Source organism: Hoplias malabaricus, chromosome 7 (assembly GCF_029633855.1).
Source record: "Hoplias malabaricus isolate fHopMal1 chromosome 7, fHopMal1.hap1, whole genome shotgun sequence".
Lineage (NCBI taxonomy): Eukaryota > Metazoa > Chordata > Actinopteri > Characiformes > Erythrinidae > Hoplias > Hoplias malabaricus.
Window position 1 is genome coordinate 32,601,406 of NC_089806.1, and position 144,179 is coordinate 32,745,584.

The window sequence follows — 144,179 nt, forward strand, 5'->3', positions numbered from 1 at the left end:
TTCCCGGGAATTGGCTGCGGCTGATGGCAGTAAAACCCACCGAGTCTCTGTGGCTAATTGATTTGTTCAAAGAATTTGAAACATGCTCCACAAATAGCACTGCATACCCAGACAACACAGACAGCCAAAAGAGCAAGACAAATTCACCAGGAACGGCTCCTTCCAGTGTTATTAATGTCTGAGTTGAATAAACCTTTAGCCAGTCCTCTTAGGTTTATTCCCTCAGCACCATCCAAACAGACAATAAGTGCATTTTTTGATTAATAACAACTATCTGTTTATAAATAAAAACAAACCCACAAAGCAAATTGTCTATAATCATTACATCGCGACGTGTGTTTCTGGTTGTTATTTGATTTGTGAGCAGTCACTTCAGCCTTAAAGGGAGCACTTGAGGTTAATGTGCCTTGCTCAGGGCACTATGGATTTTGAGGGAAGAGGAAGTACTGAACTCTCAAACCCTGCCCACAGACCCTGGGGACCTAACCAGAAACTTCCCAATTACCTTGCTTTAGAACATTTGTGCCCCAGTCAAGAATCATGACCTAAACTTATGATTGGTTAAAAACGCGTGTGTATCTACATACTTTTTGGTAATATATACAAATTCACCATGAGACCAGGCTGTTTGCATAAGTTGCTGCCCAGTGAAAAACATGTATCTCGAAATATAGTATCTTTACTGGAGAAGGAAAAAAAACTTCTTAACTTTCAATGGAAGGAAATGTAGATAAATGTCATTCCAATTCATTTTGGAGAATTTAGTCTATTTATTAGTCAATTTATCATGACATTTTCACACACAGTGAAGGACACTTTCTGTGTTCAGAAAAGGAGATGCATGTATTTCATTGGACAACAACAATATACATCATACATGATCTGTATTTACCAGTATTCACATTGTCATTGCTGGTAGTATTAAGGTGTAATTACACATTTATTAAGTACACTAATATCACGCCCTCGTCCTGTCATGTCTGTTTTCCCCGCCATGTGCTCTCTCAGCACATGGCTCTGTCTGTTATTGTCCATGTCCGCCCTTGTCCCGCCTCCGCCTCCTTGTCCGTACTCCTCGTTATCTGTTTCAGGTGTGTCTCGTTTGTATGATGTATTTAAGTTCCCTTGTGTCATTTCCTCATATCGGTCATTTGTTTCTCTCCAATTCCTAGTCGTTTCGTTTTGTTCCTATTCCTAGTAATGTTCTCGTTCTATATTCCAAGTCATGTTCTCGTTCTAATTCCTAGTCATGTTGTTTCTAGTTCCTTGTATTGTTTCGTTTCTCAGCTTTCACGTTTCCTGTTCTAGTCTGCCTCATCTGTTCCTCGCTTTGTGTTTGCCCTCAAGTCTCTTTGTGTTTGTTTTGTTATTCTGTTTAAACAAACGTTTGTGTTATTAGCGTGTGCGTCCGCCTCCGTCAGTCCGACTCAGCATTCCTGACAACTAACTATCAAGTAGGTACTCCTTTTAATATCAAGAGACCAAACTACAAAGTCATAGGTAGCACTAGGTGTGTGAACAACTTTAATTTAAAAAAATTATTACATTATTTTCACAATAAAAGTAGCCTGTTCCAATTACTAGGGGTAAAAGGAAGGAAACACCTCACATGATAATAGGTTAACACACTTAAACTACTTTAGCTGAAGCTTGGGCTGCATTTTAACAACAATTTAACCAAATTTGATATTGTACTTGACAGAAGAGGCAGATTACACTTTTGTGATTGATTATTTCCTGGGTTTTTGGTTGTACATCATAATGGCATATAGTTGAATTCTCCTAATGGTAAGTGATCATTTAGACTAAGAATGCACTCAACATTTCCAGCTGAACCCATGTCTGCACTGGATGATCAGTCTAGTGAAAGAATGTGGCTTAGTGATTTCAAGTTGAAAGAAAAACAAGCATAGATGCCATTGAAAAATATCACTTAGATGGCTGAATGTGTTGCTCCAAAACCTGTTTGTATTAAATGAGCTAATTATAAATGAGAAAGTTACCCATGGTAAGGGTTCTAGTATGCACTCAGTTCTGCACTCCGAAAAATGGTACGGTATATAAAATTGGTCACTAAAGGTACAAAGAGTTTAATTGTACCTTTAAAGGTAAGACAGTGGTCCAGTTGTGTTCCCTAAAGGTACATTACATTCTCTTCTCCAGAAGGAGTGGGGAACATTTGATTCATTATAGAACCATTTCATTTTAGAACCATCATTTTCTCAGACATGACCCGGAATTAATCCTGCCAGGCCCTACTAGTACAAAGTCCAGGTAATGTCATAGTGAGCTCATGTGAATGGAGCTGGTAATGTCCCGGATCATCCTGCCGTGCTTCACATTACCCCAAATGACTGAACTATGCAGAACATGTCCAGCTCTGAGAATGCATTTGTTACTATTACATTTCCAGAGTCCATACTATTACTATTTCCAGAATTCATATGTGAAAACGGTTTCAGAAAAACCTCAAAGTACTCTCAAAGTTTTATAAATAGGTACAAAGCCAGTATTTTTGTATTTGTATTGTATTATATGTATTTTTTTGTATTATATGTATTTTATTTGCCTAAAAACAAAGCTGAATGTTTTGGTTACTTTTCTGAATAACTATATCCTCTACAAAGTATAGTCTTAAATAAGGCATTAGTCTGCCGTTTGGTGTACAGTACATTAATTTGAAATATTTAACAGATTGTTGTGACCATGACAATTGGGGATATTTATTGTGTTGTTGTTTGTGTTGAGCTTGGTGTGTGATGACTGGTGTGGGCAGAGCAGTACCCACCATCAGGAGAGATCATGTGACTGTGGATAAATGCTCACGCCATACACCAAGCCCAAATCCTGCCATGTTCTATTGCTTCCCTTCTGCACTAATAACCTTCTTAGGGCACTTAATAAAGGTTGCTTTTGCTTAAAATATGTCACACAATTTTTTCTTTGTCTTAAATTCAACAAATATATAACAACTGTTGGATTGAGGTGTTGGTTGAGATTGTCAGAAATGTTAGACTTTACACATTCTACAGTTTGTTTGTTTTTTCAACAAATTTTAATGTGCCATAAAAAATAAATAATTAATATGAAAAATAGAATTCTTTTGTTGTGGGTCACAGCCAGCAGTAACTACAGCTTGAAAAAGGTCATTGTATAAATAATTACAAATGGTTATCTTTCTTATTCTAGCCATTGTTTATGTTTAGCATTTGCCATTAGCGTCAGCAGGATTAAACAGAACAATAACCTTTCTTCACTTCGGACCATTTGAATGAGGTAAAATATTGAGTGGGAGGTTAAAGCAAAGCTTTAATTAGGGTCTTTTTTTACATCTAGGTTATTTCGACTCAGACCTTTTTATTAATAATCCTTCCATTTCATATGAAAATCATGAACTCTCAGTAACTGGACAGTGTAGTTTATATACTGTGTAGCAAATCTCTAATAGTTAAATTAGAGCCCAATTTTAGATGGGAAGTACCTCATGGAGCTGTCTTGAAACTTATTCACTCACATACAAATATACTCACTCATTCCTGGCCAAGATTCACACCACAAGGGATGCTTCTTTAGGGACTACACATTTGTTTACAAGAGTCTTCACTCATTCAGATGTTATTTTCCAATCTCACCTCCCAATCCTGATTTAACCTCCCCTTATTTCAAGGTTTAAATCAGGGTGAAACCAGGAAGCTTTGGTGAGATTGGGCACCAAACCGTGGCTCTGTCTCTGGGCCATGTTTCCCCTGACACAAAACAAATCCATGTAATGTGCTGGGCTAGAGGAGTTCTTTACTTTGGTTTATGCTGCAAGGTACGTGTTTTAACCTCTGTAATTAACATTGAAATTGTATCACTGTAACCGTTTCATGTCAACATAGCAATACAGCTTTAAGAATAAAGCGAGCGCAGAAAAATCAACAACACAGGTTTCAAGAGCATGTTGGGGCCACACCAGGACACATTTTCTGCTGTCTTCCAATGTGCATACATATTACTTTGTGTAAAATATAATTTATGCTTACAAATCAACTGACCATGACTTGTTTCTTAAGCTTTGGAGAATCAAGCGGAAAATGTAATCAGTTGTACTTCCAGTATTTTTACTCATTTTCTGCAAGATCTTCCCCCAAATGCATATGCATTAGGGAGATGTGCACAGTCTGCATTTTTCCATAGATATGCCCGCTAAATTAACTTTGCACACAAACATAATGCAGCCAGTTTGTTACTGAAATGTGCGGAAAGAAGCTTAGACCATCAGACCACTGGTATTTATCTTCTGTAGAAACATTCATTTGGGCTGAGCCTGAAACAGAATGCCTTGCTCTCTTGCAGCCTCCTAAGACAGCGTTTTGAAATGAAGGTGTTTGTAACCGAGTCACATTCAAATATTTAATATTTCCATGCATTGCCAGGGCACCTGTATACTAATGATCCCTCGCCAGAATAATAAGAACTTTGAAAATATTGGAGCAAACATAGGCAACATTTTACTCAAGCATTAAATACAGACATGAGTCTGCGCCTTCTTCCCTCAGAATGCTGCCTCGGTAGACAGCACACAGGTCGTTTCAGACACAGTAGATCGCGGTGAAAAAACCCAGCTCGGCTCTCCTTGGTATAAAGGCCTTTCAGGCCTGACATCAATGTGTCGTTACACACCTAAGAGTCAGCATCCATCCCACTCTACAGGATTCTGGTTTCTAAATTTTGAACATGTTTCAATATCTCCCAACTGCACTGGGAAAAGATAAGAGGAGTACAGATTGGGTTATGCCCCCCCCCCCCCCCCCCCACACACACACACACACACACACTACAATATAATTTGGTAAGATTATCGTTTATGATCTCCCTAAAACTGGGAGACTCCTTGTGATTGTTGAGAGGAGTAAGTTGGCCTCAGAATCAGCCTGATTACCCTGTAGTGTTGGCCTGGCTTAAGGCCTATTCACACAGATGCAATTTTTAACATAGTAGAACATTCACTCCAAGCCTGACGTGTTTTTTTTCTGTCTCAACACTCTGAAATCTCGGGAAGGCGCCAGCAGAGGAGAAAGAAATTGATTTAGTGAGTAGGAGTGATGATGAATTTATCATTTTACTTTAAGCACTGCAACTAAACAACACACACTGAATTCACACCAGTCTACAGAACATCACAAGGAATGCAGCAGTGTTTCCGAAGGTCACTGGGGGATTTTGAGGCTCTGCTCCTGCTTGATGCTCCTCTCATTATAAGGAATTATAATTTCTTAAACAGCTGCATTTTAGTAGTCAGCATGTTGCTTGTTTTTTAAGCTTTTGTGTTATAATAAGCTGCTAAGAACAAGGCTGTTCTGCCAACTTTCTGCTCATTTGTTTGGTCTGCAACCATGACAACGCTGCTCAGATTGGTCGGTCTGATTTTAATGCATTTGTAAAACACAGAAAATAGAACATATTATTATTCAAAATCAGACGCAGTGTCGAAGTCTGTTTGTTCCAGACTGGGTGCGATAGACCCTGTTAATATACATGTGTTTGTTTTCAAAACCTTTTTTTTTTTTCATTCGTAAAAATCGAACTCATTGTAAAAAGGCCTTTAAGTGCAGATGACAGGGTCTAACTTGTGTCCAATAGTTCCAGGTAGGCTCTGGACCCACTGTGACCCTGACCAGGATGAAACAATTACAGATAATCAAATGATGAATGAAAGATTACCACTGCAGCATGTGAATTGACATCAGAAGACTTGTGACCCCAGCACAGTTTGGGAAGCTTGTGTTGTTATGAAATAGTGTTGAGATTTCAGACTGGCCTCATGAATACTTCATACACAGTTGTCTAAAAGAGCATTCCCAGGATTCATATAATGTGTACCAAATATAGTTAACCCTTTTTTGGTATACAGGTGCTGTGTGACCTAGGTCCAGTGTGAAAAATCAGACTTAATCCTAACATTAAACCTACCACTAATTTTAAACCTTTACACTTAAGCACGAACTTAATAATAATTAACCCTGACCCTAACATTAACCTTAGACTTAACCCATAAACCTAACACTATCCTTAGATTTAACCATCAACCTAATGCTAAAATGAACCCTGACACTAATATTAACCTTAGACTAAACACATAATTCTAAAAATAACCTTACTGTTAACCCTAAATGTAATACTAAACCTAACCCTGACCCTAACTGTAACTTTAGACATTGGGGCTGCAATTTGGTCAGTGTCTGCTCTTTTAATCACAGAGGTTTAAAACACATAAGTTACAGAATCAACCAAGTAAAGAAATCCTCTGGCACAGCACAAAATATGGGTTTGTTTTGTGTTAAGGGAAACAAGGCAAACACTTTTTATAAAATTCAGAATATGTTTCCTCATCATTTGCCATCTCTTCAGTCTATTTGCATAGACTATTTGCATCTCTCTCTCTCTCTCTCTCTCCCTCTTTCTCTCTCTCTCTACTCATGGCAGAGGCATCTGGAAATTTTTTAGGAAATGGAGAGAACTCCAAACATTGAAAGCTTCCCTGCTCAATGGTGAGGATACACACATGTTATGAGATCTGGTGGTAGGTGTAGTAGTAAACATAATATAAGTAAGTAATAATATAAGTAATAATATAAGATTGAGCTGGGACTGAAAATTTACCCAGTTCCAGAGACAACGCACCAGATTTGGCCAGTGGAAAAGTAAAAGAGCTGTGCCGAGTCGAGTGGAGGTTCTATGCAGTGGAAAAGTGCCAGTAGTGATGGCATTTTAAACATATATAATCTAATTAAACAGGATAATATTAATTATAGGTATTTTTATTATTATTAACATAATGAATAGTGACACTTGTGCATAAATTAAAAAAACATTTAATAATAGCTCATTATAAGGGACTTATGAGGCAGTATTAGAGTTTATATGTATGCTTACAAAGCATTATTACCAAGTTACAAACAGTTATAACTATATATAAAGGTTTATAAATATGGGCTTCATAGAAAATGTTACCATGTTTTGTTTACCTCATGGTGCATTAGAAACTATTTTTAAAACTGCCGTTGTGAAGAGTACAGAAGCAGCAGGAGCATCCTAACTCCCCATTTTGTACCAAAGGTTTTGAAAAGTCAGTAAATAGGATGTCACCTTGCAACAGCACAATGAGCCAGGGTCATCCAACTAAAGCAACTATGGAGTAATTCAGGGCAATAAAGTGAACTGTTAAGCCCACTGTGAACGCCTTCCGCTTACTCATAACTAGACTGAAGGTCAAATACCCAAACAATAAACAGGAACTGAAAATGGAGTTACATTCAGTCATCTATTTAATCAAGACCCAGTGGGTCTGGAAGATAGCTGGAATCTTGGAATCAAGATAGAGACACATGCTGGACAAGGGAGAAGTCCATCACAGGGCATCACACACTCAACCATTTGAGAAAAAAAAATAGTTACATTCAATTTTGTTTATAGAGTAATTTAACAAAGCAGCTTTGAGGAGAACCAAGACCCAAAGAGGGAATCCATCCATCCTCTTCTGGTTGACGGGCAGGTGAGGACACCCCACTGTTTTTTCCCACTATTAGGTAAGACAGGATGGACTGTTGTTCTACTCAGCAGAGAAACGTACAGAGATTTAGTGACTGAACATAATCATATGTATCATAATCAGAATGAGAGTGGTAGCTCTAGATCTGCATCTTTTATCTGAGGATAATCTAATTGCCAAACGCTTGATTGAATAAACGCATTTTTAATGTAGATTTAAAAACTAAGGTGATGTCTGTGTCCAAAACATGGCCTGGAAGTTAATTCAGAAGCCTATGTGAAAAGGCTCTTCCCCTGAAGTCATTCATTCATTCATTATCTGTAAGCGCTTATCCAGTTCAGGGTCGTGGTGGATCCGGAGCCTACCCAAAATCACTGGGCAGGAACACACCCTCGAGGGGGTGGCAGTCCTTCACAGGGTGACACACACACTCACTCCCACCTATGGACACTTTTGAGTCACCAATCCACCTACCACCTGGAGGAAACCCACGCGGACACAGGGAGAACACACCAAGCTCCTCACAAACAGTTACCCGGAGCCAGACTTGAACCCACAACCTCCAGGGACCTGGAGCTGTGTGATTGCGACACTACCTGCTACGCCACCGTGCTGCCCCATATTTTCATCATATAGTCTAATAAAAAAAAAAGGGTTAACATACATGTCTGCTTAAATAATTTCTCTGATTTGTTTTAAAGTTTAATAAAGCAGTACACCTTACATAGGGCATGGTGTAAGTCATAAAAATTTTTACTGCCCTCGCATATTGTGTTGTATATCAAAAATGATATTTAGTCAGCTGTAAGGTTTATGTTTCCCTGTTGAATTGGTGTCTAATCACTGTCTGGGTGCAGTATTATTTGTTTTATTATCTGATGCTATTTGTGGCACAACCTGAGCTCCTCTGGCTGAAAGAGACTCCTGTTTTTAAACCTGACATGAATAAATGGCTCAGGGACCAATAAATATATTTCTTTAATTTTATCATCTAACTGAGGACTAAAAGTTTTTTTTTTTTTTTTTTTTTTGGGGGGGGGGGGTTAAGTTTAAATGTAAACAGTTAAAACACCACAATTTTTATTTGAGCTGTTTATCTGAGTAATAAGAAGATCCACAATATAACAGCTACTATGCTAAATTATGTAACCTGCAAGCCATAGATTCAGGCTTTCACTGGAACATCCAGGAAGAAGAGCATTGCAATAGTCCAACCTGGAAGTGATAAAGACAAATTTTCACCATTCTGCACTTGCATTGCACTTCTTAGCTGAGTGGTATTTGGAAGATGAAAAATGTTTGCAAATGTTAAGAAATTGTTAAAATTGAACATTGTCAGACAGCTTATTTCTATAATATTTGGGACAGAAAAGATGAAGCTCTGTTTTGTTTGAACTGAGTAGAATGAAGCTACCTGACATCCAGCACCTGGTAGGTCTGGAGACCTATAAATATGTATAAGATTGCGTTAATTTGATGTTTTACAGGTGGTTTCCTAGAATTGAGGAAGACATCTATTCTAGAATATCAGTGATGCCTGTCTACATAATCTAACTCATGATTTTAAATGGTGACCTATCCACTCTATTTGAAAAATAACCACTAAAATGTAAAGAGAAAGGCAGTAATGAAAGTAAATTTATTATTCACACTGCTCAGTTCTAGAGCTGCGGTACTAGAAGCCTGCATTACATTTCAAAGTGTTCTGTGCAGTATTCATTTCCAGTGACTCCTGTTGCTTGGAGACTGTCTCAAAGTTGCTCTGACGGACCCAGAGTCTCTCATCGTTAATGTTAATTACCAGTGTGTTTTGTATTAATGGAGGTCAAAACATAATGTCCTCATGTCCTTATGTGTCAAGCGGATTTTGTTCCTATTTGACTAAAAGACCATTCGCAGGATTCATATTATGTCTACTAAATATAATTGGCCCTTGTAAAATGTGTGCTAAACATATCCATGAATGGTCACTGAATTCCCAGGATGTTCTATTGAATTCTTTAGATCCCTATATCTAAAAATTACCCAGCTCATAATTTAGAATTAGAATCACTTTATTGGCCACTGTGCTAGCAGAGGAAGATTAATTTGTTCTCCGCATTTAACCCAATCCGTGCAGTGAAACACACATTTACACACACACTAGGGAAGACTAGGGGGCAGTGAGCACACACTTGTTTGTAATGTAATGTTTGTGGGCACTAATTCTCATGATACAATTTATATGATCAGGATAGGAGCTATTAATTTTCCCTGGTTGTTAGATACATTTCATTTCACATTTCTTGTGAATCACTGAACAAATCCTACTCATCAGTATATGGCCAAAAGTTTGTGTACACCATATGTGTCAACATTTCTTCTGAAATCAAGGGTATTAATAAGGAGTTTGTTTGCTGCATTAACAGCTTCTACTCTTCTAGGAAAACTTTAAACTTAGCATTGGGTTTTTTATGTTTATGCTATGAGGATTTGAATGGATTTATGTGCAAGAGAATTGCTGAGGTCAGTTACTGATGTGAGATTATTAGCTCTGGATCAGAAATGTCAATCCATCTAGTTTTAATGGGGTATTTATACTCATCTAGCTGACACTTGATATACAGCATGGTGAGTTTAGACTCGCGTGCAGCTGCTTCATAATTTCTGGGAAGATCATGCAAGTGATGCATGCGTCCACAATGGTTGCACTAATTAAAATGTGTGTAGACTGACTATGTCTTTTCCTCTAGCACAGTATGTTATTGGTTCACCTTCTCCAGTGCCGTCCAAAGAGTTCAGCTCAGTGGAATTCGAGTGTTGACCCTGCACTCCTGTTATGGGGGTGTGAAATCAAGCACAAGAGCACACTCGCCAAAATAGAGGACTCCAACAATCACGTAGCCATGCTGAGCAAATGTGCAGCAGACAGCAAGGCAACCAATATTCCACCTTAATAGCGATGAGGGCTCGGAGAGTTCATGGCGACTGTGTTAAATGCGGCATTTGCTTGGACAGCATCTTCACTCAGGCGAGAGCTTCTTTGTCACCAGCGTTGACACTCTGCTGCTGAGAGTCAGTAATAGACATTCGGCAAGCACAGCTGTCCTAATGGAGGAAAGCAAAATAAGACTCAAGCCTGGATGAATGGAAGTTTTCCAAAAATGCAGTCTTCTTCAAACCAGACTGAATCATAATTCAAACACAGACTGTATATAGGTTAATGCCTGTTTACGAATATAATGGTTTTTTAAAGTACATCAACTGGCAAATATTACTAATACTAATACTACCACTACTACTACTACTAATAATAATAATAATAATAATAATAATAACACACACCAACTGCTGCAAAACTGAGCTTGCATTAATGTCTCAGGCAAATATGTAAATGATTACAGGTGTGATTATACATAGGTCTTGCTACGAGAACATGTCCAAGTGCTTCCCCACTGCCCTATAAAAAGATTCTCTGATGCTACTTTTGGGTAGTGTATGTCTTGGTAAGAGATTGTTGACTGACAACAAGAAACAAGAAACCTGGACTGCTATGTCTTTAGCAACGAATCCAGGTAATATTTGGGGTCAGACGATGGTCTCGTTTGAGTATAGAGGCCTTGTGGTGAGGGCTTAAATCTGCATCCACAGTCACCCCTAGATGTGATACGAGGGATACCACAGGTCATCAATATGTGCAGCGTTACCTCTCATGGCAGGGATTGCAACTGGCATTTTTCAGCAGGACAATGCTCACCCTCACACCCCAAGGGTTTCCCAGGAATGTCTTCTCCAGATTGCAACACTTCCTTGGTCTGCCCGAGTGCCAGATTTATCTTTCAATTAATTTATTATCAATTTCTCTATCCATTAAGTATCTGGAATGCCAGCTAGTGCAACCTAGGATTGTGCAGGATCTACAGGCCCAGCTTCTACATCTGTGGGCAAATGTGCTGCAGGGTGCCATAGAGTATCTTTATGCAAACATGTCCTGCCATAATAAGGCTAGATGCGGCCCAACAGGGTTCTTTTCGCACTAATATTTTAATCACATATTTCACCATTACTCCTCTGTCCTTCCTCCCTCATCAAGTGCTTTAAAGAGTAAAAGAGCTGATTTATGGTAACTTTGTCCAAAGTTGGCTCTTGAGTGTGTAAACATCCTGTTTTGGCCAGAGAGAGACAGAGAAGGAATGAAGGAATAAATCAGCCAGATTGTGGTCTTCCCTCCCACCATGTCTAAGCAGGAGGGGCAATGGTGGTTACATGCACATTCTCTCACTGCAGTGCATCCCAATGACCTTCCAGCCCTCGTCTGGCTGCAGTGCAATGGATAAAACTCAGCAAAAACAACAAGATCTCCAAAAACTAGTACATTGTTTACTAAAAAAAGATCACTCTAATATTAGTTATTTCTCATACACTGAGCACCCATCCAATGGTGGTACAGTGTCACAAAATTAATTTAAATTCGATAGTACATACACATAGAAGGCCTTAAAACTCTAGGATTAGGTTTAGGTTTAGTGTTAGGATTTTATTATTTTTTTTATTATTTTATTATTTGTTAGGTGTAAGGTTAAGCAAACATCCTACTGCTAACTGGAGTTCTGGGACTGTCACACACACACACACACACAAAACAATCAGAGAGTGACAAAGCAAGCGTCTTGATTGGTCTCTCTTGTACTATAAGGTTTCACACATTTTACCTCAGACTTCACTAAAATGTGTCCCTGGTTAAACAATATAATGGCTGTGTTCTTCGCAGTGACTTTTCCATTGCCAGTGGTCAGTTAAATGACTGTAAAAGACATGTTGAGATTGATTTAGCAGGGTTCACTCATTCATTTCAGCTGGGGTTACACTACACAGCTTTTAGCACAATTTTAACTATGATTCCCAGTCAGGCTGAGTCTGTGCTAATTGGCTCTAGTCTGCAGACTCTGGTGCAATCACAGGTGTCAGTTGAGGGGAATGTCGGGTAGTGTGCGAGAGGCTCATACTCTGATTTTCTGCCTCCAAATTGTGTTTCAGACTAGTTGCAGCATATCAAACATCAAACCAACTTTGGACATAGTCACACAGTGTAAACTCTTTAGTGCAAGGCTGAATGAGTCAGTTGATAGATAATAAGAACAGTACAGAAAGTAAACACAGGCACATGCAGGGGAGCTGTACACCGGAGGACGTACTAAACGGTAAAACAATTAAAAACTACAATACATTACATTGTGCTGGATGCACATGTCCCCAGATAACCAGTATTACCTATAAGAGAATCAACAGTGAGCCACTGAACTCCCCATTAACCCCATTAACTTTATTCTAATTGTTCATTCCACCTAAAATGACGAAGCACTGTGGCGTATGCTATGGCTACCACTAATGTTTCTGAACAATTTTAAGTGGAATATAGCCTTAAGGTGCTATTCTACTAATTTCCAGCTCCCTGTGCAGTGTGTTCATTTTAAGTTTTTTTTCTTTGTATATCTAGCTATATTACTTCTCTTATTGTCTGTATCTACTATTGTAGCACAGAGGGTTTAAGTCCATGTTTATGGGTGTCTCCTAGGAAACGTGAGTTGCTTATTTAGTTCGGGGTCGTGTAGTGAATTATACACAGTCATGTAGTGTGTGCTTGACATTTTTCTAGTCTCTGTAAAAATCTGCAAGAAATTGTGTGAGTTACCCAGTTTGTTTACAATCTGTCCTGAATTTTTAAAGTCATGTAGTGTCCCTTTAGACTTAAGACCTTTAGTGTTAAGGAGCTGCTATATCCATTGATCCATTTTATGTCACATTTTCTGGATATTAGTTCCAACATTGCATACAGATTTGAATGAATGAATGAATGAATGAATGAATGAATGAATAAATAAATAAATAAATAAATAAATAAGACAAATATATAATTTGCCCTCCTCAAGGGTGTGTTCCTGCCTTGCACCCAATGATTCTAACATTTTCGACTTTAGTGTTGGGTTTACACTTATGGGTTTGGGTCATCGTTATGGTTAGTGTTAGTATTAAAGTAAGTTTGTGAGTTACATTTAACTTTTCATGTGGGGTTGCCAAATATTTATGAGAAAATCCACATATGTAAATAGTAAACATTTTACGTATGTTAATTTTATTTCTTACACAATGTACATATTCTGGGCTTGGTCTTTTCATAAAATATGCACAGCCTTGAGCCCAGGCTGAGTGAAAAACCCTGCATCCATCATGAGAAATGAACTAGCAGCAAAAGGGCACTAGACCCTCTGTGTAATCAATCTGCAACAATGTTCAATTAAGCCTCCACTTAATGACTGATTACACGGCAAGCTCGTATAACTACGGATCAATCCATGAATTCATGCTTCATTATTTTAAACCATTAACACATTTATGACAATTATGTGCATTATAAAATGCCACAGCTGCTTTTTAATGCAACTGTGTTGTTTAGCGACACTGCCAGAAAAGACACATCTATACTCAGTAACATCATTCACTGTTGTATTATAGTATATGTAGACACAGCTTCTATAGGAAAACACCCATTCTGGACACAGAGCTAGTACCATCACCACTCCAAAAAAGCATCACTGAACTAAATGGGACGCTATGGAGCAACTGCAAATGAGCCTAAATTGCCCCACTACATTTTGGATGATTTTGAGCTGTGTACAATGTACACATCACTATTTGCATGAGCAAAGACTAAAGACTTGAGATCATTTTAAACACAGTTGATTTTATCTGAGTGACAAGACAATAAAAAGACTGCGATAAAACCACTCTTCTGACCCTCTCACACCAAATGATCGAGACAATGGGAGCACAATGCAACTCCAGACTCACTTCAACTTTGGGAAATTGTCTGCGACAGTTATATCGCTTGAAAAGTCATTTGGTGTAAGGCCAGTATTAGATGAGGTTGGAGTTAATAACTTTATTCTTTTCGTGCATCACTAGGAAAAAGTGGTTGTAAAAGCTATGAGCTGCACCCTTGATATATGTTTCAGTATGCAGTTAAATGACCACAGAATTTAAACAGTTCTCCCAGGTAGCTTTGTCCTGAATGGAAATGAAGACCCTTTCCATAGAGAACCAGATAGATCTGCCTTTCACTGCAGCTCACTGTTCAATTAAAGCTGACAAGAGATGACTCAGATGAGGCTTTATTCCTGCTGTAACAGCGCTGAAATGGGCATGTTTATCCACAGTGTAATGAAGGATGACGGGGGATTTTTTCTGCATCTGTTTTGAAAAGCAGGTGTGTCCTTACATGGACAGTGCTCTCTGTCATCTACCCCCTCAGTCCCGGCTTTGTGTGTGTGTGTGTGTGTGTGTGTGTATGTGTGTGTGTGTGTGTGTGTGTGTGTGTGTGCTCTATGAAAGACGTGTGGGCTGAAAGTCTTCGGCCGTGAGATTTATCAAAGATAAATGCTTTGCATTCTTTTCTGATGCACTGAACCTCTCAAAGTGGGAAGAATGCAGTAAAAACAAGAATCTGTTATGTTCTAATTCTTTTGAAGCTTTATTTAACTGAAACATTTTGTTCACCTCTGTGTCACATCAGCTTCTTTTTAATTATACAGTTTAATCATTTGGGAACTGAGGATACTAACTGTTAAAATTCGCAAGTGAAATTTTTGCCCATTCTGGGTTGATACAAGACTTCAGCTGCTTATCAGTGTGTGGTCATCATTGACTGCTTCTTGTGTTCATGATGCACCATAGGAGAAGGATGTAAACTGCAGGTAGGTCAGTTAAACACAGGTGCTTTGTGTCTACAAAGCCATGTTGTTGTAACATGTATAGAATGAGGCTTGGCATTGTCTTGCTGAAACAACCATGGACTTCCCTGGAGCATATCAGGGAAGCATATCTTGATGACAGCATATGTTTTTCTAAAAATTCAATATTTGCTTGTACATCAGTGGAAACTTCTCACATATGCAAGTCACCAATACATCAGTCACTAATGCACTGCCAAACCCCTTCACCACCACCCCAACTGAATGGTCATTAGCACAGAAAACACAATGTCCATTTTTCATGAAAATAAGCTAAAACATGGACTCTTTGGACCACAGCACACATTTGCATAGAATTGATGCATGATGCATGGCTTCCTCCTTGCGTATTAGACTTTCACTTTGCATTTCTAGATGTAGTGGTGGATTCTGTTAAGTGACTTGTACACTATAAGTGGCTATATTTATCACTGTAGCATGACTTCTTATGCAGTGCCATCTGAGGGCTCAAAGGTCATGCTCATTCAACTTTTTTGTCCAGCCTTACCCTACATAGATTGGTATTTCTCTAGATTTGTTTTAATCATTTCACATTATAAAGTAGAGTAGATGATAAAATATTTAAAATCTGTGTAATTCTCTTTCATAATTTAATCACTACCAACCTATTTTTGTTTTTTTTAAGTTTGAACCTGGTGAATGCTCCTTTTATAACTTTTATATTCAATGCCCCCTCCAGGGTGTATTCCTGCCTTGTACCCAATGATTCCAGGTAAAGGCCCTGGACCCAGCATGACCCTGAATTGGATAAGCAGTTACAGATAATGGATGGATGGATGGATGGATATTCAATGCTTGAAAATAGTGTGACAAACATTTTCTTGCAATAGAAATTTTTACTCTTATTTTGCCATGAAGTGTTTTGAAATGCTCTTTGGAATTCTGTCAGTTAAATAAATGTTCAAAATCATTATTTTAAAAAAAAATCACTGATTCTTGTTTATATTGCATTTTACAACTTTTTTTAAAAAATGGGGTTTTAATTGGAAATCTTTCCTAACATATTAATGATTTGGTGGATGTGTTGTCTGCAAGAAAGGGGCCTTTTAATTGGTCTTAAACAGCAATTTACAGTTTTTTAAGTGAAAGAAACACAACAAAGATTGGAAATCTTTTGGTCATAGCTCACCACTTTGTGCCAAAGTTCGTGAGAGAAATTAGATATTTAAATATTTTTTAAATATTCTCAGCATTAGATTTCAAAAATTCAAGTCTTTTACAATCTACTATAAATAAGAAAGAAAAATACATTAAGGAAATCAAGAGAAAGTGTAGTCCATGTACAGAAAGGTCAGAAAGTACTGTGTGAATGTGTGTGACCTTTGAGCCCCTAGACTGCATTGCATATTACGGTGATAAATACAGCCACATAGGTTCAGGAGTATTTTGGAAACCCATTGTCACTTAATACTCCACTGCTGCATGAAGAAGTTCTAACAATTATGCAGAGAGAAAGCCATATACAATTTCTATGAAGAAACACAGCTGAGCTCGTCTCAGATGGTCCAAGGTATGTTTCAGCTTCTTTTTTTGTCACAAACTGAAGGGCTTCTATGGGGGATGCATCAGTGCCACAGTGTCACAGCAAACCATCCAAGCTGACCACTGAAGAAGTACTAGAGCATGACCCAACATAAACTGCAATAACACCTGAGTTAGTATCTTTGACATTGCTTCTACAATGTGGACCAACAAGATAGGTGTTTTAAATAGAGTGGATCGTGAATAGACACTGGGTTTAAAAACTCTCTGATCCAGATGCTAAAAAGCCAATGCCAAAAGGGCAACACAGGATTTGAATCCACAACATCAGGGCCCTGGAGCTGTGTGACAGCAATTCTACCTGTTGTGTCACCTTGCCACTTGAATTAATTATATATGAGATAATATTTATACAAACACATCTAATTTTGCTTTTCGTTACCTACATTTAGCATTTTAGTACATTACACTGACATGAGTTTCCACTAGTTTAGATGGGAACCAAGGATACCTCTTCAGCAGGGGGTGCTGCAGGGGCTCCGTTCCAGCATCGCTGTGGCTGAATACAGCACCAGAGCCTGAGATAAACAGAGAGAGTCATGACAGTGTCTTTGTTCATTCTTTGTTTACAGCAGGTTCAGATCAGAGATATTATGTTGGCGGGTTCTGAGCCGTCCTGCTGAGCTTGTGAACAGCTGAGAAATGTAGACAGGACTAAACACAGCTCCAGAAACACACACAAACTGAGCCTGTTTATGTTTTCTTTTCTATTACTTATTCATATAACATGCAGTAAATTACCCCATTCAGTTCCATTGTGTGATAACACTTTGTTTGAGGCTCTGTGCTCTTTCTGGAGTTTTTTAAGCTTGACACACACACAGAAGACATCACGATTTGCACTGAAGAACTATTCTTTGGTACCAGGTGAGAACTTATTTTTAAACGGGAATCATTCCGCTTCTTGAGTATCAGAGCAACAAAGCAATATTTGGTTCAATTTTGGTTTCTATATCACAAATCATCATTTTTTCATTATTAAGAAGTCAAATATGCTACATGAAAACACACTACTCCCACCAGAACCTTTTAGCCATGTTTAAATGGTCTGAAAATCTATTTACTGCTTGCTTTATTACTGCTTTAAACAAGTAATAAAACAAGCTCTCTGATTCAGTACAATCACTCCAGCCCCAACAGGTTTTATGCTCTGGTGCACTGCTCCAGCTTTAAAAAAAAACCACTAGCACGTCTGAGTGAGATTACACACAGGATACATGCAGGATTTAAGAGGAAAAGCAAGGAAATGAAGTAAATTAAGGAGCGCAGAGCTCAGTATAACACTGCTCATATTTCCCATGCAGACCACAGGCACAAAATACACTTGAGTGATTGCTAATGACAGCAAAATGTGCAATAGGTTTCTAAAGTAAGGCTTTAGAGGCAGTGAGGCTCATTAGTCAGAGTCCCCAGTGTGATCGATTCAGGCAGCTCTGGCATTAAACATCTCTGGAATGCTATTGTCCTCCTCACACTCAGAAGAACTGGAGGAGCATTGGGTGAGAGAGGATCCCAGAGTGAAAAGGAACTGCTGGATTCTGTCCCTTAATCATTACTACAGGGAAAAGATGTACATGGGTGACTTATGGTTACTTAGATATACACTTAAGTGGGAAATCATTTGTGTAATGTGTAAAAGGCAGATTTTATTATATTATATTAGTATTATTATTTTATTAAGTAACTATTTATGTAATCTCTAGTCAACAATAGCTACTTTATTCAATCTAAGATTATTTGCTAAACAAAGTGAGAAATTAAAGAATACACGAGTGAAAGAGAGTTCACATATTGATTTAAACTGATATATAAAAATCAGGACTCCTTATAACTATGCAAAACTTCATAGAATGATAAAACTGAAATTGTCAAATAGCATCTTACATACATCCTTTCATAAGAAGAATATAAGCGGAAGCCATGGGTCCAAAAGAATGTGCAGCTGCCCAGAAGACATAACTGAGAAGTGCAGGTAACTCCTTTAACACATTCCTGTGTCCTACCCAATTAAGTGAACCGGATCTTTCACCAAGTATATTTAGTGATTCTGTATGTGAATCAGGGTGTGAATTACAGGAGGCTCTTGAAACGGGAGGGTGACTGACCCTCCTAATTAGCACTTTGAACTCCCCTGCGCATACACACACAAGTAAAAACAAATGGCTGGGGTGGGGAAGCCTTAAAAAACACACTAAAATGTTTTTTTTTCTGAAATTTTTTAAGAAAGACACAAGTGTAAAGATAAATTAAATATTTGTTTACCAACCACTGTGTCCACTCACTGTACACTCTGTTAGACACACCTATGTTTTTGGTTTATCTTGTAGATGTAAAATCTGAGACAGCTGATCATCTGGTGCTATACAGTTTGTATTAGCCATCGTCTACTCCTTCATCAGTGGGCACAGGACGTTCTTGGCTGGATGTTTTTGGTTGGTGGACTATTCTCAGACCAGCAGTGACACTGAAGCTTTAAAAACTCCAGCAGTTTGATCCAATTGTACCAGCACAACACAAACTAACCCACCACCAAAACCTCAATCACTGCAGCACTGAGAATTATGCACTAATCAAATCTTCATAGGTCCGCACGGCTCAACATGCTTTTCTGCCCTGGTCCCTGGTCGCTTTTCTATTCAGCACAGTTCTCCCATGAAAGGTTGCTGGTTTTGAAAACCACAACAACTGTAAGGTTTATCAATGATTACTCATGTATTCTCATGTTTGCTGGGATATGTGTGTGTTTGTGTGTATACTTTTATACATTTTATGTGAATATGTTCATAAAAAGAGACAGATGTTTTTCACTTAGTGTTGTTTATTTCCCACTTAATTTTAAGGATCTGTGTTTGAAATTTTATTAGCACTTAGTATGCTGAACATTTATTTAACATAGGGAATGCTTGGACCCCTTGTCTGAGTGAATTAATTTGATTATTGTTTATTTACCAGTTGACTATAAATGAATCTGATACTTGTGAATGACTCTAATGACTGTGTAATGAGGCAGATATTTGTGGATTAATTTGACGATGGTTGATAAATCTAAAGATTGTGAATGTATCTGATGACGGTGAATCATTAGTGTAATGTTGATTTTGTATTCAAGATCTCACAAATATTCCCAGCCCAATAAGCCTTACCCATACATATGACTTGAGCTCTGAGTATTTCCGCCGTTACAGAGTGACTTGCAGTGAAACACAAACAGTATGTACATGTTTCCCCCTATCTGAAGCAGTAAACCTTATCCTTTTACCCAACATCTACTGATGTACTGCTCATATCTTCACCTTAGTACCATTTTCTTGACGTTTAACCACCCCAGCTACTGTAGCAATGTATTTTCTTTGGTAAGACATATGGTTTCTTTTCTACAATGCTTCTCTGGATTGCACTTTTCAAAATTTATAAAACTGCTTTCTTTCTAGCAGTGTCTCCAGTGGGACTGAGTCACCTGAAACTCTTGCTTCAAAAAGATAGAGCTGTAAAAGTGAATTTTGTGGCTCATAGAAACAGTACATGAATAAAGACAGTAAGCCAACATTCCAGTTAGTATACCCTGTCATACAGGATTGTCAGGTAATTATAGTACACTCAAACTCACTGAAGAAAAATAAATTGCTTCTGGGTATTCTCTATTAAATACTGTCAAATCGAACTCTCAGAGACCTCAGCAACGCTGTGTAATGTTAGCAAAAGGAGACACTGAAGAAGGTCCGTCCAACCTTCAACTGAAATAATACGTAAACAGCTCAAGTAAATTACTCTTTAAGCCATGTTTGCTCAGAAAAAAGCAGCCATTTCTTCACTGAGTTTCCCTCCGTAATTCAACTTGAGTTTGAGAAGGCAAATCCTCCCTACCACCCAAACTGTGCTTTGTGAGGAGATGTCCTGTGGACTGGTTAATTGGCTGATTCAACTAGGGCTGCCATTTTGCTTATTTCATACACCCATCTTGGTGTGTTCCTGCCTTGTACCCAATGATTCCAAATAGGATCCAGAACCACTGTGATCCTTAGCAGTATAAAGCAGTTACAAAATATGAATAATGGATTGATTACTTACTTTCTTAACTGTACAGTTCTTTGGCCAACCCAGGAAGTCTTTTATATGTGCTCTCAAATAAATGTAACATAACTTGACTTGACACTTTTTCAGCCCTTCTGCACATACACACACTGCTGGAGCTATCAACTGTGAAATAAGACAACACAGTCAGTTTAGTGCTTTTAATGTGTGTGTGTGTGTGTGTGTGTGTGTGTGTGTGTGTCCTTTGAAATCCTTTGTCAAGTGCAGGCTCATCAGAATGAAACCACCCCACCATCTGAGCATCTCCATTCACAGCAGCAGACACACATTGATGTGAGCAAAGATGGAGTAAAACAGACCTTACCAGAGTGGAAGTATGTATACGTGGGAAATGAGAGAACCATGCAAAACTGGTAAAAAAAAAAAAAAAAGCCAGTGGAGAAGGGAGAGATCTGAGCTTAAATGACAAAAAATGCCAAATTTGTTTTCCTCAAATTCATTGCTTCACAGAAACAGGAGCTCAAACTACTCATTTTAGACAGGGTGAGAACAGTGCTATGGGGCTTGATCCTTGTAGTGTTTAGAACAAAGCATGTCATAGATAAAGCCACATTCACATGAGAAATTCTGGAGAAATACCTGTGCTCCTTTCTGTGTGAGATATGTTCTTGCAGCATGAAATGTGCAGCGTTCTCTAGACTTGGGATGGCACATATTAAGTGCCTGCAGGAAATACTCCTGAACATTAGTGGCTCTGTTCTCACATGAGGCTCTGATTTTAACAGAGTCTATACCAGGGTGCTAACAGGATAACGCCAGCGTAAAGTCTGGGGCCAATTTTGTGGGGTCGTCAATGTCCTGGCTGAGCATTTCTGCTATGACACTGCAAAAGATAGTAAAGACAGTAACAAACAGGCAATTTTAGACAGCTAGATTTTCTGACATCATAAACCAAAGGAACCAGTCCTGCCAACTTGCAGGGTGGGGCAAGTTACAGCCACTTTTGGGGAATTTGGGTATATTTTCTTGAAAATAATTTATAAAAAATAATTTTGATGAAACTCAATGGCAACTGTCGGGTCAGTTTGATCTTATGTGTGTTATTAATCAGACAAAACCCTCATAAGAATATAGCGATCCTACCTCTAACAGCACTAACATATCATAAAGCTTACACGGACCAAAAAAAAAAAATCCTGTCAACCTTTCACTGCTCTGACACTTGTTGTTGAAACGTGCCTCCGTGCTTTATCACTGCTGCCTGGAACATAAATAGCGGCACTGAGGTAACGTTCATTGTTATTGCTCTGGCACAGCATATTGTACAGAACAACTCCTCGTTTTACACGTTTTGCTGCTAGACTTTAGTATCCTTCGGGGTTTTTTCTCCACATGTTTTCAGACAAACCCCGCCGCTTCTATCCGTTGATTGGCTCAGAAGTCGTAATAATATGCCGTGCGAACCAGTACCCAATGAGAGCGGTGAAGACCGCGTCAGTGGGCTTGAACTAGCAACCAATTGTTTTCCAGGGAGGGCGTGGCTTGTATGAATAAATGTGTGAAATGAGCAAAACGCTGTAGCCAGGCGCCGCCCCCTCGCGTACTATGTATATGAGCAGGGAGCTGTGAGAAGCTGGGGGCATTGGAGTGTGTGTGCAGTGGGAACGTGCGTTTTTTGAGGCGGACGTTTGGAAACGTTTAGGACTTCGGGCGGCGTGTTCATTGGGACCTGGATTTATTGGATTTCAGTCGCTGGGAATTGTTGTGGTTCGATGTCCCGGACCATTAGGAGGTTAACGCTGCAAAACTTCTGAGATTTATTGCTCGCTTTTGATCTTTCTGCGTATTCTAGCACTTGTTTATTTTTGTTATTAACATTTCACGGACGTTTTACACGTCTCGATGCGTGCTGCAAGGGCAAGCTGAAAGTTTCTACACGGGGAGGATGGAGTTCTCCGTGTGAAGCCACTTTTCATCGTTTGTTCGCCCCCTCTTTTTCCTTCCTCTGCCTTTAGTACTTCGTTCCCGTTTCGCAGCGGGGTCGACCCGCTTGATGGCCGACCGCATGATGGCTATGAACCATGGCCGATTCCCCGAAGCTGTGAACGGTCTCCACCATCACCATCACCACCTCCAACAGCAGCAGCAGCAGCAACAGCGGAGGATGGGAATGGGACAGTTCTCCAGCCCTCTCCAGCAACAGCAGCAGCACGGCTACAATAACGGTTTGCTGGAACCAATGCACTACAGCAGTGGCGGGAACCACGCGCTCCGGTCCCCGCGGTTTTCCGCTGGGTTCGTGCCCGGCGGCGGCGGAGGTGCTGGGGGAGGCGGGAGTCAGGCACAGCTGGCGGCAAGCATGCAGCTCCAGAAGCTCAACACTCAGTACTACACCCAGCAGCACCACCACCACCATCAGCAACAGCATCCACAGCACCACGCGCAGCAGCTCGTGCACTACCCGCTCGAGCTGCAGGGTGGGATCCGGGACCCTGCGCCGCCGCCGCTGCAGACCCCCGCCGCCACCGGACACAGTGTCATCGACACGGACCTGATCGACGAGGAGGCGCTCATGGCGCTGGTGGTGGAGCTGGGGCTGGACAGGATTAAGGAGCTGCCCGAGCTCTGGCTCGGTCACAACGAGTTCGACTTCATGACGGAGTTCGTGTGTAAACAGCAGCCGAGTCGAGTCAGCTGCTAATAGCGCCGCCGCAAGGGGGGACTTTTATAAAAGCTGCTGCTTCTCCACCTTCTCTTTCTCCTCTTTGTCTATCCCTTTCTTATTATTATTCTTTACTTACAACCACGGCATTAGCCTGTTTTAGAGGAACTAGCATTTGTTTTTTATTTTCATTAATTTTTTTAAATCGTATTTTGGATTTTTTTAAAGCAGCCATTCCTTCACAGCTGTTTATTTTATGTTTTTCACCAACATTTTACTGTTAAGTTGTTTAGTTTTAATAATCACTATTTTTGTAACCTTTTTTTTTTCATTTATATTTATTAATTCTTTTTTGAAACAGATATTTTTCATTGCTGTTTTAAAAAACGGCACATTCCAGACATTTTTTTAGTTACTACAAAAGGAAAAAATAAACACAACAGCAAGAGATCCTAAAACAGGACTGAGAAATGTCCTCTTTACCCGCCCCCTCTTCTCTGTTTGAGGCCATGTTGGAGAGGTGATAATGAGTTGCTTTGGCAGTAGGGGTGCATGCCTCTGAAACAACTTTGGTTTTTCTTTGGCCAATGGACACCCCCCAGCAGCTTAGGTCATGCAGGACAACACGAGACGTTTGACCCCGAGTCCAGGGTCGTGCAGGACACACGGAGCTTGGAGTAGACAATGGAAGCTTTAGAAAACCATGAGATGTTTCTTCAGCGTCTTTTTTTCATTTGTAGCAGAGACAACATATAACTTATCCGAAGACGTCCCGATTTGTGCATTCTGGTCCAACATTTCTTTTCCCTGTGTCATTCCAACGTATTGATTGAGACTTGGAGTTCTGTCAGAAATGTCTGTGGATGCATCATGATGTAGGTGGTTATGTAACATGATTGTAGACCCGTACAGTGTACTTTAACCCATTCAGAAATGTACTGTAATCCTCAGTGGCCATAATATTTACACCATATCTATGCTGTTCCAATGACTCCTAAGACCATGGGTGGAAGTTTTGACATGTTAACTGTCTGATTTGTCGGCTGCAATCACAGAGATCACGTTCCTCCATAACAGTGCTGAAAAAGTTCCAGAGAAGTCTGAAAAACAAACAAGCAAAGGTGGGGAGTGATGTGTGCGCATGTTGGTGTGTTCTACGCTTCATGCTAAACTTGGTACAGTGGGCTCAGTTGGTAACAAATACATGGAAACCTATGGGACAATGTTTTAAGTGGAGAAAGACATTGCTGTATTGAATGTCCACTGCCCTGTTCTGCTCTTTTTGTGAGTGGACATTAAAAAAAACACAAAAGTCTGGAATGTTCTTCAAAAGAAGGCCATGTGGGATTATCACCTTCATCAGTTATAGATACACCACTGTGCTTATCTAGTATGCGATACATGGCAATACTACTGTGTTGAGGCTTTCTAGGAAAGTTTGACAGTATTTTTGTATATTTTTTAGAAGACAAAAAATGTTAATTTATTATATTTTAATTTGCAAACATGAATAAAGCAGCAGAAATGCGTTACTGAAGTGAACACCTGTCCAGGTCATTTGGTTTGTGGATCTGAATCCAAAAAGAAATATATATCGAGATGTGTATGGCTGACACTGGAATGACTTCGCTTATCACAAAGTGATAGAAAGGAGAGTAAAGTGAATACCTACACTCTTAAAGAGCCCATATCATTTTTACATATTTCCAACCTCACTTTGTTGTAGACAACACAATTATAAAATAAGTGATGTCAGCAACTGTCAACAAATTAGATATACATGTACAGCTTGTATTACAGCCATAGAATTGCATAAAAGACAGTGGGATGTCGCAGAGCAGCTGAACATAAGCCTAAAAAACCAATTCTAAGCATTGGCTATTGGGGTATATAGGCCCAAGACATTGAGATGTGTAATATTAAAAGTGTACCATGGAACAATGCTGCACATACAGGTATTCACAAAATTATGGCCATAATCTTTCATTCATTCATTCATTCATTCATCTTCTGTAACTACTTCATCAATCTATCAATTATCAGAGTTGTGGTAGATTCAAAGCCTACCTGGAGTCAAAAGAGGAACATACTCTAGACAGTGCATCGTGTACTCACTCACTCACTCATACCTGTGAGCAAGTTTTTACAGTTATCATACCATCATAACCGTTTTTTTTTTATGTGAACACTACGTCTTACCCCATGCTAGTCACCTCCCAAGAAAAAAACTGTGCATCACATTGCCACAGACCATGACTGTGATTAGTTCACAGTCAGACAAAACTGAATCAATTTAATCAGAATAGTCCAGAAACACAAACATCTCTTTCCTACATACAGAGACTATACACTTTTAAAAATAAAGGTCCTACGAAGGACTCTTAGAGCAATGTCATAAAAGGACCACTTTCTAGTACCTTTATTTGAAGACTGAAGAAGGGGGTGTATTTATAAACATTCGTAAACATGTAAACACCTCTCTGTTCCTGTTAGTGCCTGACTACCTAATTAGTATACTAGTATACTTCATAGATTATGAAACTAATACTATTACACCACTACACTGTGCACTACATATGGTGGAGAAAGATATTTGTGATTCAGATATTTGTGCCTCGAATTAACATAGAAGCATAAATCAGCCTTAAGTCAGCCAACAAAGTAGTCCCTGCTAGAAGCAATAGAAGTGACACTTTGGTTTCCTAACAATGTAATTTAATATGATTGTTCTGTAGAGACAGTATTTATAATGTTAAACCAAATTAATTTAGCCTATTTAAGGTGCTCCTTTGGGGGCACTGTTGTCCAGCAGCTTGTATAACCTCCTTAGGAAAAAAATGTGACATGCTTGTGCATGCATCTGCACATGCATTTACGGTCACCATGCTAAGCATTTTTTAGCAGGGGTGCAAAGTCCCCCAACTTTGATTTGTAGAGTATTGAAACTGCCTTCTTTAAAATGATTAAGTTCTATCTAATAACAATATTGTGATCCAGAACTAATCATTAAATATCAGTTGCTGAATGCAGTCAGATCTTCCACCATTTTATTCTAAATATTAATATTACTGCAGCAAGAGGTACAATGTATGCATTAATACTCTTTGGTTTCTGAAGAAATATGAAACAGTGCCTAAAAACGCCTGGTTAAGTTGAGTTACATGTTTATGGACATGATGACGACTTGCACCGTGCAGTGAAGATCCAAAGTCTATCCTTTGATATGCAGCTGAATTCACTTTGGCTGGCTTGTTCTACACTTGGTTGTCTTTTCTCTACATTGATGGAAAGGAAGGAGCATTTTTATTTATTTAAAAAAAGCTGCCCAATTCATATGTGCATTAAAATGCTGACTGAGTCTTGGGGGGAAGAATCTGGTTTCACTGCATGAATAATTGTGATGCAAATTGGCAGGATTCAGCTGAGTTTGTCCTGCAGTGAAATTGAAACTTTTGCTGTTGCCATAGCTCAGAGCTGACTGGAGGGGAAAAAAAAGAAAAAAGTCAAGTGCCAATACTGAAGAGAGAAAGAGATATGCCAGGAGAAGGCAAAGCATTTACATTTTGGGAACTCCACTTCTACCTCTATCACCATGAAGAATGACCTTCAGCAAACCCATGCTTGGGCATGCCAAAAGCACCCAGCTTTTCTTTGAACAGGAAAAACACAGGAGGAGTTTTAGAACATGAGATGTCTGTCTCATTTTCAGGAGAAAGTTTTGGTAAAGAGGGCATTTTTGTTCGATTAAGGTACTCACAGTGTAAATGTAACTTAAGTAAGGTATAACAGTAGTTTTAGAGTCCAGCTTTTTCCCTAAAGGTAAATTTCATTCTCTTCTCCAGAAAGAGAGTCGAATATTTGTAAACTTTCATTAAACGTTTAAAAAAATAACAGTGCTTGGGCGATGCCATAGAAGAACCACTTTTGATTCATAAAGAACCATTATGTGTTTAAACTTGCAAAGAACCTTGAGCTTGAGTAATGGGTTTTTAAACCTTTAAAATGTTCTTCACATTCACACCTCTCTTAAACAAACATGGTTCTTTATGGAGCCAATAGTGGTTCTTCTATGGTATATGGAGAGTATGAAATTAAAGCAACTTAAAAATCTACAATAAACATAGAATATGGTACAGATATGCTCCCTAATTAAAAGTACTCTTGAGGGTGCCATCACAGTTACAGTTTTTCTGATAGTGAAGGCGTCTTCTCACAGCCTCTGTGAACACCATACATGGTATATCCTTATGTTAATGTATGAATCATTATATGGTTTAGCACCCTTATACTTTGCTCAACTACTGCACCCTTAAACACTTAGGTTCCCTGATGTTGGGCTCCTTAATGTTCCAAAATTTCAAACTACTCACTGCCGGAGGCAGATCCTTTCACAATGTTCTTCAATGTTCAGGAAAAACCACAGTAAGATTTGGGTGGGGGATCTTTCTAAGCACTGCAGTGACACTGATGTGGTGGTGGGGTCTTAGTGTGTGTTGCACTGGTATGAGTGGATCTGACACAGCAGTGCTTCTACAGTTTTTAAACTCCTCATTATCACTGCTGGACTGAGAATGTAGTCCACCAACCAAAGGATGGCTACTGGCTACTGTCTCTGACTTTACATCTACAAGATGGACCAACAAAGCAGAGAGGGATTATACCTCAGTGGTGGACATGGGGTGACCATAGGCTCATATGCAGGAGCTCCAGATTCTGTCCTATTGGTGAAGTTTTGAGATTTGCTTTTTGCCTACCGCCTAGAAGATTCATTTTCATGTACTGACTGGCTAACTCCTAATGTTGAAACACACATGTGCAAGTAGGAACTGTTTGTTCAGCCATACTTCACAGAAAGAACTTAAGGTGGCGCCACTACACCGTCTGTTGTTAGGTTAGCCATATTTCACATTCCAGTTTGGGAACTAAATTTGGAACCATTTGGCATGTTTCCCCTGACATAAACTGTTCCTGAACCAGAAAAATTAGTTCCCAACTGGAACCAAAGAACAGTAGGATCTTCAGCATGAACCATGGCTGAAAAATAGGAAATCAGCAATATGCTCCATTAGTGTGTGTTTCTGGGGCTGTGTTTGGCACGACACCATGTGCATTGCCCAGAGCCTCAGCTCGGCATTGGTTAGATCACAAGCTCAGCAGGACAGCTCCATTCACACACATATATCTCACAGAGAGAGGATAACTGCTGTTTTTGTTTTATTTCACGAGTGTGTTTTTGCCTGAAATATTGTAAAGGGAAATAGTGGAGAGACATTTTGCGGGGTTAGTGTGTTTATAAAACTCCATATAGCTGCATACAACCATGTTAAACATGTTTTACTCTAATGGGTTAAGCTGAATAAATAAGTAAGTGTAATTCTTAAAATCAACAAAATGTCAACATGTAAACAAAGACATTAACCCTCTGTGGTTGAAGAACGTGCCGGCGCGACAACGACCGTTCTCAATGTTTCTATTAATAACTTATCATTAGCACAGCGCAGAAATACAGGTCAAACACTCTGTATGTGCAGAAACGGCTCTTTTGATTGCATGTTATTGCAACTGTACGCGATACTGTACATCCCGAGTTATAAGTTTGAGACACACCTCCTCTGCCTCTCGCTGTGTTTAACTGGTGGATTCGCTTGTTTTTAAGACTCTGATAAAACTATTTCAGTCACCAAAACAATTCATCCACATGAGTAAAGGGATGTTTTGATAAGAAATATAAAGATTTTCTAAAATCAGATTTAAGTTTTTCAGGGTTAGAGACAGATTATCTCGTCATAAAATGTTCTATGTCACATGGGCCTCTCTTAATGAGAGCTGAGATTGTTCTGTACGTTTTGATAACACATGTGGGCCATATAATACAAGTACTTTAAAGATGAATTTCAGAAAATTGAGAAAATGTCCTTAGACCCCAAAGGGTTAATATGAAGCACCAATGTTTCTCCAGATCTTCCAATGGCAAGGGTATGTGTTTTGGGCTTTCCTGTTTTTGACATGCCAGAAACATCTTTTTGACAAGGCTAATATGGCTAATGGCAGTCCAGCAAAAGTAGGCTTGCCTAGTTTCTCTATGCTCTTTTTAATGTGAGTGTCTAGCTTCATTGACTCATTAAGAGTGGTGTCTCAGCTACATCTACATTCCTGCATTCTTCTCCATGTAAAACCTACTTATTATTAGTCAACATTAAAGCTCTTAAAGCTCCTTAATGTGCAAAAGCGATGTTACAGGACAAATGAATGGCCATGTACATATCCGCCACTACATCCATCAGCTGTGTTGCTTACTGAATTACGATGGTGAATGACTATACTTAACATTCTAATGATTTGGCCTTAATTGTGGTTTCATGGCTCCCCTGTGGGGAGATTGACTTATAATGGATGTTTCATTACTGCCATTCTTTACTAACAGAGGCAGCCTCGGTGCATACTCTGCCCATGGGCTCCGGTGCTTTCGCTAAATATGAAGCAGGCTGAACCATTCAGGTACAGAGCCTAAGCTACAGATATAGACTGAAAAACATTTAAATAGCCTGGAGTGGAAGATAACTGTGGCTCCCCACATCCTGAGATCTATTTTCTTTCTTTCCGCAATGGCAATTATTCTTCATGCCGTTAAGGATCCATAATGAAAAGTTAATTTAGGGAGAATTTTAAACATGCCACAGATTAATAATTAAGGACTAATAAGAAGTAATGGCAAAAAAAGGAAGCTGTTAGACCTTATGAAAGTCAGCAAAAGCGAGACCTCCCTGGAGGCAATATATCCACCCCTAGAGTATGGTACAGGTCTTAGGGACATTCATTCATTCATTAGAACATACCTGTGAATTTGACCAAGCCTCAAAATCTTTTACCTTTGCAGTGTGCACTTATTTGGGTTTGGCAGATGCTCTTATTCAAACCAGAGATATAGGAAAATATTTAAAGGAACGCTAGGTAAGCTTTTGTGTGTTTGTTTGTTTGTTTGCTTGCTTTGTTTTTTCTCCTGGGGTTCCCCCATAGTGTAATTCATTTTTACAGCACTGTACTGAAATTAATTGGGAGGGAGAAGGATCCTCCCTCCTTCAAAGGTTACATAGTGCAGTTTCCACAGTACAGAACCAAGTAGCAATGACAGAGGCTCTGTTCTTCCTATAACAGGTCAGTGAAGCATTGAAATGATTTTGAAGCTGTAATTTTAAGATAAATATTATGTAGTGTTCCTTTAATGTGGACATATTCTATCACATTCCAGCACTAAGTAGTCATTTTAGTTTCGTTTTTTTTTTTTTTTTGGGGGGGGGCACCATATTGGGGACAGCACTAATATAAACAGATGGGAGGGATGGATACATTTATCTCATACACAGCTCCTCTGCCCGCACTGAAGAGAGTCTCTCAACACTCAGAAGCACAGAAGCCCACCGCCTCTTTGCGTCAGCATGGTAAAGGACCCTGTGTTGCATAATGAGGAGAAAAAGTCTGTTATCTACTGTTTGCCACATTAGCATTTTCATTATAGGATCTAATAGGAAACTGTTAGCACATCAGAATTTAATGCTCTTCTGTCTGAAGAGTTATTCATACACAGATCATATACAAACTTCAGTAAACGTCTTATTTCACTCCTGTTTTATTTTCATGTTTCTCAGTCAAATCAGTGCACTGTCTCTGTGCAGTAATATTTGTTTTATTATCTTTGAAGAGCACTACCTAGGGAGTGTGACCCATTTGGGATGCAGCCCAAGCTCTACTGACTGACATATGAACAGAGCTCTGTTTACAAATGTGACAGATAAATAGGTCAGGGATCCATACATATATTCCTTTAAATTTAAAGAAATATAAGTATAGACTCATGTTGAGAACACACAGACAAGGTTAAATTTGAACGTCTTTTTAACCTTTTTTTTTTTTGCTTTCAACATGGGTCCAGTGACCTGATTGGACACTCAGATGAGGAGGCGGGATAATTCTCATATGTAACACCAAAACGAGTTGTTTTATCCCATGTTTTCACTTACTGTGTTGTGTTGCTACACAGTTTGTGGGTTGGAACGCTCAATGAATGTGCACATGCAGTGAAAAAGTGAGTTTATTTACAATCTCGACCAATACGTACTAATACTGTGTAGTGGACTTGTCCGTGTGAGGAATCGAACCCCATTCTGGCACATGTCACATAGAAAACAGCTGTGTTACCCACTACAATTTCTCTCATCCAGAATGGTCTAACAGAGAGATAGACCAGGAGAATTAAACCCACCTCATTTGCAGCTGGGGAAATTAAAAGTACACAGCGAGGGGAAGATAAGAGAGAGCAGTAATTAAAGACATACGTAGGCACTGGTCTTGACAAGAAGGTAATGAAGAAATAGCAAGTGCTCAGGCGAAGTTGTGTCTTCATTAATTCAGTCAATTGAAGGAATGATCTGACTAACACAACTGTGCCCTCCTTGCCTTAAAAGCTAAATGAATCATGAGTGACAACATGCAGCCATTCTGAAGGCATTCGCCTTTAAGGAAAAGTCTAACAGAACCATCTAAAGCTTCTAAAGCTTGTGTTTGAATCCCTCTATCACATCAGGTAAAGCCATAAAAGAGTTCAAAACACAGTTTTCCTATTTTGTCATCTTGTGCAGAATTCTGCAGCACAGCATTTATCTCAGCCTCATCAGGTCCGATTGCATAAAATGTCGCATATGTTGTCGGTTATGAAAGTGCTCTCGATTTAATGTCTTACAGGCATTTTGCAAATCAAACACACATCCTTTGGGATCCATGTGATAACAACTAATCCAACTTGCATGTAAAACGTGGAGATGGCAACGTCTTTAAAACGGCAGCTCAACTTCAACTCTGCGTGCCTTGACATCTGCAACTCTTCTACACTTCAGTGTCAGTAGAGTTGTTGCAAAACTGATTTGAGCACTGACTGCGCTTTTCCACCATGGTTTTCCTCCATGAGGAACCAGAATTGTTCTCATTCACGTTCACAAACCATGACATTGTCCATGGGCATGTCAAACTTAAGAAAGAACTTGAGCTCTTGAAATATAATAAATGAGAGGAAATAAAACAGGAACACACTGCATTCGTGTGTGTTTTCTATTATCCAAAAATTAGGAACAGAATGGTTTGAAGAACCACACTGTAGAATCTTTTCCTGCATTTTCCAGTATTGTGCTTAAAGTAGTTATACTGTAAAAACAAATACACCACATTGCTGTAATCCAAAAATGTCAATTATTACAGTATTGTTTTTTAATTGTACAGCAGTTAACTGTAAATTGTATTTAGGATTAGAAAAGCAATATGAGAGAGCAGAATAGTGGCGGGAGAACAGGGATGACACATAATGTAAGAAAGGGGCATATTTAGCATGGCCAGTAACTGTAGGAAACCATTGGAGGCTGTTTAATATAAAATAACAGAAAATTACAAACCAGCCTGTTGGGATTATGGAACCATGAGCTCAGACAATGAGTTTCTTTCCAGTTTGTTACATTAACCTTATATATAATATAACCTTACATATATAAACATGCACTTGTGCCTTTGTTTTAATGACTAGTACAGTAGAAAACATTCATAGCCTTCACTAGAATACACCAATACATTTAATTATAGTGGTTCAAAAGTGGCATGGGCAGTAGTCTCACTTTCACACAACTCCTGGCTCCAGGGGTTGTGGTTTATTGAGTCCCACTCAGGGTGACTGTCTGTGAGGAGTGTGGTGTGTTTTCCCCATATCCACGTGGGTTTCCTCCAGGTGTGGCAGTTTCCTCCAATGGTTCAAAAACATATGTTGGTAGGTGGTAGGATTAACAGGTAACAGAATGCATCATTAACTTCTGTGCCATTTAATGTGGAAAGTAATTATAATAAGACCCTAAACTAAGGATTAACTGAGCAAATAACATTCAGTGCTTCAACTTCTCTTGATGGTAACTTGACTTATGGTTGTTTACTTAAGGTAAATTAAAGTCCTTCACCAGTAGACACCCATAGAACTGAGCACAATAAAATACTCGCTTGTCATAGACAGCAAAATTAGGTCTGCTTTCCAGTTTCATTGTAAATGGCATGGCCTCATCTCTTTTCATGACTTTCAACATTTGGACCCAACATTTGCTGTTTTTCTGTCATGGGCAGAGAGACAAAACAGTCAGGAGAGCTAGCAAATGGTGAGAAAACATCTGATAAAAAAAATGATTTCAATATGAATACAATCGTAGACCTTTTCTTTAAAACAACATATGTAAGACACAACTTAATAAACAATGCTTGTGATCAGGAAACTGCCTCAGGTGTTGGCTTGAAAGCCATTTTTGCTGTGGTTTCTCAGTCAGAGTCTTACATTTTCCTCCCTCATGAATAACAAATATTGGTACTTGACACCAGCTTCTTGTGATTTATCAATTGAAATGATTATGAGTAACTTTAAAAGACACAAGCTACAGGGTCTATAAGAATGTGCGATAGGGCTCTCTGTGTATAAAATCACTCCCTGCCCTTCATCAGCAATTCACACAGTGATGTGATGTCATCTGCAAACAATCTATTCTTCTGAACATAGAACAACAAAAAAATTGTGTGAAACAGTGCCACCATCGGACAGGACCTTGATTGTAAAAGAAACAAACAAACAAAAAATTCTAATAAACATATTGGAATTTGTTTGCTGCTCCTTTTTGACATATATTGTATATTCATTTTTGCATGTTCTCTATTGCATTGTTGATCTGAAGATGTAATGTAACTTATTGGACTTCCTTGCAGTAACAACAGCTATTGGCCTTCAGGATATGTCATCAGGAAAAAAAGCAGGCTTTCCCCTCTCTAGAGATTCCCACAGCTAGTTAACCCCACTAATTGAAGGTTGGTAATCCAAGGGCTCCCGTTTGGCTTATAATGCCCCACAGCAGTGGCTTTTCACCTGTACATTTGGGACATGACTGTATTAAAAGATGGAGAATCTGTTGTTGTGGACTGCTTTTGAAGTAAGCATTATTAATATCTTTCGGTCAAACTGTGTTGGTCAACACCACATTAGTCTGTTTAGCCACAGCGGAGTCAAGCACTTCCATAACAATTGCAGATCTGAAGTGGAGAGAAACAGAGCAGACACCATCCAGCAGAGACTGTGATGTTGCTCTGCTCAGATCTGCCCTCTAAACTTGGCTGGATCCCTTTTGCTCGTAGAGAGCAAGCGAGAACAGGGCAGGAACTGCATTAAACTGTTACCCAGAGGGACAGTCAACACTCACAGTGCCTTCAGTGGCAGATGAAACAAGAGACATTGTTCAGCTCACACTCAGGGAGGGTCTCCTCAGACCCCCTCCTCTGTGTTGATTTACTGTCTCCAGAACAGCAGAGAAGTGAGGAGATAAGGAAAAAATACCATGGCAGATGTGGCAGGACTGTGTAATAACATATTAACTATAAGCAAATAACATTAAAATTATGTTAGATGTAGCTTCAGATACAGATGGATTACAGTAAAGAGCTCGTTTAAATAAGGTCTGGATGAAGTGATTTTTCTCATGTTATTTATTTATTTATTTATTGTTTTTATGTAGTAAGCTTGCAAAGAGTAAAGCTGTGCTTCAGTTTCTTCAACTACTTTTTATTTTTGAAGCACTATTTTAAATATAAATGCACTTATCTAGAAAAGGAGAAGCCTAGCTATTTCTAACAATTCTATGTTATGTTTCTTTGTTATTTTACAATCACCAAATGAGCTCCCATCCACAGGTGGTGCTATTTCTTACATACATGTAAACTGTTCTGTTATTTACCAGAAGAAGTATCACAGAGACTGTGCTGTAAAATGTCATAGGAGAACATTACAGCGGAGACAATCCGGAGCATCTAACATTTTGGAGCTTAGAGTTATGGCCGATATAATCAGTGTCCGATTAATGCAAAGTTTACGTTTCTCACATCCTTGTGTGACTCCATACTAAAGTGTCGGGATGTCTTTGTTGTGTTACTCTGTAATTACCACCAGGAAAGAAAATAAATACAAAAGTGGCCACCTAAGGAACTCAAAACAAGTTGAATTTTTATTTCTATAAGGTGACTATATTAGTCCCTCAAGTTCATCCATCTCTTTATACATTCCACGATGTACAAAACAATGTCTGAGGAAATCTCTCACCATGAATTTGCTACCATCGGGCAGGCTTTGTAATGTGGCAAAGAGGAGTCAAATAGTCTTTTTTGGTTAATCTTTCTTCACCTTCATCCAAGTTTGTCCAGTTGACCAGTGGACCAGTCAGAGTTGTTGTGGTCTGCCACATCACAATGCAAAGTTACATTTCTGGGAAGGTGCATCTACAGAGTAAGGTAGAGTGTAATGTCCACAGGGTAGGGTATGCAGTACCTATGACATCCTTACTCAACACACAAATATAAATTACCTATTAGGCTTATGGTTAAGTATACAGTTAGGGTTATGGATATGGTTAGGGTTAGTGTTTTGAGCAGATTAGATTTAAAGCTGATATTTAATGCTGAATACTGTCACTGTAGTGATACCCTCAAGGTTACATATTGAGTACCTTTAGTTAGGGAACATAATTGAACTATAATCTGTATTAATTGTAGATGTTTATGTTGTATTGATTTCATACACCCAATTTCATCTCCAGGACTTTTATTATGTTCTATTATTTTACACAGTTCTATAGTGAAAGATTACCTTTCCTCTAGAGAAGAGAATGCAATGTACCTTTCACTCTTAAAAATGATGGTTCTGCAAGGGTTATTTAGTAAAAAACAGGTTCTATATAGAACCCTCAACACATGAAGAACCTTTTGCTTGTTTAAAGGGTTCTTTGCATTGTGGAGGGGTTTTTCACATAGATGGAGATGGTTCTATATAGAAAAATAGAATATTTCAGTACCACTTTCAGAATAAGACAACACATATAAGGGTTTATAAATGGTTTACAATCTGTAAGTGCATTAAAAATTTATAAATAATAATTAATAATAATTTATAACACAGCTAGGGAGAGCAATGATGACCTGCTTATGTTATAACTGACACTTTTATTATTAGACAAACAAGAAAAAAGATAAAGTACTGTAGGCAAGCCTAGTTTAGCCTGACTGTTATTAGCCATATAGCCATTGTCACAGAGGTTTTTCTGGCATTTCAAAACAGGAAAGCTCAAAATTGGAAGGTCTTGAGAAGCTTTGGTGCTTCATATCCATGTCTTTGTTTACAATAATAACAAATAATAATAAACTATAAAAATAGTTTATCTTGTCAGTTGCTGACAGTGTGTATATGATCACGGAAAGCCTGTTATTTTTTGTTCATACAAAGCTACAAAACTGAAGCACCGTGTTGAGATGACATTAAAGCAACTCATTTACCAGAAAGCAACAAGATTTACATTTTTGTAAATTTAAGCTTTTGATAATTTCTAAAAAGAAGCATTTTAACATTTTATCAGACAAAAATCTATACTTGATAAAGGAACAGGGCATTGCTATGAACGAGATTTATTATTTCTATTTTTATATTTATTACATTTCTATAAGAGTCCAACTGATAAAACAATGCTGTAACAAATTTACGGCCTCGTTTATTTTGAGTAACACCTCACTCTGGTGTTCTGCCTTTAATAATACTGTCAGTTTTTGTGTAAAGTTAAACAAAAAGCTGTGTCAATGTAATTTACCCATCAAAGAGTCAGTAACGGTGAGGTTTGTCTGTGTATTCGTGTTTTATAGGCACACAAAAGATGACTTTCTGTTCTTTAAATATATAATAGAAAACAAACGGCTGTGTCACAGAAACATTCTCCAAACCTAAAGAGACTAAGATAAATATTACCTCAACAACATTCAACACATTCCTGGTCGAGGCTCCAGTAAAACACTGAGCTGCACCGTGGTGGACAGTGGAGCGCTGAAGCGGCGCAAGTGTGTCTCAATTCAGCTCTCAACTCTCTGACCCCTTGAACAGACATTTTTCAGGTCCCAAAAAGAGTACTTGTCCAGGGAAAAGAGGACAACTGGTCACCGCCGAACGGTTCCAAATCGTTCACAAACTGGAATGTGAAATATGGCTGAACTAACAACAGACGGTGTAGTGACAACACTTTAAGTTGTCAGTCAGTCAGTAAGCGCAAAAATACACTTTCTAAGCCAGTCCAGTAGTGTAGCCTTTTTTTTAGAGTGGTACCAATATTTTATATGGAATATTTGCTGTGAATGCATTTATGTAATTACATGTTTAATTACATATTTAATTCCATTGTATATATACTGAATTAAGGAATTACATTAAAAATATATATTTACATTTGGTTTTAGCAAGGTTCATTGTTATTTGCTCACTTTCTCTTGTTGTATTCAATGTCACAAAATAACACATATGTGGCAAATAATATACTGCTGTGAAAATGTTTTGCACAGAGTAAATGTGGTGTAAAATAAGAACAGACTTGAAAGAGAACAAAATGAAAATGATTAAAGTCCAGTGCTTCTGCCCCTCGTTCCTCACTCCTGAGCTCTCCTGATGTACTGAGCTTTAGCTCATTCTCATTTAAAGGAACAGGCACTGAACAGGCCTGTTTAGACAGGCAGGGGAGAATGGTGCTGTGTTGTTTGATCCTTGCGATATTTTGACCTAAGGATGTCACAGACTTTTCATTAGGACCTCAGTACTGTGTTTATTTGTGGAAAAGTAGTAAAATATGTGAATTTTAATAGAATTTATTCTCTGATTCTAAGCAAAACAAAAGCTGTAGAATCCACTCCTCAGTTCCACTGGCAACATTTTAATAAGCTGCGAGTGAGAAATCATTTTTATCAAATGACAGCACACTTCTGTTAAAATCCGGGACTTCTAAGGGTTAATGAAGTACTTGAGCCAAGATATAAGCAATTACTGAAAGCTAGCTGGGCCAAACTGACATGATGAATTATTTGCACAATGCTAGCTGCCCCCAATTAGCTTTCCTTTGTTATTAGCATCATTAGCATTGTTAAGCAATGTGTTCCTTCATGCTTTCAGCATTGAAGGGAAAAGACTGGAGGAGAGAAGTGGGGAAATGCTAATGAGATTGAGAAAAGGCGGGAGATCAGAATGTTTCTGACAGTGGCTGAATGTGGGGTTCCTTTTCAAATACACTATTACTTACATTAATACTTGTATAATATTTTGTAGACACTCAAAGCACTTTACTTTCTGTGGGACGTTAAGGAGCCACCTCAACAACCACCAATGTATAGCACCCACCTGAGCAATGCGGCACCAGCCAGTCCACCACAGTTCATTCACAACACATCACCTATTAGTTAGAGAGTCAATAGTAGAATGAAGGAAATAAACACAATAGAACACACCTCAAGTCCTCAAAGATAGTGATCTAAGTAGAGGATTGAACCCAAGACTCCTGTACTACATGGAACTACAGCAAATGGAAACAAAACACCTATTAAAGGAACACTATGTCATGTTTTTGCCTTACAAATTACACATTTATTGTGGTGCTTCACTGAGCTGTAATAGGGAGAATAGGGTCATTCCTACTCTGGGCTCAGCACTGCAGAAACTGCACTATGCAACTTGTGAAGGAGGATAGGAAATGCCCCCCTCCCCCTATTAATTTTAGTGCAGTGCTCTAAAAATGAATTACACTGTAGTCACATGTAACTGTGTCAGGAGATCATTTGGAGGAGGTCCTGGGTCTTGTGTTATATAATATATAATAACTTTGTAGGTAAGCATTAACAGTGCATGTAACTGAAACTGCATTAAAGTAAACACAAACCAAAAGTGATACAGAACTAAACAGCTCAGGTTACCAATGTTTTTCGGTGGTAATTCCAACAGTAAATGAAAACTTACAGGCAAGTTCAACTTCAGCCACGTACAAACAACAGAGGATGTTATTTTTCTCCTCAAGCACACCATTCCACCTTAAAAGACAAGGATTACCTTAAAAGGAGTATTCCCTAAATTTGTTGCATAGAGCTCCTTAATGGTCAATTCTCTTTGAATTATTTAAGAGATATTAATGCTTCCTTTAACTCTCCAAAAACAGGAAATATGCGTGTTTTGGGGTTTCTGGAGGTGTTTGACACTGACTGTGTAACTAGTTATACTTTTTGAGCATCGCTCAATATATGAACTAGTGATTTAAAAGATGACCTCAGACAAGCCACACAGCATTCAGTAAATTTTTTTATTTATTTGTTTATTTTGAGGCATCATTGTCATAGAAACAGTAGACCATCACAGCCACAAAACCTTTGTTTAGTGAAATGTATGAGGCGACAGACATGTCAGAGGAAAAATCTCTGAAAGGAAATATGTTAGTTGTTTGATGCAACCAGGCACAGAGCTACTGCTCCTCGCTCCTCACGCCTGGACTCTCACGCTGAACTGAGCTGTGGCTCATTTCCATTTAAAGGAACAGACGCTCTGAACAGGGAGGTTTTGACAGGAGGAGAACAGCGCTGTGGTGTTTGATCTTTCTGGTATTTATGTGGAAAAGGGCTAGAATAGGTCCTGTTTAAAATCTGAAAATCTTTATGTTCAGATTTAAAACACTATTTTTTTATACAACGTTTAAAGGTCACTGTGTTTATTTGGGTTGAGTTCCTTGCTGAGAACAACCTGAGTGTGACATTTAATACGCAGTGTTAAAAAATTTAAGGGAAAAAAAGCTCTAGCTTAAGCAATTACCGTATGTACTACCCTGTAGATGCTTCCACTGATGACACAGCTTTTTACATTCATACACAGTTAATCGTTCAACATCAGTGCCTGACCTTTAATGATGCTCTTGTGGCTGAAGGCCATCAGATCCTCATACCATTGTACCAGCATCTATTCCAAACCCTTTCCGGAAAGTAGAAGCTTTTGCTACAGCAAATGAAAACAAAATACCTACATAATTGCCTTACATACATAATCGCCTTAAAATTACAGCTTCAAAATTGTTGTGGTGCTTCACTGAGCTGTAATAGGGAGAACATGGTCTCTGTCATTCCTACTCTGGACTCAGAACTGCAGAAACTGCACTATGCAACTTGTGGAGGAGGGTAGGAAATGCTTCCATTCTCCCAACAATTTCAGCACAGTGCTGTAAAAATGTATTACACTAGGGGGAGCCCCAGCAACATCAAACCCAGAGCTTACCTAGTGTTCCTTTAATACCCTTTTTTGAGAATTAGTGTAGTAGTAGTGGTCAATTCCTTGGTGTTACATGATGCTTTTAGGTTTTTATACTGTCAGACTTTTTTAAAAATTATTTCACAAGAGATATTATAGCAGAGAAGGTGAAACAAATCTTTTCTTATCTGTGCTTCTGCCATTTAGGCAGCCATGGCCTTAGGCAGGGCAATTGAGGGCTGGGCAATGAAGGAACAGTGCTTTATCCTCCCTCATCATTCATGGCTGAAGCCCCTTAAATGAGGGGCTAAACTGACTTGATGATTTGCTCTCTTGCCCCTTGGGTGTGTGTGTGTGTGTGTGTGTGTGTGTGTGTGTGTGTGTTTTCTCTGCCATTGATGACACAAAGTTTTGTTTTACTGGTATTCTGTGACCAAAAAAAAAATCTTATTTTAATTTATGTTTTTGGATCTATTTTGTCAAAATATGGTGTGCAACTACAGAGCAGTGCACTGATGGACTGGCTCCCCCTCCAGGGTGTGTTCCTGCCATGTGCCCAATGATTCTCTGGACCCACCGCAACCCACCAGAAAATGAATAAATAAATAAATAAATTACAGAGCAGTACAAAACCAAAGCAGTATGAAATTCAGGCATGTGTTACAAAACCTAAATGGCTTAAAGGATAATTAGGCAATATTTTTACCTTAAAATCACACCTTCAAAATCACAGCGATGCTTCTCTGACTTGTAATAGGAAGAACTGAGTTGCTGTTGTTGCTACTCCAAGCTCAGCACTGCAGAAACTACACTATGTGGCATCTGGAGGAGGGTAGGAAACCACCCACCTCCCTCCTCTTCCTCTTCCATCAGTTCTCCCGTCCTCCTACACTCTTCAATTGTAGGGGAACAATAATACAGAATATAACCCCGCATTGCTTAAAAGGAATTAAGTAGACAAATAAACTCAAAAGAAGAATTATGGTTCATAAAAAGCTTAAAGTGCAAGTGTCATCAATATTTTATTTAGCAGCTACAGTTAGGGGACACTGTACTATGAGTAACAGTGTGGGCACAGTGTCAAAATCTATATCTATATAATATCTCCGCTGTACCATGACCCTGAAATGGATTAAAATGATGATGATGATGATGATATCTCCTCTGTGTCTTCTGAATGACTTTTACTTAATGTCTGTTTGACTGGAAATGGCCTCTGACTTTTGCACAGTACTCTTTTAAATACTAACGTATACTGCATGTGAGTATTTAATCATTGTTTTATTACTGAAACCCTCAGCATGACGAAATAGGCACCGCTTGCCAAAGGTACCTCATTATTCCATAATAACTCAAAACCAATTTGTCGTTGTGAACTGAGGAAGCCCAGAGCAATAAGCTCATTGCTGAAGACCTCGTTGTTGGATCTCCCAAGGTCTTGACGGCTCTGATATATGCTGACACAGGCTACAGACATAAAGATATCCAAGGTTAAGGAGATGTCCGTCACAGGACAGCTCGGCTCACAACCACTCGGTTCAGAGTGCGATAGCTATCCGGACCAAGGACATTACAAACATTAACTGAGATGCAGGGACTGAGTGAAATAATTAAGCCCAGAGCCAATGTCACAGCCGCTCCTATCTGGGTAATTAAAGAGACTCACAGCTGAAAGCCCAGGCCGGGGATTACAGGGACGTCTTCCTGCAGTAAAAACCAGTGGCCTCTCTTTGACACCATGGCGCTAACAATTAGCATCATCGCTCTTTTTGTCTCGTGTGTGGTGGGGGTGTTGAGGAACCTGTGAGGTCCCATAAAGATGGGCTTTGAATTACTGAGAACAAATGGGAAATTCTGAATTTAGACCTGACTTTTAAGAAGCCCATTGTTTTTGTGCTGTTTTCAGTAATGCGTTAATAAAGATTTGCTAGAAAATTTGCTATTTTATTTATTAAATTATCAAATTTAACAGAGTGAACTATATCAGAATGGAGTATGCTACAAAAGCATTTGTAAAGCCTCAACAAATATTGAAGTGATAATAATAATAAACTATATATATATTGTCATTATATTATGCATTACGCATATATATTATGCATATAAATAATTTTCCATTTTTTTGTAATGTTAAATTTTATTTTAAAATTCAGATATTTTCCTGCTCTTCTGTCATTTTATGGTGATGGTTGTGTAGTATTAAAACTGACAACTGAACTAAAATGAACTAAAAAAAAACTAAAAACGAAGTGTCAATATGCCATGTTCATGATCGCTAACATGAAAATCACCATCTTTAAATCATCTAAACCAAACCTCACATCTACTTTTGAATACAACATTATCCCCAAGAACAAAACAAAATTGGATTTTTAATTACAATAATATGTTATACAAAAAAAATTTAAAAATTAGTATGTGTTAATTAATATGTAATTAATACAATGAACAATTAAATTGTTTCCTCTGCATTTAACCCATCCATACAGTGAACTCTAACAAACATACACACATACAAACACACACACATACAATCACATACTAGTGCATTGGGGGTGGTGAGCACACACACTCCTTGAGAAGCATGAAGCCATTCTCAGCCCCTGGGGAGCAGTTGGGTGTTAGATGTTTTGCTCAAGTGCAACTGAGCCATAGAGGTTGAGGGAGGAGACGGCACTGTTCACAACCAACGCCCCCAATTTTTCTTGCCAGCTGTGTGTATCAAACCAGCGCCCTTCCAGGGCCAGGGCTGTCTCTAATGTACAATTTGAGAGCCTTAGGAGCATTGGTGAATCTTCCTTGATGTGGCAAGAATGTCACCAGGAAGATTAATTTTTAATACTAAAAAGACAAAAGCACAGATTTTTTTGTACACCGAATCTGTACTAACTTTTGGAAATTGTGTGTCTTAAAAATCACTCAAGAGAAACCCAGCCAAAACTTTGTTTGGTTTCTAAGTAGGCTAAGGTAAGAGTGTTTGGCAGTTAGCATTCTACTCCAATTGTGTTGAACTCTACCAATGTTGTGTTATCTGTCTCCCAGCTTCCCGGCTTTATGAAATAGAGAGAATATATGGCCAATTTAAAAAGAATTAATTTATTAAAAATAAATATCTTTTTTCTTTAACAGGTTGGATTGACATTTCACTGTAAAAAAAAAAACAAACAAACAAACAGATGCCTTATATACCACACAAAATCTGGACTTATAAGACCAGTAGTGGAGGGTTTACTGACGAGTTCATTGCCCTGAAACATGACTACAGGCAAACAGATCACCAAAAAACTGTATTGTAGGCCATTCCCTTTATTTTCCACCTCTAGCGCCTAAATCATATCACTGTTAATGACTTAACACCATCCTTTGGCAGATCCCCCCCCCCCTCCTTCAACTTATTTTCAAAATATTGCACTTAATGATGTTTCTTCCAAAATGACTCCAGCACTCTGCAAAACCCACACCTTTAACCACCCATCAGTGCAACACTAGGCTTTAAAGATATGGTAATTGTAAGAAAGCCTTCACCAACAGCTGAGAAGGACACAAGGAGATGACCTCCTCAGCTGTTCTCCTGAAAAGCCTGATTGAAAAGACACAGCCAGTTCTTGCAGACCACCCCACTGGCCAGAGATAGCTTCCAGAGGAAGGTTATTTTGAGGCGCTTGTCTGTCACAGCTGTTGTCCCAGGCACCAGCGTGCTGTTGGATCCTCTTCATTCCTCTCGTTCTCTCTGTTGGCCGGCCGTGTGGACTACCAGCTCCATTATATTCCTCTACTTTTGGACGGGAGATCTGCACTTTGTGTAAGTACTGGATTTTGAAGTGGAAAAATTGTTCTCAGTGTAAACAACTTTTAGCTATATCACTTAAACAGTCGTAAACAGCTAGAGCTGGATTACGCAAGAGTCTGTATTATTGTAGGATACTGTTACGATTACTGTGCTTGATGTTGATTAATCTATATTGGCCTATGTTATGTATATTGAAAATAAATGAGAGGCCACAGTTAATGTCCAGAGTTTTAAAAAACACAGCTATATTTAACCCTTACTTAAAGCCTGATGATGGTCCACAGACCCCCTCCAAAATGTAGTCCATACTTAATTTAGTTTTATAGTGTTCTGAAATCAAGAGTGAATAAGGGAAGGAGGGCTGGTGTTCTACCCTCCTCCAAAAGTTACATAGTGCAGTTTCTGCAGTGTTGAGCCTAGTGTAGCAATGACTCTGTTGTCCCAAGTGAGTGAAGCATCACAATGATCCTGAATGTGTAATTTTAATGTAAAAATATGTTCCTAATGTTCCTTGAATATCCAGTGTAACATGAACTAATTAAGCCATGCTCCAATGGGCCACACATGAGTCATCTTCATGATATTAAACTGCCATTATACTGACACCTAGTGGACTGGATATATCAGGCACAGGTTCTGATAAAAATGTCTCATAATAATAATATTAATCACTTTCTTAAATATTGCTTAGTAAAAATGACTTATTTCTCCATTATGTCCAGGAATGTCCAGATAAGTACTGACTGGAACTAACAGTGTTGGCCCCAGTTTGTTCCTTGTACAATAGATTTCCAAGTGGCACCACCAGAGTGTCCCTAAAGTGGAGCTTTAGTCACGGAGGGCAGCTTTTGTCTATGTCTCTTTTTTTCCACTTTGCTCAAATAGTGGCATCATTGACATCAGAGGCTACGTGGCTGGAATAAGAAAGAGCTTGCCCATATTTAGAAGCTCCAAAAATAGAGCCAGGGCTTCAGAACAGGTGCCATGTGGCTCCCTGCTGGAGGCTGAGTGGTGATGGGTAGAAAAAGGAAAGGGGGGAAGGAGGGGGAGGGGGAAGGCTGTAATTTTAACCTGATAAAGCAGCCGCAGTCATGAAGCCACAGAGCCGGGGGATAAACAACCTCTTTGGATGTTTCCAAGTTCATTCCACATGAAATCAAATGGAGGTTGGGGGTGGGGGAGAGGGGGTCTGCCAGGCTTCCGTGGTGTGTGTCAGACGAGCGGCGATAACCGCACCACTGGGTTTGGTGCTATTTGCTTTGCTTTTTCCCACCCCCAGCAGTGTGTGTGTCACATGGATCTGAGACTGGCTCACTGGATTGTTCGATTCCAGCTGTTTTGCCTACTGCTTTTTCTGTTAAACCATCCTCTGATAGTCCTGACGTAGACACTTAGAAGTTTGTTGCTCCAGAAAAATGTTGCTCCTCACAAATGTAGGCTACAAACACACCTTAACACAGCCGACTAAGGTTTGATTCCCATTTTGAGTGGAAAGACTCATTAGTAGCACTGCATTAGCCTCTGTAACCTGATTACGTCTAGATAAGAGCGCCTCCAAAATGCGCTGTGAATATAGTTATAGTATGTGAATACTCTATGACTGAGGTCTTCAAATCCAGACCTTGGCTCCAGGTTCCAGGCCAGGATTTTAAAATGGCCAACCAGTATGGCACTAATGCTCTGTTCCATTTGAACTCGGGTGTGGGGAATAAAGTCCTGCTCACAAGTCCTGCTCAGAAAAAAGGGAACGCCAGACCAACCCCAAGTTCAGAATTCAAGATGGCTGCTAACATATCAACAGTGTGTAAAAGCAGGAGTATGACACAGTTAATAGGAACTTCTATGTATTTATGTCTAACTGTGGCATGTGGACATCAGTTATTTAGTGATATTGCTTATAGGGCTAACTGGGAGCAAACTATCAATCATAAAGGCATAGGTGTGATGTCATTCCCAGGTCTGTCATCTGACTTATGAGGTAAATGGAACACAGCATATACTGTAGGAGCTGCAACTGTTATTGAACCTGAAGGCCAGACCTGCCAGACATTTTAAAATCTCAACCTGTGACCTGGATCCATGGTTTGGATTTGAAAACCTCTGCTGTAGGTTTTTATGCATAAAAATGATGCGATGAATCGGAAATATATTTTACATCACTGATATATGGCATTCAAGCTTCGGTAAACACACTCACTTCTATGGCTTCAGTGGTTACATCAGTACAGAGGTAACATCATTGGCCCCCATGAGGTGCCCATGTGAGAGAGTCTGGGTAACCAGTCTCAGTAAGTAAGTCTCAACCAATAGAGTCCTTGGGCAAGACTCCTAACACTGCATTGGCCTACCTGTAATATCAGTATCCTTGTAAGTTGCTCTAGATAAGAGTATCTGCCAAATACCATAAACGTAAATGAAAACGTCAAAATAGCATTTAAACATTTTCTGTTTTTACTATTTACTATTTATATTCTGGATATGGGACTGTTCTTACAATGAGGAAGGGCTGTATTAATCTATTAAAATCACCATAAAATAATCCATTCTACAAACTTCTTAAAAGGCTATTTGACACTTTTGAATCTTTATGATGTGATTCATTAAACTCTTCTACCCTGAAAGGTGCCTCGTTTGGATCAGAAGGGGTAAAACTGAAATTTGATATTAGAGTGTCTTGTCCTTTCACACCTAATAAAACTGTGAAGCCATGCAGGCCTTAAAACTCTGCAACTCTCTATGTGAACGACTGCACCACATTACTATGACTGTGGCCTTATAGATAGAGGACTGGGCTTGGTACCGACCTGATCCCCAGAAGCCCTTTTAACAAGGCACTTAACACTTTAAAATACAGTAATTCCCTATAATTCTTGTAATTTGTACAGTTGAATGATACTAGGGCGGCACGGTGGCGCAGCAGGTAGTGTTGCAGTCACACAGCTCCAGGGGCCTGGAGGTTGTGGGTTCAATTCCCGCTCCGGGTGACTGTGTGTGAGAAGTTGGTGTGTTGTCCGCGTGGGTTTCCTGGTTTCCTCCCACAGTCAAAAAAAAAAAAACACACGTTGCAGGTGGATTGGCGACTCATAGGTGTGAGTTAATGTGTGTTATGACCAAATTAACTAAATCTAAACAAGTATAAATGTGTGTCTATGTTGCCCTGTGAAGGACTGGCGCCCCCTCCAGGGTGTATTCCCGCCTTGCGCCCAATGATTCCAGGTAGGCTCTGGACCCACCGCGACCCTGAATTGGATAAGCGGTTACAGATAATGACTGAATGAATGATACTACCATTGGAATTTTATATATTTATATATTTATTCTTGTTTATTTGTTCATTAATTGTGTGTAACCCTTATCCAGTTCAGGGACACGGTGGGTCTGGAGCCTACCCGAAATCACTGGGCGCAAGGCAGGAACAAACCCTGGAGGGGGCGCCAGTCCTTCACAGGGTGACACACATTCACACATTTATACTTGTTTAGATTTAGTTAATTTGGTCAAGACTGCTATATTGCACACTGCCAGTTGTGAAGTATGGGAGTGGTAGTGTGTTAATATGAGGCTGTTTGAATAGACATATCGGAGATGACCCATATAAATGAAACATTCTCCAGACACTTGGCAGAAATATTCCAACATAAGATTACAAATGCTCCTAAATACAAAATTAAACTAATCAAGAGGCTTTAAGAAGAAGGGTAACACCATCATCTGACCATAATTCTATAAAACACATATAGGGAATTGTAAATTGGAAGGCAAAGAATGCACTGCCTCTAGCAAAGAGGAGCTAAAATTACTGGTAAAAAAATAGGAGAATTGGAGAATCTTTCAAGTCAATTGCAGCCAAAAAAAGAGACAGGCATTCAAAATATCGGATGAATCTCACTAGTACAAGGTGCACTGACCTTTCTGCACTTTATTCTAATATATCTTTAAATTTTTATAGATATATAAACTATTTTTATAATTTTAGAGTTTAAATATTTAGTCATATTAAACTAGGGTGTACAAAAAGATGTATAAAACAGCTCAAGTAACATATAAAGTAATGAAGAATAATTTGCCTTCTATTATTAGACTACAGTTTAAATATGCATATTGTATCTACAGTATGGTCAACAGTATGTGTGTACTAGTCTGTATATATATAAATGATGGGTAAAAATCCAGTGGAGCGGTTTGACAGTGATGTATATCAGTGTATCATTGAGTTCAGCAGTGTACTTTTCAATAGTGAATAGTGAACACAGAGTGCACTATAAAGAAATTACATTTTTCTTTTTTTACTTTGGAAGTGAAAAACACATTTCATAAACATTTTCACCAAGGCCCACAATCATGTGTGTAAAACCTACATTTTAGGCAAAAGCTCTATACAATTCCTGCTGTTCCTGCTCAGGGCCAATCCTGTTAATCAGAAAGAAATGTTCTCTCATTTCCCACAAATCTGTATTTGCATTTTCTACAAACAAGAGCAGGCATTTGCATAGAAAACACAAAGCCTCCTTATTTACACGCGCTCCACAAATCGCCCGGCAGTGATCTGTCTCCAAAAAACCCTTTAGTGATTGGTGATTGGTGATTTAAAGCCTCCTTCCAAACTGCTCTCCAAACAGCACATAATCGCTCTTCATTAATTCGCCTGCTCTGTTTTGCACATCAAGCCAACACCATCATCAAGAACTTGGCAGAGCTGGCTGTTTTAATCAGGCTGTCTTTTATTAGGCTCAGGATTTTGACCTTACTGATAAAGTGTCAGTCACTGATATACTTTTGTACACTCTATGACCAATTTAATTGGACACCAGCATGTCCAACATTTCTTCAATTGGTAGTTTGTCTCCCCTTTCTCCTACTGTTACAGCTTCTACTCATCCATTGGTATTAGCCAAGGATAATGCCATGAACTGAACATTGGCAAGGGATGGGGAGGGGCAAAAACTACTCACAAGGCAAGGAATTCACTAATTCATGAGATGAAATTGCATTATTATTATTATTATTATTATTATTATTAAGGACTAATACAGTATTAGTATTATCTAATAAACAAACATCTAGACATTTTTATATTACAATAACTCTAGATATTGTGACCAAGGTTTAGGAAATTGTGTTAAATCAGGGAGCAAATTATTCAGCACCTTCTGTTACTCTGAATCAATACATCCATGTTTGAGCATTGGGTTCTACATTTAAATGCGTTATGGGAGATTTTCCCATTATCAAGTCTCCGCAGCATTATGTCAGAATGCACCTCTCAAGATCTGCCTACAATACTTAACATTACAAAGCTGCTCAGCTTCTTATTCTTTTTTTTTTTTTTATTATTTCCATCCCAGCTTAAATGGTGCAGGCACCAAAACATAATGGCTTCACCCTTTAAGGTGGAATGGGAAAATATGAACATGAAGCTGGGAAACTCATTTAAGTTAGGAAGATCCAAAGACGGGAAGACCTAGTCAGATTTTATTTAAATTGTCCCATCCACTTTAAATTATCCAGGCTATGAACATAACTGTGGCACCATTTAAGCTGGAACAGAAAATGTGGGGAAAAAAGCACAGGAAGCCCAGTTCTTGAATCGGAGGCAGATTTTTAGAGATGTTTCCCGAGGAAATAATGTCTAGAAATTTTGGAACATCAAGTGTCTTTCTTCAGCAGATGATGGAGAACATTTCGGGTGATGCCAGTGACCAAGTGAATGGTGATGAGAAGCAGGCCATGGACCCAATGGAGGACTTTGGCCAGCAGCTAGAGGACATCATCAATACGTACGGGTCAGCGTCCAGCCTGATGGAGGAGCAGATTACCATCTTGAAGAATGAGGAAGAGAAACTGGAAGATGAAGCTAGACCTGAGGAACTGGTCACCAGTGAAGATGCCAGCAGCAGCCCGGAGAAGAAGTCCACAGCTGAGAATGTTCTCAAAGGCCTTGGTAAGGAGTCTGTTTTATTTTGATTTGTAATACCTGAATGAACAAATTTATTTTCTATACAGCAGGTCCTATACACAAGGAGGAAGCCATGTTATAAATAGGTTTAGTACAAAATCTCTGACACATCCAGGCCACTACATTTTTTAACAAATTTTAGCAATTGTTAAGGCCGAAAAAAGTGGTACCAGTAGCACAATTTAGGAAATTATTAATTCAAATAGTCTTTATATTGACCCGGTACTCTAAACTATAAGCTCATTTTTTACCTTACACCCAGCTAGCAATTCTAAAACACATTTTTAGCAAAACACTAAACACAGGTTGCTACATTAAATAAAGCAATATAAACTGAACACCATGTGTTTCTATTTGGAATACACTGCCATGCAAAGACCACACCCTTGAATCAATTGCCCAAACCCAGCCCCATCAGGTGAAAACACTTATGGATAATCTTTACAAATCAGCACCTGGGGCTACAATAGCCAGACCCAGACAGAAGACCTGATGTATCCTAATCCCACCACCCCCACCCCCAAGGGTTCTTTAGAGATACAGGCCTATTATATTTTTGTGTTTTGTAATGTGTTACAGCATGTGTGTTTCTTTCAGTAATTACCCCAGTAATTGTATTTTACTTTATAGTAGTATGTACTAATCATGCAAAAATAGCCTGGATATTTGTGAAAACACATTTATGTATGAGTATTATGAGAGACCATCACGCTGAACACTCAAAGCTAGTAGTGTTATGAGGTTATTTCATCAGTGTGTAGTTACGGTGTAGAAAAAGCTGTTGGATGGCTGTGTGTGTAGAATTTGGATTTATAAATACCATTCTGGCAAGAGTTTCCAGAGTTTGGGTGATGTGTTTGCTTTGTTCAGACATGTAAGACATTTGGCATGTAGTGTATGTGGCTTGGGTAGCTGTGTGTTAAGTTTGGACAAAAGAAGAGTTAGTTCCAGAAATGGGGTCTAAGCAAACTCAAAAAACTGTAATGAATGAATGAATTAATTAATTAATGAATGGTGGAATGAATGGGATAATGGGGGGAATGAGTGTGGCAATGTATAAGTGGAAATTTGCAAAACTGGTCAAGATTTTGTGGGCTGTCTTTTTGTGTCTATATTGGACATGTTTAAAATATACATATGTATATTTATTAGTTTTGTAGTTTATTAGCAGATATTTATGTTTCATTTAATATTTAAGATTCTAATTCCAGCTGTGGACTTTCATGTGGATTTTCTGTATAACAGTTCTATTGTGAAAATGTACCGATATTTCACTTTGCTTCTGGAGCAGGAAAAGTAATGTACCTTCAAGGTACACAACTGAACTTTAAGGCCCGTGCTGTACCTTTTAAAGGACATTGACACAGTCTGTGCCTTTAACAAATATCAATGTACCTGTGCGGGACATGTTTTTCTGATAGTGTTGGGATTGCTTGGTATTGAGTTTGCAAACCTAACAGAATGTTTGTTCTATTGTCAGTTTATTAATTTTAGATTTCTTCCATTAAACTGGTTGAAAGCAACTTAAAACACACAGCACTTAGATATGGTTCATGTCAAAAATTTTATCAATGTATATTTAATTGAACTTTAACTCTCAAACAGCACATAATTATGTAGTTAGACTCCAGAGAAGGCAGTACCACTGCTCCACAGCCTAATGCTGGGGGTGTCTCTTGGTATTGGGCATGTCCTCAGTTCCCAAACGCTTATTAAATGTCGTTAAAAGGACAGGTGATGTATCACAGTGGTAAACATGCCCCTGTCCCAACTCTTTTGGAACATGTCGCAGGCCTCAAATTCAAAATGAGTTAATATTTGCAAAAAAAACAATAAAGTTTATCCGTTTATTGTTAATTGATATATTATTGATATATTAAATATCTTGTCTTGGTAGGGTATTCAATTGAATATAGGTTGAAAAGGATTTGCAAATAATCGTATCCTGTCTATATTTATGTTTTACACAACCGCACACCTATATTGGAATTGGGGATTTATAAGCTGTGTCTACAAATGAATGTCTGTGTCAGCAGTGAAGGCACCTTAAATTACTCACAAGGCATATATTATACTACTAAGAAATATTAACTTTATACTTCCAGTACAAAATGAAAACAGAATTTAATTCTCTTACACACTTGAGGTAGAGTGTGCCCATGTCCAGCTGCAGACAACCATCTGTCTGCCACACAGAGCGAGTGGAAACAGATTTCACATCTATGAGTCAGGTTCAGTTCCCTCTAATAGTTCCCTCCAACTCATTTACATTCAGAACAGTTCCAACTATTGGACGATGAGACTGACTCCACCGCCCATGCTCTACAATCTAACGCTGGGGGAATCTATACCCCTCTGACTGATAGTCTGACTGGGTATGGTGGTCATAGAAAACATTTCCAACATGTTAACCATCATCAGATTCATCCACAAGAGCAGGGATCAGAATTACAACCCACGTTACGGAATGTTCTTCCACACATTTCTACAGAGACGTCCTCAAATCCCATCATGCCAATGAAAATGAGAAGCAGTAGGCAGAAATAATAAGTCCTGGCTTCTGTTCAGTAACAGAAGCAGGGATTTCATTTCTAAACAGCAGCCTGGGAGCACATCATTTGGCAAATTCAGCATAAACTCTGTAAAATGTTTGGAAGGTATGAAAATGAGCCTTTTCTTTAAATCAGCACAAAATCTCAGGCTTATTTTTTGATGATGTTCCGCAGTAATTATATTCTGGAAATACAGTTAATTTGTCAAATCAGCTCTTCTTTTATTCTGTGGCAAAACATAAATAATTAGCCAGGTTTTGTGGCTGAGAACTTCCTATGTTCAGCAGCTTGTCTTGACCACACTCAGCCAAAGAAAAGTTTGCGGAGTAAAGTGACTGCAGCTTTTTATTGTTTCTAGCCCTGTGCTTCTGCCTGAAACAGCATCAGTAATGAAGAATAAGAAATATTATGGTCATCTATTCTTCTTGTTGTTGCTGCTCTTTGATTGTTGCCTATGGATTAGTTATCCATTGTTTCTGAATTTCACTACATGTTTAAACTGAACCTTAAAATAAATCAACGCACATAATCAGTAGGCAGAAATACAGTAAATCGCAGTAAATTGTTTTTTGTTTATATGTATATATTCATTCATTCATTCATTCATTCATTATCTGTAATTGCTTATCCAGTTCTCGGTCGCAGTGGGTCCGGAGCCTACCCAGGATCACTAGGTGCATGGCAGGAACACACCCTGGAGGGGGCGCCAATCTTTTTACAGGGCAACACACACTTACACATTCATTCACACACTCACACCTATGGACACTTTTGAGTCACCAATCCACCTACCAACGTATATTTTTTGGACTGTGGGAGGAAACTAGAGCACCCAGAGAAAACCCATGCAGACACGGGGAGAACACATTAAACTCCTCACAGACAGTCACCCAGAGCGGGACTCAAACCCACAACCTCCAGGTCCCTGGAGCTGTGTGACTGTGACACTACCTCCAAGTGTCTGTAGGTGTGAGTGTGTGTGTGTGTGTGTGTCGCCATGACTGGCACCCCCTCCAGGCTGTGTTCCTTGCACCCAGTGATTCTGGGTAGGTTACAGACCCACCGCCACCCTGAACTAGATACGTGGTTACAGATAATGAATGAAAGAATGAATGAATGAGTGAATAACATTCCATAATAATTAAACACTGCGGTGTAACTCCATAAGAATCAGTGCATATTACAGGCACACACACACACACACATACACGCACTACATTTTAAGTTCCGGGAAATTAAATGCTGCTGTATTATAAAGTGTTACTGAAGGTGCTACTAACACCCAGTCTAGATTAGCAATGAACTGCTGTAACAGCATAATTATCAACAATCTTGTTCCCACTGTGACTATATATACCAGAATTGAGGTTACAGACAAACAATGTGTCTGTTAGATGAATCTCATTCTTCTTGTGATGATTTCTATAGAGTATTCGGAAGTGCCATTCAATATTTGTGGAAAGAGTAGCAGTGGTCCAGTTCTGGAGTGAGCCAATAGCTTACCTTAATAATGCGCTCATGGTTGAGTGCAATCAAATATTCACAGCAATGTTCCAACATGTAGTGTAAATCCTAACCAGGAGGCTAGGTTGTTGCTACAGCAACGAGGGGGCAACTCCTTATAGAAACACATGCTCTTGCTGTTTTTCTGTCACTATTGCACTTGGTTAAATTGGCTCTAAAATGGCTGACTTAATATTGGACATTTAGTGATCTCCTCCACATTGTTTTGGCAGCAGATTGAAATGTTGGGGAATGAAGGAAGCATGTAGTAGCCTCCCCCTCCCAGTTTGGGATCATTATTTGATTAAGGAACACTAGAGGATATTTTTTTACCTCTTAATTACAACTTCAAAATCATTGTGATGCTTCACTGACCCTTAATTTGGAGACTAGACCCTCTGTCATTGTTACTCAGAATCAGCACTGCAGAAACTGCACTTTGTAACTTTTAGATGGTAGGATGCACCCCTCTCGCCTCCCACGTTCCCTCTGGATTTCAGGACAGTACTGTAAAAGTGAATTACACTAGCCCAGGAGCAAAAGAAATCATTTTAATTGATGTTAAGATGTTTTCTAAGAAGGTGAAAAACAGAGATTGATATTTTTTTTAATAAAAAACTGTTATTTAGGAATTCTTATGGGTGACATGTATAGAAGACAACCGATGAGGCTTTTGTATAGTCTTTTATGGTCTTAACAGTTTAAAGCCTGACACATCAAATAATAATATAATAAAACTGTTTAAAAAAATAATAATAATAAATACCCTTTAACCAAAAATCCTAAAGTTAATTTTTAAATTTTGGATCAAATACTTTTTGAATGCATCATATTTAGCAATATATTTTTACAATTTAACCATATTTTTTTTTTCTTTCATTTAGTTCACTGCATCAGTTAAAACTGTTCTTTAGACGTCTTTACAATTTTTTCTTTATTTTGATTGATGTCAATTAAACAATGAATAGCAAATGATTATCTTTTCTTCAGAACTTCTCAGGAAAACGTAACACTGAGCTGATGAGAAACACTGCTCCAAAGGTCCTTGACCTATGCGTACTCTGTTCTTCATTCTGACCTTTTTACATTTCATATACTGGTGGTAATAAAAACACCAAAACCACAAAGGTTTCCAGATTTAGAGAAATATGGAAAACAGAAACAGTTGTTTCTGTTACTGTCTGAACCTTGGCTTGAGGTATGAGGTCATTCAACAGACCTCCCACACTCACCTTTATCATCATCTTCCTCTGAATCTGTCTCACAAAATCTATGTCGACAACTGAGCGAAAACATTTTGCACACAAAGGCTTTTGGAAAACTAAAAACACTTTTGTTTCCACAAAAATACTTGGTAAAATTGTTTAAATGTGTTTTGCTGCTGCAAAGAACAGATTGAATTTTCTGAATATTTATCATAATTAATTTGACAGGTAGCATACACTACATCTATGAAATGGAACAGAAATGCTTAGGTTTACTGCAAGTAACATCATACAAATCATACCTGGAATTGCTTCAGTTCAGCAAAAAAGTAGTCTTGAGATTTTCTCCTATGTTTTCATGATGATAGCAATTTTGTAATAGTTTGGTAAATGCTTGGAAATGCTTCCACTTCATTCACAGTTAAGTAGAGAACTCAGAACATGTGTACCAAAAGGATGGAAGATTGTTTCAGTATTTCTCTTCATTAGATGATGAAAGAGCCATCTCTAAATTCATGTATCATATTTGATACGTTTGGCTTTAAGGGGTTAATATCTATTATATGTTTACATGGTTACAATTTGTGTATGGTCCTTGTTCAAAAATAAACATAACACATTAAGGGGAATCCTGAAAATTACCTGGGTTTCCCACTTATTCATCAATAGTATGTATCAAATTTGTATTTGTGAAATGAGTATTAAAAAACATATGAATGGAGAGGGGCTGGCTCTAGAGCAGAATACTTCTGTACTCATACGCTAGATACTGTACAGTTGTTTGGAGAATCTCCCTCAATTCTTAAGCAATGCCAGATCTAATAGGAGCATGTTTAGCTTGCCTGGATAGGAACCCTGATACCTTAAAACTTCAATTAATGCTGCTTCAGTTTTCATCCAAAAGATCAAAGCTTCACACATCAGACTGACATTAGAAGCCTCCTAAACGCCCCACTGTTTCTCATCCTGAAGCTCGCTCATACATCCCAAACCCCATGTGGTTTTTCCCACTCTTCATCTTTTACATCAGTTTATTCCCACACCTGGGCTTTGATGTGTGTGCAGGTAAAGAGGCTTCGCTACTGCTGCAGAATCTCAGCAAGCTCAGCTCAGCCGAGCAGAAGGTGGAGATGCTGCTGGAGAAGTACGCCGAGCTGGTGAGTGCCTGCCAGAGCTGGGCCATAAGAACACAAGGTCTTATTACATCAGCTTAAACATTAAATGTCATTCGTTGTCCATTTTCTCAGCTTCACTGACCATACTAGAGCACATTGTCTTTCTACAATTACAGACTGTAGTCCAGTTGTTGCTCTGCATGCTTTGTTAGCCCTCTTACTTCAAACGTCAGGACCTCCACAGAGCACGTATGATTTGGGAGGTGGCTCTTTCTCAGGGCAACATTGACGTGTTAGTATGTGTTGTGTTGGTATGAGTGGATCAGACACAGCAGTGCTCCTCAAGTTTTTAAACGCTGTGTCCACACTGTTAGATATACCTAATTGGTCCACCTTGTAGTTGTGATGTCAGAGACAGTAGCTCATCAGCTGCTGCAGATTGTCCTCTAATCTTTCATCATTGGACACGGGAAGCTGTTGACTGGCTATTTTGGGTTCTTAATGCAGCAGTAACAGAGGCTTTCAAGAATTCTATCATCTGATCCACTCTGATCTAGTGTCTGATCCACTCTTATTAAAATAGGTGGCCCTGTGGGGGTTTTGACAATTAAAGAAAATGCTGAAAGTTGGCTAACAATGTCTGCAGAGCAGATCACACTTGAGCCTGACTAAGTTTTGGATGGGGACTTCCAAGGGATGCTTAGATGTTTGCTGGAAGTTGTGATGGTGGGGTCAACAGGGGGCACTGTCCTAGTGGTCTGTGTGGAACCCAACGCCTGAGTGCAGTGATGGGACACACTGCAAAAAAACTTCAGCCACACTGTTGTGACTGATCCACTCATGCCAATGCAACACACTAAAACACCAGCAGCGGTCAGTGTCACTGCAGCACTGAGAATGATCCACTGCCCACACCATACCTGCTCTTTTAGTCTGGTGGGAACATGGGGATCAGAAAATACACAGAGAATTGGTATTTTTACAATATCATATCATGTAATAATATGTAATAATTTAATAATAATGCTGTAATGACCACATGAAGCTTCTTAGGCTTGATTTATGTTACTTACATGTGTATATATTGCTGACACATGCTCCACTGTGCACATATTCTGCATAGAAAGCACTGGCCTATAGAATGTGATGCTCTGAAGCAACTACACATGAACTTAATGTCACCATAACCACTACCAACGTGGGGTAGAAAAGGATACAGCCCAACAGCACTTTGTGGGAAGCAGTGAAACTGCTGTGATTCTAATAATATCTCACTAGCTGACACTTGGCACTGGCCATGGTGACCTATGGGTTCATGAGTGGTCACTCTATTGGACAGTGTTTTTCTATGGAGATTATACAAGCAGTGTGTGTGTGCAACTGAATCTTCAGACATAAAAGTGTTTGAATTGACCAATAATAACATAGTAATAGTAATGTAGCTATATTTAATGGAGATATAAGCCTGATAGACAAAGTATGTTCATAACAACAGCTGGAAGGGGGAACAAACAGAGCCCAGTAGAGTGGAAGGAGGGAAAGGAAATGTGGAGGGGGGAAAAAACAGAGAGAGAGCTCCTGGTGAGACGGTAGAAGTGGCTGCGCTTATACGGCAATGACCTAAATATTCCGCGCTCCGGGGCTGCAGAGCTGAATGAGAATGACGACGCAAGGCCATATGTCGCACTGGATGACTACAGCTCTCACTGCTTCTTCTGTTCAACAAACACAGGGACATCAGGGACACAACTAAAGAGGACAAAACCTATTGGTATACAAGGCAAATAAAAGGAAGGTCTGCTGGACCTTGCAGCACAACTGGACCCCACTGTTTGGAAAGGGGTGGGAGAGTACACACTTTGAAACAGAGAGGGGGGTGGGGGGGTGAATGAGGAAAAATCCTAGAGAGCTGCAACTGGTGCTGGGATGATGTACTTCCATCTCTGACTGCTGTTCCAAATCCTCTTAGGCTGCAACAACCCCCTCTTATAAACCCCCACCAACTACCAGATATTTGTCTTAAATCTGCTTTAGCAAAGCCAGTGGTGGTTAAATGCAGAATGTGGTGCCATGTATGGCACAATCTGTTTGTATATTCCTGTTATACATATATGCCTAGAGAACACACCACTGTTACCTAGTTACACTGCTCCAAGTCTCAAAGTCTCAAACCTGGGGCCAACCAAGTGCCCTTAGGATCTAGGGTACTCAAAAGTGTACCATTCTACTTGTAGATGTATACAAATTGAGCCTGCACATTTGAACAGCTGGGTCTGTAATGGTGTAGCTTATAATAATTGGCAATACTCATTAGAAGGGTGTATTGGTTTATAAGGTATTGGTTTAAAATATAAAACATCATGTGCAAAGATAAAGATATGTTGAACTCAAAAGGTAAATTAACTCTATTAAAACAAAGCCATTGGGTCCCATTTTAATATAAGGGTCTTATTACTGTGTAATTACAAGTTAACAACGTATGTAACAACAGTGAAATTAATGGTGATTGCAGCTCTACACCTTATGTTAAACCTGCATATCAACTTTAGTTTTTCTTATGTTATTACACAAGTGTGTCTTGATAGTTACTAAATAATTACATATAATAACAAGAGTAAAGAGTTACATAAGCTGTTCTTGAAAACAATCTGTAGTAACATTATTAATGTTTGTCAATGAGTAACTGCACAGTAAATAACAATACTTAATATCAATTAGCATGGACAGTTTTGAAGTGCAATAGAAATATTCCAAAATCTTACTTAAAAGTTCACTTATTTCCATCCAAAAGTCAATCCCACACAACAAAAGGCCAAATGTGTCCAATCGTTTGTATTTAGTTGCAGGAGCAGAGAGGTGACCAGAGGCAACTGAAGTTCCTGCAGAACAAGATTGGTGTGCTGGTCAAGCAGAAGGACCAGCTCCAGTTTGAGCACAGTCGAGCTATCCTGGCCCGCAGCAAACTCGAGTGTCTGTGCCGCGAACTCCAGAGACACAACAGGAGCCTGAAGGTGAGCAACATTCAACTTATTCTGCTTATCTGTCTTTTATAGCAGTGGTCATCAACCCTTTGTCCTGAAGATTTACCCACTACAGAGGTCAGCTCCTCGCCAGATATAATACACCTTATAACGCCGCTCAGCCAACTGACCGGGCAGCAGCAGTTAATCAAATGTGTGATATGGCTTTCAGGACAAAACCTGAAATACTTGTTATTTACTTTGGGTTAAGATCTGACAGATGAACCAATAGAACCAACAGCTGTTTACAAAATTTAAAATAAATCATTAAACTAATAAATAATCCCTCCCGTTCAAAGAGAGATTCCATTTCGGAGATACAAGCTTTTGAGAGTAGCAAGAAGCATACTGCATTTTAGCCAGAGACATTAGTTGGAATTTTGCCACTCCTGAAAATATTGCATGACAATCCAAATTTGTTACACAATATATTGCCTAAATAATCTGGACCCACTTGTGTTCACACCTATTGGTGACAGTTATCCAATCAAGCACATATCCATACTGTCTCCATAGGCTGAGATTGAGAACATGAAAACATAGGAATAAAAGAAGTCGTTCTGATTTTTTACTTCATTTTATACAGAGGGTAGAGACTTTAGAGTTGTTCCACATCCTTGTTTGAGTGTCTGTAATCACTGTGCTGAACTAGAGGACAGAGCAAGACAAACACAACGAGTTTTAAAAAGAAGAAATAAGAATTAAAACATTAAAGCAGACTAGCAGCAGCATGCCTAAAGAGGTGAGGTTTTAGAAGAGATTTAAAAGAGTTTAGACTATCTCAGAAAATGTATCATTATCTAAGATCTGGTGACTGGTTTTCAGAGCAAACTACAGCTTGCTGTAGGGAGCAGATTGGACAATATAGAGTTAAAAGTCATACACGACTTGCAGGAAAAGACAAGGCAGGTTTAAGTGCTCGTTTATTATACCCAGGTTAACTACAACGCACTGAGAGGATCACAAAACAGGAATAAACGACTTAAGAGAAGTACTGAAATATTGGGTATACACAAGAACTGGGATTAAGACACAAGCGAAAGTACTTAGCCAAAAAGGTACAAAGGCTAAACAAATAGAGATCTAGGGATGAACACAGAGGGAACTACTACCCAAAGCCCTAAAGGGCACAAGGAACTAGGAAATACAGATAAACTGAAACTAAAGACAGAAACAAAAGCCTAGAACAAGACAGAAACTTTACATCACGCTTACTACAACTAAAGACCAGCGGAATAACCTTCTTTAAAATAAAAGTGCTAAAATAAAAGGGTCCTTTGACCAATGCCATAGAAGAACCACCACTTTTGGTTCCATAAAGAACCATGTTTGTTTAAGAGATGTGTGAGAGTGAAGAACCTTTTAAATGTTTAAAAATTACATTTGATGTAAAGATTCTTTACCAATTTAAATAAAAATAATCATGGAACTAAAAGTGGATCTTCTACGACATCACTCAAAGAAACCTTTGGAGCACCTTTATTTTTAAGAGTGTGGACACTGTGATACAGGACGGCAAACAAATAACAAAGATGACTACAAGAGCAAATACAGATTATGTATGCCTGATATTATTAACATGACAATCAAATGATAATATTGTATTCAAGACAACACCAAGGTTTTATACATGTGCATGATGGAACAGTCAATAAACACTGTAATATGACTCAGCACTTTACAACTTCAGCTTTGCCTGGATTAAGCTTAAGGGACATTGTGTATGCATGATTTGATCTCTTGTAAACACTTATTTAATGAGATGGAAGTGGACAGAACATTGGTTGTTCTGAACAGGGCTGATTAGACAGTGGGAGAACTCTGCTGTGGTGTTTGAACCTTGTGATATTTTGACCAAATCATGTCATCGACCTTTTATTATGACCCCAGAACTTGCCGAAAATGTGCAAAATATGACACATTTAAATATGGCATTATCATAGCATGACACCTTTGCCAAAACATTATGCATGAAAACATAGATCTGAGCTAGATCTGCCCCAGTCAGCCGTAAGTGTTGTTAATGTGTAATGGAGTTAAGTTGTAAATGGAAATGTCTAGGGGCAACAACAGCTCAGCCATGTGGAACTTAAACAAAGTATATTGGCCAGTTCTCCATGCCATCACTTACTAGAGAGTTATAAACTGCATCTGGAAGCAACATTGGAACACAGCTTCAGGAAATGCCTGAGCAGCTGTTAAGCTTTCCCCAGAGGGGTAGACGCTGTTACTTCAGCAAAACAGAATTCTCTATTAATGTCTTTAATTTAGAAAAATGCTGGACGAGCAAGTGTCCAGAAAATATTGGCTGTGTAGCACACATGGTGATAATATATGAACTCTATTACCTGCTGGAGACTTTTTAGATTTGAAAGCCAAAATGACCAAAATTCATTCATTCATTCCTTCATTCATTCGTTTGTTCATTCTCTGTAATTGTTTACCCAGACAGGAAATTAAGACTAGTCTTCAGTTTAAAAAACTGAAGATTGCTGTGAATTCTGCATTTTTATACTTTAATATTTTGCACTTTATTGACAGAACAATCTAGTAGCTTTTTTTTTTCTAGTAGCATATCCTCAGCACAACCTCAGTCAAACATAACATTCAATAAATATTTTATACAGCGTTAGGGAATGAGTTGATAAATTGGCAAGGACATAGAGTATATATATATATATTCACTTTTAGGTGGATGGAAAATAACCTCCATTCATTTTAATAAGAATTATCTTCACTGAAATCTTATACTGCAGTTTTGTCCAGTAAAATGATATCCACTGCTGACTGCTGCAAGAAAGTTTAGGTTTTCTAGTTTCATTTCAAGTCATCAACTTTCTCTCTAGCGCCATCTATTGGGGAGCTGTGATATGTAAAATGGGTGTGGCATGGGCGGGGCTTTCGGCCAAGGGGTTAATGGTAAATGGCTGGATTATAGCTGGAGATCAGGCAGGGCTCATTTAAACTCTAGGCTCTGCAGCCAAGCCCCATTAACAAGTGTCTTTGGGCTTCAGTGGCATTTGCCCTTCCATTAAAACTCATAAGCCAAAGACCCTGCCTTTAAAGGCTTAAGGTATTGTGAGGGCAACACTCACCTTTATTGGCCCATGGGTTTGTAGACCAGTCTGATAGCTCTAAAGCTGGGCTGATACCAGGCCTTTATGGTGCCCTATAGGGTCAGATACCGAAAGCTTAAAAACAAAGGGTCTGATCTCAGATCAGTTCAGGAATGGCACCAGTTTGACATGTTTCACACTGAGATGAGCCAAAAGATTAAAACAACCTCCTCCTTTCTACATTCATTGGCCATTTTATCAGCTCCACAGACTATACAGAAGCACTTTATCATTCTACAATTATGGACTGTAGTCCATCTATTGCTCTGCATATTTTTAAGCCCCTTTTCACCCTGTTCTTTAATGCGCAAGACCATCACAGAGCAGGTATGAGTGGATCAGACACAGCGGTGCCGCTGGAGTTTTTAAAGCCCTTAATTTCACTGCTGGACTGAAGTAAATTTTACTGTAAAATAACAACAGCTGTGTTTGCCAAATATACGGTCAAAATGTATATGACATTACAGTATTATTTTTGCCAATCATAAATTTTACATTCAAAAACTGTTTTGTTAACAGTACTTTTATGTTAAAAAACAGATATACACCATATAAACCCCATAACATTTACATAAAACAAACAAAGAAACATTGCTTTGCCATAAAATGAACATGTAAATGGTGTGACAAATGAGAGAATGCAGACTGAGCTATAGCCCAACTGCATATATTGCCATACAGCATCCTATATTCAGCCTTTAAAAGAAGGTATTGCCAAAAGAAGCAAAGAAATGTGTAGTATCTGGGTGCCACACTCAGAAACACAGGCTGATGGTGAACTTTCCTGACCAAAACACATCCTGTCACAACATGTACAGAAACACAAAAACACACACAAAAAATACACAAAATAATCACCTCAATGCAACCCAAAATCAAAAAGTCTCAAAGACAGAGAAAAACAAAAAAACTCACAGAAAATATGGAGCAGCAAGGCATGCTGGGATCTGCCTAATGAGTCTCAGCTCTTCCCAGTCATTGGACACTTGTACCAGCCCTAATGGTTTTTGCATTTAACAGTGAAATAATGTAAAAAAAAAAAAATTACAGTAAAGTGATGTAAAAATTAGTGTTTTGGCTGATAAAAATATTTACGGTATTTCACTGTTACAGAAACTGTTTTCAACCTTTTTTAGAGTTTACAGTCATTTACTGTCATAGTTTTACAGACATTTTCAGACATTTTTACAATTCAGAGCAACAGATGGACTACAATCTGTAATTGTAGAAATTAAAAGTGCTCCAATATGATCAAGGAAGTTAATATTGACAATGAGTGTAGTTACAAGGAGGGGATGTTTTGGCTGATAAGCATATATTGTTTGTGGTCCACACTTTCATGCAAACAGCATATTGTTTGTACACAGCACATTGATGCTGTTCTGATGGATGAGGTACAGCATCCGATTATATTTATATACTCCATTTCATCTGTACCCTTCTGAGCAGAATGAGTGTGTGCCATGTTTATAATTTCCCCTCCACAAAAGCGATGTTATTCAGCTTTTGAAATGCCTTTCCCCGAGTCCCATTCCTTCTTTTCTTTTTTTTTTTTCATCGTTCAGTTCACACCAGCAAACAATTGCAGCTCCTTTCAGGCTGTCCAATGTCCACACACTTCTGCAGAAACATGTCACGAAGCTCCACGTTCATCACTGGCACCTGGAGCCTTTTCCGCCCCCAGCCCATCTCTGCAGTTCAGCTACAGTGATTCCAGCGCATTTACCTCATTCAGCAGACAGTGGCAAGAGGACTTTGTTATGAGAGAACGCAGGCGCACTCTGAGACAGACACGTCCATCTCCCAGCCCTTTGTTTTCACCGAGATGACTCAGAGGAGACACACAATCCCATTAGGGTTTTTTTTTTCTTTTTACACCTCCGCTCTGCTCCAGCTGTAGGGCAAGAAAGCAGAGGTTTTAACACTAGGTAACACAGTCAGAATCAGAACCTCTGTTTGATGTACAAAAATGTGTCCAAGAGCAGGTTAAAGCAGGGATTTGCCATTTTACATCAACATTAAGCAAATAATATTATATATATAGGGGTGGCATGGTGATGCAACAGGTAGTGCCACATTCACAAAGCTCCAGGGCCCGCTCCGGGTGACTGTTTGTGAGGAGTTTGGTGTGTTCTCCCTGTGTCGGGATGGGTTTCCTCCAGGTGCTCCGGTTTCCTCCTACGATCCAAAAATTTGGATTGGTGACCCAAAAGTGTCTGTAGCTGTGAGAGTGTATGTGAATGTGTGAGTGTGTGTCACCCTGTGAAGGACTGGCGCCCCCTCCATGGTATGTTTCCACTTTGCGCCCAGTGACTCATATATACACAGTCCTGTACAAAATGCACAGTATATACACAGTACTGTGCAAAATGTACCTATGCAAAGAGATATAAAAAGCTATTTATCTCACCAGTAAGTGTTTATTTTAAAAAAACAAACAAGCAAACAACATGTAACGTCCAACATTTGAATAAAAGCAAATAAGAGTATTTATTTAAGTGACTGTTTGTTTAACCTTTTCCAAATCTCTACTCGTGGCAGTCCGTGTTTTTTGAGGGTATCACCCAATACCTTGTTTTACTGGTTAATAAATAATGATTGATAATGTGTTATAAATAATGTGTGCAGTTGATTTAACAGATTCATACAATCAAGGAGCATCTGAACAAAACATTGTTCTTCAAACTCATTCACACCTACAATTTCAAAAAAATGTTATATATATCTTATTTGTTTTATATATTTGTTTTTATTGATTTATTGTGATTATATATAACATTTATTTTTGGCCTGGATATGTAATGGGGCAAATGAAATACAATATATATATATATATATATACAAACACACCCACACACACACAGACACACAGTGGTTATATACAGCCATGCCTCAGTCCAGCAATCTTTCTTGCAGAAGCATCCGTTGACCTTATTCTCTTTCCAATCAGGTCCATTCCAGTTTTTTGAAGAGGTCTTAATGAGTAAGTCTCAGTACTGGGTGGAAGTGTAATTCTCAGCCTTGAAGATGCTAAATTAAATTCAATCTTATCTTCAGTGCAGGGTCATTTCCCAGTAGTGTGTCTGTGTCCCTGTGCGTGGGTGTGTGTGTGTGTGTGTGTGTGTGTTTATCTTTTTACACCAGAGAAGATTTGATACGTTTATAATCATAGCATAGCAAAATTGCAGTTCTTAAAGATTCATCCAGTCCTCCATTGCCAGAATATATATTTTTTTTTCCTAAGGGGGATTTTGTGAAGGGGAGAAGCTCATTGTGGCCACTGCTCCCTCTTCACACAAAATCTTCTCAGGTGAGATCTTCCCAGGACACCAGGACCCTGAGGCTGATTACTAATGACTTTGTAAGTTCTACGGACTGAGGTTCTCACAAGTATAGTAGTACATATGAGAGTGTCTGGGTGTGTGTATGACTTGCCTCTCCCAGGAGCATGGCTGCAGGTGTAGTAGCTTCACCTTCCCCAGGTGGTAACACGTCATGTGTTAGCACTGGAGAGAGAGCAGATTGGGCCCCGGAGATCTCCACTCCATGCTCGGTTTAGTCTGGATTAGCTGAGTCAGGAAAGTGGCATTTCTGAAACATTAGCTGGAGCCTTCAGGGCAGCCTCCGGTGGGGGGGGGACTCACTCATTTACACTCATGCATATTCACCCTCCCTTACCTAGTCTTTCTCCCAAAACCTCACACTGCTGATCATTTCAGGGTTTGAGCAGATATCTGATGGACATTTACAGTTACTGCTGTTTTCCTAAATACATACATAGTGTGAGTGACTTGGTGAGTGTGTGGTGCCCTAGGATGAATTGGCTGGTTGCTACATTGCACCCAATAATCGCAAGTGGAATGATGTGGTAACAGTACATGAGGGAATGATTAGTGAATGAATGAACTAAGTTCTATAGCACAATACATTTAATACATATAAACACATTTGACTTATTGACCTCAAGAAAGCTGCAGTTGTGAGGCATATTCTTTTGTGGCAGTATATCAGTGATTATTTCCTTCGGTTTAGTCTAGAAATGGCAACGCCGTACGCAGCATTGCTACCAAATATTGAGGTGTTCTGTATTCCACCACAGGAAGACATGCTGAAGAGGTGTTCTGAGGATGAGAAGAAGCGTATGGAGATCACTACTCACTTCCAGAATACTCTGGTGGACATCCAAAACCAGATCGAGCTCCACAGCAACCGCAACAACAAACTGTGCCAAGAGAACAGCGAGCTGGCTGAGAAACTCAAGCACATCATCGAGCAGTATGAGCAAAGAGAAGAGGTACAGGCAAACACACTCTCCATTTTTTATATATAATGTGGCTGTGGCTCTAAAATATGTGTAGTTACACATCAATAAACATGTGATGACAAACTGTTAATATTAGATTATTTGATATTTACTGTATGCATGTTATTCACATGTATCACTTTGTACATTACAGAAGTCATTTATTCATTCATTCATTCATTATCTGTAACCACTTATCCAGTTCAGGGTTACAGTGGGTCCAGAGCCTACCTGGAATCATTGGGTGCAAGGCAGGAATACACCCTGGAGGGAGCACCAGTCCTTCACAGGGCAACACTGACATGCAGATAGACATTCACTCACACCTACAGACACTTTTGAGTCACCAATCCACCTACCAATGTGTGTTTTTGGACTGTGGGAGGAAACCGGAGCACCCGGAGGAAACCCACGCGGACACGGGGAGAACACACCAACTCCTCACAGACAGTCACCCAGAGCGGGAATCGAACCCACAACCTCCAGGGCCCTGGAGCTGTGTGACTGCGACACTACCAGAAATCATTTGTCACATGTGTTATGAGGTGAATTATTGCATTTAATAATAATGCAACTATCCAAACAATTGTGATGCTTAAAACATGAAAAAATGTATGCTTATGCATATAAGAGCGTTTACATAAGGTGTTTTACAGTAATCCATTCGCAACAATGGATTCTCCCCAGTTGTTACATTGTTGTGAACATGTAATTACACAGTTAAAGAGACAATAGACAATGGAATCAGCATTAAAAAAAAACTGAGCTGGTAGCTTCATCTTGCTAGTTAGACTGCGGTGATAGTAGGCCTCTAGCTGTTCATTATTGGTTGGTTGCCTTGTGGGTGGTGAACCACAATCATCTCAGCAGTGACACTGATGTGTAAAACCTCGGCAACACCACTGTCTGTACTATATTGGACCAACACCACACACACTACCAATGTTCCACAACACAAATAATACCTCAAAAAGCCCCGTAGTTGGAAACTGAACAGGATGGATGAAGTAGACCGTGGCTAACATCAACAGAGAGGTTATGGCCTGTAATGGGACCTATAAGGTAATTTCAGGTCATAAAGTAGCCAGTGAGTGTGGTTCTAATAAGGAGGCATGCTGAGTGTATCTAGTGGTTTGGGGCCATTTTTTTCCTGCTTCTGTTTGTAATAAACATTGCTGGTAGTCCTCTCCCTGGCACCAACAATCTCACAGGGCAAATGCTGTAAACATTTACAGTTACAGCACTTCACAGACAGCTTTATCCAGAGTGAATAACAGATGTGTCCGTCTACTTGGAAAATGTTGGCTTTACGCTAGAGCAAATAGGTCAGAGTCCACTGGGTAAAAGTGGTGAGCCATGAGTGACATAGTTTTCAGCTCAAAACATGAATGTAGAAGCTCTGTCAAAAATGAAGATGCAATAATGCTATTACCATTATGATCTAATATTCATTTCTGTTAGCTCTCCTTTATTCTAGTATTATGTTAGCACTAAATTAAAGACAGCGCACATGATTATTACATTATTCTGTTGTAAGTGGCACCACGACCCTGAAATAGAGAAGCGGAAAAGAAAATGTATGTATGTATGTTGTAAGTGGGTATCTAGTTTCAGTATGTGAAAGCTCTCAAAGTTATAGCATTATTGTATTAAAATTATTTAGAATTAAACAGTGCTTTAGAAAGTCCTGATGTAATGAGGCCCACAAAGCAATGTTCACAAATGTTTTTTTCATTCAAAACCATACATTCCATTGTTATGTTTTGTACAAAGGTAAATAGCATTGAATCTCTCCGTCTGTACAGAAACCAGTTTTCCCCTGCTCCACCAGCCTGGTCTCAACATGAATGTGTACATATTTCATTAAAACTAATACCATAAAAATACCAATCTCTAAAACTGAACATAACTCTAAGTCTTATAAGTCCCAAAAAAGTTAGAAATGGCAGTATTTTCACCTAACAGTTTCAGGGACTGTTTGTGTAATACTTCTTCATGTCCATAATAGGGTGTTTGAGTGAATTTAGCAAAATAGCGCCACCAGTGGACAGGAGCTCCCTTGGTGAATATAAATGCATAACAAGCTAAAATCTGAGCTGCTCTTGGTAGCTTAAGACATTAGGCTCATTCTGCTGGAGTTTCTAATGCAGGGATCACACTACACAAATTTAGCCACATTTTGATATGATTTTGTTGTATCCAATAAATTTACAGTGTTGGAACTGAATATGACCATCGGGGCTGAGTAACGGTGTGTGACATAATCAAAGAACAGTGACGTGGCGTCTGGGACACCCCACGACAACCTGCCTAGTCTTTTCGCTTCGTCTGACATATTCTACAGCATGTTCCTTGACGATGACCAATAGGAGGACAGAGCGCTATCTGGTGCACTATCTGTAAACATGGACAAGAGAAAGATGGAGGCTCTGCCACAGCTGTCAGGTGGAAAAATGAAACTGAGGAAATGCTCTTGATGTGCTAACACAATCCGTTTCCACATTTCACATTCTTCTGTTTAGTTTCGGAACACATAACCACCAGCATCACACACAGCGCTTCTGTAGCCATGATTGACAGTTTCTTGACCCACATCCGCGATAACATCTGAACTCACGCAATGATGCAAACAAAAACAGGTCTCTGTCAAATGAATAGCGTTGGCTGTCAAAAAACCAAGACCCGGCACAAATTTATGACATAATTTGATGTCTAGTCTGACATGGTGAGTGTTGTGAAAGGCAGCTGTTGTAATCAGCCACAATTTCTTAAACATTCATACTTGAAAATAAAATAATGACAACTGCAGATCAATTAAATTTTAATTTAATAATTTTCTTGAGAATGAGCATTTTTGGCTGAGTCTGCTATGTCCAATCACCACGCGAACCCAGCAGTGCAGAAAAATCGAGAATTTTTTTAATGCTGAGATATTAGGTCAGAATATTTTGACCTTTTTTTTAAATCTAAACATTCTGACTTTATTCTCAAAATATTCTTACTTTATTTCTTGAAATATTCTGATTATACTCCTCAAAAGGTTCTGATTCAGGGTCGTAGCTACAACTGGGCATGTGTGGGCCTGAGCGAAATGCATTGTTTAGTTTGTTGTTTAGTGTTCTTGGCTGTTTCATGCACGTTCCCATGAGTCAGGTTCAGAACTGGAGAGCAAGGGAGGTGAGTGTGAGACCATGTCGTGTAACCATGTCATAGCTGCATTTTCATCATAAGTTCTGTAACTCTCCATTTTATATTTATATCAGCAGTGTCAGAATATTCTTGATGAAGCCAGACAGTGCCCTGGTTGAGAAAGTGTTGTCTAAAGAACTAATCGACTGCTCCACTGTCTACTGAAGAGGCTTCATACCTCTTAGGCTGATGCTTAGGATTGGGCATGATGTCCCTATGCTCATGTGTGGGTGCCATTACACATTATATATATATATATATATATATATATATATATATATATATATATATATATATATATATATATAACTTATACAAAAAACAACATTCAGTCACAAGAACTAGGCTTCAAACTTTAACTCATGTACGGATAGATATAGGCACAAACTCTGTGTGGCTCGGTCGCTGTTTTAATTGCATGGCACATTGCCAAGGAAACCGCATCCAGACAAGCCATAGACCTACTTCGTCCACAGCAAGAACTCGTCCTTGTTTCGGTTTTTGCTTCGTGATTCATGCCCTGTTTGACAGTAAAACCTGCACCTTGTAGAACCTTCTAGCATGGCGTAGTTAATCATATGAGAATCCACCGAGGGAACGACGAGCCCAACGTGACGCAGGCTAGGCTCAATCTGTCACGCTGATGGGGACCATTGAGACCACTCACTCACAGCTGTGTATTACAAGGGAGAAAAACACACTTCTTGTCGTTTAGTTGGAGTTTTTAAGCCATGGAATCTGAGATGTGTAGCTCTACTGCCCCCACCTGGTACAGGCAGGTCAGCACAGCCAACACACTGGGGAGTGTAGACATTATATATGCTTAGATATTACTAAAGCTTAAATAGATATTAAGTCCTTACAGCTTTGTAAAGGAGTGACGGAACAGCACTTTACCTTAAATCCACAGTTAAATTCTAGTTAGCGTGTGTGCGTGCGTGCGTGTGTGTGCTGCCACTCTGGGTTAAATGTGGATGTCTGATTTCATCATACTGCTGTACAAATAGGATAAAGCACATTTCATGTTAAAATACACTCTCAGAAAAAAGGTACAGTGCAGGTACATTACTGGTCACTAAAGATACAAACAGTACAAATCTACCTTTTAAAGGTATAACAGTAGGTTTAAAGTTTAGTTGTGTTCCCTAAAGGTACATTACATGCTCTTCTACAGAAAGAGAGGGGGATATTTATAATGTATAATTATAGATCTGTGTAACATAAAAGAAGCTAACATATGTCCTGGAGATGTTACCACCACAGTGTCAGCAAGATGTACTAACCACAGAGACAACATTTCTGAGAGTGTATGTTGGGATGGTAACATGCTAGTCAACCAGGTTAACCACACAGTGTGACCAGCTTAACCATCACCTGACCAGTATTAACCATATTAAACCAGCTTATGGAAACTTCCAGAATAAGAACCCAAGCATTGTATACATCTTTGGAAAGTACAACCCGGTCTCACACTTACTCATGGTATTGTCACATATATTCGAGACTACAGTTCGTGACATAGTCGCATATTTTCTACATTTTAGGCGACAATATCACAATTATAGGTGTATGGGTAATTACCATACAAACCCTCATGTCAGTCCCCCCGTGTTATGCGACAGTAACACGAAAACTCTTCCTCATTAAGGCGTCATTACCATTCGTTAATACCACTGTCTTATTTTTATTTACGGAAAATATAATGTTACTAATTCATTATTTGCTAAAATATTGAAGCAAATAATGGCTAGAGAAATGTCCTTTTCTGTTTTAACCTTTTGAAAATTAGTCAAAATAACTTTAAGTGAAAGAAATGTTCTTGTTAGAGTTAAAGCTAAAGTAGGACACCAATAATAAGCATTGCTTAGGAGAAATAGTATAATAAAATACTTTATGCCTTTGTTAGAATAACAACCTATGTTATGTAATTCGCATTATGCCTTTTTCTATGATATAGGAGTAATGAAGCCTGTAATGAGGAAGAGTTTTCGTGTTACTGTTGCATAAAATGTCAAAAATATTCAAATATGTCACGAATTGCAGTCTCCTATATATGTGACTATATACCAGTTGGAAAGTAACGTCATTAGTATTAAGGCTCAGTTGCTTTGAGTTTGCTCAAATATTAGTATGAAAATGTTTGTGTGTGTGTGTGTGTGCAAACGTTTGGGTACCCCTGATCAAATCAAGTTTTGTTGCATTAGGGATTTTTAGTTGTTCTTAAAGGATTTAGTGGATACCTGTGTTCAGAATACCCAGTTTAAGAAGATCTTTCTGTCACTGGGAGGACCACTGGTCTCATTTCATTACCATCTGTCCATCTGTACCTGGAACCTAAGGAACCCAAAAAAAAAACCTCTAACGGTAACCTCTGGCTCAGGGAAACTCCACTTTAGTGCGAGGGAATGCCATGTATCCTGTTGCACGTGAAACTCTTACGAACTAGCACAACTCATGAGAGTTCTTTTAAATGATAATAGCCACATACAGCTTTCAGTTTTCACTCAGTTCTCTTATTTTTTTTCCACTCTCATTGGGTCTGCTTTGTATGGTTTAACCTCACATTTGTGCTCTCACATAAAAGACACTGTGGGTGGAGATACTAAGATGAAGGGGTGGTACAATTCCTATGATCCTAAGACTGTCAAGCCAGTTTTTCGGATGTCAGAAGAGCTGGCTTGTTTGTCTAGTTTTGTAGAATGTGTAGTTGGTGTGCTCCCTAGTGCACTGAACTGTACTGAAATCAGTGGAGATGGGGAGGGAGGTGGTTTCCTACCCATCTCCAAAAGTTACTTGGTGCAGTGTATGTAGTGCTGAACCCAGAGTAGCAACAACAGAGGCTCTACTGTCCCTATTACATGTCAGTGGAGCCTCATAAATATTTTGACATTGTAAATTTCAGGTACGTAGCGGCCCTTTAACTGAATTCAAATTTTGCACCCCACTGGCACAAGACAGATACCTATGATTGAGACTTTGTTTTACTGTAACTCTCCATGTTCTTTGTCCTTATCTCTGACACAGAGTTTAGAGAAGGTCTTTAAACAGAGAGATCTGCAGCAGAAACTGGCCGACGCCAAACTGGAAGAAGCAAATCTGCGACTGAAAGAGGCAGAGGAAAAGCACAGCAGGGAAAAGGAATATGTGAGTCACACAGAGCCCTTATTTCTGCCCTTCTACTGTGCCTCAGGCATCTCTTTTATTCAGTGTGTGTTTAACACAATTTTCTATGTGTTCAGAGTTAATGTAGTGATGTATCACGGTGAACGTTGCATATTTGGCCAAACCAGTGGTTCTCAAACTGGGGGGGGGGGTCACTAATATGGACACTTATTAGGTGTTGTATAATGGTTCATGCATATTTAATAACAATCATGAGCACAGTGTCTTTACTCATCTATTTTATACAAAAAAAAACGCTGTCTGAACAATCCCAATAACTCAGTGAACTAAGAATATTTGTAGGTCACTGAAAACATTTCATTCATTCATGCAAGTCTTTATCCAGTTCAGGGTCGCGGTGGGTCCAAAGCCTACCCGGAATCACTGGGCGCATGGCAGGAACACACACTGGAGGTGGCGCCAGTCCTTCAGAGAGTGACACACACTCACATTCACCCAAACATATGGACACTTTAGTAGCCAAAACCGACACAGACACAGGGAGAACACACCAAATTTACACCTTGAATTCTCAGAAGTTCCCTAGTTTTCAGGTTGATTGAGTGTTATGGTGCTTTTCAGTTGCATGGTACCTATACTCTTCTCAACTCTACACAGCTCTACTCACTTCACAGTCCCTGGTCCCTACTAGCAAAACACAGTCTTTAATAGAAACTGTGGTCTTTGGAAACCATAACAAAAAAAGTGTATTCACATATTTTTTGGATTTTTTGGAATGGAACACAGCTTCGCCCATAAGTTCATACAAATCAGTTTAGAGTCAGATTAAAGCAAATGTGAATCCTATTGTAGTGTGAAGATTACAGATGGTTAGTTTATGCTGAATGTCTGCATTTCACTGTGACTGACAAGTATCTCTGGCATATCAGTGCCCTGCAAGGTTTACACATCACGTTTAGTCCCTACTCAGGTTATTTGGAACCATGAGCCAGCAGGGACCTTATAGAAAGGCAACGAAAAAATAAGTCCACTTGAGCTGAAAAGTGAAAATATGACATACCTGAGCTGAAAAGTTACATACCTTCAACACCACACTTGTAACAAAATTTTGTTGCTCTCCCAAAGAACAGGGTATAGAAGTCAGCAAGATTGTTATTGCCATAGCCCTTTAATGATGTAACCGCATTCAGTTCTGCCAAATACTATGTGGACACCTACCCAGAGCTAACTCTCAACCCCTCACTCAGTGGGCCTACCAGGGGAGTTATTAGAACATGAGAGGAGGGGGGAGACAGGGATAATCGCAACTAATAGAATAGACATACAACACATTCGCCTCAAACAGCTGGAAACTACAACTGTAAACACATTAAAACCCCTGAGAGTGCATCATGGGAGTGTATGATGTTATCCACTGCTCCCTTTCTGCCCCTTGCATGCACACACACACCCACACAGTGCAAGTTGAGTGCATGTCACTGAACATCAATGGCAACAGCTCAATATTTTGCCCCAGGCATTCCGGCAGTAGTTAATGTTGAACCCTGTATTCCTTTTTTTTTTTACTATGAGTAATAGCTGACACTTGCAAAACTGTGCTCCATATATTTTAGATGTGTGAGCTTACTGGGAACCCAGGTTGAGAACCACTGCCTTCAATGACTCCTTGAACAGTGATTATGTGATGATTCCAATAATAAAAGTCGTGCATGAAGACAACAACACGAACATCAGAGGAGGTCACCCATGTTAATATCTCACTGTCTTTGTTGCTAGTTGCTTAAAGAAGCAATTGACAAAACAAAGAAATGCTTCACAATGAAGGAGCAGGAGTTACAGATGAAGAAGCAGGTAAAAGCAAAGTGCTCTGTCTCTTCTCTCTCTTTGTGTGTCTTTGTGTGTTCGTCTCTGTGTGTTTGTGTTTTTGTGTCTTTGTGTGTGTTTGTGTAAATGCAGTTACTGACTCACGCTGCAGAGTGGAAGCTACAGACTAAAGAGCTGAAAGAGCAGCACACTGTGATGCAGGCTCAGGTGAATATCCTCTGCAGTGTTTACTCAACCTACAGCTCTTTAAAGCAACCTCTCCCAGAGGCTTTACTGTAGAGATGAATATGGAAATAATATAATAAAATGTGACAATGCTTAAGGTGCAGTATTCATCACAAATGACAGCACTTAAGAGGCTAAATAACAAAAGCAAGGGCTTCACAGTGGAGGAGTTAAGGGGCTCTTTTAAGGAAAGATACTGCATAAGCTAATAAAAAGCTTTTGGAAACGTGAAGAGATGGAGACAGCTCAAGAATGCAGCCAAAGCTATGGGAAAAACCTCTCAATCCAAACAATTTTGAAGAGTAATTATCCATGCTAGCTGTTTCTTTGACCAATAATACTTTCTTTAAGCTGTAGTCAAGAAGAACAGTCTGAGAAATGTTCCCAAACAAGCCACTTGACAATGAAGCAGCTCTAGGAACATTTGAGGAACCAGAGGTCTACAAATCTGGAAAATACATCCAGGTTCCAGGCCGAGATGTTAAAATGGCCAGCCAGTTTGACACAATAGCAATTACACCTACAATGTCATACTGGGCCATTCTAAAATCCCAGCCTGGGACCTGGATCAAAGTGGAATTAGGTCTCAGATTTTCTGCAGAATCCCAACATTGAGCTATAGGTCAAGTAATTCTGAATGGTGTGCTGTGACACGGTTAATTGTTGAGTAACTGTCTGACTCAGACTTCTACAGTAAAAGAGTAATGCAGCAAGCCATTTTTCTAGTCTTCCACACCTCACGGTGTTCCTCAGGGACTAGTTGTTGGCCCGATTTCATTCTGACATTAGTATAGCTTTTACAACAGGGATTCAAGCTCCATATGCTGGTGACATTGAGTAACACAGCAGAAGACAATGTTATCAGCAGCCTTCACTAATTCTTTGAGGTCTCCAAATGTTGAGAGGAGTCCAGAAAAACAAGCTCCATCTGCTACTGTTTTTGATATTAAATTTGCACTCTTCTCCTTCTGGATGCTGCGAAGAGTGTTTTAAACTGTTCTTTTATATCGTATCATAAGCTGATTAGCTGGTTTGTTTTAATCTCCCTGAAACTGCATCCATGAAAATAGGTTCCCTGCACCTGGAACCTGGATATACCCACGTTTTTATAGAACTGATGACAGCATTAATCTTGAGCAAACTGAGCAGTGTCCAGAAAACACCTGAAAAATGTTTACTAAGCTTGGAATATAACACTGACATAATCATGTCATGAATATGTTAAATCAGAACACCGTATGCTGTCATGTATTGTCATAACAGATTTTGTTCATTAATGTCATAATAAATGCTATAAAGTTTGATTACATATTTATGGCATGGTTTCATAAAATGTTTAACTGACAAAATTAGCTACATTTGAGCTAAAGTTGGTAACAACTTTGATGTTAAAAATAAACTAAATTGGTATCAGTTACAAGTTACAGTTTGAAATTTGGTTTATATGCATTCATTCATTTATTCAATTATTTACACTTATTTTACCCATTTTTAATTGAGTCCAACCTTTATTAAGGTCTTTCCCAGTCACACCATGTAAACAAGTTGAGGCAATTAGTTGCTTTGAAAAAGTAGCCATATTCCATTCTGAATTTTGGATGTCAAAGTGTTGTTAAATGAAGCTTAATTTTTAAGCTATTGTTAATGATGGTAATAAATACATATACATTCATAGAAAATAATAAAACATTTAAAAGTACAGAAGAAAATGTGAGCCTAATTTTCAACTAAATAGACTAAAACTAACAATAATTATATTAGATTAAAACAAATACACATTTAAGAGAGAAGACTAAAATTAAATCAAAATCAGCTGCCAACATTAATACAGCCCATCAACCAGGAAGATGTTGGGCAATTAGGGTTCTCCTGCAAGTGTGTTGAGCTGTAAAGTGGCATTAAGTTAGCAGTGGTTTGAAATTGCACTGAATAACAAAGGGGGCGAAAACCCTCTTAAAATATAGTAATTGTTAAGAATAGGAAATGTTTGCTGTAACATCTTTCTGGTTAAAGGTACCACTTTGTGCAACATTAATGTAATGTATTAAACCTAGATTACAAGTGGAATCATATGAATAACAGTTGTATCATGCATGTCATTATCATTGTCTGATTTCACACATTTGTTTAAAATTGTTTTGCAGTACTTGACAGTGGATTGTGATGTTTTATCAGCTACCTCATGCAACCCTGCTTAACAAGTGCAAGAAATACTTAAGAATTTTTAATTCCTTCAGTTTATTTCATTGCAGTTTTGTAGTATTTTATAATCATGACTAATGGCTGAAAGCCAAATTAAGCTAAGAAGTGTTTGCACTAATCTGAATGCAAATGTGAACCATGTGGTCTCCAGGAATCCAGGCAAAATGACTTCACACACACACACATACACACAGTCAGTCTGACAGTGAGCTGATTACAGTGAAGCCTGTTTCAAAGCTGTTTTTTCTCTCCACTTTTTCAATCCCGCCAATGAATTATTCACAAGTATTTCCCACCAAACCACCAGGTATACAGCCCAGATCACTGCCGATGGCAGAGGACAGTTTGTGCAGTTATGAAGACAGTGAAACTTTTATGGTCACTGGATTAGGAGCATCTACCTTCTATCTACACTTTTTCATTTCATCCTGTTCTTCAATGGACAGCAAACCCAAAGGACCCCCACAAAGCTGGTATGATTTGGGTGGTAGATGACTAACAGCATGGCAGTGACACTTATGTTGTGGTATTGTGTTAGTGTGAGCTGTGCTGTAAGAGTGGATCAGACACAGCAGGGCTGCTTGAGTTTTTAAGCTCCTCAGTGTCACTGGACTGTGAATATATTCAGCCAGCTGCATCCTGTGTTCACTAATGGACTAGAACACAACCAATGCAAACTCTCATGAGCTACTCTCACTGACTTTACATCTACAAGGTGGACCAAGCAGGTAGGTGTGTCTAACAGAGAGGACAGTGAATGGACACAGTGTTTAAAAACTCCAGCAGCACTGCTGTGTCTAATCCACTTGCTAAAACAACACAACCAAGTCAGTGTCAATGAAGCGTTGAGGATGATCAACAACCCACATCATATCTGTTCTGTGGAGGTCCTGTGGGGGTCCTGACCATTGAAGAACAGGGTAAAATGGGGATAAGAAATTACGCAGAGAAACATGTGAACTACAGTCTATAATTGTAGAACTACAAAGTGCTCCTATATGGTAGGTGCAGCTATTCCTATGGTTCTCTGGAGCAGCTGCACATGGACCTCCCCGCATTGGGAGCAAGGGTTCTCTGAAGGGATGTGTTGGAATGGTGTTTGTGACCTAGAACTAAACATCCAACATCAGGACAAGAGCTCCTATATGTTTAAGTGCCATCAAATCCTTATATACTACACAAAACATAGTTAAAAGCCTTCTCACTAGTTCGAGGTGCACTTAATTCGCAAACAACTAGACTTCAAACTTGACTTTAACTCGTCCCTAAGGACTCCCTAGCTCGATTGTTTTTTATTATTATCATTGGGTGGAGACAAAACAGATACTATCATGTTTTGTGAGTAAAAATTGTAAGGAAATGTGCATAATTCTCTCTCTCCCCCTATATATATATGTATATATATATTTATATTTATACACACACACATACAGGGTGAGTCAAAAGTCACAGGACAACCTTTTATTTCAGAAATTAATAACAAGATCCTATAAGAAGGGATAATGACATATCTGAGTACCCCAGCAAGTAATGGAAAAGAGTTCCTATCTTTTAGTCTATGTCCGGGACATGGCCGCCATCTTGAAAGCTGCCATATTGGAACAAGGCCAAGATTTTCCCAATGGAAAGGTGGTCATGAAGCCAGAATTGTCTCAGAAATTGATATGTTCCAGACCAGAGGCAATTGCTCTAAGACTGCAAGGGAAGCTCAGCTTCCCCTAAAATGTAAAAAAATAAGTGATCAAATATACACTGTTGTGTGTACATGTCATTGAATAAATATGCACTACAACGCGCTCAACTTTTGTTCCGAATCAGCTTCTTATCACTGGTAAAGACGCGGCTTTCCTGTCAATCATGCGCGGACGCTGAGCGTCCACAGAGTTCAGTAGTGAGGCAGCGAAGTGCAGGGAAACGAGACGAGTCATTGGATAAATGCTGGGCTTTGTCTCGCCCATCAAAAGCTCAGCGTCTCTGGGGGTCTATGGGGCAGTGGGCTGGCCTTGGCTGGCCCGGACGCTCAGCTTCTACATGATGATTGGATGATCTGTCTGAGGCTGAATCCCTTTTTGATTGACAGCGAAATGAGCAAATCAGTGATCCTTTGGTGTAAAGATCCATGCAAGCATTACATTTTCATTCTGTTCTGAGTAGAACCGGAGACTTTCTAAGTCCTCTTAGCGGCATTTTCTTTGTTAGAAACGACTAGCGACAAATTGAGCTTCTATTTCTGGTGGGTTTTTTGTAGCTGCTTGTGTTTGGAGATGCCTTGTTGGTACGACAGGGTCACAGATCATTTTCTTGTAAAGGAATGGAGGGTAGAATTTACACATAAATAAACCGACACATTTTATGATGTAGGCCGAAACTGAGTTTCCCCTCCTTGAAAGACCAGCATCCGCCACTGTTCCAGACATAGCCTAAAAGATAAAACCCCTTACCCATTACTTGCTGGGGTAATCAGATATGTCAATACCCCTTTCATTTCTGAAATAAAAGGGTGTTGTGTGACTTTTGACTCACCCTTCAGTTGTGTTTTTCCTTTTAATTGGAATATATAAGCATTAATTTATACTTCCTATATCCCACTTGTCATATTGACCTGAGACTTGACTTGGACTCTAGGACTTGGAATTGTGGACATCAGTGTCTTAAGGCACATACTGTTTCAAATGACTGCCATCCAACTCCAAACACCCTTGCACCAGCCTGGATTTCTGTATGTTCTCAAACTGCAAACTGAATTATCACTGTATTCTACCTTTGTGGTCTCAGAGAACGCTCCCAAACATTTGCTTTCTCACCCGTTTCCTTTAGCTCGTGCTGTACTCTCAGAAGTTTGAAGAGTTCCAGGCAACGCTGGCCAAGAGCAATGAAGTGTACATTACCTTCAAACAGGAGATGGACAAGGTGTGTCCCAAATCATCACAGCTTTGAAGCAGAATGACTCGTGATGTGCAGTGATCTTAATGCAGCACAAAAATGCAGTGTAATTACTGTGTTATTACACTCCTTGCATTTTAAGAAATACTAATATTTACTATGGACCTACTCCACAGATGACCAAGAAGATGAAGACACTAGAGAAGGAGTCCAATGTGTGGAAAGTGCGCTTTGAAAGCTGCAACAAAGCCCTGATGGAGATGATCGAAGAGGTAACCTGTTGTATTAGTAATTGTTATTTGTATTTCCATACTGATCAGCCAGAACATTAAAGCCACCTCTTTGTTCCTACACTCATTTTATCAGCATCACTGACCATAAAGGTGCACTTTGTAGTTCTACAATTACAGACTGTAGTCCGTCATGCTTCGGTAGCCACCTTCATCGTGTTTTTTCAGTGGTCAGGACCCCCCACAGGACAACCACAGAACAGGTATGATTTGGGTGGTGGATCATTCTCAGCGCTGCAGTGATACTAACGTGGTCGTTGTGTGTTAGCGTGTGCTGTGCTTTTACAAGTGGATCAGACACAGCAGTGCTGCTTGAGTTTTAAACACCGTTTCCACTCTTACGCCACTATCGTGTTGGTCCACCTTGTAGATGCCCTTGTCCAGTTTTTATCAGTGGTCAAAGGACTATGGACTATTCTCAGTCCATCAGCTACAAAGAGGGCTAACAATGTATGCAGAGCAACAAATGGACTACAGTCTTTAATTGTAGAAGCAAAAAGTGCACTTTGGCGGGACTCTGAATTTAACCCATCCATGGCAGTGCACACACACACACACACACACACACACACACACATACACACACCCAGAGCAGTGTACAGCCATCCCCAGTTTCCAGAGAACAGTTGGTTTTTAGTTGCTTTTCTCAACGGTACGTCAGCCTTGGATGTTGAGGGAATAGACAGTGTTGATTCTTCACTAGCCCACCCCAGTATTTTAAGCGAGTGACCTTTTGTTGCTAAGCCTGCTTAGTCCACAGATGCCGCGTAAGCCTATAGGCTTACATATATTGCTTATTCCTACCCCCCAAAAAAAGTTACATAGTGCAGTTTCTGCAGTTCTGATCCCAGATTATCAATGACAGAGGCCCTTTCTCCCTATTACAGTTCAGTGGAGCATCACAATGATTTTAAAGCTGTAATTTAAATGTAAAAATATTACCTAGTGTCCCTTTATGTTTCAAGTTAGTCACATGTGCATGAAACACTTTAGTGGCACAAAAAGATTATAATCTGGAGCATTACTTTATGTAATATACACTTTGACTTTCTATATTTTACTGTGGAATCTGCACTCAGTGACACTTCCATTCACACTTTCCTACAGAGATCTGAGAAGGGCAAAGAGTTGGAGATGTTCACCTTGAAGATCGACAAGCTGGAGATGTTGTGTCGAGCTCTGCAGGAGGAGAGGAAAGTGCTGTATGGCAAGATCAAAGAGATCCGCTTACAGGGTGTTGCAGCTATAGCGGCAGCAAAGGGCGAAGTAGAGGAGCTACCAGAGCTCAGCCAGCTTCCAGAACCAGAGACAGCGCCCAGCCCGGCACTAACCGCAGAGATGGAGAAGCTGTGGAAGGAGCAGGCACGCCTAGAAGAGTTCGCTGCTTCTCTCTTGGCCTCCACCGCAGCCGAGGTGGATGACTCAGAAGGCGAAGACAACACATTGGAGTCTAAACCTAAGGTTTCTGATGTTCCTTTGTCAAGCGAACCTGCAGGAGGACCTTCCAGTTTAGAAGAGGGCAAGCAAGAAGTGAATAAAGTATCACCTACCGTTTCTGAGCCAATCCACACTGAGGGACTCCTGTCAGAGAGCAAACAAGACTCAAGCCAACAAGCAGAACCACCCAAGAAAGACCTACCCAAGGAAGATGTGGACGTAGCGCAAGTTAAGCAAGATACACCCAAGCAAAACTCCAGCAAGCCAAAGCCAGCTCCACAAAAAGAGGTTAGATTCAAAGACTTGGCAACCGAGGTCACTGAAGAAGAGCCAATCGAAGTAGTAGTACCTATACCACAAGACCCCAATGTAGAGTCTAAAGACTTGAGTCCGGATGAACCCACCAAAGCTGACCCGGTCAAAAAGGTCCAAACACCACAAGACCCCAAAGCAGAGTCTAAAGACCCATGTTCATCCGAACCTACCAAAGATCAACCCATCAAAGTACAGTCCAGTACAACAGAGCCCCCAGAGGTAAAACCTGCAACTGCAGAATCCCCAGAGGTAGAGCCCATCGAAGTAGAACCCATCAGATCAGAAGAGCAGGCGCCTGCGGCTGCAGGGCCCAAGGCAAGCGAAGAGAAGTCACAAGCCTCCAAAGGCCAAGAAGCCAAGTCTAAGACCAGTAAACAAGCCCAGCCCAAAAAACAAGGCCCCTCTAAGAAAAAGGGTGCTGCTAAGGGTGCAAAGAAGAGCTGAGGATGTGAACACACCCAAGAGTTTTCTTATTTTATTTTTTTTTTAGTCTTTGGTTTTGTCTGTGGTGGTGTGCTGGGATGAGTGCAGTGTTGTGTTTTGAGTTATCAACTGTATGTTCTAACATTACCTATCATACCTTCCCTACTAATTTAAGAAAAGCTTTTGTTAGCTCACAGTGTGATGCATACTTTTTCATCTTGTGATACCTTTCTCTACTCATTAATAAAGATATATACTATTGTTAATAATAATGTCTGAAAAACGTTCTTCTACATTAAAGGATACCATGCTCAGCACAAGAGTCCAGAAGACCCAGTAATACAGATACAGAGAACTTATTGAACACCCCTAGTGTGTGTGTATTTGATAAAGTCATAGATGTGTATATGCAGTGTTGGGGAGTAATGGAATATAAAACACAAGTAAATGTATTCCGTTACAGTTACAATAATAAAACACAGTATTCAGAATACAATTACATAGGTGAAATTTGATTTCATTCATTAAGTGTCAACCCGAATTAGAATCAGAATTAGGATCACTTTATTAGCCACTGTGCTTGCAGAGGAAGAGGAATTTTTTCTCTGTATTTAACCCAATCCGTGCAGTGAAACACATATTTACACACACACTAATGAACACTAGGGGGCAGAGAGCACACGTGCCCAGAGCGGTGGGCAGCCCTAGCCACAGCGCCCAGGGAGCTGTTGGGGGTTAGGTGCCTCGCTCAAGGGCATTTCAGTCATGACCTGCCGGCTTTGGGGATTGAACCGGCATCCTTCCGATTACACGCCCAGTTCCCTAACAAAGAAAGCCACAGGTACTGGATATTTCTCTACATCTGTACAGTGCACTCTTAGAAGCTAGTGGCACTTTTCTCACTGAGATTTGGGCTCAGTATTTTGTTCTGAAGACACCAACACAAAGCCCTGGGCATTTTTTTTTTCAGCTTTGAAACAAGAGTAGAGCTTAATATTCCACTGTTTGTCAAAGATGAAACCTTTTAGTGTTGGTGCTGGTGGCCTGCCTGGTCTTTGTGTTTCCTGGAGTCTCAAATTTTATAAATATTTTCATCACAATTTTGAATTCCACTTTGGAAACTGAAGCTTTTCATGCACTTATGTAAGTGGATTATATTTAAATAAATAACATGAGCGACTGCAAGTAGTGTCACTGCCACACTGCAGTCCTGATCCTAGGGTCTTGTGTTTGATCCTCATCTCGGCTCACCTGGGATTACCTCAGGGTGCTGCAGTTTCTCCCAAGAATCCTATAACACATGTCGGTGGGTGGATAGACCGTGCAAAATTGCCCACAGGTGTGAGTGTGTGATGCCCTCTGATGGACTGTCCAGTCTGTGTACCTACAATGTACCCAGTGATTCAGGATGAAGAGGTTAGAGAATTAATTAACATGATCTGATGACCATTTTGTTTTCTCCCCGTGTCCGTGTCGCCCTTTGAAGGACTGGCACCCCCTCCAGGGTTTGTTCCTGCCTTGCACCCAGTGATTCTGGGTAGGCTCCAGACCCACCGCGACCCTGAACTGGGCAAGCAGTTACAGACAATGAATGAATGAATGATGATTATTTTGAGTCCTTGGCAGGCATTTGTTCTTTTTTTTGTGGCAAAAAAAAAGTTTCACAAGGGAGAACAAAGAAAACAGTAAAAAAAAAAAAGTAAAGAAAAACCAAACAAACAAACAAAAAAAAACCTCTGTATAATTCTTCATTCACTTTTCATAAAGTGGACATTCTGCCAGGAGATGCTATTCATTTCTGAAATGGTCAGCACTACTATACACGCTGATTCTTCACCACACAGTGGTTTCCATGGGAACAACCTAAAAAAAACCGCAAGCAGTCTGCGAGTATTCAGCATGAGGCAGCCTCCCTACGTGGGGCATGCCAGAGAAGCACCGGCCTGTGAGTATGCGTGTGTGTGCGCAAGCGTGTCCAATTTTCTCAAGAAATTTGTATTAGAACAAACAGATCTGACATCAAGGACGGCTTCTTGAATCATTTTGGCCGTGTTCGCAAACGCAAAACACAAATAACTTACAAAGACTTGGCAATATTCAAAAAAGGCAAAGAATAGCCCACTATATTTTAGTGAGCCATGAGACCAACGGTAGAGCTTCAAATACATGAACAAGTGATACCAAGAAACTCTCTCAAATAAAAAAAAACATGACTGGACATTGCCTTTACGTGTCGCAACCATTTATTCATATGCAACAAGGCCATGGTTACGCAAGTGAGCTCTGAGTCATAGCTGTGAGGGGAGCTGTCAAACAATGGCTTTATTTCCAGTCTTGTGCCACCAGATGGGGCCCGTGTGTGCCTCCGCCTTTATAAAGCAATGTCTGCTTTGGATCTGTGCTGAACCTGCCATAACAATAAAGCTCCTTCTAATGTTGAATGGGGTTTTTCATTGACGCTCTGCTCAAGTCTCATTATCATACAGTGGCTTGACAGGAGGCTGTGTCAGGGATGGTGAAACGTTTTATTAACTATTTTTGAACTGATTTCTAATGTATACGCTTTGAATCAATGTGAAAACTTGAGTGAAATTAGAATCATTAAAATTAAAGTGCTTGGGTTTTTAGTACTGTCACTGGTGGTATATATGCAGTACCTTAGCTAGGGATTATAACTGTACGTTGTTCTATATTGTTTGTAGATTTTTAAGTCGATTTCTTACCGTCGCTGTCCAAGGAATAACATGCATCTCCATATTTGCTGATTTTTAGTTTACGACTTAATTTGAACACAGCACATATCCTTCACGTCGTGTGAAAATGAAATGAAGATTGGACTAATAGAAATGCTCCAAAATGACATGGAATAACATCTTTGAGCACTGGCTTCACTGAAAGTTAGGGCAGATTTTCATTGTCATATAGAGTTAAAATTACAGTGATTATAGCTTCTTCTTTGGCCAGTGATGATATGCGTCATCTCATCTCCAGGACTAATATTATGTTCTTTTATGGTACACAGTTGTATAATGAAAGATTACAAATATTCACCTCCTTCTGGAGAAGAGAATATAATGTACTTTTAGGGAAATAAAGCCACCGCTATTTTTTTTTTAAAAAGTGTACCAAGCCAGCAAAAAAGGAGAGATAGATAGATAGAGAAAGAGAGAGAGAGAGAGAGAGAGAGAGAGAGAGAGAGAGAGAGAGAGAGAGAGATAAAGCCTATCATTTCGGAGAGAATAAAAGAAAAAAAGAATGAATTAATGTGACCCAAGAGGTTCAAACCCAGGATCCCCGGACTTTGGAGCTGTGTTGCAGTGACACTAATTGTCACGCCAGTGTGCCCCCCAGCAAGTCTTGACAAATGAATGTGATATAAATGAAAAAGCAGGGAGGGAGTCAAAGCAGCCAGAGGAAACCCATGCAGACACTGGGAGAGCACACTGAAGGCCACACAGTGACCTGAGGCAAGCATTTAACCCTGGGCCCCAAAACCCCTGTTGCTATGTGGCAGCTTCTGACCAATGTAACTTTATGTCTTAACCATTTAATCATGATGAACATTTTATTCATTTCAATTTCCCTTTAACGGCAGTGTGCACTTTGCTGGATACAAAAGCCTTCCTTTCAAATTCACTTTTGAGCTTCAAAAATAAATCAGACCTTAAAAGGGCCTCTATTGTCAATGAGCTACGTACATTTCAGTAATGACAAATAGTGCAGAGTCCTGAATACCGATTTAAAGGGGAAGCTGGTCTTAATGAAACATCTTTGACATGCTTTGGTCAAAGTACCACGAGGATCAAACGACACCGCATTGTTCTCCAATGTCTAAACAGCCCTGTTCTTTTAAAGGAAAACAAGACACAGAACAATCATCAGATTAGGAAGACCTACCTTGTATCTATATTCACTGTGCATTTTACAGGAGCACACTGTAGTTTTACCTGTTTTTCTGCATACTTAAAAATAAAAGTATGTGGAGAACAGCTGGATTACAGTCTGTACATTTAGAACTACAAAGTGATCCTGTATGGAGCTCTGATAGACAATGTATATTATATATATATATATATATATATATATATATATAAATTTTTATCTCCTCAGAATTGTTCTTAAAATATAGCGCTGGTGGCACTGACTGTGTCAGGATCCTGATGTAAGATCCTCTGTTTTCTTGCCTCTCAGTGGTAAAGTAGCAAGAAACATCAGATGATTCACTCATTCATTCACCTCCTACTCTACTGCCTCTCCGTCTTCAAAGACTGACAGGACTAGGGGAGGTTTCAATTACACTGCTTCTCATTAGCCATATCAAAAGAGCTGTCCATCTCCATTAATATGGAGACTCACCGAGAGAAGCCATTTGATATGGAAAGCAATAATTATGGAGGTGGCTCATGGAGGGACAGAATTAATTAACTATGTCATTTATGTATAAATTGGTATTAAATCAAATGGATACATATGAATGGCGTAAAAGGCATCAAAGATGAAGTGGTTGGGATAGCGTAATGGATAACACCTCTTCCATTCTGCCTACATTAAAGTTTTTATCCGTAGTGACTCTTGTTACAGAGGCGAGGCAACTGTAGTGTTAGGAGACTTGCCCAAGGACTCTTATTATAGCAGCATAATGAGTTTACCATAGTGGGGACATGCAGCATGGTCTACCATGTTGCAGTCAGTGTTACTCACTACACTACACCCAGTTGGCTACAGTTGTAACTAGAGCTGGACGATATGGCCAAAATTGATATCACAATATATGTCTTAATTTCGGTCAACACGATATAATTTCAGTGTCAATATGAACAATAAAAAAGCCACAGAAAAATGGCTATGAACTGAAAGCAACATGACATCACCATCAAACAAATACATCTTGGCTTTGTCAATATTAATATTTTTTAACTAACTTTAAAATTGAGTGTAATGAACTGACGACAATGCCCTGTAAGTCGGTCAGTGATGGATGCTGTAAATAATGTATACTGAAATACTGAAAACCATTTTTTATTGCGATATATATTGATATTGAAGTATTGTCCAGCCCTAGTTGTAACATGATTGAAGGTGACATATTGGCCTATTTCCCAGTGCTGGGCCGAACAGTTCTGGTGGCTTTTCCACATGGGAATGGTTCGGCATGGAATGCTACCCGGTTTTCGCAGTGGAGTTAGGGCCACAGAACCTTTCTGTGGGAGGGCGTAAATGATGCAGGGATCCCCTGATGGGCCCTTTAACCCTTTGCTGCTGAAATGTTAAGTTACTCTGCAACACAATTGTTTTTCAAGTGAAAAGTACAACCTCTTCCTATAATTAAAAAAAAAAAAGAGTATGATATGACGTTAGTCTCTATAACGTACTTTGACCACACAAGTCTTCCTGTTGGCCACATATGCAAGGTAAGCCCCTTCATTTTGCAGTATTCTCTGCTGCTTTACACACACACAAATAAAAAGAAGTAGAAAAAAAAACAATCCAAAAAGCTCATATTTCTTCATTTATTTAGCATGCTAAATCTGAAATCTGGGCAGAAGTGTGAGACCACACACATCTGATGACAGCAACTGTCGCATAATTATTATGAGACGCTGTGCAGTTCCTGCTCCTGATTTAGCAATGTATAAAGAAACCATAACCGAGATAACAGGTCTGCAGTGGCGAGAAACACCCTTAAACCATTTGGCAAAACGAGGCAAATGTAAACACTATTCTCTTTGGCCTACTTTGGTTAAAACACCACAGCAGCATTCTCTCCCTGTCTAAACAGCCCTTTTCAGAAGGAACAGTTGCAGCACCTGTCCCTTTAAATGAGAACGAACCACACACACAGCTTACAACAAGCAGCAGCATTAAATAAGGCAAACAGACGCTCTTGTTTAAGTTGTTTTAGATTGGTTCTCTCATTTCCCTGCCTGTGTTTTCATGTTTTTGCTCTGTTCACCTCCTTCACTGCTCTCGTTTGTGCCATTTTAGCTTTGTTCTCTTATTTCTAGGCTAGTTTTTGGTGGATTTCTCCACTCTTGTTGTGTCAGTATTACAGTTCAGCTTTGTGCATTCACCCGAAGTTAACACAAGTGTAGATTTGATATACTCATAATTAGGTATAACAACTTGAAGCAGAGCAAAATCAGACTATGTTTAGTGAACAACAGCAGGTTTCTTTCTTTCGTTTTTTTTTTTTTTTTTTTTTTTTTTAGTATTTTATTGTTTTCTAACTTTTGTACAAAAAGAGCAAATTTGGCATACAGTTACATTCACTTGTCACAGTATTTTTGTTGCTTTTGTGGTTTTAAGTGCCGGATGAGGAAATCTTTAAAGAATGTCTAAGGAACAGATAGTGAAGTGCTCCCTCACCCACCTTTCCTCTGCGATTACTTGACCTGATGTCATTTAACGTTCCCCCCAAACTTCAACTAAAAACCCCAAAAGGAAAAAACAAAAAACAAACAAAAAACCGTTTTATCCAAATATAATATAACCCTATGTGTAGAAAAAAAAGCAAACTAGCATGCAAGAACAACTTTTGTCAATAGGCTTCGAGAACTTTGAAAGAGGAGAATGGCTTGACAAAATGATAGTCCAGATTTCCACAGTGCGGACACTGCTGTACATTGCTGTACTCTGAGAAATACTGCATGCCCACCCGCACGTCGATGACTGGCTTGCCACAGTGCTTGCAGTTCAGTCTGGCCTGCGAGAACACACACAGAAAAATGGCATTATTTCGACAGAACCCTCATTTGAATATTCTAACACTTCACTGAGATGAAAAGCCAAATATAGTCGGACATTTACCAGATTTCATGCAGTAGCACTGATACCAAATATACAAATGTGGAAACAGAGATTTCACATTCATTTGCCTTTGTGTTTACCTCAAACTTGATTATGGCATGATTCCCGTTTTAATTCACGACTCACTGTTTATGGCAGTGATTTTTACTAAAGAAAAAGGTAACACTCTACTGTAGGTTATGATTCTTAGGCAACATGACTCTACATAAACCTTTCATAATAACAGAGATTTAAAAGCTTTTTCCAACATGTGTCAGTTGGAAGAAAGTGAGGAATACCTGTAGTTTATGGTGCAATATGGGTTCAACCACCTGTCAAGTCTCTGCCAATCGTTGCTGAGAGTCCAAGGGTGAATCCCATTTTACCACTTAGCCCCACCCCTGTGTTTTGCCTATGATGTCTCGATTCTTGTTAGGAATTTTCTCATTCACCTTTATATAAACCCACAGTACATTAAGCGTTACCCCCATTTACATTGTAGCTGAGATATTACATAAAATTAAACATAATTTTAACAAACCTTATAAAATATTTAAAATGATAAAAATGTCAAAGAGCAAAGTGTAAATAATAAATAAACAAATAAATGAGATTACAAGTTTCTTTCCTAGCATCACGTGTAAGCTACACTGTTCCAATTAGTGCCCTACTCCCTAAATAGTGCACTTTACAGATTTATAAATCTATACTTATGCACCACTACATTGTGCACTATGGGCTGAGGAAGATATTTGGCATTGAGCCTTAGTGGCGTAATTGCAGAGCTACGCAGACACACCAGCATAAAAGTATAAACGCTCACATCGGTGTAGGGCACTTGCACAGGCTAAAGTCAAAGCATGATGATTGTGTGTGGTTATAACATTTTTATTAACTTGGGGATTTTTCTACATGTTTATGCAACATTTAAAGTGGAACTGGAAGGCTCAAATGAAAATCTACCAAATTCTTCTTCAAATCACAGAAGAGTGAATGAGGTTGAAAATATATGATTGTCAAATGCTTCTGAAGTCATATGATGCCCTAAATTTAACTAAAGGCCAACAGTGTAAACTAGTGCAGAGCCGCCTGTAGAGCACCATTAGAATCCTGGGAGTGAAGCTCTATTCTTTTTTTTATTTGATACATCTGATGATGTATCAGGCTCTTGAAGGGCTGTCCTTTTTAATAGATTAAGAACACCCAATTTTAAGGGGCAAGATAACACTCAAAAACAAGTGGTAAAAATTAGAAATGGGATTTGTCCCAAGACAACTATATTGTCCTCACTCTCACTGGGTGGTTAAGATAACCTTCCTCTCCCCAAAGTCCTCAGACATTGCTAGCCAATGTGAGCATTTGTTAGGTAACATTACAGAATCATGTATTTAGTGTCCTCCTCCAAGCACGTTAAGCTGTCCAGTGGCACTGTGTTGGAAAAGCAGTTTGAAAAGAAGCAGTGGCTGGCTTCACATGCCTCATAGAAAGCATGAAACTACAAACTCTACAAACTCAATGCTAATCAGCAATGTCTGACTGGAGAAGTCAGAGCTAATTGTTGGAAATGGCAGTGACTTCAAATCTAAACATATTTGCTGTGTTTGATGGAAGGACATTCACTTCTGTATCTATGAAACACGCTAGTAGTGTGTAAGCACACATGCAAGTCTGTGGTTTGGGATGAGGAAGTGAAACCCACTCGACTAAATAGTAGCAATAAAATTCAGAGTGCAAATCACTCAGATTGGAAGGCAGTAAATCTGTGTTTTTTTATTTCTAAGGTGTTGTCTCTGAGACTTTATAAAATGTTCATGTGGCATTACAGTAATCTCACTACTCCACTTTCCCCATGAGAGCCAAAAAATGTTTTACTTTTCTGAGCAACACCAATCTTAGGTTTGTTTTATTGAAAGATACAGAACCTGATCTACCTTGCTGTCTACATAATCCTGAGTGCCCTCAGCCTCAGAAGGGTGGGTTCAAGCATGTTCCCTGACCTGGCCATTACATACATTTGAGAGCCTGTAAAAAAACTGATATACACTTAATGCATTTATATCCCTTACATGTTTGTAAATAGGAATTTAGCCAGTCTCACATGGTCTCTTTCATACACAGAGTGAAGTGAGTTTAATTATAAAAAAGAAAAATATAAAGGTTGGAAAAATTGCAGCTGAAAAGATTTCACATCACAAGGAGAACAACACACTGAGAAGATGAATGCTGTCAGTGATTTTAATCTTAGGCTTATACAGCTACCCAAGGATGTCTGCTAAAAGGACATTTTAATTTTTCATATGAACAGGGTGGCATTGAATATGAAATCTGGACATGAATAGAGATCAGTGTCTCTGTTGTCTATAAAATCATTCAAAGAAATCCAAAAGCTCCTGTAGCAGCTGCATCCAAATTTAAGACAGTTCTCTTAATAATGGAGCACCGTCCCATTCCACTGACATGAGTAAGTCCAGGGAACATAGTTCCATTGCCCAAAGCTCAGGAGCTTCCACAATCAGTGTTTTTTGTTATATATTATTGTATTTTGACCATCTAGATCACTAGGCACTTTTACAGCTGAAATTACAACACTGTAAACTATAATAAAGATTCACACATCGTGTATTTTTTTAATATACATCACATATTCTTTTTTTTTTTTGGTTTGTTTTTCTGTATTTTGGGGGTTTTTTTTCAGCACGGACAGTGGCGAATACTGACAACCAACAACATATTATTACCTAAACCTCCCCCCTTGTTTAATAGTTATTTTTTTTCCTTCATACTTTCAGCAATTATAAAATAACACCAGTGAATTTTTTGATGGAGATGAACAATGATGGAGCTCCACTTAATACCTTTTGAGATGAGTTGGCATTGCATTTGTGCTCCAGACGTAATCATTCAACATCTGCATCTAATCTCACTATTGTTCTCACAGCTTAATGTCATAAAATCCGTACAGAAATTCCAGAGCTGCCCCAGAAGAATAGAAGCTGTAACCATAGCAAAAGGGGCATAATCTTTCTACAGTGTTTATGTTTGTAATCTTCCAGGAAACATGGAAAACATTCCATACCTGACAACAGGGTGAAGCAGCCAGAATGTCGTAAGTGTACATCGTGCCAAGCTGGTGCCAGCTGCCGTCCCATCGAGATTTGCACTTTATACACACGATTTTGTGCACCCCCTCCAGGCAGTCCACACAGATAGCATACAGGTGCATCAGCCTCCCTTTAGAAACACGAGAAGTGCATTGAAAATGATTACCCCATCAATAAAAATGTATTCTGTCTGCAGCTTAATGATATTACTTAGCTGTGATCAAAGGAGGAAGCACATTAATATGCTGCGGTTGCTCTGGTCTTCTTTATTATTATATTACAAATCCTAATTCCAAAAAAGCTGTGATAGTATGTGAAATGCTTGTAAATGCAGAGATGTGACTAATAAAATTTGCTTAATTATAAAGACACATTAAATGTTTTCTTTCTTATTAAGCTTTATTTTACTGTAAATATTTAATGGAACATGTTTACCACCATGTTACGTCTCGTCCCCTTTTACCAAGTATTAATAATCTTTTGGGGACTGAAAATACTAATTTTCCAGTTGTGAAAGCTTAATTTTTATATTATTTAAATATTTATTAATTCTGTCTATATCTGAGTTGTGCCTGTACTCTAAGGAAGATGCAGAAAAGCAGAACAAGTCATTTAATCCCATGATTTCTGACTAAGGGCGACTATGAACAACAAACTGTGGTTTATTTCTCTGTGGGTGTGTGTGTGTGTGTGTGTGTGCCAGTAGGCACTACAGATCCTCAAATTAAGATCATGCCTTTGCAATGTTATGTGTTTAAACATAGGTCAAAGTGGATCTACAATGCACTAATTTTTATTCTTACTAGTATTTTACCTACTGTCCCAGCATTTTTTGGAATGGGATTTGTATGAATAATAATACAATCAGAGCTACAAGCTGTAGAAGGTCACTCCACATATAAATATATATAAAGATAAAAGCCCCTCTGTACCCTTCCATTGCAATATTTCATTTTTTACTTCAAGTTACAGTTGGTCTAATTTACTCACATTCAGCCCATTTTATACCTCTTCAGGATCACTAATGGCTTGATTATTCAGGGGGGCTGCGCTGAGCTTCTCATACAGACATTAACAAACCTCTCATAATGCCCACGGCTGAGAAAAGAACAGCTTTGCTTATAACCACCCCCTCACTGTTCTCCCTGGTTTATCAGCTGTCAGTTGTGCACCACCAAATTTCCATCACAACTATCTTCCCTGCCCTAATAGACACATAGTAACAGCCAACCGTCATCTCAATAACAGCTGAGTGGTGCAACAGAGACGCAGTCCAAATAAGAAACATCACCACTCACTTATTTGTGCCCTGTTGATTAGTTTACATGTACTTTGAATTAATCACATCAGTTACACCAGATACATGATGCATCTTTAGGTACAACTGAGTAGACATAATTGCATTCAATTATACTATACTAGATATAATACTGGCGGAACGGTGGTGCAGCAGTCACACAGCTCCAGGGACCTGGAGGTTGTGGGTTCGATTCCCACTCCGGGTGACTGTCTGTGAGGAGTTTGGTGTGTTCTCCCCATATCCGCGTGGGTTTCCTCTGTGTGGATTGGCGACACAAAAGTGTCTGTAGGTGTGTGTGTGAGTGAATGTATGAGTGTGTGTGTTGCCCTGTGAAGGACTGGCGCCACCTCCAGGGTGTATTCCCACATTGCGCCCAATGATTCCAGGTAGGCTCTGGACTCACCGTGACCCTGAACTGGATAAGGGTTACAGATAATGAATGGATGGATGGATGGATAGATATAATACTGTTTCCATGCGAATCAGTGTTTTAAAGGGAACATCTATGATTGTGATGAAACACAGTTTTCTTTGGTTGTTTGCATTCAGAATCTCCACACATTTTAAAGTGGGACGATGTGTTTGAGGGGAAAGAAATGACTGTTTGAACATGGCTAAAGTTTAACTTGTCTGTACATTTTTATTCACTGTTTGAATTACCACAGAAAATCATTTGTAAATCAAGTCGTTTAGTATTGTAGCGCTTCCAGTAATGCAGTTTCACATGTGACTGAGGAGATTGTACAACATTGAGAATAAAGCTATAATACAGTAACATGCAATATGCCTTATTTTTATAAAAATGTGTGAAAGCAGTTGGTTTGAGAAAATATGTCATAAAGAGTCATTTGGAAAAACATGTTAAATATATTTCATATGTTCCCTAAACACTTAAGACATTGAACAAAATGTCTAAATACACTTATAGGTTTCTATTAGACATTATCCCATCCAGTTTTGGGTCCTTGATATGATCAGGTTTGTTCCTGTTAAATATTAACAAATGCAGATGTAATGCAATTTTTGCATTCTGTTAGAAAATATAGCCCAAAAATTTTGATCTAGACCACCCTTTTTTACATTACTGATGTAAAAATTCATATGAGAGTTAGAAAACATATCATGTAAATGGAGTTATGATGGGTCTGAAATTAAATTCAGAAGTGTCCCAAGGATAGTCAGAATATTTTGAGAATAAATACAGTGTCACTCTAAATATTTAGATATTTAGAGGAAAAAGTCTAATAATTTGTACCTTATTTCTCAGCATCTAAGAATTCTAGATGAGAGATTAAGTCAGTATTTTCCATTGGAGTATTTTATAAATTATCATTCATTCATTCATTCATTGTCTGTAACTGCTTATCCAGTTCAGGGTCGTGGTGGGTCCGGAGCCTACCCAGGATTATTGAACACTTGAGTCCACATACCAGTGTGTGTTTTTGGACCGTGGGAGGAAACCAGAGCACCCGGAGGAAACCCATGCAGACGCGGGGAGAACACACCACACTCCTCGGACAGTCACCTGAAGCAGGACTTGAACCCACAACGTCCAGGTCCCTGGAGCCAGCGTGCCGCACATACTCATAATTACAGAAGTAAAATGGTAAAATCTGGGAAATCAAATGGTAGAGACCAAGCCGACCCGGTGTCGACCCGAGGAGGATGGGTTCCCCGTATGAGTCTTGGCTCCTTCCAAGGTTTCTTCCTCGTGTGCTGAGGGAGTATTTCCTTGCCACTATTGCCCCTGGCTTGCTCATAGGAGGCTTGGACCTAGATCTCCGTAAAGCTGCTTTGTGATGACTTTTTGTTGTGAAAAGCGCTATATAAATAAAATTTTATTGACTGATTGACCAAGTCCCCAATAGTTTCACACAGTGTGTTTTGGCTGTCAGATGGATGCAAGGTAAGTATTTTTAGTGCACTTTAGATTCGGGTGATTTGAAATAGTGCACAAGATCAAAAAAATGTTGAGAAACAGTGGTCTAGATTACCAATAAATACTACTGTAAAATCATTTTAAAAAGTGTATGTGTATAATGAAAGGTTCTTCACTGATATGTTGTTTGTTTTTTGGCATTAATTTTTAAATGACAATATTATAGTGTGTTTAATATTAGTTTATGGGCAAAATATGGTTACACTCAATACTTTTTTTTGCCTTTTTCAAACAACCAGAAAATAAAGTCTTTAAATATTAGGTGCGTTAAATTCCCTGGTGTGGAATTATGTGCTGGTTTTTGGACCAAACAAGGCTGGAGTTAAAATTGAGCAGCAGATATATTACAAAGATACGTTTTCATATTCAACAGTAATTCCACACCTGCAGACATTCAGATCTCTTTGTTAACTTGTTAACTATGTTAACTGACTGCTGACGTGTCACCTGTGGACACGTTAGCATAGCCAATCCACCTACCAACATGGGTTTTTGAACTGTGGGAGGAAGCAGACACTGGGAGAACACACTATAATTAATCGCAGACAAAGATGGGACTCACACCGACAACCCCAGGACCCTGCAGCTGTGTGACAGTGACGCTACCTGCTGAGCCACCATGCTGCCTCAAATGGAATTTAGACACATACAAACACAAGAAAGTGCATGAGGTAAGAAGTTCACCTTGTAAATGGCAGGGCACATCGTATTCGATCTCGTCGTGGCGCGAGGGGCTAAGGAAGAGCGTGCCGTCCACCAGGGGAAACTGTTCGAAGATGGGTAGTGTGCGGTGACACAAAGCACAGTGCAGCAGGTTGCGGTGGCTGGCGCTCAGGGCTGAGAGGATGAATTTCCTCAGGTCCTCGCCCTGCCCGGCCTGAGCATCGTCCTCCATACGCACATGATAAGTGTTCAGCTTGTGGCGAGGGATGTGCGCCAGCAGCTCGGAGAGGTCCAGCCTCCTCAGGAACTGTACAGGGTTATCGCCTGGAGCGAGGCGAGGCAGACACAGGCCAGCCGCCACTGCAGCTGCAGCTGCTGCCCCATGGTCAGGATGGGTGGCACCACGGGCGGCCAGAAGGTGCCTCCGGCCACCTTCCATGTGGACAGCAGTCTTCAGGAACTCGCCCAGGTGCCGGGAGCTGCGTGGGCCTGCTGCCTGCTGAGGGGAGAAGAAGGAAAAGCCAGAGGGAGGAGACTGACCGGGGGAATCAGAGGTTGGAACAGAGTGACCTCTCTCCTGAGAGTTCTGCCGGTCCATAGACTGGCGACGAGACAGCTCCTGGTTGGAGCATCGGTGAGCCAGTTTGTTGGACGTCTTCCCTTTCTTGGGCTCCTCCTGGGCCTCTGCTCCAGCTCCACCACAAGCTCCTCCTTCCCTGGCCTTGGCCCTGACCTCGCTCTTCTCCGACGGCACCTTCTTCTTGCGCTCATCCTGCATCCGCTTGACCTGGTACCAGTCCGTGTCCTTCTTCAGGTGGCCCTGCCCACAGCGGCAGGAGCAGAAGCGGAAGGCCAAGTCATAGCCCTTCTTGGTCCACATGTTCTGCCGGCACTGCTTCTCATTCCAGCTGCGCGCCCGGCCGATGCAGTTGAACTGCGCTAGGATGCTGCTCTCCCACTCGTAGAAGCACTGCAGGTGCATCCAATTGCCATAGGGGCAGTGTTCACTATTGCAAAGTACACGCTGGTAGTCATCTTTCTCCAGGTCCACGGCTCGGCCCACGCTGCACACCAGAGGAGTGGCACACGGTGCATCTGCAAAACACAACACAAAGCACAAGCAAAGTGTCTGATACATTATTCATTTACAAAGTTACATCTATATCATAAAACTTAAAGAAGTAATCAGACCTTTTAATTATTCTTCTTTCCAGAGATCCTAAACCTATTTTACCTGTGGCCATCCCATAAGGGACTAGAAAGCAATTTGTTCCTTTTTGAGCTGTGAGGCTAAAGTAGCTAACAGGCAAAGCTTACAGCCACAAATGTGCATTGTGCATCAATTAGCGACTACATTAGGCTGTTTTATATGCAAATACACTTACTTATATGATTTATAATAGCATGTGACTCACTTTTAAGTCCTATTCAGGATTAGTTTTTTGCGGGGAGCTGGGGTAATCTTGGTGTAAATAAATGAATGAGAGAGTGGCTTCTTGATTCACCCATTGCCGTCACACTATTTTAAGCACAGAGTGACACTGACATGATAGTGGAATGTCTGAGTGCATGTTTTCACAGCATGGATCATGCACAGCAATGTTACTGGACTTTAGAGACTGTCCCCAACAACCTTGTCTTCTACTCTTCATAAGAAATAATTGCTGAGATGATGGCAAAATACTTTACTCACTCTTAACTCTTTACATTATTATTACAACAACTATTATAAATCTTAGATTAATGTAATGCTGGGCGATATGAGTGCAAATCAATGTCACCATTATTTGTACATTTTACCACGATTACGATTAATGAATGATTATTTTGTTTTTTCTCCCTCATAGTTTAGTGACGAGGCATGCACTGTAAATATGCTCCAGTATTAAAGCTGGGATATATTTCTAATGTTGTTGGGAGCGTAATCCTCTCGTTTTCTGAGTGCTGTTTATGTTTGGTGTGTGATTGTGTTTTGGTCGCTGTGTTTACAATTGAATTCTTTTTGTTCAGAGTTGTCATAATTATCGTCAAACCAAAACACGTCTAAACCACAGATGCTGTGTATTTCTTTGGTATGAGTTGCTGAAGTCGCTCAGTTGGCTTTGGTGTTTAGGTTCTCCACCATGTTGCAAATGGGGCAGAGTCACCGGACTACAGCATGGTAGTGTGGTTTTAAAGGGACAGTACACAGTGGGGACATAACAGAATCAAAAACATATAAGATAAAAAAAAAAAAAAGATATAATCGATATAGACAATATTTTGTTGTTTAGATGTTCTGAATGTCAATACGATTAATTTTAGATTAATTGTTCAGCCCTAGCTTAATGGTAGCAATTTAATGAATAGGACATGTTTATGACACGTATGTAGGATGCTAGGGTTCATGAAACGTCCCTATAGCTCCCAGAAGTTTCATTACTTTGAGTAAAGAGGTGGTGGTCTCGTTCATTTCAGCGTGCTGCAAGATCAGCCCCTAAAGTTTGCGACTCATCCTATGTGTGTCCTACATCACATCATTAAATGTCTCCGCAGGTGCCTCCATTCTTGAGAAAACCTGTGAAAAACCTGACGGAATTAAAACCACTGAAATACTTAAAACTTACGGACACATTTGCACAGCCAATTCAATCACCAATGTGTTTTTGGTCCAGAACACAGAGGAAACCCCAGAACACAGAGGAAACCCACTCAGATATGGGGAGAACACACCCAACTCCTCACAGAGAGTGACCAGAAGCAGAGTTTTAAGTCACATCACCAGAACCCAGGAGGTGTGTGACAGTGACACTACTTGTTGCACCACTGTGCTGCCGACCATGCGGTTGTTTCACCAAGGGGATTTTGTACAGTGTTTGGACTCAATTTGATCAGTAAAAATAATATGGGCTCTGTCATCTGTGCATGACTGCCATTTATTCTGACCTTGGACAACACATACAAATGTGTCTATCAATAGACCAGAGGACCCAGTGTGGCCTTGATGAATTGTAAGAATCAGAGTTTCTATTTGTGCAAACTCTGTGGGTGAGCTGCCTACATAAAGAAGAGTACTCAGAAGAAAAGACATAATGCAACACACCAGCGTAGACAAAGTGTGTCCCCGAGACACTGTGGGTGTATAGTATACGGGTGTGTGTGTGTATATACATATACATACATATATATATACAATGTGTGTGTGTGTCTATGCATTAGAGACGACATACTGACCCAAATTCAGCTGTGGTTCATGCTATAAAACAATATATCCTAATACAGCTTAATACATCTTATAAAAACAGTGATGTACCAATCAAGGAAGTTCTGATCCTGTGCTGAGATCCATAACTTTGTAGACACTTATTATTAGTGAATTAATGTACTCTGAATTGCAAACTGTAAACAGATGCTTGATTGCACATGTACAGCCTGTATAATCTCCACAGTAAAAGCATAAAGCAAAATGGGATGCTCTGGAGCAGCTGCACAAATAACTAAGTACACCATGCTCAATGTCAAACATAGGCTAAAGTGTATAAATCCCCTTTTGTGGTTGTATGAAGCAGTGGAACCGTGTTCTGATTTCCATGCTGTGGCGTCTGTGTTTCTGAACCTATGGTGATTTTCCAACTTCTGGATCTGACCTCACTAATGGCTAAGTGCTATCAAATATGTACAACAAGGTTAAGTGTAGAGGCTGGTACACTAGCAAAAAGAGGCATGTTCGTAAGCTTGATTCCTGATGAATTTCTGGGAGAATCTTTAATCCCAAAGAGTCCGTGTCAGTTACACTGATAACCAAAACCTGTTCCTTTGACTCGATGTTAAATGAATGAACAAGCTAATATGAATCTTTTGAATCTCGATAGCAAGATCGAGTCACCTTGATCAAAACATGCTCGTCCCGGTGACACAGCTCGTGGTTGAGGGGGTACTGATGGGCGAGTTACCCCGCGATCATGGCGCAACCCACATATTCTGCAACAAAGCGCGAAGCATGCCGTGACCGGCAGGAGACAAGTCCGTGCGCGCGGCGAAAGACAAGAAACGAACTGAAAATCACACAGGGAACCGACTCTTCGAGGTGCCCGATTCAGTAAATCGATTCAAATATTCACTTTCGGTTTTGGCTGCTGTGAGGAGAATGCGAGAGGAGGGAATATTTTCGTACCATGATTAAATGCACATTCTCTGCAAACAACACATTGCTGTACAGTGTATGGCACTGTTATTGTTATTTGCTGAATGCCTATATTGGGAAACTACACGTGCAAAAGGCTATACGGTTTATTTAATATTTCTATATGTTAAACTCAACACAGAATCTGAAGCCCTCTTTTTGGTTGTCCCCTCCAAAACGTCTGTACAATGGCTTTTTTTCCTCCGAAAGCCAAACGTAGAGCAAACGTCCCAATTATGCTCACGACCTGTAATTGTGTAAAATACGTTTCTTCAAGCACCAGACTGTCACGTAGCACTACTCAATGAACAATATACAGATTGAAAACTTGGGCTGATTTAAGCTCGGTGTCCTTAAAGTGATACAGTGTTATGGTTTGTCGTTAATTTAATGCGGTGTTTTAATGTGTTCCACGGACTTAAACACTGCGTAGACGCCAAAAGGGAAAGCTCGGTTCAGTTGAACTCATGAATCGATTCTCCAAAGGTAAATTTCGCTTCAGCATCGTTACCCCCGCCTTCTTCTTCTTCTCCTACTCCTCCTCCACCTCCTCCTCAACTCCCCTCCCGCCACCAAAACAGTGTGGAGCCCTGTTGTTTTCCCTTCTCTCTCACCTCTGTTGTCGGTCAGTGGAGCGGCTGTAGCCCCCGCCGTCGCCCCCGTGGCGCCCGTGGCCCCTGTTGCGCCCGTCGCTCCTCCCGCAGCAGCCGCAGCCGCCGCCGCAGTGGCTCCATTTTCCTGTTCGTCCCCGCTGCTGTTCGTGCGCTTGTTCCTCTTCCCCTTGCCGCTCTTCTGGTTGGGCATCGCGGCCGTGCTGTCTGTCGTTCGTCGAAGAAGCGCAGGGCGCCTTCAGCGGCCGCCGCCACGCATGCCTTTCTGTTTTATTCGACCCGACTATTCGAGTCTCCGTGGACCCCGGGAGCCTGCGCGCACGGAGCCGTTAAAGCTGCAGCGCTATCTTCGCGAATACGGCGCTTTCTCCTGACAGCAGACCGAGAGCCATGGCGAAGGCGTGTCCGCGTGTTTTGATTCCACTCTCCGGAACTAAGGAGTCGGCTCCGAGTCGACGACGAATCGCTCTTTCAAAACAAATGGAGTTGATTCGTAACCAGATAAAACAGCGCAATGTATCACTCACTAGTAAAACCAACACGAAATCTTAATTTTATTTTTTTTTTACTTTTTGCCCTGCCTGAAAAATTGCTTACATTAAAACTTACAAATATTGTTTTTCTTTTCCTGTGAAGGTACACAGTTTGGTCAAGCTGTGGTTTGGCCACCAACATAAACAAACGTAATAAGTTACTTGTCTCCACTTTGTGTCAAACATTCATGAGGTATGGACCTAAAAATGTTTACAAATATAATACAAATAATAAAATAATAAATAAAAACTCCTATATTAATTTCCATTTAAAAAGTAATCATTCATAATTATTTTTCATCATGTAAAGCTACCATTTAAGCAGCTTGTATCACTGCTGCACAACCTCGAGACCATACAATATTGATTTGAGTCTGTGTGAGGTTAGGAGAGTTCTATTATGTCCACTGCCCAGCCAGAGGTGTTGAGTCTGTGCACTCCTAGTGCCGGTAAAACATGAACTGTGTGTGTGTGTGTGTGTGTGGAACCGAACAAACAGCCCCTTCTGAATTGATACTAGCACACATTTGAAATAAACTACACTGCTGCCTCCTCCTTTCTGCTCTGTTAGTTAGTCTTGCGCTTAGAGAATCAATATTCCATTCATGAATGAATTTAGCAACGTCAGCGTCATTGGTTTAAAATCATGAAATCAGGTCAAGATGTTAACAAATCTTTAAAGATCTAAACGAGATTAATTGTCGTACCACACTCAACTTGTAAAGAAAATGATGCGTTGACTCGTATATTCGATTCATTCATTATCATCATTCGCGCATTTCCGAAGAATCGGTTCTTCAGGAGTGAACCTCTTCCCAGCCTCTGAAGAGAAAGGAGGCGGGGCGTTGCTGTTGTCGCCCTCTTCTACGTCACAGACCATCCACCCCTTCTCCAACTCCGGGTTATTAATAGCAGCAGTGGGGCGGTTCCAGGGCCTAAAGATGGCCTACTCTTACACAAAGGGAAGGGAGAATTAAATAGTCTTCTGTCCTGAAGGGGCACTGCTGACAGTGATAGAGATCATGACTTACAGATCTTAACAATGGGGCTAACGTCTTTAAAGATTAAGAACATGTTGAATATAAGTAATAATCTTTAGACAAATGAAGATGTGAAACATAATTCTGTGCTGATGATGGTATCTTATCGTAGATCTTATTTTGACCTCATACACCCCATTGTATCCAAATGGTTGTAACCACCAGTTCTAATGACTGTGTTTGCATGTACTTTAAGGTGTCCCCCACTCAGCCACACATGAACTTAAGGTCACTATGGTCAATGCCAAGCATTTGCTTGTGGCTGTGGAGCAATGGAACCCCATGCTCTGTAGAGATGAAACACCATGCAAGTTGGACAGGTGGTTCCAGAACAAATCATGCTACAACATAACCTGATTTCACTAATGCTCTTGTGTGAAACAAAACCATATAACATTCTCATACAAAGCTTTCCAAAAGAGTAGAGGCAGTAACTGGGGCAAATGGAGAACACACTGCTTACTGATATTATCTCACTGTCAGAACTATATAGTGTTCAGTTAGTCCTCTACATATGAACGAGTTCTGTTCCAAGAGCTTGCTCACAAGTGCCATTTGTTCAAAATTCCAGTAAAGTTAGCCTAGATATCCAGGAGTTAGTCTACAGCATCTGCTGTTGCCACTCCAGGCTCAGCACTGCAGAAACTGTACTAGAAAGGTAGGAAACCCCCCTCCCTCCCTCCTTCTGGTTGATGTGAAAGGCAAAAATAAACACACAATTTGAGAGACTACAAATGGTACAATTTTAATGAGTTGAATTATATAAAAATGCTGATACAAAAGCAAAGAGTAGATTTTTTTCAGCAGAAAATAAATCAGTGATCTTGAAGAGAGTTCACAGTCTAAATATCAGATGTTCCCTATACAGCTCGTAAGTGAATATCATCTGTATCTATACAGTGTTTTAAATATCCAGTAGAAAGTTATCTGGGATTCAGACAATATAAGTCCATTGAAGTTTTTCTGACAACTCATGATGCATTAAATTAATTTGCCAACTATAGTTAACGTATTTAACAGACTTAATCCCATTTGGGATTCCATACAAGAATTAATTTTTAAAAAAAAATTAAAAAATAAAATAAAATAATAACACCTTAAAATTCTCTGGTCAAACTTTCATGTACACTCATTGACAAAAAAATGCACACAGGATTGCTGCTAACCTCAGCATGCAGTCTGTTTTGAAATTTTGCCCAGTGACAGACTTTGAGAGGGGGTGCTATCATTGGACTGAGAGAAGCAGGATGATCTTTTTGACAAAGGATCTAGGCCCTTCTGACGAAACTGTTATGAGGTGTTGGGAACATTGGTATTGTGAACGAGAAACCTGGACTGCTATAGACTGAATCTGTATTGTCTTTAGCAACAAATCTGGGGTCTATCTGGGATTCAACGATAGTCATGTTCAAGTGTGGAGGCCTCGTGTTGAGCACTTCAATCCTGCCTTTGCTGTGGAGTGACATACTGCCTGAACTGCTGGTGTGATTATCTGGTGTGCCATTAACTAAATGTGCCCTCACAGCAAGAGTTTCCCAGGAATATATGGGACCAGCAGAAATACCAGATTCTGCAACCTAAGAGTGTGCAGGATCTACAGGCCCAGCTGCAATATCTGTGGGCAAATGTGCTGCAAGATGTCATACGGAATGTTTATGCCTCCATGCCACCCCCCATATCTCATCTTGTATCCAAGCCAGAGGTGGCCCAACAAATGCCTCCTGTCAACTGTACAGTTTTTCCCAGTAAACATATTGTGTTGCTCTAATATTGTAACCACTTACATATAACATTAAATTCACACATATCAAGTTTCAACAACTGCTTTTTGGTGCATTTTTTTTCTATGAGTGTATTTATATTGCTAAATGTGTTGCTCCAATCTGAGATGTATTTTCATTAGCCATCAAGTGTACAATGCCGTGCCTGATTCTAAGTGTGCTTGCTATTACAACAATGCTTGCCATTACTCAAATTTTACATGAAAATATGTTCTATAAACATTATAAAGGCAAAGGTTCTTAGGTTTCCAAGATAAAATTTAATTGTAAGAAAGGCTTGTTTATCAAATTTCAAATGACATTTTTACATCCAGATTACCTAAACAGAAAACATTTAGTCATTTATTCATCTATGTTTTTCTATGACCTCTACTAAGGAACCAACCAGATACTTGGCACAAATAAATCTGTCGGCCATTTTCACAGTAACAGTATTGCACTGGAAGGTCATGGGCTAAGTCTCTTTAAGAATAAGAGGAGTAATAACTTGCATTCATAAATCTAGCTCACAAACTAATACAGTACAGGGCTTGCATGTGCCAAAATGCAAGACATCTCTTTTCTCATTTGCATCTCATTTTTTTGCTAAAATTTAATAAGAGGTAGCAACTTCAATCTTGTTAATAATAAATGGCTGTTGCACATATAAAAGAAAAAAATAAACAAATCTAGATGCAGCTCACTCTACTCAGCAGACAGCTTTATAAAATATATTCCAATGTAAAAATGATGATACATTCATGATTGTGTGATATCAAAATGTTTCTCACTCATTGTAGCACAAAGATCTCTCAAAATAATTGCTGACTGGAGAACAGCTTGTCAAGTTCATTCCTGCAGTAATATGACATCCACGTTATCATGAACTCCTTGCAGTAAGAGTTCCCCCTGGAACGTGATGACCTTCTTTCGCTTGGCCGCTTTCAATGTTCCTACCAGTGCCTCAAAGAGGTTGGCACACTTGTCATCATTAAAAAGAACGCCAAATTTAACACAAGTTTTCCCATCTGCATCTGTAAAAAGTGTGAGAAGTGATTATTGGCTATACAGCATTATAAAGCTAAATAAGTCATTTCATCAGAAGTACAGCTTGCATTATGGTACAACATCAAACACCATATTTAAAAATGGACAAATCTATGGACAAAATCCAGGATATTACCGATTATAGCTGTGCGACATTGTTTGTCGATTTGTTTCATGTGCAAAGTTTCTAAATTTCCAAATGCCATGGTTTAATGAAAAAATATACATTTGTATATTGTCATATGACTAATATTTTACATAAAAAATTTAAATATGTTCCATTGGCCTATAAAAAAAAAGACAAAATATACACATTTCAGAAAATAGCAGCCATCTTGAATTCTATGTTTTATCTGCACTTTTAGCTTTTTACTTTCCTAGCCTACTAGCTTCAGGGAAAGTTCCAACTCTGGAGACAAAAACTCATCTTAGCTGATCAATAACTCATGGGTCAATTGGGGCAAAATACATAAGTTTGATTTTCCACTAATGTATCTCTTTAAATTGGTGAAAAGCAAAGAATGTAAATGTCATTTTGGTTTTTTGAACTTGACCACAAACTCCCAGAAACAAATAGGAACAGACTGAAAGAAACTCTTCATTTCACTGGTGTAGCCTCAAGGGAATGTTTACTGTAACTTCAGTAAGAAAGGAAGAAATCTTGAGAGGAACCAAGACTCAAAAATGGGAACCCATCCTCCACTATTTGACACTGGAGAGCACAACAAATAATCAAACAGCAATAAGTTATTTTATTTATTATTATAAGATATGATAAAAAAAAACAACAACAACAACAAAACTACAGTTAATGTGAAAGTGAGACCTGAGTTGTGAAACTCATACAGTACCTTTTTCTGAAAGTGTGGGGGAAATATATATGTACAGTCTTCTTCAAATTAACATTGACCATAGTTAAGGCCATAAGTTATCTGTGCAAGCAGGGTACCATGATATTTCATAAGGTAGAGTATAAACAGGAAGACAACTCACACAGAACCTCTGATCCTGATCATGCTCAAAGGCTGTTAAATTAAAGGTTATGACAGTGGGAGTGGCAGTGCAATGCTACGACTTGCAAAAACAATTTGCCAAAGGAAAAAAGTAGGCCAAATAAATGACTCTCACAAAACAACTGCCAGGCTCAGCCAGAATTGACAGGACATGTCCTCTAGACATTGCGAGCCAAACATTTTTGCCTCCTTCTGAAAACTATGTTGTACAAACTTTTGTATAACAGTTGTACATTTGCACAAATCAGTGTTAAACATCTATAATAAGAAAGGGAAAATACTTACTTTTGCTGCCAAGACGGCGAATCTCATCCACCAAGAGATTTACTTCGTGATCGACATTCATTTTTTCCACTGAAAAAATAAAAACAAAAAATTACACTTTAATGGATTTATCTCCAGAAAACTACTTGAAAACACACAGCTCAGTTCTGAAATTTCAGGGTCTTTGGCATGTCAGTTGGTTCAAGTGTGTTTAAGAATGTAGTCATGTAGACGGTTTTTGAGGAGTTTGGTGTGTTCTCCCCGTGTCTGCATGGGTTTCCTCCGGGTGCTCCGGTTTCCTCCCATGGTCCAAAAACACATGTTGGTAGGTGGATTGGAGACTCAAAAGTGTCCATAGGTGTGAGTGTGTGAAGGACTAGCAACCCTTCCAGGGTGTGTTCCTGCCTTGCGTCCAGTGATCCCGGGTAGGCTCCGACCCACCATGACCCTGAACTGGATAAGCGGTTTCAGACAATGAATGAATGAACTTAAACAATGTAATCGGCTATGTTTAAAAATTGATCTATTTACATGAAATATTAGCATTGATTTCCTGAATGCTGAACACAAGGGACTAAAATGTTAAAGTGGCCTAATTAGCCACAACAAATATTATTTATGCTATATTATGCTACATATCCTACATTTGCACAAGCTCTGCATCATGTCTTAAACACATAGAACATTTCCAGCTGTGAGAATGCATCTGGCACAGAAAATTTCCCACTGTAAGCTTTATGTGTTAAAAGACCACTCCAGTATATCTCTGGACCTGGTACTCTGGAGATTTCACATTTTAAGTCTGGAGAAACTCAAGCCACAGAGAGAATTTTGATGTCCTTAGCAAAAATGCAATCACTGATGAAGAAAAGTGATGCACTTGGAAAGCTACTCCTCTATTAATTTACATGACATTTACTGAATGTCCCAGGTCTGGGGCTGAATTTAGTTCCCGGTCCAGCCCTGCAAGAAGGGGACTTACCAGAAGCTCCAATCACAAATTCTGAGCAATATAGTGTGAATGGGTTTGAAGTTTCTATAGAATTGTTCGACAGCGCTTAAGGAAGCTAGATGACTCTATAGCAAAGCGAAACACATACAAAAGAAATTTTGCCCTCAGTATAAACAATTTAATTTTATAACCACCCAATGGGCACCACACCAGCACCCTGCTGTACAGTGAGAGAAAGAGCAGCCTTATAAGAGATGTTTGTCTTCAGCAGACAGGACAAAATGAAATTTAAGTAGGCATGTTTAATGACATTGGATAAGCGGTTACAGATAATGGATGGATGGATGGATGTTTAATGACAGCATTTGGGAACTGCAGGCTATAATATGCCAAATATCATTTTGAAAGGCATTTCTTCAATAATTCAAGAATCAGGCTTTTATTTTTCCTAATGCTCTTAAGAATTTTAGTTCATACTCCATAATTAAAAAGGAAATCTACTGATTTTTAATCATGTCTGAGCAACTGAAATATATAAGTATAGTGTGGTTTGTCATAAAATACGGTTTTCAAAAAAAAACAAAAAACAAAGAGTTGCAATACTCAGTCAAGAGGAAAAATGTCTGCTAAAATTGTGTGTTTCTGCTGTTGCGAGAAAAAACAAAATCATTAATTCATTCCTCAATCAGATTTTTGGGGTCTTATTACTGATTCATCTCCATGGTCATGAGGTTGTGTTCAAAACCCCACCTCTGGACGCTACCTGTGTAGAGTTTGGTGTGTTCTCCCTGTATCTGAGTAGGTTTCCCCTGGGTCTTTTAGTTCCCTCTAAAAATCTAAAAACACCTGCTTGTATGTGGATTAGTTATTTTAAACTGTCCATAAACATGAGCATGTGATGCCCTGTGGTGGACTAATGCTTTGCCCAGGGTATGTTCTAGATTTTTCTATTCCAACTTAAATGATACAGTCAGCTTTGGGGAAGCAGTACTGTATATTAACCTTAAACGTCTTCATTTTATTTTGTTACATCTTAAATCAAGCAGAAATTATTTAAGCTACATTCTGGCATCATAATTGTGGGGAATGGAGTGTGGTTCTCCTCGTAGTTTTTGCAATTACATACTTCCACCAGAGAGGTCTCCAATTCCACAAACATTCCAAACTCGTAAAGATTTAATGCCTCCAAAAGCTGCCATTATATATGTGTATAGATGTGAAATCCAAGCCATACTTTTTCTATTACTATAGGCATTACATGATTGCGTTCCCATCATTGCTAGTGTGAAGAAAACGGAATAAAAATGTAATGTTAAGTGTCCAATACATACCCCTGCGAATGGCTTTGCTAACTCCTCTGAATCAGGCAGAAATTGGCTGAAAACCTCTGTGGAATTCTCTTTTATTCTGCTTCTAATTTCTCAAGAGCTTAAAGTTCAGTTTTGGGAGGGGTCCCCCTCTTTAAAAGAGCACGGCGTCGTCAGACAGACTATATTCATGTATATTTAATAACCTGCGTTTATTTAAAAGCCCCACAGAAATTTCGAAGGGCTTCGTGTTTAACAGACCCCAGCTGATTTAGTCTTATTAGAAAAAGGGGACAAAGCTGTTGTATTGTACCGGCTTAAGATGCACATGACTCGCTCCAGCCTAGAGCTATCCATGCGCGGAAACACGGAAGTTAACGCGGTTTTTCACAAATTTAAAAGCACCACAATCAAATAAAACACCTCTAAGCCACAGGGAATATATTTTTCTATGGCATCGTTCACTGACAAAGATGTTTAGTTTAAAAGGTAACCGATTTGCGCGACAAAAACTAGCTTTTACCCCATAGACCAACCACACAATGATGCCGGGTTCAGCCCATAATCCATATCCACATGTTAAAACGGGTATAATAATTGCCGTACAATTATAATATAGGCGCACGGAAAAATCTCATATTATCATTGTTTAATAACTTCACAAATCCAAACTCACCGTGGTAAAGGGTTTCTCCGGGGCCGGGGTTTCACTGAGCTCAACACTCCGCGGAGAAACCACACCATATATGGAGCGGAGCGTGACGTCACGCACAGCGCCGCTATAGGTACAGGAACAATAATAGGATGCCATTCGTGAAGCCAACTTGCTGTTTTCATTAAAGGTACACTAGGTAGTATGTCTACCTTAAAGTAACAGCTTCAAAGTCATAGTGACCTGTCATTTCACTAGCCTGTAATAGTTAGAACATAAGCTCACTCATTGCTTGTTCAGACTCAGAACTGCAGAAACTGCACTATGTATCTTTTGGAGGAGGGTAGGAACCCACAGCAAGCAACGTGACAACAATCCAGTAATCATCTATACAGTATTATAGCATCCAAATTTCAAGAACGTAACAACTATGAGACACTTGGCAACAACCAGGAATACCACAGCAAATACCTGGAATACTACAGCTTCTGCAAACAACTTCCAGCTTCACAGAGCATACCAAACGTAATCAATAAGGAATAATGTCACCTGAAATAACACATAAAGGACCTTCCTACATAGTACTATCATATAAAAATCACAAAAAATGTTTATAATAGTTCCCCTCTGGTCATTGATTAAAGCCCTGATTCATCGTTGTTCATCAGAGTGATATATTTTAAAGATATTTCAGAGAAATAAAATTCACTGTGCCTTAAAAGTCTACACCTTCATCTCCTTGATCCTGTATACAACGCCGCTGGCCTTCAGCTTTAAAGCCCTACCCTAAAAGCTGACAAGATTATTTGTTACTTTAGGTTCAATAAGATTTATTGATTGAGTGAATTTGTTTGCAACTTTATTTGGAACACTAGTTTCAAAGATATGTAAAAATAATAACAATAAATAAATAAAAACAACAACAATAATAATAATAATAATAATAATAATTATTATTATTATTATTATTACATATTTTATTTATTCATTCTTGTCTAAAGGGCTTTGAAGCACCCCAGCAAAATCTCACAACACGTTCCCATTTTTTTTACATATCCAAACACAAAAATATATAGCTATATTTTTACCGTCATTTTTTTATTTTTTAGCTTTTAGTGTGTTTCAGTGGCATTATATTATGAGCCTATAATTCTAAATCAGTCAAAGTCATCAAACAGATTCTCCACAAGGCGCCAAGTTTTGTATGTATCAGTCATTAAACGGACTGTCCAATCAGGTAACGAGTCCTTCTGACATGTTTGCGTCTATCACGCTAAGGCTGACGGGAAATGCTGTTTAAATCACTTCGGGATTCCATTTGACACAATCTCACGTCAATGGACTTTGAACTACAGTGGAGTCGCTTGTTCGTTGAAAGCCGCTGTTCGGACTCGAGAAAGTAAACAGTTGCAGGGCATGGTTTTCAGGTGAGTACTCATTTGTGTAAAATCGCATTTATGTTGTGATTATGCGAAATGATTCAGTATGTCTACAAAACATATATTTTAGTCTATGTAGCATTGTAATTGACTGCTGACCCCTCCGATGGATCCTGTAGAAGACAACCCGCGGTATCCACTAGTTTCAAAGTTCATTCTGTCTGCATTCGCCGCTACTGTTGCAGAATTAGGTAATACATGTCCAACGACTGCAAATACATTATGGACATTCCCAAAGCCATCGATTTTATGTGTTAAGTATAAATATTCCTGTTTCTTTTTTTAATATCCTGTTTTCCAGTCACATTTCCCCTTGATCTCACTAAAACGAGGCTTCAGATTCAAGGTGAAGCAGGTCTTCAAAAGCATGGAAAGACTGGACGTTCCCGGACAGTCTACAGGGGCATGTTAAGCACAGCGGTGGGAATAGTGCGTGAAGAGGGACCCCTGAAGTTATGGCAAGGGGCAACTCCTGCTGTATACAGGCATATAGGTAAAAATAGGTCTTGCCATACTTTCATCACATTCCATTTTTGTGAATTCAACCTGATGAAATCCAGTGTTGGTATTTGCTTTTAAACTGTTAGAAAGAACTAGCTAGCTATGTCTGACTAGCTTTGTCTAACATGCAGAATCCCTTACAGAGCTATTGTCAGTTCACGGTTGTTCAATCTGTACATGATCCCATTTAGACCAATTACCTCAAAGTCAAAGCATTTCTTATTACTGTTGTGTGAATGACACAAACACACACAATGCATATTTGAATCTCTCACATGGTGATCAGAGGTTAATTAATACACTTTTCAATGTATGGAATGCATAAATAACTAGGTGAACATGTCTCACCGTTCCAGTTTATTAAAAATGCTGCTGTAATAGTTTTAACCAAGACTAAGAGGATGTGCTGCTGTTAATTTATAAATCACAGAATTAATTTAGCCCAGAATATTATTAGTCATTTTTCCCCAGTTATTGTATATTGGATACTCAATCACACAGTGCCACCAAGATGGAATGGGGAAGGTTAGCACATGCTTCCTCTAAGACATTTGAATGAATCACTTTTCAATCAGCCCCTGACAAAACATCATTGGGCAGCTCACTGAGGACAGCATAAACTGCTCAGTTCTGTGATGCTACTGAACAGACACTGATGTTGACTAGTATTGTACTGAGCCTCTATGAAGGGGTGGGGGGTTTTAGAGAAACTGGTAAATATGAAGATATAGTTCCTGAAGCTATTGTTTACTGATGTGCTTGTTCTTTTGATCAGTTTACTCTGGGGGCAGGATGGTAGCCTATGAGAAGCTCAGAGAGTCTGTCTTAGGACGATCAGAAGATGGGAGCTTTTCAGTTTGGTAAGGGGAGGTTTACTGTTAATCATCAATTTTAGAATTTTTTCCACTGATTTTACTACATTACAGATGAATTAAATGGTTAAGTGAAATGTAAGTCATCAAGTGTGAATCAGATTAGTTCACAGTGATGCTCTTAGCAAACCTCCAAAATGTTGAGGACCTCTAAATGATGCTAAACATATTTGTATATGTATATGCCTAAACATATTTTTAAATGCACACATGATCGAGAAAAAATATCATAACACAACACTTTTTTATAACACCACTGTAAAAAAAAAGAGAGAATATTTCTCTGCATTAAAACATTTCACACCAAACTCAGAGAAAAGTTTGTGGCATTGACCTTTAGCACAAATGGGTTAAATTGTGACATTTTTACCTCTTATTTGGCACAGGAAGGCCGCAGTTGGTGGCATGTTGTCTGGTGCCTTTGGCCAATTCCTAGCAAGCCCTACTGACCTGGTAAAGGTACAAATGCAAATGGAAGGAAGGAGAAGGCTTGAGGGAAAACCACCACGGTAAGCACTTCCTACAGAAACCAGTTCCACAAACAACACCTGAAAACCCACTCTAGTTGCATTAGTATTTGTGCATATTCTTTTGGTTTATCAGAGTACATGGAGTATACCATGCCTTTGTAAAGATCCTTTCAGAGGGAGGTGTCCGAGGCCTTTGGGCTGGTTGGGTGCCCAATGTCCAGAGAGCTGCTCTGGTCAATCTTGGAGGTACTGCAAAACAAGCACTTAAAAATGAATTAAACTCAACAACAAGGTACTTAATTTATTTGACTCAGTTTCTTTGTGACTGTGGCCTCACTGTTCTTTCCTTTTGACATTCAGACCTCGCAACATATGACAGTGTGAAGCACCTTCTACTAAGACATACCACTATAGAGGACAACTGTTTTTGTCATGGACTGGCAAGGTGAACATTTCCATTTCTCACTGAATGAATAGATGTTTGAATGCATTTTTTAAAAAGTCTATCTGACGTCAGACCTTGGTTTATGTCCCTAAAACAAGCACTTGTTCTGGACTGGTAGCAGCTACAATGGGAACACCAGCAGATGTGGTTAAAACAAGAATAATGAACCAGCCTCGGGACTCTAACGGAAGGTGAGTGTGCTAATCAGTTATGTTTCACACAGATATGTTAGGTTAGCTGAAGAACTGGCGCCCCCTCCTTGGTGTGTTCCCTCCTTTCGCCCAATGATTCCGGGTTGGCTCCTGAACTGTTTAAGCAGTTACAGACAATGAATGAATGAATGTTAATTTAGCTTACAAATTAACAGTTAATTCACTGGAAATGTTTAGGATATGTTACATATTGTCCCTTCTTGGTTGTATTGCAGTCCTCCTACAATTATGGAACTATAAAGTCCACTAACTGAATAATGAGCTGTTTTTTTTTAATGTTTGTACCCAAACCCATTTGATTAGGAATGAAACAGTGACTATAGGTTAAAGAGCAGAATGTCTGCTTAAATATTATTGAGGCATTTAACATCTATAACAGGTGACTATAGGATTTGTTGGATTTTTTTTTTAACTGTTCCATACATTTCAGCCCAGATTCTATCAAATCTAGTCATTGTTTTTACATATAATTATATTTCAACCCCTCTTCATCTCTTAGGTTTAAACTGACTGATTTTTATTCCCTGCATTGAAGACTTGCATGTGTGAACATCTGGTCTAAAACATTCTACAGATTTTAAACTGCTTTATACTAAATAGCCAGATGTACTGTAAGGAATGCAGAGGAAGTGGAATATCTAACAGTGTTATATTCATCAGTGTTTATATGCTACATCTTTACTACAGACTAAGATCTTTTGTTCAAAAGAACAAGGACATTCCGTTTCACATGACATGGGCCCTTGAAATGTTCTCTAAACAGTCAGTTGTTCAGTTACTTATGGCTCCCTAAATATTACCTACTCGTTTCTACATTCATGGTCCATTTTATCAGCTCCACTGACCACTGGACCCTAACAGGACCCCACCAGAGAGCATGTGCTATTTTGGTGGTGGATCATTCTCAGTGCTGTGGTGACACTAATGTGGTGGTGGTGTGTTGTACTGGTATGAGTGGATCAGACACAGCAGTGCTGCTGGAGTTTTTGAACCCCTCAGTGTCACTGCTGGACTGAGCATAGTCCACCAACCGAAAATATTTCTGCAACCATAGTTTCCCCAGGGGAGCTGTATGTGTATGCAAACACCTGCAACATTTGTCCAAGACTTTACTCAGACTTTATACTCCTAGGGTCCTAGTATAGACTCCAGGTAAAATCAGAGTCAGTGCATGTGTGAATTTAACCACTAATTATCTGGAGTATTTGCATGTGCTGCACAAGCGCTGCCAACATGCCTTAAACATGCAAAAATATGACGCAGAAAATCTCCCACTGTGTGCTACATGTGTAAAATGACCACTGCGGTACATATCTTAACCTGATACTCATTTTTTTGGAGTTAAATTTTGGAATGGGCTAATGGGTGGACAGTGCGTAGACACTGTTTAAAAACTCCAGCAGCAATGCTGAGTCTGATCCACTCATACCAGCACAACACACACTAACACACCACCATCAGTGTCGCTGCTGTTCTAAGGATGAACTCCCGTCCAAATAACTTTGATAAACAGAGTGAACAGAGACGAACAAAGAATGCAGGGTGACAGAGGGACTACAGTCTGTAATTGTAGAGCAACAAATTACACCTGTGTGGTCAGTGAAGATAATAAAATGGACAATGTACAGCTGTAGTTACAAGGAGGTGATTTTATTGTTATGGCTCATGAGTTTCTGTCAGTAGCCACTTTATTTTTAGGTCCATGTAACAAATAATTTTTTTCCATGTTTATCAGGGGTCTCTTATATAAGTCATCTGTAGACTGCCTCATACAGTCTGTGAAGGGGGAGGGATTTTGGTCACTTTACAAAGGCTTCCTACCAACCTGGTTAAGAATGGTATGGTTTAGAATATTATTGACTGAAATATATATTTTAAAGGTTTTTCCTCTTTGGCCTCGTGTACATGCATATTGTTCATTCTGACCTTGCAGGCTCCCTGGTCAATGACATTTTGGCTGACCTTTGAACAAATCAGGAGAGCAACAGGCATCAGCTCATTCTGAACATCTGGATCAAAGGAGCTTTGAGGAAAAACTGCTGCCCACGATGGAAATGAAATGCCTTTTCCTTCAGTGCCTTATAAGACTTGAAGCTTCAGCTGAGTTAATCAGAAGAACGATGACGTGGCAGTGTTATAAGATGGAATAGGACACAACTCACGTGCAATTATAAACAGGGTTAGGAATTAATTCATTACATTCCTCAAAATAAAAGAGTAAAATTAAAGATATACACGACACCCTCAAAAGTATTCTCACACCCCTTCAAATTAGTGAATTTAACAATGTAAAGATGCACTCATTGCTACAACAAGTGTTCAATCTGGGACAGCTCCATTTGTGCTTGAGGTCACCCTGCACTTGCCTGTTGAGCAATGGAGGAATAGCGCTCCTGCCTCAAGCCAATTTGTTTATGATGAGTTGGAGTACTGTTTATGATCCAAAACTAATCATTCAATATCAGTACCTAACCTACCTCTAATGTTTTTTTTTTGGCTAAATGCCATCAAATCCTCACAGTAATGATGCATCATCTATTCTAAAGCCTTTCCAGAATACCAGAGGCTGTTGCTGGAGCAAAGCAAAGGCAACCTTCCTGTTAGAGCAACCCTAGGTAGTATTTTTACCTTACAAATTACAGATTTAAAAACAGCGAGATGTTTAACTGATGTGTGATAGAGAGAATAGAGCCTCTGTCATTGCTACTCTGGGCTCCACACCGAGGACCTTGTGCTATGCAACTTGGAGGTGGGTAGGATCCTGCTTTCCCTTTCCTTTTGATTTCAGGATAGTGTTGTAAAAGTGCTGCAACTGTAGGGGGAGCTCAGGAGCAAAGATAACAGATATAGTGTTGAATTAATACTCTGGGGAAAAATGGATGTCTAAAAATGTATGGACCGATAGTGTGCTTCATGTATTGATGTCTGTTACCTGTTATGTTGTACCATGAACATGCAAACTTCATTCAACGGTGCTGTCTTTCATTCAGTGTATGCATAAAGAAAACTCTATTTAAATTAAAAATTAAAAAAGAAATTAAAAATGAGGTCAAGATTTGCAGTTCATGGGCTTAAACTTAAAAACCCATACAAATAAAGGTATTTCTTTCATTCTAAACCAGTGATATAAGATGCTAATATGTTTGTTCAGTTAAAGGGGAATTCCCTCTTTATGTATTAATATTAGACATAATTCAGTGGCTCAGTTCTAAACAAATTAAATGGGAGAAGTCAGATCGGAAATGGTTTATTGTAGAGAAATATAATAGAAACTTTTATTTTGGCTATTGGTAATAGACTAGTGGGGTAATAGTGGGTTAACAGTGTGTAAACTATAATTTTCCCTTATATATATTTAAACACACTGTGCTTGACTACTGGATATGCTTTAGCTTCACATAAATGTTTATTGGGTAATTTGAAGCAATGCACATGCAAGTTATGGGGCACCACAACATTATTTTTCATATATTTATGACAGGCTATATGAATGCTTCATAACATTGTTATGGAAAAATGAATTTATCCATTCTCTTTAATCATCCCAGCCAGCACACCTTAGTAGCCCACATGAGTTGAACATTCGCTCTGGGTGGGTTACGTCATGGATGAATGTGGGCAGAGATTTGTGTTTTCAGGTGGGTTGCCCATATGGACCCTGTGTATAACCAATCCTAATACTATCACTGAGGGCATCCATACCTGGGGTCAACATTTAACTTAGGAAAATACATGTTAGTTGGCCTGCTGTTTGAATGTTTAAATGTTATGTCACGACACATGGGGTGGGTTCAGTTTAGCCACATAGCCAAAGTCAACAAACACAATCCTCAGCTTTGGGCTTAAGTTGTATGGCTAAATGAGAAAACCTGCTCTGCTTTTGTCTACGGTTTTTAAGACGGGATTGTATTCGATATTAACCGGCAGATGTCACTGTTGTGTGAATTTTCTCAACTTTTTCATATGAAACTCTCCAGAGCCTATGTTTCCAGCAGATAAACTTAGTCTAAAGATACTATACAGCTAAAGTAGGAGGTTAGACATGTTTATAATGCATATAATGGAGCCTGTAGCTTTGTAATTCTGTCGAGTTTCTCTTTAAAAACGACTCGCTCTGTACTGTGCCCCGGAACATAAACACGTCCTCTCCTCGCCGCTGACTCGGCTCTGTGTAAGATGGCGGCTCCGGGGCTGGTTCAGTATGTGGTGGTCCGCTCGGATCTTATTCACTCTTTATCGTGGCCCCTGGGAGCGGTTATAACGCAGGCGTGTCATGCCGCTACAGCCGTTATTCACCTGCACTACAGCGACCCGGACACTCAGCTGTATTTATCAGACCTGGACAACATGCACAAAGTAGTACTGCAGGTTCGCTCTCTCTCTCTCTCTCTCTCTCTCTCTCACACAACGTTAAAATGATAAAACGAAAGAAATTCAGGTATAAACAACTACATACGTGCTAATCCCTAAAATGCTGCAAATGCAACCAGCTCAAGGCGTTTAAGACGCGTCACCTGGTGCATTATTGCCAGATAGAGGTGGACAATTTGGCGGTATTTATCGTCATCGTGATAACACGATATCAGTAAAACCGAATATGTCAAGGTAGAATAAAGCTTAAAACATCCCCTCATTTTAATTGAGTTCCTTGATTTAAAACTGCTCTTACAATTTAACAACCAGGGCTTAGTCCGCATGTCAATTCAGTTTAATTAATAGTTCCCTCCATTTAATATATCATTCCCTCAGCTAAGCATTTGTTCCATTTTAATACACATTCTCTCAGTTTAAATGTGTTCATTCAGTTTCACAAGTTGTGCCCTCAGTTTAATAAATAAGGTAAATATGTCAATGTACCGCTACAGTTTAATAAAAAATAAAATCCTCCATTTAATATATATATAGAAGTGTAAAAAATAATTCCCTTAGACATTTTAATATATCTTTCATTGATTTTAACAATGTGTTCTTTCCCTGTGCCTTCATTTTTTTTATTTTTTTCCCCCCTGAAATTCATTCATTCATTATCTGTAACCGCTTATCCACTTCAGGGTTGCGGTGGGACCAGAGCCTACCTGGAATCATTGAGTGCAAGGCAGGAGTACACCTTGGAGGGGGCGCCAGTCCTTCACAGTGCAACACAGACACACACACACACGCATTCACTCACACACCTACGGACACTTTTTTGAGTCGCCAATCCACCTATCAATGTGTGTTTTTGGACTGTGGGAGGAAACCGGAGCACCCGGAGGAAACCCATGCGGACAACACACCAAACTCCTCACAGACAGTCACCCGGAGCGGGAATCAAACCCACAACCTCCAGGCAATTGAGGGAACAAATTATTAGGCTTAAATTAAGGGAACTGAATGGATAAATAGCTAGTATAAGTACTTGAGTTATCAAATAATGATTTTAAAAACATGATTATTAAGCTTGAAGCCATACTGCTCTCCCTAGTTGTTAATCCATTTACAAAAAAAAAACAACTCTGGATTACTTTTTATACATTAATATATTCACAATCAAGTACTTTGTAAGCATAATACAGATTGAACACAATCAAACATTACACTAGTTTTCCTGGAGAATGTTTTAAATCTACCCTTAATAAGGACCTACAAAGTGTAGTGGGCATGGATAAATCTTTTGTAATATTTTATTAACAGTACTTATTCATCCCTAGGCACCAGATGAGGCATGTCTCTCCACCTTATCAGCCACGCTGAGCGAAAAAGGCATCGCCCACAAACTCTGGATGGAACAGCCTGAGAACATTGCCACTTGTCTGGCCTTGAAACCTTACCCAAAGCAGATTGTACATCCTTTTCTCAAAAAGCTCAAGCTTTTCAAATGAAACAGCCACCTTGAAGAAGATGAGTTCTTTCAGCTTTGAGCTCCACTCTGTGGTGTATGAAATGGGTTCAGTAAGAGCCACCTTGAAGTGCTGTTGGTGCATGGGGCAGCAATTCTTTTCATAACTCTTCATCTACATCCACTTGGGTCTTGGTGCCAGCCCAGAAAATGGATGGCTCAGTCATACTTATCAATCACTGTGGACATATAACTTAAAATTCATGGGTTTAAAATAAAAATAAGCAAAGCAGTGGTAGGTTCAATGCATATTATTAGAGCCTACATGCCATGACCAGTGACTTTCTTCAGCATGAGGTGGAAAAGAACAACTAGATGAATGTTAACTGAAAAGCATGAAGCTGTTAATGGTCCAGTAAACTGAATCTAAAGCCTCCACAGCTGTTTTGTTGTTTGCATTTTTTACTCATACCTATGAGCCTGCATTCACTTCAGAATTGTACTTTAAAGTTTTTAAAAATATTTTAAAGCAGCATTCCAGTAATCTTTCAAATATTATTTATATTAGTGGGATATAGTTATGCCATATAAAGTCATTCAAAGTGGTCTGAGATGTTTAATATCCCTAGTGTGTGACTAAGACCTAATTTTCTTTAGATGTGAGAAGGGGTCGGCCTTTTCATCAGTTTTTAGTCTTCTAGAGTATAGCTAACATAAGGCAAAATATTTCTTGAATAAGAATGTAGCTTTTATGGTTTACCTCTATTCCACCATTAGCAATAATACATTTCAAAGTAAATTTAAATATCAATGTTTATGGATAGCAAACAAAATGGCTCTCTTTATATCACAAAGCTCATAACCCCTGCTTCCTATCATGACCACTGTTGTCTCCACAATGAAACATTTACCTCAAACCGCTCTGAATCACACTGCTTATGTGCAATGACAACTATGAAGGATTTTTAAAAAACAAACTTTGAATCCACCATTGAGCTAGAGGAAGAAAGGAAAACATCTGGCTATCCAGTCTCTTTATATTTGAAAAAATAAATTGAAACCTTTCACTAATCTTTAATATTGCTTTGTAGAAGGGGTCACCACATCCACTGAGGGTCCCGGGGGCTTCAGGTTTTCATCCCAATGAAGTACAAGCACACTGGAGTCCACAAACAAATGCAATTTTTAAAGTTGGGAAACAATTTTTTTTAACGTTCTCAGATATTCACCTATCAACTCCATGACACAAGCTGAACGTGTGAAGGCTATTTAAAGCAAGACATAGGAAGTCAGCTTCTATTCAAACTGTTGCTGACACAACATCCCTGGGCAGCTCAACACACTTGGAGGAGAGCCCTAAATGCCCAGTTCTGATATATCAGCTCACTTAGTGTGATGCTGCCCTACCAGAGGGAGCATGGCCAGTTTGGGTCTCATGGATTGATCTGGTCTCAGATGTCACATGCATCACAGAGGAATGAAAATCACATTTACATCAAGGTAGAGGCCAACACTTAGACAGCTGCAGTAACTGGCCGTATCCATCTGCCATTTTAAAAATAAAACCATTAAATTAGGGCTGTGTTGTATTCTATTGTTTGCATTAATATTGTCCATTTTAAAAAATATATATTGTGATAATTGTTATTCTATGGCTTTTTTACATAAATCCATGCAGTTACCCATAATATGACATAAGTATTTTTCCATGTTTTGTCATATCGCCAGAAATATCGTTATTGACAAAATATCCTAAAATATTGTAATATTTTGGGGCAGTATCGCCCATCTCTATCCTGAATTTAAGAATGCCAGCATATAGGTGCATGTGTTTGGCTGGAATGAAAACCTACGGCCACGCCGGCCTTGCGTGGATAAGACTGGTGACCCGTGGTCATGTTCTATGAGCTGTTTACATATCGTCATCAGAGACCCGCTTAAGGTTTTAAGAACTAAACGGGGGAGAAACAGCACTTGAGATTCGGCTCTGCTTAAAGACAAACTGAAAGTGAGAGGACAAGACTGAGCATTAGCAATGCCTTGGGTTTTTTTTTTTACATGGTGCTTTTATTGCAATGTGTTGCATTCTCACATTCATGGATGTTATAGAGATTTGTTAGTCAAAGCATCACTTCCTTCAAGGTCTGCATCTTCACCTTGGAAAAGCAACAGAGGGGCCATATGCACGAGGTGTGGCTGTTGGTGTGTGTGTGTGTTTTGTATGTTTGTATGCATACGTGTGTAAACTTGGAACTATTTCAGTTTGAGCAGCCACATATTTTCCATGAAATGGACAAGAGAAATAAGACTGATTCAGTAGATGCGAAACACAGCTTTGCAGCCCACAGGACAACCCTGTAGGTGCTGGACCCAGCATGTGACTGATTGTCTACAACGTCCTAAGAAAGGTAGGATTTTTTTTTTCTTTTTCCTTTTCCAGACACACCTGGACACAGAGAGAACAAGGATAAAATAAAAATTAAAAAAGGAAAAAAAAAAGAAACCAACCAAACAGAACAGAAAATACATGACGATAACATGCAGAAGTCTCCCAGATACATCTTCATTCATAATGTCCCAACACAGCTGCAATGATGCCTCTCGAGGGGGAAAAAATGTTTCACAAGTATTATACAAAACTGGACAAAATGAGTAAAATGTATATATTCATATATATTTATATTTATTTATATTAATTTTACAGGTGAAAAGTGGAACCTTGCTTTGAGTGACCAGTGCTATTTTAGCAGAGTCGCAAACAACTCTTAGACAATGTCTTTGCCACCGCAACCAACATCTATAATAATAGTAGTAGTATTAGAAATAATAATAATAAGGCAGCACTTACAATACTCGAAAGATATCTCAGGCAAACAGTAGCGCCTACAATAGTGATACAGTAGAAAGTGGTGTGACCTGAATATGGAGGAAATCGTGCAGTTACTTCGCTAGAAGCTTCTACCATGTGTTGAGTTCAATGCCAGTGCGGATTGTACGGGAATTTGCATAAATGGTCATTAGAGCTTGGCACTGTCTGGGGTGGAGCCCGGATTGCCATCTCAAAGCCTACGTTTCACAACACAGCGCACAGAGCCACTGCAAAGCAGATCATATGAGGAATGTATTCAGAAGGTGAAATACTAGAAGAAGAGGTATGAAACGAGAGCACGCTGGCTAACGAGGAAAGGTCGGGGGGAAAAGTGGAGCACCTGAAGAAGATAGGCATAGTTTTAAAAACAGACGCTGCAGCGACACAAGAAAAGCGCACAAAGCCGCTCCAAACATCGCAAAAAAAAGCTAGGCTACCCTGCTCTGTCAAAAGTTTCTTGAAGCATGAGGGGCTACTTCCAAGTTCTTTCTGAAGAACCTGAGAAATAAGCTGTTTTTTGATGTTTTTCATCAGAAAGCAAAAGGATATTGGACTATAATACATTCAGGGGGACATTTTTTCTAGTCTTTTAAAGTCATAGTTTTTTATTTCTGTCACAAATCCTTTATTTCATATTTATGTGATGGCCTTTTTCCTTTTAATTGAAATATAAAGTGCAAAACTAGATTGTATTCCTTGCAAATTCCTGGATTTTTTTTTCGAGTCGAGTAAAAAATTCATGTAAAATACAGCAAACGTCTTACAAAGGTTGATATAAGAAAATCTCCATTAACAAGAAAAATTTCATCAAACAGGAGGAGCAGTCCTCTATGCAGAAAATATATACAAGAGGCACCTCAAATTTGGTATAAAGAATTCAGCTAAATAAAGTCAAATATCTAAGAATACTTGCATCAGTGTCATGTATTTTTTTTGTTTGGTTTTTTTTTTTTTTTTTTTTTTTAGCTCGAGCAGCTCAAAACTATGTTCTGAACCACAAATTAGGTATTCTTTTTCCTTGAGTTGAAAGAAAAACAATAGGACATACATCACATGTATGTGTTCATAGAATTCACGGTCTGAAAATAAAGATCAAATCCGAATGTCAGTTTTAACCTTGGAAACAGAAAGGAGAAACGATTCTCATTTAAGGTGCATAGCTAGCTGTAGTACATTTCTCTTCCTGAAAACAGTGACTACACTTCCTGCTCATAATGATATTTGCATGTTGAGAGTAGCAACAGGGTTTAAAATAAAAAAAAACACGAATATATAGAATCACTAAGCCACTTAAATATCTTAGGGGATAATGTGTAACAACAATAGGGTAAGAAAAAAAATGGGTAAAATCACAAATTGTATTATAGGATGGTAGTGTTATCAACTATACTAAAAGTATGGGACATCTACTGAGGACAAGAAAACAATGCTACATTTATTCTATCCAATTGCATGAGCCTTGCATATGATAAGATTCCTTTTTGTTAATACTTTGAAGCTTTGGTCATTATTTCTTGAAGAAAAAGGAAAAAAAAAAAATTATAAAAGCATGTGGCAAATTCTCACCGAAATACCCGAGCACCGCTCCCCTCAAACCAAGGTTCCACTTCCTCAGAGCTGTTTAAACTTTTGACAACAGAGAAATTAAATAATATGGCCTGTTTTAAATTAACCCGTACAAAAGCCAGTCCACGCTGCTTCTCTCTCAGTAAAGTCACATTCAGCAGTCGCTAAACCATTCTCTCACAAAAAGAGCAATCTGAACACCCACAGGAAAGTTGCAGGTATTTTTTCTTAAAAAGAAAGAAAGAAAATAAGAAAAAAAAAAAAAATCAGGACAAGTTTCCATTTTAAAACACCAGATATACAGTATTAATCACACACATACACACTTTCAGACAGCCATACACATCCCAAAATAAGAGAGAAAATAAATGGAAGCAAGTAGTTATTACCACAAACTTGGAGCACTACATATTGTTGATTCTGAACAGATACATATTCACATTTGTCTGTTATATACACGATAAGTTGCTGAACCAGGCTTCAAAAAATTATGTCCATTGTACCTCGGTATGGAACTGACTGAGAGCCGTTTATTAAAAGAAAAATCCATTGTTAATAGGCACTGTTAAATAGTGCGGTAATATTTGGCATAAACGTGTGTCAGAAAATACGTGAAGAGGAGTTCATTAAGAGGGTAAAACAACACAAAGGTTTCAGATTAACTGCTGCATAAAATGTAATCCTTTTACCGAAAGACTCACAGAAGAATGCCTGTGTCATGGCAGCTGTAACTGCCACGATAACAACAGGTCAAGCTCCTTCTTCTTCCTTTTCGAAGGTCATCTACTCTGTTTTCATTTTTGAGGGGGCAGCAGTTAGGGGTACACACAACCCCTGTAATCTCACGTAAAACACATTTTGTCTTTTGCAATGTGTTTGTAGATTTATATCAAAAAGTGGCTCGAGAAAGCCCTCAATGTCCACCAACGCCCAAACCGTACCCGACGCCTCAAGATCCACGTCTACGGTTCAACTTGGTTCGACATTGGGCTAAAGAGCCAATCTTTGTATACACGGCACACCCACAAAGACACACCACTGAAACTACACAATGTGATTCACCAATCATAAAACATTGTTTTGCGTAGGATGAAAAGTCAAAGGGGAGACAGTCACACATGCAACGATTTCTGACGATCTGCACTGCCTAATGATTTTCAACAGCGTTCAGGTCATGTCGTACTATTTGTGATATACCCTTGTACGTGTGTACACACACCTCTGCAAAATCCTGTCACTGGCTAAATTATCTGATCACTGAGAACCAAATGCCAACTGCCTGCAAGGAGTTTGAATTCTGCTTCAACTCCAGTGTGAAATATTATTGCATGCCATCACGTTTCTTGACGTTCCAAAGAGAATGCTGCCATTGCTGTAACGAGTCTAAAAAGGGGCAGGAGAGGAAGCGAATTAGGAAAAGGGAAATGCTGATGAACAGTGTCTGACTGGGCAACAGTAGTCACATGAGCAGTCAAAGAGCTGGAGGACGCAGCCAACGGTGCGAGAAAGAATCAAAGCCTTTCCAGAGCCGGAGAAATGCGACTTGGGATTTTCTAGACTGTCTTTAAAAAAAAAAGAAAGCAAGAAAGAAAGAAAGAAAGGGAAAAAATACCTCCACTGAATTATCAAAATCAGTTTAGATCATCTAAGCTTCATCATGTCATCATGTTCTGTACAATAAAATCTGGGAACTGTAACATGTACTTGGTTGCCAAAAAACACATAGCATACCAATATCAATCAAAAGAGAATGAAAAAAATAAAATAAAATTTGCGCAAGTTCTTGTCATCATAAACAAGTAGAGAGCTAAACGTCTCCTCAGGTAATATTCAGCAATGTTACTTAGTACACATGATTTCTTGATTTCAAACATTATTCTTCAAAATAAGAAAAGAAAAACCATTACATATTCTCAAAGCTATAAAAGAAGAGAACCAGTTTGAAACCCATGATGTTGATGCATTCAAATTGACAGTTGCTCATAATTTCAATGCTTTTACTTTTTTTTTAAAAAAAAAGGAAAATAGAAAGTGTGAACTCGTTCCAACTTTGTCCATTTTTGTGCTGTACATAATACCAACCTGCACAGTACACATGGCAAACAACACTGATAGGCTGACGCAACCCGAAGTGGCTCGTATTCACAGCTGCTGAGGTTGGGGGGAGAGAGAGGGGGGGGAAAAAGAAAAAAAAATGTATGGGACATTTTAAAAACGCCTGCTGATTTCAAAATAAGTTCTCCCAGGAAAGCCAGCAGCAGAAGTGTACTACAGAGCAGTCTCCCAACCTGTCAATGCTTGTTCTGATGACGAAAAAAAAAAAAGACAGAAAGAGAGGGAATTGAGAGGAGAGAGACAAAACAAATAAAAAGAGCTGGGAAACTCCTCCCATCATCAGGCACTGCTGAGGAGAGCCTATCAGTCACAGATCCAGCTGAAACTGAGCTTTCCCATGCAAAGGAAACCTAAAACATTCCCAAGAGTTGTCCTATTGGCCAAGGCCAGAGCATTACCATGGCAACACCACGGCAACCGCCTGCCCCAGTTTCCAATCTGTCCAATCCGAGCTCAGCTGCTGCACTCCACTCTCCAAGAAGCACTGCGACGATGGCCTGACAGGACGTTAGCTGAAGCAGCAGGTCCTTTTACAGACTTGGCAAATTTCTGGAACGTGATCTTTATATATATATATATATATATATATATATATATATATATATATATATATATATATTCCATTCAGGAAGCAGACTTTGAAAAGTAGGTGACCAAGAATGAGCATTCTGTCTAATAGGCTGTGAAATGCCATTTAGCCCAGGGCCCAAGGATACCGACCCCTGCAGATGTTAACTGTATAGAACCAAAGGTTGTGAACAGAAATCTCTACACGTTGGAGACGGTTGTCTAGCAGGCGTCTCCAAGATGATCACTCAGTCAGGAGCTGCTGCAGGAGGCTCTTCTGCTGCGACTGGGAGGTGGGGGCCCCGCTCTGGGTCTTCTGAGGGCCCATGGGCCCGGGCTGGTTCAGGTAGGAGTCGCTCCCCACAAGGTTTACTGTGCATTGGACATCAGCAAACACTTGAACCTGCTGTACCTGGCAAAGAACATGACAATGAAAAAAATAACCAGAAGGGAAAAAAATCTCATTAGATTTGTTCGGAAACAAGAAATGGTGCCCTGCTCACCTGATCATTACACATAGAGCTAACGTTGCCTAGGTTGTTGTTGCCCATGCCACCTGGTGGTGCGATTGGAGGTAGTGAACCCACGGCTCCGGTGCCACCAGCCATGGATACGGTAATGCTCATGTTGTTGTACACACCCTGTTGGCCAAAGTTCTGCGAGGCAGTCTGGCCAGTCTGGTTATAAAGACTAAAACAAAAAAACAACAAAAAAATAAAAATAAATAAATAGCCAGAATACCACTTCAGATTTTGTGATGTAAGCTAATATTCCCTTCTTAATCACTATACCTGTTGTTATTCATGCCACCTTGTTGCCAATTCTTCATGTCAGGTGACTGATAACCAGGTGGAGGCTGGGTCTGCTGAAGCAGAGGACTCTGAGAGGTAGAGTTTTGTGGTGACAGCAAGGGACTGGTGGGCCCGAGCTCAGGGGGGAAAGATGGGTCTCCTTGCTGGACCATGCCTTCAAGATACAACTACTGTCAGACTTTCTACATAACACAACTTAAAAATGCCCAAAAGCAGCAAGCACAGAGAAAAACATTGGCTTAGGGGACAGCTTAATTAAACAAGGGTTATTTTGCTCGATGGAAGGGTTATATTGAAAAAACGAAATGCTGCCAATCAGTAGTCATCAGTAGCTTCGAATCAAAGGTAGTTTATTGTAACCTTTGGGTCATCCAAACGTACCTGGACCCCCAAATTGTTGAAAGAGCCCCTGCTGAACAGAAGAGTTTACTGGTGCCCCAAACTGCCCTTGCATGGCCCCCATCATGCCTTGGTTTGCCAGAGGTCCTCTAGCAGACATCTTGGGGTCCAGAGGTCCCCCCATGGGGCTGAAGTGGCTGGGGGATGTAGGGGTGTTTCCAGGAACAGTATTGTAACCTGGGGGATAGCCAAACTGCTGCTGCTGTTGTTGCTGTTGTGGTGGAGGCTGTTGGGGGCCTTTGGGGACTCGCTGGGCAGCCATGGGCCCCGTGGTAATTCCTTGCCTCATCATTAGGACTTTCTGCTGGAGAAGCTGCCTCTGTCGGTGCTGGAAGCTGTAGAGCTCCCTTTGGCGCTGGGCAAGCATCTGGGCGTTTAGTGGAGGCTGAAAAGGATACAGAAAGAGAAACCCAATGGTGTAATTACTCAAAGAATATGCACTCATAAAAGACCATTGCAGACATATTTATATTCAAGGCCTACTCACACTAACCTGAGAGGGCATTTGGGGCTGCTGAATGCCCTGACGCATCCCCATAGCAACAGGCCCTCCCTGTGGGAACTGGCCCATGGCTGCCAGCCTGTTCTGAAGCTGTCAGAGAGAGGGAAGAGATATGAGCAATACATTGCCACTAAATGAGTGCAACTAATCACTTGCCTGCCACACTTTAACTACACAGCTTTAACCCCCAAAAGACAAGGTTCCATAGCTTACTAGCACAAGCCCACATTCAATGGGCCCCCAACTTATATTTTTGAGAATTTTTTGTTTGAGGTTCAGGCATTTTATTAAAATTCCTGAGCTAATCAGGGGGGAAAAACCCATAGTTTCATTATAAAATGTGCATTAAACCCTAACTTAATACCAGAACTTTTTAAACAGCGTTGTTATTCCCTTGGCGTTAGTGGTGCACCACCCGGTATAGCTGATGTCACAGGGGTTTGTGGGAGTGATCCTGTCCTGAATGCGAGGTCTTCAGTCCTTAGGCGAACAGCATCATCAGGACTGTAGCATGTGTATAGTACATGAAGCAGGCTGAAAACAGAAGCAGGCATGCTGGGAATGGTTCCCAGGTTTGTGCCATACCTGCTGTGGGCCTTGCAGGCGTTGCTGAAGCTGCAATCTCAGCTGGTTGGGCGGCAAACGCAGTTGATTGGGCATCCCAGGGGCTCGATTCATGCTGGGCCGCATTTGGTTCATGCCCATGTTGCCTGGAAAGGGGACCCGAGACGCCCCAAAGCCCATGCCTTGCGTAGCACCCATCTCCGTCGGGAACTGGGACGGTGAAGTGGGAAACTGAGCAGGATAGCTGGGGAGCTTGGGGTCCATTGGTACAGGAGCGGGTGGCTGCGGTGGGGGGAATCGCTGAGTGATCTGATCTAGGCATCCACTCTGGAGAAGACAACCCAGTCAGAACATAGACTTGTTACCTAAAAATACATCTGACCTAGGGCTAAATTCTCTCTGAGCATATACGCGCTGGACTGAACTCCCAATGTAAACAATACCCAGGATAATCTAAATGATTTACCAAAAGATAAAAACAAACTATATCATAATCAAAAGTGTTTTTTGAATGTTTGTTAAAGCTTCAAATGGCGTGACAAATTTAGGGTTAGCATACCAGAATAATGAATAACAGTGTAAATTGGTTAACATTACTTTAGCTGTTGCTTTTATTTGTCATGAATATTTATATATATTTTAATACAGATCATCCCATTAAAGGATTAATTCTTTTATTATACAGTTGTATTTAAGCTCAAACAAATATGTTAGTTGTTAAATACTGTTCTGTAAATATATGTTTGCGTATTGACAGTGACAATATTAGATACTGAGCCATTATTTGAGGATCGCAATCCTACACCATGGATTGCTTAATAATCAAAGGATGTGGTTTCTGACCTGAACAATTTTGTCAATACCCAGCGCCCGGTCAAGCTCAGCTAGCTCATTTTCATCTGTGCCGCTCAGAAAAGACACCAGCTGCTCCAGCAGGGCCTTCTCGTCATTACGGCCCTCTGGAGTGGTGGGAGGGCACAGCATCTCATCCAGTGGACATGGCACACACTGCCTGCTCAGAGACCAAAAGAGGGGACAGAATGTGCCAGACTATGAGGATGCAGTTTAAAATGGGGGAAGAGGAAAAAAAAAAGACATAATTCACAGATATTGTTTTCCAAAAGTGTTCTCCCCATATCCACGGTCCAAAAACACACATTGCTAGGTGGATTGGTGACTCAAAAGTGTTCATAGGTGTGAGTGAGTGAGAGTGTGTGTGTGTGTGTGTGTGCGCGTGTGCGTCGCCCTGTGAAGGACTGGCTCCCCCTCCAGGGTGTTTTCCTGCCTTTTGCCCAATGATTCCGGGTAGGCTCCGGACTCACCGTGACCCTGAACTGGATAAGGGTTACAGACAATAAATGAATGAATGAAAAAATGTTTTCCAACATATAAATTATGAGGAGGTTTGACTCAAATGAAGGTATAAATGTATAAATAAATAAATCTAACTATTATTTAGATCATGGGAAACGAGAAAATCAACAACAGTAAGGAAAAGTACTTTATTTATTCAAAATAAAATAAATAGAGAAACACCTTGTACTGTGGATAGAAATTGACTTTTGCATTTTACTGATTAAATCTGATTAAAAGGAAACTTAGAATTTAGAATGTGTGCATGTGAGAAGGTTTAAGAAGCAACATGTTTTTTAAAAAATGTCTCAAAAAATAGAAGTACATAATATATACATTACCAGCGAAAATGTTATTTAAAAAAACGTTGTCAATCTGGTACTAGAATTACAACTGATAATTCAACATTCAATTTTAAGTTTAAAATAGTTTGACAATGTTTGAGAATTTCCCACAAACAAAATATAGTTAGCATAGCTAAACTGCATTTCCAAATGGATGCACTGCCACCTTAAGAACACCTTCCTAAAAGCAATACATGCATATTTTAAGTTTGGCTTTAATTTTTAGCCCATAAATACTCACTCTTGAGGAGAGGGCAAAGGAGCAAGTGTCTGGGATCCCAAGGTGCCATCAAAAGCCATGTCAGGCAGTGACATGGGCTGAAATTGCTGCGAATCAGGCAGCTCCAGCTTGGCCAACCCTATATTGGAACAAAGAATTGGGAGTCAATACAAATTACACCATTAATCAGCATATGAATTAACTTCAAACAATGCTTCAACAAGGGCTTGGCTTCATAAGCTCAATACACAATTGAACAGTTCAGCTGATCACAGCTATCAAGATGTTTTCACATATAAAACTAGAAATTTTATATATGCTACATGTAATAAACATATGAGGTGTTTTATCTGGCACACATTTCTACATGCCATGAAACATCATAAACCGATTCAGATGAATGCACTTCTGCATGAATAAACATCTAAATTACGTTGACAAATACAGATGACCTTTTTTTATCTGTCAAAAACTCCTGCACAGAAACAGCCTTGGACACATTCAAGTGAGTGGTGGTCCAATACCTGTGTTGGAGTTAAAAGCGTTGAGGTTGGTAGAATCAGCAAAAGGGCTGTTGCTTTCCTTGGATGGCTGAAAGGGATCCGTCTGCCCCATTCCTGGACCCTGAGCCTGGTTGGGCGTAGAGGAGTTACAGAAATCAAAAGGAGACTGGCTCTGGAGACTTGTACCATCAGGGAACACTACACAAAAAAACAAACAAAACAAGAGAATAGAAAAAGAAGTGTCAGCGTACTAAAAACAGTGTCAATGTGCAACATTCTCTGGTGCTCTAAGACGTAAAGTTGGACCAACACGACTAATAATCAAGCCAATCCCAGACCACAAGGTGTATTCAGCTCATACTCAAAATTGAAAATAAAATATTGTTAATTTGATGCCCTGGTCATTTGACCTTACCCTTACGAAAATGCTGTGTACTTGTTTAGACCGGTTTTCTGAACACGTTTTAGGAGTATAGTAAATGTGTGTTGTTTATTTGTTATGGTCTGACATATTTGGAAGCTCTTACAGCGGCTGGGTGTTCCAGGCGGTTCACATTTCACGCTCACACCAATGGGAATGTTGTCGTCCGCTGGCTGGGGCAGTCCCGGCTCCTCTGCTGGCTTTCCTCCCACAGGGCCCCTCAGAGTGGGCAGCAGCTGGTTCAGTGTGTCTAAATCACTGGGAAACTGCTAAATACACACAAAGATACAAACACACAAAGGGTGGGGGAGAAAAGGATTAGTCAACATCAAAGTGTACTATGGTTACTTCAGGCACTGGTGAGGTAAAGTTCAAACTAGAGAATAGTAACTGAATGCTAAGGCAGTTGTACTGTAAAATAGGGCCAGAGAATGAGGCAGCCTGCTACATATAAATAGCAATAAATAGCAACCCGCAACTGCTCTCAGCCACAGTTAAGGCACCAGAATACCTGCTAACACTCAATATAAAGTATACTAACAATGTCCACACACAAAATTTGAGCAGAGGAGGAAAATCAAAAAAAATGTAATAAAATAAATAAATAAAAAGGAAAACAAAACCAGACAAAAACAGACCACCTGGTACTATTTGAGAGAAATACAACCCTTATTTGTAAAGGGTTTCCACTGCAGAAATATAAATAATATACAGACATTTACTCAGCATTGTTTTATGATTGTTCTCTTATTTGGAATACAATAACCATCGATTAATAAATATATTTCCTGCCTTGTGTCTTATAATTGCTCCAGACTCACCACTACAGAAAATGAATGTATGAATCTGCTTATACTTCTAGTCAATGTGCATCCCTTTTTGATGGATGGATAAAATGCATAAAAAAAAGTTTTGAACAAGTAACTGATTATAAAATCCCAAAACTTTCCATTTGCATCATTATGCATTTCTATACACGTAACACACAAGTCATTTCAACTGCACAAATGAAAACAGGCCTCAAGTGCGTACCGGACTGGGCCTGTCGCTGGCTTTGGGTGAGCAGGTGACTGCTGAGGTGGGAGGAGCCGAGGGAGCCGATGGAGAAGCGATGGGGGCAGCAGGTGCTGTGGCTGCGCAGGGCCCACTCTCCCCACCCCCTTTCTTCTCGGCTTTGACACGGACAGTCTGCAGGCTGAGCGCAGCAGGTGGCGGCAAGTCGGCTAAGTCCTTTTCGTCCGTGTCCAGCAGGAAGCGCAGCAGCTGGTGGTCCTGTGGCTCTTTGCTGGCTCCAGTCGCTGAGGCGGGGCCAGTGCCAGGGCTACCTGGCGGCTCCTTCTTGATCTCTGTGTCCTTGGTGGCATCGGCAGGGCTGCTGTCTTGGAGCAGCCGGTGCAAGATCTTGTGACGCTCAGTTAAGGTGCTGTGAGAGGCTGGACACTGTGCAGGGGGCTGAGGACGGCTCTGCGTGGCCAGAGAGGGCTCATGGTCCACAGGGCCACTGCCGCCACTGCTATCCAGGAGCTGATTTAGTTTTGGGTTGTTCACTGCAGCACCCTTGGGGTCTTCGATACCCTGCTCAGGCGGCTTGGCCGGAGGCAGGCGAGCTGGGGAACTGCTGGGTGTCGGCGTCTGCCTGTGGGGCAGCGGTGATGGCAGAGAGAAGCTGCCACCATCTCCACCAGACTGTTGCCGGACAAGGGCCCCAGCTGGTGAGTGGATGCCGGACGCAGGTGTCGGAGGTGAGAAAGGGTGTCCTGGAACTCGGGGGCTACCGGCCAGGCCTGGGCTGCCGCGTGGAGGCCGCGGCGACATGAACGAGGTAGGGGTGGCGGCTGTGAGGGGGCTGCCCAGTGGCGAGGGGCTGCTGACCTGCTGTGGCGGCCCAGCGCGGCTGGCAGTCAGGTAGCCCGGCGGGGTTGAGGAGGGAGGACCTGGCACAGGACAGGCGCCATTCCCATTGTTGAGATGCAGGCCGAGGTCACCAGAAGTTTGCAGGGCTGGAGATCGCACTGGAGGAGCAGAGGGGGACAGAAGGCTGGGGGTAGTGTTTTCCTGAGAGCTAGCAGTGTTGTGTTCCCTATGACACAGAAAATGAAAAATCAATGGCAACATTAACAAAATTAATAATAATAAATAAATAAAAGCTAGAACTAGTTTAGAAAGTGTCTATGTCATATCATAGTGAGAGGTTTGTGTCATTATGATATCCAATTAGTCAACATGATTAAAAGGAAACAAGTGATAGTTTATTAAGGAATAAGGTTATTGCAGTTTGTAAAAGTAAAATCAATTACTTTTACATAACGAAGTGTACTCTCTAGAGCCGACGATTGGTTTGTCTGTTCTAGGCTACTGTAGAAACATAGTAGCCTCAGTCGAAAGAGGATTTGGTCCCTAGGTAGATATGAAGGGAATGATCAATAGTTAAAAGACACAGACATCTTTCCTTAATGTCAGATTAAAATGAGCTGGTGCTTTAAAATTTGAGCACAAATCTAGACACTAAAAAACACAACAGGAAAGGGGTAAAATTTCTCTGCTGAAAGATGATAAAATATAGAAACAAAACTTAGTTTGGTTTATATGTGGGAATAAATGTGTGCACAGATGCAAATTCAGCCACAAAACAGTGAAACACAGTGGATAAAAAAACCTGAGCTGGGTGAATGTTACACAGCTATGCCTCTTTCTCGTTTTCATTTAACTTTATTTGATTCTGGTTATAAAGTGCTGTTGATTGCACGGCAAAAGCTGGTCTCACTTCTTGTCAAAATATTCTGGAAGGGCATCCAAAGTAACAACACAACGACATAATGAAGAAAAAAAGAAAACACCACAGGACTTCTTCCAATTCATGGCATTTAAAATTGTGATCTTTATCGAAAGTGGGTCACACAATTACATTTCTAGGGAAAAATGGTAAAAATATTAGGAAGCAAAGTCATGTGAACTACGTCTTGCACTACATTTAGGCAGGACATCACTGTTTATACTTAAATAGGTTACTTTATTTTATGACTCTTATACTATTTCCTCCTCAACAGAGGACAAAAAAAATTCTAACAAATATGCTGTACGTTATTCTGAGTTATTTAAATGTACTCTTTTAAACACAGGTTTCAACAGTTTTGTTGTTGTTTCTTAAATTAGTTTTGTCTTATAGCAAAATAAGCCATTTAATTTATTAATTATTATTATTATTATTATTTTTTATATTTAAAAAATATTAAATCATCTTAATTTATTCTAAAAGACAGGGTCCAAGGGGATCTAGTAGCGAGTAATATTTTTTGTGATACAGAACATGCATCGTAATTCTTCTGAGGATTTATAAGTTGGACCAATAAACCTGTCATGCAATTTGAGTACAATGGATCTTACTTAACATTGGACATATTGTGCTGCAGTATGCCTAATTAAACAGTACTGTTTTTTCTTTCTTTGTAATGAAACTGGTCAGTGCAGTTGGTCAGTGCTTCATAAAGAGTAAAAGTTTGCTCAAAGATAATTACGTTTCTATTGACTAAATGACAACATTGTGGCTATGGTGAAAAAAATTGTTGTGATTTGTTTTTTTCCAAACTACAAACTTAAAGAGCAGCCCGACAGAACTGTGAAACTACTTAATGTTAAAGTATTTATTTATCAAAACGTTTTTTTGACAAAATCTTTAAACATTGTGCGTAATTATGTTTTTGAGTAATAATCCTCAGTGTTACCTATGTAACTAAGTAGTAAAGCTACTTGTATGCATGTGTGCAGAGGGTAGGTTTACCTGTCGATAGTGTGGATGCCCAAGATGAAGGGCTGTACATCGGGGTTTGGGGGGCAGCAGAACTTGCAGCGCGTCTGCGCACTGAGGGGCGTCCCATCACTGAGTGTGAAACGGTACAGAGGGCTGATGGCCGTGCCATGGGTCATCACTGTTCAAACACAAACACACATTATCTTCTCTGGTTCTTTATTACATAATCAAGGCAATAACATGACACCAACAGAGGGCAGCAGGTGACATCAACAAGCAACAACAAATCTCGACTGTTCAAAGAGCAAGCCTCCAGAAAAACGACACCAACCTCAATACAATGTCCTCTCATTAAATTAGCTCCAGAAAAATGAATACGTTGTGCTTACCCTCTTGAAGCAGCTTCTTGGCGTGGGAGGGTTCTTTGCCCTGAGGCTGGAAGAAGGCGTAAATGCACTTCCTGACCAGGTCCTCCCAGCCTGGCCGGCCGGTGCCTCTCAGAGTGCTTGTCTCAATGGAGATGATCTTCCCTGCAGGTTATAGACACATACAGGGTTACGTCTACATCAGAAAGTTATGGGACAAAGCGAGAAAGTATTTTTTTTTTTTTTTTTGGAGAGAAAGGCAGGCTTCTTCATATTTTGGGTGCTCACAAAGAACATGAACTTCATAAAGACAGACTTCGTAGTTCACATGCTATTTTATTAGTAATATCAAGCCTAGCATAGAATATTAGTTAGCCAGCTCAAAGCCCAACATACTGATGTTTACACTTCACCCTAATTTGTACTTGCGTGTGTTTCCAAAATGCTTGACCCATTTTTTTGTTCTTTGCTTGCAAGGAGCACATGCAAGATTCAATTTCCAGCATGATTTCTCCATCATTCAACAAGGGACTTGGTGACGCTTCTATGTTTATTGAGCAACTCGCACATCAGATTGTTTGTTTCACCTTGCCTGACCGGAGCAGCACAAAAGACCTCCTAATCCTTCAGGTTTCAGGTTGTAAGCAAGAGTTCATACTACCAAAGTGCAGGCCTCAGACCAAAGCAGCCCTTTTTGTGCACATTGTAGGGGCTCTGGATCAGAGTGGGGAAAGCTGACCTGTGATCAGCTGATAATCGGTTAGATTAGTAAGCTGCGTTGGGCTGGATGTGGAATGTGCGTGCATTAGCAAACAGGAGGCATAGAGCAGAGGGGCTACCTGTGGGGTCCTGCCGGGTGATGAAGGACTCCGTGCTGACGGGACTCTGAGGAGGACGGGCTGCACGGCATGCTATACAGATCAGACAGCTCTGCAAGTCTGCTGAGAGAAAGAGAAGAAGAAAAAACAGACACTTTAAACTAGATCATTCACTGCTAGTTTTAATTTTTCCCAAATGTATGTGCAAATTCATGTATGATGTAAGTAAAGATTCCCAAGCCCTTCTTTTAAAGCAGACATTTTCCAGCCTTAGTGTATGTAAACTGTAATTTCACTTCTAGCAATAGCCCTCAGAATCAATCAGAATATTCAGGATGAACAAATAGGTAAAATGAAAGCGTTAATTTGACTCCGGCTATGACACAGCAGTGCTTATAGTCCATAAATAAATGCATCACAAGACACTCTAATGTATCACTGACACTGACATTTATAGAAGCCAAGAACATATGCCGCCACACTCGCTCTACAACGCAAACTGTAAATGTGCAGAGACACATGCGACAAAAGGACGTAATGCAATTTCACGGCTGCTGATTCCTGCGATTTCACAACATGGCACATCCTAGTTTGCTGAGAGAAGCCGAGCTGGCACAAACTCGCAGCTCGATGTGCTAATGTGAGAATGAGGTAACATGGTGGTGCATGCAGGTGGTGTTCAAAGCTCATGCAAAGTGTGCGTGACAGACTGAGTATGTGTATAGAAATGTATACATATACCTATACACACACACACACACACCTGTTAATAGTTAATAAGTCATTACCTATTATGTACTTTACATTCTAATGCTTTTTTGTACTGTTTTGACTGATTCTTTTTTTTTGTATGTACAATCTACAAAGTTAACCAAAACTTTCATCTTCTTGGTGATAAAAGCCTTTAAGCTTTCAAGCAAAACTAGAGTCTACTATCACTATGACGGAGATGAAACCCTTGACTGTGTATGTCCACAAAGTTCTGATGTGTGCACACAGCTTGTAAGACATCCATGAAACAAACTCTCTGATCACCAAAGGTACCCCCTAGCATTGGGCTATGGAGCAGTGGAACTTGGTTCTCTGGAGAGATGAAGAGTTTAATTTTATAAGTTTGACATGAGTTCCGGAGCTAACCATCTAACATCAGTACCCGACGTTACTTATGTTCCCATGTCCTATTACTAGCCTTACTAGACGAGAAGAAGCTGTTTTGTTTGGGTGACAAACGTTACTGTGTTTGACCAGTATTTATTATTTTAATCTCTTGCCTGGCATTAATAAAATATAATTTTTTGAATATGGTAATATGATACTGTAAATAGGGACCAAAACCCTGGAGCAGGGGTTCCACTTGCGCATCTACATTAAATCTCCAAAAGAGCTGGATTGAATCGGCCCTAAAACACCATCGTAGCTAGTGGCACAGTCCCTTATACAATATGAGAAACGATGTGGATGATGTCTCTCACGCAACCACGTGTTTACAGCCACAGCCTCTCACATTAGAGTGAAACGGCAAAATCAATCCTGTTATTGGTATGGGTTCGGGAGTAGAGAACAGGATCTTAAAGTATCACCAAGTAAGATTGGGTATTTTTGCTCCTGTGCTCAACCTAGTATCAGAGTGTAATTCGCTTTTACAGCACTGTCCTGAAATCATGGGGGAGGGCAAAAGGAGGTTGTTTTCTACCCTCCTACAAATGATACATAATCCAGCTTCAGCAGTGCTGAGCACAGAGCAGCAACATGAGTGGCCCTATTCTATGGAGAGAGATTAGTCTCAAAATACTTTACAAATGCGTAAATCCACAAAAAGTCACAAATATATTTCACTCTTCACAAATGAATACATCCCAATCTGTGTCTCACAGTCTGTAATTTGTACATTTATGTAATTTTATGCAGAAATAAATACGTTTGTTTAAATTTACATTGCAAATATTTGTAAAGTCAAAGTCTAGAATTTAAAATTTATTCGTAAAATGTAGAATCTGCATTTGTGGATCAAGTCACTCACGTGTTTTTCGTGACGCGCATTTGTTCATTTCCTTTCGCGGGTTTTTGGATTTTGAGACTTTCCTTTCGTATTTTACCCGATCCAAATACAAATGCAGCCTGATCCACAAATGTGGCCAGCAGGCGAACAATCCACCGCTAGGTGGCACTGTTGGTTCCCCCAGTATCTCAGGACTGACCTGTTGCTCTCAGGGCCGCAGCAAAGCAACCCCCTGTAGGCGGGACTATGACTCCATTGGCTGCCGCAGTAAATATAGACAGATAACTCTGGCTGCTGATTGGCTAAATACAAGTGATGACCAATGAGAAGCGCATATTCTGTTGCGGAGCCATGGGGTATCTGTCCCTACCTTTAAATACGTTACATTTTAGCATATTTTATTTGATAACCCTAGTATGCAGCGAAATTAGGGAAGTTCCGCTGGATTTTAACGTCGTTAAATTTAGGGCACCTTCAGTGTTCCCCAGTGATCCCCCTCCTAACTGTCTGTGACATGAAGCTGAATTCAGCGGCTTGGGGGCTTTTTGTTCGAACTTCCACATTAAATGTTGTGCAAATGCGTCTCCGTCTAAGTTGACCCCACGTTCAAAACAACAGTGCCACCCAGCGGTAGCTTGTTAACCTGCTGGCCACATTGGTGGATCAGGCTGCATTTGTATTTGGATCGGGTGAAATGCGAGAGGAAAGCCTCAAAATCCAAAAACCCGCAAGAGGAGATGAACAAATGCACGTCACGAAAAGCACGTGAGTGACTTGATCCACAAACGCAGATTCAAAAATTTACAAATAAATTTTAAATTCGAGACTTCGACTTTACAAATATTTGCAATGTAAATTTAAACAAACGTATTTATTTTTGCATAAAATTGTGATATCTATGAAAACAAAAAACATGCATTTATGAATGTAACTGTATTTGTACAAATTGCAGTCTCTGAGACACAGATTGGGATGTATACATTTGTGAATAGTGAAACATATTAGTGACTTGTGTTTAATTTGTGGATAACATATATGCATTTGTAAAGTATTTTGAAACAAATCTCTCTCCATACTAGTCTCCCCGTTACTGGTCAATGAATCTTCACAATGGTTTTGAAGCTGTAATTTTGAAGTAAACATATTACATAGTGTTGCTCTCTGTGTTAACTCTTTGTACCAAATACATTGACGGACCACTTTATTGTAATTTTCGTCCAAAATGCTAAGGGCAATACAGAATTCGCTGAATTGGCATTAATCAAACTATACACCCTTGGCCAGACAAGATGCTTTGTTCCTGTAGTTGTGTAGGTGAAGACCCCTGCCTTAGAGGATTAAGTAAATATAAAGTTTAATTATAGAAATAAAATAAAAATTTCATCACCTGTCCTCAAATACCAATCAGAATTTTCTTTGGCAGCTATGACATCAGATGTGTGTGTGTGTCTGTGTGACAAGATGCTTCGTTCCTGTAGTTGTGTAGGTGAAGACCCCTGCCTTATAGGATTAAGTAAATATAAAGTTTAATTATAGAAATAAAATATAAATTTCATCACCTGTCCTCAAATACCAATCAGATTTTTCCTTTTCAGCTATGACATCAGATGTGTGTGTGTGTCTGTGTGTCTCACCCTCTCCCTCCTCCTGTACGGCTCTTGGCTGTGAGACGGTGAAACACTGCATGTGCTCATATTGCTGCCGGGCTTCCTGGTTTTCAGAGTCTACTTCGTCTGGAGGTCTCTTCAGCAGCCTACAGTTAAACGTGTGGGTGTTTCGCCGACCCTGCTCCTGCGGCCATGGCACCCCATTCACTGTACAGACACACAAACAATTTTACTACAGAGCAAATAAGAGCAAGCTTTTTCTTGCTTTATTTTTGTTATTTAGTCGGCAATAACTTGGTGAGATGTCTACAAACATATGGCAGGCAATGTTTTGGTGTGTTTGAGAGTGAGAGAGCAAGAGAGAAAGCCCATACAAGGCTGAACATATGCTTGTAGATGTGTGAGTAAATGTGTTGAGCACTGAGCACTTGGAGCCAGTACATTCTGCCCTCTGACCTGCATTCTGGCATCAGTAGTATCAGCCAGTGTTGACACCGAACTCAGAGCAGCATGGTTGAGCTCAATTTCCACTCCCTGTCAACAGGGCATACTAAGCAACACTCACCCAGGCTTTTGGGTAACAGGTTGCGCACAAACTCGTTGTGGTCGCCCACGTGCAGGATGCTGTAGACACTGGAGGTCATCAGCTCCTCCTGGCTGTAGCCCAGGTAGTTTGTAACGTTCTCTGACACAAATACTATCCGGCCCTCACGGTTCACCACAAAGAAAAAGCCGTCCAGGGCCTGCAAGGAAAACAAAAGATGAGGGGGACAAGAAAGAGCAGTGAAACTTATTCTTCTGGAGGAGGAAAGGCACACAAAGGCAGCCAGCAAACTCACGCCCATGGGAACTGGGCCAGCTAGGGACATGACGTGAAGACGAATGCATAAGGTGAAGTGCAAAATCATGCTGCTGTAAGGAATTTTGGAGCTGTTTTACCTGTGAAAAGTGCTATTTTAATTAAGTTCTTATTCTAATGAAAAAAAAAAGTACTTGCCATTTCCTAGAAGAGCATTAAGACATTGATCAAACATGACCAAAGATAACAAAAAGGTAGTAGACACCAAACAGCATGAGCTGACCAAAGTGAGCAGATTGGCTTTAACATAACGAATCAAGATCATAAGCTCCACGTACCTCCAGAAGAAGAGGGCCCAGAGCCTCCTTCTCCACCATCCCCTGACTACTAGATGACACATCACTTTTCTGCACATCATCATCCGGGGACATCAGAGCTGCTTTCTCTGTGGATGAACACACATCATTCTGATCAGAGGGAAATTTCAGCAGCAAAATTAAAAACTATTTCTAACTACTGCATCTAATGTTGTTAGTAAGTATGACATCATGCTATATGCCAAAGCCCAGAGAAACTGTCACAGAAGTTTGGTTATTCCCAATTTGGCAACATGACCATGTAGCTCTGGCACCAATGAATAGGGCAGACACAGAAAACACAGAGAAGGGTCTAATTGCAGCACCAACCGAGGGCGTTTCTATGCTGCAAACATGCCCCACCAGGAACACCCCTTGCGCTATATAAGTTGTGGGTGGGCTTGGGTATAACATTGCAGAATAAACGAAGAAAGGACAGAGGTTTATCGCTTTCCTTACAGATATTGATGCTTCTAAGATTATCAAGGATTAGTTTAAAAAAACATTAAAACATTACAAACTTGAATTTGTTTATTATTGTGCAAAGTATGTCTTCTGCATACTGCAACTCAACTGTGGCAGTGAACATACATTAATGTATTAGTGCTTAAGTTCTTTATTTGTAAATCATGAAGTAAGGGCATACAGAGACTGGGCTGATCCAGGAAGTGCACAAGGAGTGTAAAGAATCTGGAACAAACAGACAGTCGTGTGTATATAAAAAAAAAAAAATAAAAAAAAAGCAAATTCAAAGGCTTTTCGTTTTTTATAGTAACATCAGACCTTAGTGTGGTAGCAGTAAAGAAAAACTCCACTGACCGATGTTTTGTAAAATCACACTGTGAAAAACCTGTGAACAAGTGTATTAATACCTCTCAATAAGAGCTTTTAGAGGATTAATGAGCTGCATCCATTCTCACTGAATTTGAACTTACTGTGAGAAGAACCACTGTTTGGAGTAGTCCCGCCCCAACCTGAAAAGAAGATTGTGATTGGTTCTGCTGAGGAGTTTGACTCTCCATTTCACACAGTTTTAGGAGAATGGATTTCTTTTAATCACAGCCTGCTTTTAATAAGCGGCTGAACTAATTATACCACAGATGTTGAGAACGGTGCCAAATCCAGGTAAATATCCTGAACACATGCACTACAAATTTAAGAGGTGCTGGATCTTGTTCCGACAGGATCCGACTCAAATTAAGCACTGGCGGTGAGCACGCATACACCAAATACAGCATTTACAATCAACGTGAAATGATCATTGGGTAACATTAAATATCGAAACATTGCTAGTTTAGAATGAGTAATGTCTGCATTTTGTAGTCACTCGTCTGATGCAGTTTCACCTTTAAGTTGATGAGAATGAGAAGCCATTTTCCGTCATATCTGCCAATGAACGATAAATGGGCGTTCTTGATTTACAGAAACGCCTTTCCTTGCAGTTGGACTCTATTGTGTGTGTGGTGGGGAAAACACCATCTTTTTGAGCATATTTTCTTAAAAATATATGTCATTTTATAGGTTAACCCTTAACAATAAGCAAAGGGGTACACAGAACAGCGTCATTTACAATTTGACAGCGAGTGCATTCTTGAAAATAAAGGCAGTTAGCATTGCCCCACAAATTAGTTGCAAAAGTCCTACCTCAGAATACAAGAGAGATAGATCAATGTGGTTTGGATAGGAGAGATTTATTTTAAAATATGTAAATCCAAGCTAACTTACTTCTAAATCAGAGACATTAGCTGATCTAATGCTGCACAGTTTGGTCACCCTCTTGTCTATATTTAGACACAGGACGAGGCCCACAGGACGCCGTTGGCTGGATGATGGACTATTTTCAGTCAAGCAGGGACAATGAGGAGTTTAAAAAACTCCAGCAGCACTGTTGTGTCTGACCCATTCATACCAGCTCAATAGACACTAACACGCTACCACCACGTCAATGTCACTGGAGCCCTAAGAATGATCCACCAGCCTATTAATACCTGCTCTGTGGTGGTCCTATGGGGGTCTTGAGCATTAAAGAGCAGGCTGAACAGGGACTAACAAGTATGCAGAGCAACAGGTGGACTCCAGTCTATAGCCGTAGAACTTCAAAATGAACCAACATGGTCCATTTTGGTCAACATGATGCTGAGACAATAGACAGTAAGTGTAGAAACAAGGACGTGGAAATATTGTTATGGCTGATCAGTGT

At 39.7% G+C, this 144,179-nt stretch overlaps 7 protein-coding genes across 13 annotated transcripts in view; 4 read left to right on the forward strand and 3 right to left on the reverse strand.

Moving 5' to 3' along the window:
- Nucleotides 1-22,556: 22,556 nt before the first annotated feature.
- cited2 (Cbp/p300-interacting transactivator, with Glu/Asp-rich carboxy-terminal domain, 2) lies at nucleotides 22,557-23,897 on the forward strand. The gene has a single exon (XM_066677453.1). The coding sequence runs from the start codon at nucleotides 22,949-22,951 to the stop codon at nucleotides 23,594-23,596; it is 648 nt and encodes a 215-aa protein (XP_066533550.1). The 5' UTR covers nucleotides 22,557-22,948; the 3' UTR covers nucleotides 23,597-23,897.
- Nucleotides 23,898-44,437: 20,540 nt separating this feature from the next.
- txlnba (taxilin beta a) lies at nucleotides 44,438-83,395 on the forward strand. The gene is made up of 10 exons (XM_066677362.1): nucleotides 44,438-44,496; nucleotides 50,149-50,425; nucleotides 56,766-56,857; nucleotides 59,656-59,826; nucleotides 67,051-67,245; nucleotides 73,468-73,587; nucleotides 75,523-75,597; nucleotides 80,635-80,727; nucleotides 80,877-80,972; nucleotides 82,098-83,395. Exons 2-10 carry the CDS (start codon nucleotides 50,152-50,154, stop codon nucleotides 83,184-83,186), a joined length of 2,205 nt encoding a protein of 734 aa, XP_066533459.1. The 5' UTR covers nucleotides 44,438-44,496; nucleotides 50,149-50,151; the 3' UTR covers nucleotides 83,187-83,395.
- A 5,984-nt stretch (nucleotides 83,396-89,379) lies between these two features.
- Nucleotides 89,380-102,145, reverse strand: heca (hdc homolog, cell cycle regulator). The gene is made up of 4 exons (XM_066677124.1): nucleotides 101,731-102,145; nucleotides 96,976-98,049; nucleotides 93,028-93,182; nucleotides 89,380-89,868 (listed from the first exon to the last, which is right to left on the reverse strand). The coding sequence occupies exons 1-4, from the start codon at nucleotides 101,918-101,920 to the stop codon at nucleotides 89,704-89,706; spliced, it is 1,584 nt and encodes a 527-aa protein (XP_066533221.1). The 5' UTR covers nucleotides 101,921-102,145; the 3' UTR covers nucleotides 89,380-89,703.
- Nucleotides 102,146-104,042: 1,897 nt separating this feature from the next.
- On the reverse strand, nucleotides 104,043-110,984 carry abracl (ABRA C-terminal like). 2 transcript variants are annotated; one of them, XM_066677114.1, is made up of 4 exons: nucleotides 110,767-110,984; nucleotides 110,320-110,422; nucleotides 107,406-107,474; nucleotides 104,043-106,094 (listed from the first exon to the last, which is right to left on the reverse strand). In XM_066677114.1, the coding sequence occupies exons 3-4, from the start codon at nucleotides 107,464-107,466 to the stop codon at nucleotides 105,910-105,912; spliced, it is 246 nt and encodes an 81-aa protein (XP_066533211.1). In that variant the 5' UTR covers nucleotides 107,467-107,474; nucleotides 110,320-110,422; nucleotides 110,767-110,984; the 3' UTR covers nucleotides 104,043-105,909. The 2 variants fall into 2 exon arrangements, with proteins under 2 accessions (XP_066533211.1, XP_066533212.1); XM_066677115.1 differs by lacking the exons at nucleotides 110,320-110,422; nucleotides 110,767-110,984 and adding an exon at nucleotides 109,668-110,021.
- A 627-nt stretch (nucleotides 110,985-111,611) lies between these two features.
- slc25a27 (solute carrier family 25 member 27) lies at nucleotides 111,612-117,276 on the forward strand. 2 transcript variants are annotated; one of them, XM_066677483.1, is made up of 10 exons: nucleotides 111,612-111,722; nucleotides 111,854-111,925; nucleotides 112,036-112,227; nucleotides 113,011-113,095; nucleotides 113,494-113,616; nucleotides 113,711-113,823; nucleotides 113,938-114,022; nucleotides 114,121-114,213; nucleotides 115,970-116,072; nucleotides 116,168-117,276. In XM_066677483.1, the coding sequence occupies exons 3-10, from the start codon at nucleotides 112,140-112,142 to the stop codon at nucleotides 116,237-116,239; spliced, it is 762 nt and encodes a 253-aa protein (XP_066533580.1). In that variant the 5' UTR covers nucleotides 111,612-111,722; nucleotides 111,854-111,925; nucleotides 112,036-112,139; the 3' UTR covers nucleotides 116,240-117,276. The 2 variants fall into 2 exon arrangements, with proteins under 2 accessions (XP_066533580.1, XP_066533579.1); XM_066677482.1 differs by having other exon boundaries at nucleotides 111,618-111,722; nucleotides 111,805-111,925.
- A 908-nt stretch (nucleotides 117,277-118,184) lies between these two features.
- On the forward strand, nucleotides 118,185-121,058 carry ptrhd1 (peptidyl-tRNA hydrolase domain containing 1). Its single transcript, XM_066677628.1, has 2 exons — nucleotides 118,185-118,602; nucleotides 119,925-121,058. Exons 1-2 carry the CDS (start codon nucleotides 118,411-118,413, stop codon nucleotides 120,093-120,095), a joined length of 363 nt encoding a protein of 120 aa, XP_066533725.1. The 5' UTR covers nucleotides 118,185-118,410; the 3' UTR covers nucleotides 120,096-121,058.
- Nucleotides 121,059-127,237: 6,179 nt separating this feature from the next.
- Nucleotides 127,238-144,179, reverse strand: part of ncoa1 (nuclear receptor coactivator 1) — a 63,594-nt gene continuing 46,652 nt past the window's right edge. Inside the window, exons 5-21 of one of the 5 annotated variants that reach the window (XM_066677696.1) lie at nucleotides 141,962-142,068; nucleotides 141,390-141,567; nucleotides 140,852-141,031; nucleotides 137,240-137,338; nucleotides 136,425-136,565; nucleotides 136,066-136,213; nucleotides 133,320-134,367; nucleotides 132,394-132,556; nucleotides 131,888-132,064; nucleotides 131,385-131,502; nucleotides 130,290-130,458; nucleotides 129,468-129,773; nucleotides 128,874-128,972; nucleotides 128,363-128,765; nucleotides 127,961-128,135; nucleotides 127,673-127,859; nucleotides 127,238-127,581 (exon numbers count right to left, since the gene is read on the reverse strand). In XM_066677696.1, coding sequence (XP_066533793.1) covers nucleotides 127,414-127,581; nucleotides 127,673-127,859; nucleotides 127,961-128,135; nucleotides 128,363-128,765; nucleotides 128,874-128,972; nucleotides 129,468-129,773; nucleotides 130,290-130,458; nucleotides 131,385-131,502; nucleotides 131,888-132,064; nucleotides 132,394-132,556; nucleotides 133,320-134,367; nucleotides 136,066-136,213; nucleotides 136,425-136,565; nucleotides 137,240-137,338; nucleotides 140,852-141,031; nucleotides 141,390-141,567; nucleotides 141,962-142,068 — 3,866 coding nt within the window. In that variant the 3' untranslated portion in view covers nucleotides 127,238-127,413. Of the gene's footprint in view, nucleotides 127,582-127,672; nucleotides 127,860-127,960; nucleotides 128,136-128,362; nucleotides 128,766-128,867; nucleotides 128,973-129,467; nucleotides 129,774-130,289; nucleotides 130,459-131,384; nucleotides 131,503-131,887; nucleotides 132,065-132,393; nucleotides 132,557-133,319; nucleotides 134,368-136,065; nucleotides 136,214-136,424; nucleotides 136,566-137,239; nucleotides 137,342-140,851; nucleotides 141,032-141,389; nucleotides 141,568-141,961; nucleotides 142,069-144,179 lie in introns of all 5 variants that reach the window. The other 4 variants (XM_066677693.1, XM_066677694.1, XM_066677695.1 and 1 more) reach the window with 4 other exon arrangements.

Coding starts and splice junctions, on each gene's coding strand:
- cited2 (XM_066677453.1), top strand. CDS start 22,949: ATGGCCGACCGCATGATGGCTATGAACCATGGCCGATTCCCCGAAGCT.
- txlnba (XM_066677362.1), top strand. CDS start 50,152: ATGATGGAGAACATTTCGGGTGATGCCAGTGACCAAGTGAATGGTGAT. Junction 50,426..56,765: donor GAATGTTCTCAAAGGCCTTG/GTAAGGAGTCTG, acceptor ATGTGTGTGCAG/GTAAAGAGGCTTCGCTACTG. Junction 56,858..59,655: donor TGGAGAAGTACGCCGAGCTG/GTGAGTGCCTGC, acceptor GTTTGTATTTAG/TTGCAGGAGCAGAGAGGTGA.
- heca (XM_066677124.1), bottom strand. CDS start 101,920: ATGCCCAACCAGAAGAGCGGCAAGGGGAAGAGGAACAAGCGCACGAAC. Junction 98,050..101,730: donor TCCACTGACCGACAACAGAG/GTGAGAGAGAAG, acceptor TGTGTTTTGCAG/ATGCACCGTGTGCCACTCCT. Junction 89,869..93,027: donor CTGCTTCACCCTGTTGTCAG/GTATGGAATGTT, acceptor GTGTTCTCGCAG/GCCAGACTGAACTGCAAGCA.
- abracl (XM_066677114.1), bottom strand. CDS start 107,466: ATGAATGTCGATCACGAAGTAAATCTCTTGGTGGATGAGATTCGCCGT. Junction 106,095..107,405: donor TCGCCGTCTTGGCAGCAAAA/GTAAGTATTTTC, acceptor CACTTTTTACAG/ATGCAGATGGGAAAACTTGT.
- slc25a27 (XM_066677482.1), top strand. CDS start 111,841: ATGGATCCTGTAGAAGACAACCCGCGGTATCCACTAGTTTCAAAGTTC. Junction 111,926..112,035: donor CGCTACTGTTGCAGAATTAG/GTAATACATGTC, acceptor CCTGTTTTCCAG/TCACATTTCCCCTTGATCTC. Junction 116,073..116,167: donor TACCAACCTGGTTAAGAATG/GTATGGTTTAGA, acceptor CTGACCTTGCAG/GCTCCCTGGTCAATGACATT.
- ptrhd1 (XM_066677628.1), top strand. CDS start 118,411: ATGGCGGCTCCGGGGCTGGTTCAGTATGTGGTGGTCCGCTCGGATCTT. Junction 118,603..119,924: donor TGCACAAAGTAGTACTGCAG/GTTCGCTCTCTC, acceptor ATTCATCCCTAG/GCACCAGATGAGGCATGTCT.